We start from the raw sequence: 144,179 nt of genomic DNA, 5'->3' as shown, positions 1-144,179 counted from the left end.
TTCCCCTACGGCAAACATCTCTTCCTGGCTGGCCAAGGAAACGCGGTCATTCCCCCCGCCCACCAGCAACCGATCGAGCTCATCACCATCGGTCTCCTCGACGCCGTAACTTCCTGCCACCAGAACCAGCTCGTCTTCACGATCCCCAGCCACCACAGGTCTCCCCTCGGCGGTGCTTCCTCTGTCCGTGCCGTCCACCTCCTCCACGGGGATCCCTAGCCGCCCACCTAGCAACCGGTCGAGCTCTCCACCATGGGTCTCCTCGACGCCGTGACTTCCTGCCACCAGAGCCATCTCGGACTCGCGATCCCCAACCACCACAGGTCTCCCCTCAGCGGTGCTCCCCCTGTCCGTGCCTTCCACCTCCTCCACGGGAATCCCTAGCCGTCTACCCACACCACACAAATTCACTTCCTCCAACCCAATCAGATGAGGACCCGACCCGCCTCTGCTTTCCAAAGCGCCCGAGTTCTGCCCCTGCCCAAGCCCAAAAACTAGCCCACTCTCCACCCTCCATTCGCCCACTCCTCTAAGCCTGTTTCCAACACAAAACTCTGCTGGGCCACTACCCTCACAGCCCAGTTTAACCCCCACTATATTTCTTTTCCTCTCATGTGGATAGTTAGGGTAGCCCACATGATTAATGCCATGTTGTCCCATGTTGTTATATTTAGCATGTCCTTCCATAAACCCTCCTCCTCCAGTACCACATAGCTGCGTCACGGTTCTCTCAGACTCTACCTCACAAATCTCCTCCAATCCCTTAGAATCCTCATCTCCTGCTTTCTTGGTACTACTAACTGAATCTGCAACATCCAACCCTTTTTTGAAATTCAAATACTCAACGTTCATATCATTCAAAAGCACATCTTGAATTACTATTCTATCCTTGGCGGCCTCAGCCACCGAAGCCCCACCTTCAATAAGAGCCATTGCTGGATCCCATAGCACCGGCACCCTCTCCGGGACACTTTCCTGACTGCCCACAGTGCCATGCTCATCACAGACTAAGGGGCTCTCTTCCGCACTGTCCTCCTTAGACGCCTCCAAGTCCACCTCCTTCACAAAAACGCCGAAACCAGAACTCCCAACAGAGAGTTGAACCCACTCTCGAATGATCTCGAACACCCCCGTCTCCACACAGACCCGTCCAGTTCTGAAGGAAGCACCTTCCTTGGTTGGCATATCACACTGTAGTACATCCCCCCCACTGTCCACCGATAGCTTTGACTGTCTCCAGCGACCATGCATGTAGTGGGATGCCATAGCATTCGAGCCACACTTTTCGAGTGTCACACCTGTCAGACTCCCCCCAACGCCACACCCTATGGAACAGACACAACAACGTATCCAGTTTGATAGCATACGCTTCATCCGCATGTTGAGCCGAATCAAAAGTTAGCAGCACTTTCGACGCCCCTAACTCCCTAACGTCCACAATGTGCGGCATATTTACCCTCACTATTTTCTTCAGCGATGTTGGGTCCAAAGGTTTTACTGTTTTCCCCACCAAGCTTCTCCTCAACCATTCCATATTAGCTTCTACGATAGGTACCTCAATGCTTTTCGAATCATTCCGAGCCTGCTTGGTCGCTATTTGTTCATGCTCCAGGTATTTAACGACTCCTGGCTTCGTAGCCACCTCTTCCCGATGATTAGATTCCCGTGGACCTCCTTCCTGGTTGCCTCGTCGTTGGACATTCACCAGTCGATCCCTCACCTCCCCTTGCCTTCTAAACTTAGCTTCACCTACAGAAATCACCTTCCCTCGTAATCTCCATTAGTTCATCTCTGCAATAGCCTTCAAAGCACCTCCTTTGGTCGTATACCGGACAAAAGCAAACAGATAAATCATCCCATTCTTCCATTTTCTGCATAGATATATGTCGTTGATCCTTCCCGTCCAACAAAACAAGTGATACAACTCTCTTCTTGAGATATCCTCCGGAAGATTATCCACAAACACAGAGAAAGAGTCATGTTCTAATCGTTGATATGCTTCTCTATTCCAAATTCTTGGATCATCCCTTCTTCGATCAATGCTAGTGTTTCCCCCCCCCCTCACGTTCTCTCGTGCTCTCATTTTTTCAAAACCGTTATGGATGGCACTGATGTCGTTCATCAGCTTCTGAAAGCGTTCTTGCAGCTGTGCGGGGTCCTGCCGGGGAGACGAGCAGCCACTGCCTCCCGGTGGTTGTGTAGAGCATCCTGAAAACAACTGGTAATAACAGACTCAAAAGCCTTGTTCTCCTCCAAAGTCCAGACCAGAGGTTGAGGTTGAAGTGGTTGATGACCATCGACATTGGGAATCAGCTCTAACATGTTCCTCGTATCCCACTCAGTCTGAGGCTGAGGCTGAGGCTGAAGCTGAGGCTGAGGTGGGGGATAACCACATGTGTCAGTGAAAAACTTATTCGTCGCCATCCTTACTATATCCGTCTGAGACTGAGGCCGAGGCTCAAAAAGAAGCCGAGGCCGAGACCGAGACCGAGACCAAGGCTGAGAACGAGGCCCAGACTGAGGCTGAGGCCGAGGCCAAGACCAAGGCTGAGGCTGAGGCGGTAGCTGAGGTGGTTGAGACGGTAGCTGAGGTGGTAGATTACCATACATGCCAATGGCACACGGTTGAGGCTGAGACTGAAGTGGCCGAGACCAAGGCTGAGACTGAGACGGTAGTTGAGCTGGTTGATTACCACACACGTCAATGGGACATGACTGAGGCTGAGACTGATGTGGTTGATAACCAGATAATGGGCTTCCACAATAGTGCTCTGTCCTCTTCATAACTTCTGGGAAATACTCATCAATAATCGGCTGAGACGGTAACTGAGGTTGTTGATTACCACACACGTCAATGGCACATGGCTGAAGCTGAGACTGAAATGGTTGATAACCAGATAATGGGCTTTCACAATAGTGCTCTATCATCTTCATAGCTTCCGGGAAACACTCATCAATAACCGGCTGAGGTGGTTGATTACCACTGACGTCCATAGCACACGGCTGGGGCTGGGGATCACCTACATTGTTTTGGTCCCCATTCCAGACGGGCTCAGGCAGAGGCGGAGACTCAAACTGAAACTGCGGTGGTTCATCGATATAAAAGTCTATCATATCCCACGGGTCTTTGATATCCCACGGATTCATCATTGCGGAATCTGATTGCTCGTCACTCATTATTCTTCTTCTTCTTCTTCTTTATTGGTTTCCTATTTCTTCTTGTTTCTTGGTTTCCTATTTTTAGATATAGTATTTATTTATGTAAGCTTCACTTTTTAAGATAGAGAGTGTCAATTTAATTTTATAGAGAAGTCTAGGGCCAGCAGTTTATGGAAAAATTAAATGATTTCATTTAAAAATTCATTCTAGGATTCTTTTTTTATCTTTTTGTATTATGTAAATGTAGATAGTTTTAATTAAAGCAAAAGACTATGAGAAGGCATTATATAAGCTTCACTTTTTAAGATAGAGTGTGTCAATTTAATTTATATTATATTATGGATAAAAATTAAAATATTTCATTTCAAATTTCAGTTTTAAAATTTCATTCTAGAATTTTTTATCTTTTTGTATTAAGTAAATTTAGATAGTTTTTGATTAAAACAAAAGACTCTCAAGAACAAAAGGCATTAAATATTGATTTAAATTAAATATAAGTTTAAATGTAAAACTAAAATTCAAATACAATATTGTAGTGAGGCCGTACGCGTTAAAGTAGTAAAATGAAAAGACATAGTGAAAATAATGAAGCCTAAAATCAAGGAGTTATCTTAGAAGGAGGAGATCTTGTCCAAAATTTTTCATTGGGATCAAAATCCAAAAGAGAGGAAAACATATAGATTTAAACTCAATATTTTACCCACCTCATTCCATTTCCATTTAACTCTATTGAATATTTTCCAACACATCATACCAAACAGAGAGGAAAACAAACATACGCAATTCTTCACAGTAGAAAAAGCTTATCAAAGATTAAGGTTAATAGTAATTTTGAATGCTAAAAAAATGGGTAAATAATTTTTCCTTAGTCCAAGAAGAGTGTATAAGAAGAGTGTAACCTTCCTTGGAATCAGTGTATCTGTGAAGCTCCAAGTTCAACTCTTGAGCCATCAACAATGCACCACTAGTGTTTGATAAGTTGCTCGAAAGAAAAATTGTGAGAAGAAGAGTAAGAAGGAGCTCCCTCTTAGTAAAAAATGTTGAGAAATGCAGGATGTGGTTGTTGTGAGGTTCATTCGTCACAGCTCACAGGGACATGACAACGTTAAGCGCGTTAATTGTAAAAATTGAACTCATTTGTTACCGTTTTATTTTTATTAGTAGTTTCAAATGTTTGAGGTTTGAAAATCAAACGGATCATCTAACGAGTGAAATTAGATATTCAAAAATATAATCGAAATTTAATTAGGATTTAATTGGATATAATAAAATAATATATAAATATATATAAAATATTTCTAAAAATATAGATTTAATTTTTTTTGTAGTTTATTATTTTGAATCAATTAACTGTTAAAATATATACTAGTTTAAATAGTTAATAATTTTTTTTTATTTTTAATTAATTTTCTATCAAACAATATATATTAAATCGAACTAATTTGATGGCCAATTCTTAATTAATTGGATGGAACGGATTAATTTCAATCTGATTTTTAATAGGATGATCATGTTAGTTTAGGGGTGTCAAAAATTTCCAGAAAGCGGGGATTCTCGTGGGACCGCCCCGAATGGGGCCCCAATAGTGAAAAATTTTTTCTGTGGGGATGGGGATGAGGAGCGAAATTTTTTCGAGACAGGCACCCGAGCGGGGATCCCCGCCCTATCCCCGACAATTCCCCGAATTTTTGAACTTACTTAATAACTCTTACTTTATTTCTAATATAGGGTTTTTTTTTAGTAATTTCATTCATTGAAAAACTTTAACCCTATTATTCAAGATTTTATTTTATGGACTATGATTTGCTATGTTATATTTCTGGACTTATAATCTTGAATAAGATATGTTTGTATGTTTATAGTAATATTTTGGGGGAACACGGAAAACGGGGGGATGGGAACAATTATTCCCCCATGGCCGAACGGGACGGGGACGGGGATTAATTCTGGGAGCCCGCCCCGCCCCATTGACATCCCTGTGTTAGTTCATTTTAAAAAATAAAAACTCAAGATAAGAATTTTTTGATAAATTTTTTATAGAGATTTTTTTATATCTATAAGAGGTAATAGGAGAATTTGATGTCTAATTTTCGCTTTTCTATCTTGACCCTATTAATAAAAAGTAACTGATATAACTTTTTATTTTTAAAAAGGTCAAAAAAGTAAATTATCAATTAACTTTTTTTTTATTTCTATTACGGTTACTTTTCTATTTCGCGGATAACTTCCGATCACTTGATCTTCTTTCTTATTCCATTCTCTTCTTTTAAGTTTTTGTCTACTTTATTAATTTTTTTTTATCTCTTTGTATCTTTTTTCATTTATTAAATTAATTATGTGTTATTTTTTTTTGTCTTCAAAAAATTATAAAAAAAAATGACTCATAATTAACTATACCAAATGTCTTTCATTTTTATGATAATAAAAAAAAAAATAAAAGGAATAGAAGAGTTTAGTGTCCAATTTCTGCTTTTCCATCTTAACCCTATCAATAAAGAGTAACTGATATAACTTTTTATTTTGAAAAAAAAGGTCAAAAAAAGTAAATTACCAATTAACTTTTATTTTCATTCATATTGCGGTTACTTTTTTATTTTACGCATCATTTCCAATCACTTCGTCTTTTTTTTTAATTCCATTCTCTTCTTTCATGTCTTTGTTTAATTTTATTAATTTTTTTATCTCTCTGTATCATTTTTTATTTATTAAATTAATTATGTGTTACGGCCCAGCCCAGCTGGCGCTCTGCCTGGCCAACCCGGCGTGCAGTGCTACCCAACCCGAGTGGTCGGTCTGCTGGGCGTCGCACGTCCAGACCACAATCCGGACACCTCCCCTTCAAGCAGCCAGCTACCTGACAGCTGGGAAGGAAAACTTTTGGAAAAGAGACCTAGCCTGTGGGACCCACCCTACTGACAGGGTATAAATGGGGAGGGTCCTACCCCTCTCCCACGGTACATCACCATTCCACTACTCTCACGGCCATCCGTATCATTTCTGACGTCAGAGTGTCATTATAGGTGGCTCCTCCTCACACCGCAGCAGCTCGAGAGGTCGTGAAGTCTCCGCCCTCTTCCTCAAGACCCAGACCAAGGCTGGTTCCTACCATTCCATCTCCATAGCTCACTGACCCGTCCGGAACCCGAAGTACCGAACATTATGTATTACTCTTTTTTTTTTGTCTTCAAAAAATTGCAAGAAAAAAATGACTTATAATTAACCCTACCAAAAACTCCATTTTTATGATAACTATGAAAGGTGGTTATAACTTTTTAACAATTTGTGGTAATATAAAGATGTTTATTTATACTGGATTAATGTACAGTAAAAAAAGACTGAAAGTAGATAGAGTATATATTTTTTACTTTAAAAGGGATGAAGACAAGAAAAAAAAAACAGTCTTAATTTATATGGTTTAATACTAACTACGTACTCTGTGATATATTGTACTCTAACTTATAATTTTGTCTCAACTTTTAATAAACATAAATAGAAAATTCATTACATGCATACATGCATTTTTTAAAAAAAATGATATTATGAAATAATAAATTAAAATATTTATTTATAATATTATTTAATTGATATATATCATTAATCATTTGTTTTGTAACTTTTTTAGATAAATATATTAGTTTTACCGGATTTTCATATATCATATATTTAAAGATAAATTAAAAGTGTTCCATACAATATTAATTAGTTAATATTTTTTATTCATAACATCTTTTATTTTTTTAGGTCACATTCTATTTCATATGATTCTTAATTCTAGTATTTGACCACAAATTAGTCGTTCTTTAGTTTTGTTTTAAATCTTAGTTTAGAATCTTAATTATGTTTTAGGGCAATTTACCAAAATAAATAATTTGACTTCCAATTTTATCAGAATACACATTTTACAAAACGAATACCAAAATACTTTTTTTTTTTCATAAACTATATAAACCGGAGACCCACGGTTTACAAATGAACATAAACACGACCCTTTTGGCATCTATATCTCTCCATCTTCATGCTTTGCATCACTATGTCCCTCTGGCATTAGTCCCACTACATTGTTTGATTCTCCCATCATGCTCTCCAATTCTCAGGTTACTCCGCTTTCTCTTTTTTTTTTATATATTTTTTTTGTTAATTTTGTCAGCGACCCTTTTAATTATTTTGTTTCAATTTTATCAAAAGATCAATTTTTTGGACCCTAGGATGTTGTGTTTATTTATTTATTTTTGTTTTTATTTTTTTGTCAGGCTATGCCTTCTCTAACTATTGACTCATTTCATTGGCTAAATTTTCTATCATTTGATCAAGAGAATTTTAATGATGCTCCTGAATCTTCCTTCAAATTTAAGAACAATTTATTTTTATATAATATCAATTATCAAATATGAAATAAATTATAATCTTACAATAATTAATTGCATTTATATGTTGAAAACTATGCTAAGGTTGAAGGTCTAGGTTGGAAAAATGTTCAACTGGAAGCAAAAAAACACATATACACAGAAACCGTGAGACCTATACTGTGATTTCTAGCCATTTTGCATATCAACATAAACCGCTGTAGGGGTATAGTGGTTTATGCGCGTTTGCAATTCACACATAAACCGTGACACCCCTATCGCGGATTATGTGCAGTTTGGCTTCGAACGTAATCCGCAAGACCTCTGTAGCAGTTTATGTTTATTTTGTAAACCGTGGGTCTCCTGTCGCGGTTTACATAGTTTATGAAAAAAATGCATTTTGGTATCCGTTTTGCAAAATGTGTATTCTGGTAAAATTAGAAGTCAAATTATTTATTTTGGTAAATTGCCCTCTGTTTTAATTTGTATTTTTTGTTTAGTTTATTTTTAATCAAATTTGATTTATTTATGGGCAATTTACTGAAATAAATAAAATGGTCTCTAAATTTACCAGAATACACATTTTGCAAAATAGATACCGAAATAATTTTTTCCATAAACTATGTAAACCGTGACAGGGGTCCCGCGATTTATGAATGCACGTAATCTGCTACAGGGGTGTCACATATTACGTTCGAAGCAAATCATCACATAATCCGCGGTAGAGGTGTCGCGGTTTATGTGTGATGATGTAAACGTGCATAAACCGCTACAGGGGTCTAGCGGTTTATGCTTTGTCAAATTCGCCTATACATACCACTCAAGATAGGGAGTGGGACATTTGAGGAGAGTCATTTTCACACTTTTACAAATGGATAATGAGGAGAGCTTGTTAGTTCTAGTCCACTACTATGGTAAAATAAAAAAAAATTAATAGGCATGGTGTTAAGTTCACTGATAAAGAACCGCTGAGCATTTTTATCCATTCGAATGATACTTTGTCGGATCTGAAGAGGAACATATTGCAGAAGGCAGGGTTGTGTGGGGCCTAGTTAGTGAAGAAAGTGTTCTACAAGATTCTGATGGCGTTTGTGTCAAGTGGTGTGCAGTATGAAACATTTGTGATAGGGTCGGATGAAGACATGGAGGTCTTATTTTATTGTCGGCGGAGTTTTCCGGAGGTGAGAATACACGAGTTGTTTGCCAAGTTGGAAGACCGTGTCGACAGTTCCGGGACTTTAGTGCCAAATCCTCAGTCGACGACGGTGGGGGTGCTACGACTTCGATGCCTATCGTTGCACCTGGTAGTCTCTTAGCTGCACCTTCACTTGTTCTAGCATCGGCTGCTAGGGCATCTGGTATGATTACTAGTCTTGTTGGTGGTGGTGAGCCGGATCACGTTGAGGACGCGATGCGGGAAGATGATTCGGATGATGAGCCCGATCACATATCAGGAGATAGTGAGGAGGAGACTCCAGTGGCCCCACCTGCACCTCAGGGGCCATCCAGTTTTGAGTCCCACCAACAACTGCCGCATTTCTCGACACTGAACCTGGAAGCAGTGAGTCAACAACCGGATGAGGCACACACCTTCGAGGGTAATACTTCTGGAGAATTTCATATTGGCTAATCTTTCTAGACTAAGGAGGAAGTTGTGATGAGTGTTAAGGATTATAGATTTGGTCGTGGAGTTCAGTATCGGGTTATGGAATCAGATCATCTAAAGTTAGGGGTGGCAACGGGGAGGGTAGGGGCGGGTTTTTGCTCTACCCGACCCCGCCCCGCCCTACAAAAATCTGCATCAAACCCGCCCCGCCCCTACCCGCGGGTAGTAAAATGTTAAACCCTAACCCACCCCTGCGGGTACTTGCCCCACTCCTACCCGCCCCTATAATTATTAAATCCAACAAATAAAATTAAATTTTTAAAATTATATAACCACTATTTACATACATAACATAAATTAAAGTAAAAATTTAAATATGATATAATATTATTAATCATTTTATTAATTATTTTATATATGTTACATATATTATATATTAAAAATATATATTATATATATATATATATATATATATATATATATATATATATTATATATACCGAGGCGGGTAGGGGCGGGTTTAACCTAAACTCAACCCCGCCCCCGCCCCGCCCAAGTACCCGCCCCGGTGCGGGGGCGGGTAATTACTCGCTTCGAATGGGTAGGGGCGGGGTGGGTACCCGCGGGTTCGGGTAGTGTTGCCACCCCTATCTGAAGTATGTTGGGAGATGCAAGGAGTTTAGAAACGGTTGCACGTGGATAATCCGCGTGGCACTTCAGCAGCGCAAGGGTAACTGGGAGGTTAGAAGGTACAACGGAGCCCACACTTGTCTGGCCACTTCGATTTCGAGCGACCACCGAGAGCTTGATTACCACATAATCTGTGCTAGGATCTATCCGTTGGTCAAAGCCGATGAAACGATTACGATAAAGGTGTTGCAAGAAGCTACTGAGTCAACCTGCGGATTCAAGCCTAGTTATAGGAAGGTGTGAAAGGCAAAGCAGAAGGCAGTCGCATAGATTTACGGGGATTGGGAAGAGTCGAATGTCGAGTTATCCCGGTGGATCCTTGGTATGCAAGCAACGATGGACGGAACGATAGCTTTGTTGAAGACTTCTCCAGTGCATGTTGGTGATGAGGTTGATGAGTCTACAGAGTACTTTCATCGACTTTTCTGGACATTCTTTGAGGCTTTTGAACATTGCAAGCCACTAATCAGCATTGACGGTACGCATCTGTATGGGAAGTATGGCGGGACTTTGCTTCTGGCTATTGCACAAGATGGAAATTTGAATATATTGCCAGTTGCTTTTGCACTTGTTGAGGGGGAGAATGCTGAGTCGTGGGCTTTTTTCTTACCCCACTTGCGTCAACATGTGACCCACAAGAAGGGATTCTGGTGATCTCTGACAGACACAACGGTATTAAGGCTGCACTAGAAGAACCAGACAATGGTTGGCAACCGCCTCATGCATATCGGGCGTATTGCATTCAACACGTTGCAGCTAATTTTGCTCCCAGTTTCAAGGGTAAGGATGCAAGGCGGATGCTCATGAATGTGGCGTATGCCAAGACTGAGACCGAATTTGACTACTGGTTTGATATTATGAGGATTGAGAATCCGGCCATATGTGATTGGGCCAACCGACTGGAGTATGATAAGTGGACCCAACACAAGGATGGAGGCAGACGGTTCGACCACATGACTACGAACATATCCGAGTGTGTTAACTCTGTATTAAAGGGGACACGGAATCTGCTGGTTACTGCGCTTATGAAATCCACATACGGGAGGTTAGAAGAGCTTTTTGTCGTCCGAGGGCAGACAGCAGAGGCGCAGTTGGGATCAGGCCAACGGTTTTGCCAGGCGCTGGTCAAGGTGATAGAGCACAACTTGAAAGATTCGAGGTGCTTCACGGTTACTCTGTTTGACAGACATCAGTCTGAGTATACCGTGGCTGAGATGACCCCAACCGGTAATTTTTCGCTTAGGACGTATCCGGTTTCCCTCAGAGATCGCACTTGTGACTGTGGGTACTTTCAAGCTCTCCATTACCCGTGGTGCCATGCGATTGCATGTTGTACTCAGTCCCGATTAGACTGGACTACATACGTCCATGAGGTTTATACCATGAGTAAGGTGTTCAGTATATACCAGATAGGGTTTTTGCCCCTTATTCTAGAGGGTCTGTGGCCACCGTACACCGGTCCTACTATCGTTCCTAATCCTAACATGAGACGTGCCAGAGAAGGGTGAACGAGGTCAAAAAGAATCCGTAACACCATGGATGAGGCCAATACTAGTCGGCCGAAGCGATGTGGGCTATCCAGACAGACAGGACACACTCGCAGGACTTGCCCTCAGCGAGGATCCGCCCCTAGTGCCGAGGCATAGGTGTCATTAAGTTGTCATGATTAGCTTTTATTTTTCTTTTCTTATTTGTGTTCTTGTCCTGTTTTAGTTGTACTTACTGTTAAGTAAAATTGTACTTACTGTTCGTTTTACGGTGATGTGGTTATTGTTAGCGATTCTCTATGTAGTTGGATTCTCTTGAGTAAAGGTGTTCTAATTTTGTTGGTAATTCTATGAGTTCAAGAGACTAATTTCAATTAAATCAAAGCACCAACCTATGTTGTGCCATACATAAAAAATGCAAACCAAAGTTTCATCCAAAAACTCATCCTCCATGAAAATTGAACTAAATCCACACTAAGGCATAAACCGCTAGACCCTTGTAGCGGTTTATGCACATTTGCATCATCACACATAAACCGCGACACCCCTACCGCGGATTATGTGATGATTTGCTTCGAACGTAATCCGCGACACCCCTGTAGCGGATTATGTGCATTCATAAACCGCAGGACTCCTGTCGCGGTTTACATAGTTTATGAAAAAAATGCATTTCGGTATCCATTTAGCAAAATGTGTATTCTGGTAAATTTGGAGGCCAGTTTATTTATTTCAGTAAATTACCCTTTATTTATTTATTCTAAAGTATTGTTATTATATTTATAAAAATTCTTATATGTAGTTGATTTTTCTAGTAGTTAGGATTATGGCACTAATGTTTGAAAATAAAAATGTAGTGAGGAGAAGAAGAGAAGGAATTGTAAAAAAATCTAATATCAAGGATTAAGTTGTAATTTCAATCAAAGTTTTATTTTTTCTAATATGTCTTTTTTTTTTTGCATAAAAAACAGTTAAAAACGGTGAAAATGTAACTTAAACTTTTTAAATGAGTAACTAAGTCTAATATTTCAACTGAGAGTTTACTTCTCTTTACATTTTTTCTTTATAACGTACTTTTACATTATTTTTTTAAATACAACCAAATCACAACATTTATAAGGTGAAACTGTGAATATATATTTATATTTATTTAAAAAAAATTGTTGATTGATTTTATGTATGTTGTAAATTAAGACATTGTAACATTTTATTGTTTTGCTAGAATTATTTTGAGCTTTTTCTATCAATAGTTCAATACTTAATTTGTTATTTTTTAAAATCTAAAATAACAAATCATATTACTTCTTTATTTATGTGTAAAATTATTTTTATTTCAGGTTCTTTGCATATTCAAATAGTATTATGTCTATATTCAGCATATGTTTGAGGGTAATAATTTATTTCTTCTCGGGTACATAACATACTTATGAATAAATAACTTCAATTTTAAAAAGTGATTTTTGATTATTTACTTGCATTTCATCTCTTTAATTTTTATTTATTATTTTTAATATTATTTATTTATTTATTCGAGAATTCTCTTCAAAAACTATCAATTTAGTATTCAAATTATGTTCTAATTTTGTCTTTACATTTTTTTCAATTTTATCCTATTTAAGAGGAATAACTCAATAAATATCTAACTTTTTCTTCCTCGTTCTTTTTACTATTTCAACTCTTAGAATTTATAATTATTTTTTATTCTTTTTTATTTTTCCGTAATTACTTATCGACTATCCTAATATTTATACTTATCTTCACATGATATTTTATGTATATGTTCATTCACATAAGATTTTTAAATTTTTTTAATTATTTTTAAAGTGTTATTTACTTTTAAGTGAAACTAAAATTAATAATTTAATATAAATTAATAAATTATTTTACTTTATTAATTAAAATTATGATGTGATTGTTATTATTTCTCCATTCAACTAATTATAATATTACAAAAAAAATTTATTCTTTTGAAATTTTAGAAAATATGAATGCAATGATCTTTGAATTACATGGCTTAGGATTCAAAGATGATTTTTTAAATGCATATTGATTGAAACGAAAAAGAATATTGTAAAAATATGTATAACTAATAGAAAATATATTGATAATATACATGCTAATTTAAATAGCCAAAATAAAATAAAATAAGTAACAAAAAAATATAAAATTTTACCTTTTGTTTTGTGGTACAAAAATAATATATAATAATATAATAAACCGTAATGCTTTGATATAAAAATGAAACTTTTAAGATAAAATAAAAATATGTGATATTTTATACATTAGATAATTTAAAAAAATACTTATTATAGAGAAAGTTAAAACTTTTTTGACCTAAAAAAAACTATTTAATAAAATTAAGAGAGCGAAAGAGAGAGGATGTTAAAATTTTTTAACTAATAAAAAGAATCACCACCATCAACCTATTAAATTTGAGTAATATCAAGTGAAAATTAAGAAACAAACCCGAATGATAAATTCAAAAATTTTCTATCTTTCTTTATATAGTATTTTACTTTAAGTAATTATTTTTTATGAATAGTATTTAAATGACAAATAAATAAGTAAAAAATTCGCATTAGTTATAAAAACTAATGTCATCCTTAATACGATAGCATAATTTCAAAACATACAAAATGATATAATAAAGTATAGTTTAATTAATTTGCACAATAAAACAAACGTAAAACTTATATAATAGCAGTCAAATATAAAAAGTAATGACAACCATCTGTTTTAAGGTATTATATTAAATTATAACTTAAATTTATGTGATTATTAGTTAAAAACTTATAGTAATATACTATTTTTATTATATTAATTAAAAATGATATATTTTGGCATTAGTTTTTAGGATTACTATCATTAAATTTTGATAATTTGAACAAGATATTTCTTAAATTTTTTTATTAATAGAACAATAAAATTACTTAACACGCACGTCAATAAAAAATTATTATTTTTATACATCTAGATATTCAAAAGAGACAAAAATAAATTCTTTTAATAACACTTTAACAACTCATAAAAGTTAACATAATGGATGGTTATAGATCAAAGTGATAAATTCAAATTAAAAATTGTGATAATTATACTTAGTGATAATTAATTACAATCGGGTGAAGAAAAGGTAGGAGGAGAAAAAAAAAAGAAAGGAGAACAAGGCAATATAACAGTTGCGTTGAAACAATGATAGATATGTGTATAGAGAATAATAGTAAGAGAAATAATAGTGTGTGATACAATGAAGGAATATAATAAAAGTATAAATTAATAATTTGAAAAAAGTAATCAAATTAAAGATAATTTAATAAATTGAATATAAAATTTAGAATTATTCATGAAGATAAAGAATGTTTTAAATATAATGTTTTATCTTTGCTTCATAGCTCAAATGATATAGTCCCCCATCCTCATCTAAAAATTTTGGATTCGAGTCTTAATCCTAACTCTTAAAAAAATAAATAAATAAATTTATATAATATTTATAAATAATTACTTTATAAATGTTTATCATTATTTTATTACACATAATAATGATATAATAAATTTTTTAATATTTTATTTAATTTAAATTTATAAATTTTTAATGTTCTAAAATTTAAATAACTTAAAAATTTTTATATTTATTTTTAAATAGTATTTATTTTAAATTTTTAAATTATTTTATTAAATTTATAATTTTAAAAATAAAAATATAAAAATTAATCTTTTAAAAACAATAGAAAAACGGCTGAATCATCTCTGTTGAGCCGTTAGTATATATAGTTTTAAAAGTTGCAGCTTAGGTTAATATCTAAAAAAAAATTGAGAATAATACAAGTGATAGGATAAACTTATATAAAATATTATAATTTTTATTAATATATTTTTAAAAAAGAATGAATTTTAATTTTCTTAAAAAATTGTGAAAACTAAAAAAAAGAGAGAAAATATAAAATTATAGTTTTTGAGAAAGTTGAAACGAAATTTGAACCCACACTTCCATTAAAAAAAAAAACCTAATTTTGATAAGATATTCAAATTAACAATAAAAACTCTTATGCTATAATAATTAATAGAGAAAAGGATAAATAGGTCCCTGACCTTTTGCCTCACGGACATTTTCGTCCTTGACCATTGAAAAATACTTTTAAGTCCCTGACCTTCACAAAATTTGGACGGATCAGTCCCTGACGGAGGCATTTGGACGGAGGGACTGATTCGTCCAAGTTTTGTGAAGGTCAGGGACTTAAAAGTATTTTTCAATGGTCAGGACAAAAATGTCTGTGGGACAAAAGATCAGTGACCTATTTGTCCTTTTCTCTAATTAATAGAAAAAGTTTAAGGAGCCAGTAAGTTTGTTAAATTCTGGCCATTTGAGTATGGGGAGTCGAACCCGCAACCTCTTAATTGAGTATAGGGAGTCTATGCCATTTGAGCTATTACTCATTGGCCCATCAAAACTATCATTGATGGCTACTAGATGGCTAAAAATCATAAAAGTTACTGGCCCTAACATTCCTCTAATTAATATATACTAAAGATTAGGATGTCTTTTAACAAATTTAAAATAAAAAATTATATAAAAATTATACTAAATAGGAGGGTTGTACTATCAAGATAAAAAAATTCAAATATAAAGGAAAAAGAAATTAAATATTAACTCACTACATGTAATGAGAAGATGAATAAAAAAATATAATGTATTGTCACCAATTTAGAAAATCAATCCCTCAGTAGAAAAGTTTCTATGTTTAGCAAGAAAGAAACCAAGAGAGCGGAAGTAATGAGAAAGATGTGAGAGTGAATGATAAACATTTTGATTCAGAAGAATAAAAAGCATAAGAGTGAGTTCTTTCATGCGTTTGGAGTGTGAATATTTTTGTTATAGAAAATTTTGATAATTTAATTAAATTTGATTAACCAAAAAAATTAGTCATATAATAGTAATGTATAAATATTATAGGGCAAAAAACACATTTAAGCCAAGGGGAGAAATTTATTACACATTTCAGCCAAATAAAAATCTGATTCATCAATCAACCAAAGCACACTATAATGTAATTCGAAGTAACTTCATTCGAATTACACTCCCACATAATTCGAAACAACATAGTTCGAATTATTTCCAACGTAGGTGTATATGTAAATCGAAGCTACATGGTTCGAATTAAAAATAGCATAATTCGAAGAGGGTTCATTCAAACTACAAGTGAGCACGTGATTTTCAAAGAGTTCGAAACAAATAGATTCGAACTACTCACAATTTGAAAACATGGTGTAATTCAAAATTAGTATAAAATTATCAAATATAAATTAATTTTAACTCCTGTTAGTACATTAAATTAAAAATAACATATAAAAATGTACTTATATTTATTAAATTTTAATAACATATAAAAATTTAACGACTTCTTAAATACTCTTTTTATAATACGAGTACATTTTTATATACTTTAAATATTTTATAAAAACAACATTTAAATACTTTATAAAAAAATTATTTAATAAAGTGTTGTGTATGTTTATCATACAAAAATAAAGTGTTGTGCTAATATAATAACATTATAACATTTAAAATCATTTTTTTTTCTAGGATTAAAAGTAGCACATGAAAAAGTATTATTGGTATTCTAAAGCTAATTTAATTAAAAAAAAAGATAGAATTGTATTTTTTAGGATTTTATGTACATAATTAGCCTAATTTTTTTTAATATTGATCAAAGATGTGTGTTACACTAGGTTATTTGGTTTCAGGTAAGTTTTACTCTACTAAAATTTTTTTGATGAGTATTATAAAAATTTGTAATGTACTTTTTTACTAAAATTTTGTAACGAGTACAATTAAATTTTTAATGAAAACGTCAATGATGTTTTCTTTTAAATTGATTTATAAAATTTTTTAGATTTGTGTCTTCTGAAAAGTAAATAAAAAAAATTATAGTAGAGTAAAACTTACCTGAAACCAAATAACCTAGTGTAACACACATCTTTGATCAATATTAAAAAAATTAGGCTAATTATGTACATAAAATCCTAAAAAATACAGTTCTATCTTTTTTAATTAAATTAGCTTTAGAATACTGTTCATACCCTGGCCCAACGAATAAGGCCCAGGATCCAAATAAAAAGGCCCAACCCAAAGGGTTGGCCTCACCTTTCGCCAGATTAGCCGCCACGAAGTCGGAACTAGTCACGACTTGCTCTAAAGAAGTCGGGAACGAGGATTAACTGGCAGATAGGCACTCATTTGAATGAGTAACTGCCCCTAGAATCTCTCTAACCACTTCACGAAGCAATATCTTAACTTCCCTAAGATAAAGGGACGGTTAACACCCTAGAAAAGTGGCACTACTCCAACGGTAGTTATTGGCTCACCACTATAAATACACTGACACCCCTCAGGTATCTCTAAGTTCCAATACTCCCTAGACCTGCTAACCCCTTTGCTGACTTAGGCATCGGAGTGTCTTTGCAGGTACCACCCCCCATTCACTCATACAAACAAGTCGGACGGAGGCCCCAAGGCGCAGACCCTGACAAAGGCTTCCTCCCTCAGACGATTGGGCCGACCAGCGCCATCCAGCCCATTAATCTCCGGTTACCTACCGTAACATTGGCGTCGTTGCCGGGGACCCGAGAGATCAACCAGTGATGGCGGACAGATCTCCTGAGGAGGGTCATGTGGAAACAGATTCTGAACAAGAGAATCTGGACACCAGAAATAGTGACGCGGACCTAACCCTCCAACAGGAAACCAACGATCAACACAAAGAAGGAACCTCCGGAGTCAAAACCCCAAAGGTGAATTCCTCAGAAGGCCGTGAGTCAGAGAAGGACGGACAATCCCATTCAACTGAGCTCATGGGGTTAGTCCATATTCACCAAAATCGTTTGGAACAGCTAGAACAGGAACGGGAGCGACAAAAGGAGATAGAAAAGCGCCTAAGAGAGGAGATGGATAGACGAAAAGAGTTAGAGGAAAAACTCTTAAAGCTAGAATCCTCCCTCAAAAGTCGGAACTCCCGTGATAGTAGAGAAGAGTCCCCCTTAGGAGGGGAAGATCCTTTTATTGAGGACATAATGAGGGCAAAAGTTCCGAGAAACTTTAGAAGCCCCGATATGGACCTCTACGACGGAACCACTGATCCAAAGCACCATCTGAGCAACTTTAAAAGTCGGATGTATCTGGCTGACGCTTCCGATGCTACGCGATGCAAAGCTTTTCCGACAACCTTGTCAAAAGCAGCGATGAAGTGGTTCGACAGTCTCCCCCCGAGGTCGGTCACCAGTTTTGAAGACCTCTCAAGGAAATTCTTGATGAGGTTCTCTATCCAGAAAGACAAAGTTAAACATGCACCAAGTCTCCTGGGAATAAAGCAGGAGGTCGGAGAATCCCTACGAGCCTATATGGAAAGGTTCAACAAAGCATGTTTAGAGATTCAAGACCTGCCCACCGAGGCAGTCATAATGGGGCTAGTCAATGGGCTCAGAGAAAGTCCATTCTCACAGTCCATATCCAAAAGACATCCCATCTCTCTAAGTGATGTACAGGAAAAAGCTGAAAAGTACATCAATATGGAGGAAAATACTAAGTTAAGAGACCTGAGTTGGCGACATGGGCACCCTCCCTCAACAAAAGAAAGAGAGAGGGAAACCAAAAAGAAAGAAGAACTCGACCTCGATAGACCAAGAAAATATCACTCTTATACTCCTCTAAAGGTCTCTATAGTGGACGTATACAGAGAGATTTGTAATACTGAAAGGCTACCACCCCCCAGACCCATTAAAAATAAAAAGGGGGAGCCGCAGCGACTACTGTGAGTACCATAAAATATATGGTCACTCCACAAACGACTGCTACGACCTTAAAAATGTGATAGAAAAGCTGGCTAGGGAAGGTCGGCTCGACAGATATCTCATAGAAAGGTCGGACAGTCATGGGAAGAGAAAGCGAGACGATATGAATAGAAGAGACCCACCACCGCAGACTCCGGAGAGACATATTCATATGATCTCCGGAGGATTCGCAGGAGGGGGACTCACCAAATCCTCTCGCAAAAGACATCTCAAAAGAGTATACCAGGTCGGAGGAGAGTCATCCGACCTCCCCACCATTTCATTCACAAATGAAGATGGGCAAGGAATAATGCGGGGACACGATGATCCAGTGGTAATAACTATGATCCTAGCAAATGCTCATCTCCACAGAACCCTAGTAGACCAAGGAAGCTCAGCGGACATTCTTTTTAAGCCCGCTTTCGACAAACTAGGGTTGGATGAGAAAGAATTAAGAGCCTACCCCGACACCTTATATGGACTAGGCGACACGCCAATAAAGTCACTAGGGTTTTTGCCTCTCCACACCACCTTCGGGAAAGGGGAAAAATCAAAAACTCTGAGCGTAGACTTCATAGTCATCGATGTAGGGTCAGCTTATAATGCTTTAATTAGCAGGACTACCCTTAATCGACTCGGAGCAGTTGTATCCACCCCTCACCTTTGTATGAAATTTCCGACTTCAGCGGGCATAGCAACGGTAAGGGGAGATCAGAAGTTGGCAAGAAAATGCTACAATGAAAGCCTAAACTTGAGAGGAAAAAGCTGAGAAGTTCATACAGTAGAGCTCGGAGGCGCAAAGGTTAGAGAGGAGCTGCGTCCACAACCAGGAGGAAAAACTGAGGAGATACAGGTCGGCAAAGAGGAGGGAAGAAATACTCACATAGGGGCCAACCTAGGGGAAACCCTAAAACAAGGGTTGACTAAGCTCCTAAGAGATAACTCCGATCTCTTCGCCTGGAAGGCCTCCAACATGCCTGGGATAGATCCCGAGCTCATGTCCCATAAACTCTCGGTTTACCCGGGGTCACGACCTGTACAACAAAGAAGACGCAAGCTCGGCCCAGAGCGAGCCCTAATAGTAGAGGAGCAAGTACAAGCGCTCCTAGAAGCCGGTTTCATTAGAGAAGTCAAATACCCAACATGGCTAGCCAATGTAGTGCTAGTCAAAAAACAAAATGGTAAATGGAGAATGTGTGTCGACTACACCGACCTAAATAAGGCATGTCCCAAGGACCCTTATCCACTGCCAAGTATTGACACCCTAGTGGACTCCAGCTCGGGATATCAATACTTGTCGTTCATGGACGCCTACTCGGGATATAACCAAATCCCGATGTATGAGCCGGACCAGGAAAAAACATCATTCATCACGCCCAGAGCTAATTTTTGCTACGTGGTCATGCCATTTGGGCTGAAAAATGCAGGGGCCACATATCAGAGGCTGATGAATAAGGTGTTTGCCTCTCACCAAGGGAGCCTAATGGAAGTATACGTTGACGATATGCTGGTAAAGACCAAGAAAGAAGTCGACCTCTTGCCTGACCTTTCACAAGTCTTTGACACCATAAGGTCGCACGGGATGAGACTAAATCCCGCAAAGTGCGCCTTCGCGGTGGAGGCAGGAAAATTTCTAGGATTCATGCTAACACAAAGAGGGATAGAAGCCAATCCCGACAAGTGCAGAGCTATCCTGGAGATGAAAAGTCCGACTTGTTTGAGAGAGGTCCAACAGATGAACGGCCGGCTAGCAGCTCTCTCCAGATTTTTGGCAGGATCAGCACTAAGATCCCTTCCACTGTTCTCCCTACTGAGAAAGGGACACCAGTTTGAATGGACTCCTGAATGCGAGGAGGCGTTCTAGGAGTTCAAAAAGTTTTTGAGCCAACCTCCTATTTTGACACGACCTATAGCTGGAGAAGACCTTGTCCTATACTTATCAGTAGCAGACAAGGCCATCTCATCGGCCCTGATAAGAGAAGACGAGGCCGGACAGCACCCAGTATGCTTCATCAGTAAAGTTCTACAAGGCCCTGAGCTAAGGTACCACAAACTAGAGAAGTTTGCATACTCCTTAGTAGTAGCCTCACGAAGGCTACGGCCTTACTTTCAAGCTCACACAATAAGAGTCCGCACGAACCAACCCATGAGGCAAATCCTCCAAAAGACGGATGTTGCGGGAAGAATGGTTCAATGGGCAATAGAGCTCTCCGAGTTCGACTTGAAGTATGAAACTCGGACGGCGATTAAAGCCCAGTGCCTCGCTGACTTCATTGCAGAATACGCAGGAGATCAAGAGGATAAACCAACTACATGGGAACTCTATGTAGATGGATCCTCCAACAAAACAGGAAGTGGTGCAGGCATAATATTGGTAGATGAAAGGGGAACCCAGATAGAAGTTTTCCTCAAGTTCGAATTCCCAGCTTCAAATAATCAGGCAGAGTATGAAGCCTTGATTGCAGGATTGAAGCTGGCAGAAGAAGTCGGTGCTACGAAGGTGATGATATACAACGACTCTCAAGTGGTGACCTCCCAAATAAGTGGAGAGTATCAGGCAAAAGACTCAAACATGAAGAGGTACTTGGAAAAAACTCTGGAACACCTTGGGCGCTTTGCAGAAACCGAGGTCAAACACATAACTCAGGATCTAAATAGCAGGGCAGACGCCCTATCCAAGTTAGCAAGTACCAAGTCAGGAGGGAATAACAGAAGCTTGATCCAAGAAACTCTCCAGGAACCCTTAGTGGTAAAAACAGAAGACAAACAAGAAGTCTTCGAAGTGGTCGGATTACACCTCGGATGGATGAACCCCTTAGTCGAATTTCTGAAATTCGACATCCTCCCCAAGGAGGAGAAAGGGGCAAAGAAAATCCGAAGGGAAGCCCAACATTATACCTTGGTGAAAAATATTCTCTATAGAAGAGGGATATCAACACCATTGTTAAAATACGTACCGACCTCAAGAACCACTGAGGTATTAGAGGAAGTGCATAGCGGGATCTGTGGAAACCATCTCGGAGCCAGGTCATTAGCCAGGAAAGTGATCCGAGCTAGATTCTACTGGCCAACCTTACAGAAAGATGCCACAGAATTTGTGAAAAAGTGCCAACCATGTCAGATGCATGCAAATTTCCACGTGGCTCCCCCAGAAGAGCTCATTAGTATCACTTCTCCATGGCCCTTTGCAAAATGGGGGATGGATTTATTAGGTCCTTTTCCTCAGGCGCCAGGACAAGTCAGGTACTTAATCGTGGGAATAGATTATTTCACAAAGTGGATAGAAGCAGAGCCATTGGCCACAATCACCGCGCAAAGAAGTCGGAGGTTCCTCTACAAAAATATCATCACAAGATATGGGATACCTCATTCCATTACTACAGATAATGGAATCCAGTTCACCGACTCTACCTTTAGAAGCCTAGTAGCCAGTATGAAAATCAAACACCAGTTCACCTCGGTGGAGCACCCGCAAGCCAATGGGCAAGCCGAGGCGGCCAACAAAGTCATATTGGCAGGGCTAAAGAAGAGATTACAAGATGCAAAAGGAGCTTGGGCCGAAGAGCTCCCCCAAGTGTTATGAGCCTACAGGACGACACCCCAATCCGCCACTGGAGAAACTCCCTTCCGACTAGTTTATGGGGTAGAAGCCATGATCCCAATAGATGTCAGCGAGCAAAGCCCAAGAGTGATTCTCCATGACGAGATCGGGAATGTACAGGGGCACAAAGAGGAACTCGACTTGCTCCCCGAAGTCCGAGAAGAAGCCCAGATAAGAGAAGCAGCATTGAAGCAAAGGATGGCTACAAGATACAACAAAAAAGTCATCCGAAGAACATTCACCCTAAGCGACTTGGTCCTGATCAGAAATGACATTGGAGTCAACAAATCAGGAGAAGGAAAGCTCGCTGCAAATTGGAAGGGACCATACAAAATCAAGGAGATCTTAGGAAAAGGCTATTATAAAGTGACCGACTTGGACGGCACTGAGTTACCAAGATCGTGGCATGCTTGTAATATGAAAAGGTACTATAGCTAAAAGCGAACTCTACTCCCTGATGTACTCTTTTCCCAACTTCATGATTTTTTCCCCAGAACCAAAGGGTTTTTTCTGAAGAAGGGTTTTTAACGAGGCATCATAGTAGGGGCTAGGGGAAATAGACTGTCAAAAACCCTTAGTAGCAATGAAGTACCCCCCAATTAATAAAGATCTTTTCAAATATCTCTTATAAATTCCTTTTCTATTGTTTTCCATTCCTTTCTACGAAACACGCCGACTTAAGCTCGACAAAACGTGAAAATCCCATGAACCGACCTAGATGGTCGTCAGGATAAAACGACGAGGTACAAGTTAGTGTAAAGAGGTTATAGAAGTTGATCATGATAAACTCGGAAACATCCCGACTCTTAAGTCGGAATGAGAAACCGAGTAAAACAGAAATGAATCGCGAAAATAATCTAAGTCATAAAAACTCAATGAAACGAAATTGGGTACTAGGAATAACAAAAGAGAGATAGGAAAAAATCCAAGAAAAGACTAAAAGGCTGTCCTAAAGATCCTTGAAACAGAAAAGTTCAGAAAGGCAGACGAAAGCCAAAGAAAAAGTTTTTTAGAAAAGATCAAAGGGAAATTCGAAATAAGAAAAGCATGCACACACAAGGTAACTTAAACCCTTATCCAAAAAAGGGCATTTATTTTTTAACTTAAACCCTTATTAAAAAGGGTATTATAAAAACGTTTTATTTACGGCCTCAAAAGGCCAAAAAATTGTTCAAATACTACCAAAACAAATAAAGAGTTTAAAAAGAGGGGACCCACAAGCCGGGCCCCAAATAGCCAACAAATCACTTTTTTTCAAGAGGAGTAGACAGGCAACCACCACCAGAGGAAGGAGCGCCACCAGGACCGGGAAGAGAGGCATCCATAGGAGACGAAGAAGAAGTCAGAGGAACTGTGGAGGAACTCGGGACATCCTTAGGACGAGGAGGAGACTCTATAATCCTTTGCCCCCGAGTCTTCAAATCTGACTCGGAAATAATCTCGGGGACAGGAGGATCCACAATGGCACCATCAATGACAACCTTATCGGGATCTAAAGGAGAGAGGTCCAAGTCAGGAGCAATGACTCCGACCTGCTCCCTAAAGATCCTCCAAGCCTCCTCAGCGCCATCAGTAATAGAGTCCTCCAACTCGGCGTATGCCTTCCGAGAATTCAGCAGATCATTCTTCACAGACACAAGATCATCAAACAAACTTTGATAGCTATCATGTGCTGTCTTCCTCAAACCGACCTCCATGTTGCATTGGGCTTGCAACTTCCTCTCCCTCTCCCGGAGGTTATCTCTCTCCTCCCTCAGCCTGGCGACTTCCTCCTTCAACTTCCCCTCATGCTCCTGATATATGAGAAGCCTACCTTCCAGCTCTTCGACCCTCGAGGTCATCCCTAAAGAGCTGAGAGGAGCCTTCTCAAAAATATCTAAGAGTTTGCCACAAACCCCCGCCGCCTTAAGGCTCTCCTCAACCAGAGTGGTAAGGTGGTGCCGAACAGAAACATCATCCATACTTATACGAACATTAGGATAGATGTTCTTTCGGACGAATGCAAGAGCATCCGCCTTCACCTCACCAGAAGAGCCAGACTCTAAGGTCTTGCGCTTCTTGTTCTCTGGTTCAGAAGAAGGTTGAGCAGAGGGGGGTGGTTGAGAGAAAGTTGAAGAAGAAATTACGATGGGCTGAGAGGGAGTCCCAACGTTCCGAGGAGGAGGAGGAGGAGAGATAACCGCCCTAACACCACCAGTCCTGGCACGAGATCTTGCTTTAGCCTCCTGGACCCTTTGGTAGGATTCCTGAGCATTTGCCTTTGCCATCTCTGAAAAGACAATAACAGACAAATCAGACAAGTCGGATAAGTCACGTCGGTTTCGGAACATCACGTTAGTCCCCCAACAAGTCAGCTACAACCCCGAGTAGTATACTCGAACCCAAATCTTAAAGAGAAATTGGGCTCGAGTAGGGGCACTGTTCATACCCTGGCCCAACGAATAAGGCCCAGGATCCAAATAAAAAGGCCCAACCCAAAGGGTTGGCCTCACCTTTCGCCAGATTAGCCGCCACGAAGTCGGAACTAGTCACGACTTGCTCTAAAGAAGTCGGGAACGAGGATTAACTGGCAGATAGGCACTCATTTGAATGAGTAACTGCCCCTAGAATCTCTCTAACCACTTCACGAAGCAATATCTTAACTTCCCTAAGATAAAGGGACGGTTAACACCCTAGAAAAGTGGCACTACTCCAACGGTGGTTATTGGCTCACCACTATAAATACACTGACACCCCTCAGGTATCTCTAAGTTCCAATACTCCCTAGACCTGCTAACCCCTTTGCTGACTTAGGCATCGGAGTGTCTTTGCAGGTACCACCCCCCATTCACTCATACAAACAAGTCGGACGGAGGCCCCCAAGGCGCAGACCCTGACAAAGGCTTCCTCCCTCAGACGATTGGGCCGACCAGCGCCATCCAGCCCATTAATCTCCGGTTACCTACCGTAACAAATACCAATAATACTTTTCCATGTGCTGCTTTTAATCCTAGAAAAAAAATTGATTTTAAATGTTATAATGTTATTATATTGGCACAACACTTTATTTTTGTATGATAAACATACACAACACTTTATTAAATAATTTTTTATAAAGTATTTAAATGTTGTGTTTATAAAATATTTAAAGTATATAAAAATGTACTCGTATTATAAAAAGAGTAATTAAAATGTCGTTAAATTTTTATATGTTATTAAAATTTAATATATATAAGTACATTTTTATATGTTATTTTTAATTCAATGTACTAATAGGAGTTAAAATTAATTTATATTTGATAATTTTATACTAATTTCGAATTACACCATGTTTTCAAATTGTGAGTAGTTCGAATCTATTTGTTTCGAACTCCTTAGAAATCACGTGCTCACTTGTAGTTCGAATGAACCTCTTCGAATTATGCTATTTTTAATTCGAACTGTAGCTTCGATTTACATATATACCTACGTTAGGAATAATTCGAATTATGTTGTTTCGAATTATATGGGAGTGTAATTTGAATGAAGTTGCTTCGAATTACATTATAGTGTGCTTTGGTTGATTGATGAATCAGATTCTTATTTAGCTGAAATGTGTAATAAATTTCTCCCCTTGACTTAAATGTGTTTTTTGCCCTAAACCTATAGAATAAGATCCTGTAATATGATATAATTTATGTAACTAAAATTCCTCCTAAGGTAATTACTTGAATTTTTCATAAATTTAAAATCTATATTTGAATAGAGATTTTATTGAGTTTTTAGATAATTTGGTGCCATACATGATGAGCCACAAAGAATTTAGTGTTATTGAGCTTATTGAAAATTGAGATTAATAGGCTAGAGAATATCTTATAATACTGGCATAATTCTTATAACTTGCTGATCAAGATTTTGTAACCCTATTATAATTTCTATAACTAGATCCTTTTGTAAAGAAATTTCTTCAATTTTTTTAAAAATCAAAATTTATATTTGGATGGTAGTTTTATGGAGTTCTGTAACCATTTGATATTATGCGTGTTGAGTCACAACAAATTTAGTGTGGTTACATTATTAGAAATTATAAAATTGAAAAGGTTGGAGAATATTCTGTAATAATGGCACAATTCATAAAAAATTTAGAGTATAGTATCGTTTTTATCTTTAACGTGTTTGGGGTAAGTCTTAAAATTGTCCCTAACGTTTGAATAGTCTTATTTAAGTCTCTAACATTTCAAAATTAATTCAATGTCTGTTAACGGATTTGACGGTGGGACAAAATTGAGACGATTTTGAAACGTTAGGGACTTAAATAGGACGAAAATTTTAGGGACAAAAATGATAGATAGAAATAAATTTTAATTTTATCCTTCACTATATCAATATTTTACTGTACATAGTTATTCAATTATTTTTTAATCACATTTAAGTAAATTACACTTAATCACATTACTTTGATTCTAAATAAATTTATTTTTTTATAATTTTACTCCTAAAGATTTGTACTCATCATGAAATATTTGTAAAATGACTAGAATTACATTACTTTATTATATATGTATCATTTTTTTCTCCACAAGTTTATATACTAGTCATTCTACAAACATTTTATGATGAGTAAAAATTTTTAAAAATAAAATTATAAAAAAGTAAATTTATTTAGAATAAAATTAATGTGATTAAGTGTAATTTACTTAGATGTGATTAAAAAATAATTGAATAATAATGTACCGTAAAAAATTGAAGGATAGAATTAAAATTTATTTCTATGTATCGTTTTTCTTCCCAACATGTTCGTCCTATTTAAGTCCCTAACGTTTTAAAATTGTCTCAATTTTGTCCCGCCGTCAATTTTATTAACAGATTCCTAACTGCAGGACAACATTGAATCAATTTTAAAATGTTAGGAACTTAAATAGGACGATTCAAACGTTAGGGACAACTTTGAAACTTATCCCAAATATTAGGACAAAATCGATACTTTACTAAAAAATTTAAATAATTTTTTTACAAGAGAATCCAGTTATAAAAATTATACTGAAATTAAAGGATTCTAATAAGCAGGTTACATGAATTACGCTAGTATTACAAAACATTCTCCAACTTCTTCAATTTCACTAAATCTCTTGTGACTCATTTCAAATGACACAAAATGATCCCAAAACGCCATAAAATTACCATCCACACATAGATATAAGAATTATGCCAAAGTTACAAAATCTTAATTAACAAATTATGTGAATTGTGTCAGTACTATATGACATTCTATAGCTTCATAAATCTTCTAATTTTTAATAATTCAACAATACTAAACTTCTTATAATTAATATGTCAAAAGGTTCTGAAAACCGGTTTGAAGCGATCGGTCGAATCAGTTGAACCGTGAACCGTTGCTAAATACGGTTCGATTAGAAGTTAAAATCGTAAAATTTAAAAATTGATATTGGACCGCTGAACCGGCCGATTTTTGAAATGGGTCAAAAATCAAAATTTCCAAAAACGGTCCGTTGAAGCTTGGTTGTGATTTTTAAACCCTAATATGCCTAACACACAGTAACACCCCTCTTGGCCTCTCCTCTCCAGCACGCAGAAGCAGAACGCGAAGCAGCACCCAGTAACACCCTAGCCCTAGGTTCCTTGCCGCCGCCGTCCCCAGGTTCTCGGCGCCTCCACTTCTTACTCTTCCCCCTGTCCGGAACCCAGGTAGCTCAGCTCGTCGTCCCCATCTTCCCTGGCTTCTCTGTTTGTGGCTTGGAGCAGCTCGCCGTTGGGTCGCCGCTTGCCGTCGCCTCGCCTATCGCCGTCGTCTCGCCGGTTGCCATCCGTGTCTTCGTCGAAGGTTAGTGATGGCTCTATTTAAGTTTGCTTCTGGTTACTGATGGCTCTGTTAGTCTGTTTGATTTTGCTTCGCATCTGCTCTTTCTTTTTAATTTTGCCATGGTTAGTGGTTACTGATGAGTGATGAGTGATGGGTCTGTTTAATTTTGCTTCTGGTTACTGATGGTCTGTTTAATTTTGCTTCGCATCCGCTTCTTCCTTTTAATTTTGCTCTGTTTACTAATGAGTGATGGCTCTGTTTAATTTCTGAATGCTTGGTTCTTCTTGTTCTTTTTAATTTCTGGAATTTTTGTTCAAAATTTTTGTGTAATGTTTTGTAATGTTTTATAATGTTTGTTGCTGTTTTCTAATTGCTAGTTGCTGGGTGCAGGTTTAGTGTCATCACTGTTTTGAAATGTTTATGTACTAATGTTTGTTGCTATTTTGTCATTGCTGGTTGCTGGATGGAGGTTTAGTGTAATTATTGGTTAATGTTTGTTGCTGAATGCTGATTGTTGAGTTTAGATATGGTCTTGTTGCTTAATGCTATTTGTTCTGAATGGTAAATGTTTGTTGCTGAATGCTGCTGCTGTTTTTAATTTCGTGAATGATTTATTAATTTCATTGTTCTTAATTTCTGTTCTTATTACAAAATTTGCAATTGGTGATCTTTTGATTTATTATATGCTTCATGTTTTTAGTTTCACTCTGCTTCTAGGCTTTGAAATCAGTTTATGATAACTGTGATGTAATTATTTAGTTGGATAACTAATGTAATTATTGAGTTCAAGAGACTAGTTTTTCTGTTCTCGTTATTAGTAAGACATGGATAGTCTAGAATTTTCTATTTCTTTCCCTTACTTCTGAAGTTTATTATTTCAGAAGGTTCAGTGTTGGCTTCAACTTTCAAATGGGAATTGGGAGCTGGTGAAGATAATAACATGTTTTGGAACTAAGTCTGTTGTTTCACTGTTTGATGGAAAAGTAAGATATGATCTAGAATTACAACAGTACACAGTGATGTTTGTTACATCTATAGCTGGACTCAGTGAGACAACTGGAAAATGTTATTTTTATTTAACCTTGTTAACAGTATCTTGTACAATTCAGACAAAAGCAGGGCCTATTTTGGTTGCCATAAATCCCTTCAAGAAAGTTTCTCTGTAGAATTAAAAGGGCCTGTTTTGTTTTACTTTTTGACTACATTAAGACAATATTCTCTATCTTTAACTTGTGCACTATAATTCAATCCAGTTATTTTTAATGGAAATATAATTATGTTAATTGTGAACAAATTTGCTGTATGTTTTTGCGTATTTTGATGATTAATTACATTTAGTTGGTGATATTTTATGTATGGTTTTAAATTTGAAAGATATTTTATGATGTTTATTTATAGTTTATTTATTATTTTATTAAAGAACGATTTTTTCGGTTGAATCACGGTTAGATCGATTGAACCAGTAAATCAATTATTAGAACGGTTCGATGGTCGGTTCAGTTTTCAGAACTCAAATGGTCACAAAATTCTATAAAATCATCATTTAAATATGGATTTTAATTTCATAAAAAAATTAAGAAAATTTTTAATAAGAGAATTTAATTACAGATTATATCAGAATTATAAAATCTTAATCAGCAGGTTATAAAAATTTTACCAATATTAAAATATTTTTTATTATTTTAATCTCACATTTTTTAACAATCTAATAATCTCACATAAATTTTATATTAGCAACAGAAAATTGAAATTAAGCTTCTTTAAACACGAACGTCTATTATATTTTTAGTAAATTTTTTTCTTTTTCAACAAAACACTGAAATAGATATAATAATATAAATTTAAACAACTAATGTAAATTTTTTATTTTATACCTATTTAATATAATGCCAACTAGGAACGAATTTACATTGTTGGTAAAATTAAAGGCAATATATGTCAATTAATCACATGTGGTGTCTAAATCTAAGAATATTGAATGGTGATTGATAAAACATTTGGTATCATTTATAACGAGTAAGAAATGATTTAGTTGAATTATTAAAAATTGAAGTTAATTAAAAATTTTGAAATTGAAGTTATTTGAGAATGCCCTTGTAATATTAAAAAAATATATTTTATCACAAAAAATATTAAAACAATTAAAAATATTATTTATATACTAAAATAAATCAATTATTATATATTTTTATATAAAGACATACATAATTTAACATATTTTTAATGTATATTTTATATTCTAGTTAAGGTTTTGAAAATCGGTTCGAATCGGTCAGTTGAACCGACTGAACCGTGAACTGCTGAAGAAAACGATTCGAACTAATGTTAAAACTGTAAATTTCAAACCGTAATTGAATAAGTGAATCGGACGAGAATCGGTCGGTCAAACCGAACCGTGACCCGGTCGGTTTTTTTAGGGGGAGCAAATCGTGGCCGTTTCAGCTGCTGCACTTAGCTTAGCCCTAACTCAGAGGCCCAGATCCAGATTCTCCTCATTGCAGAACGCTCTGCCTCTCTCACACTCACACAGACTCAGTCCAGGGCAAGGCTCCTCTCAATTGAGCTCCTGGCCGTCCCTCACCTCCGTCCAGCCACCGCCTCGTGCCGCCGCCGTCGTTCTTTCGAGCAGCCACCGTTTGCTCGCTCACTTTCCCTCCATCGCGCAGCTGCCATCGATATCAACCTTCCCTTCCATCGCGCAGCCATCGCAACCTTCCTCCGTCGCGCAGCCATCGCAACCTTCCTCCGTCGCGCAACCTAGCTCTGTCCCGTTCGAAGCCCATCGCGCAGCTACGATTCCTTGTCTTGGTCATTCGGTGAAACTGTCTCTCTCTTGCATGCTCTGTTGAAGGCTTCTTCTAGCTTCTAGGTAAATTTTTTTATTAACTATATTGAACCATTGTTTGATTCTGTGAAGCTCTGTGAACTGTGAAGTACTGAAGTCACTGAAGTGTGAACTGATTTACTGAAGTGTGAAGCTCTGTGAATAATTTTTTTTATTAGCTATGATTGAATAATTGTTTGATTCTTCTAGCTTCTAGTTCTAAGTAATTTTTTTTATTAACTATGTGATTTACTGATTTTTTATTTTTTTGTGAACTGTGAAGTGTGAACCAAGGTTCTATGAACTCAAACTGTGAACTGATTCAACTGAAGTTACTGAACTGAATTGTGAACTTTGTTGAATAATTATTGTTAGTTAAGCTGTGAAGTGTGAACTACTGAATTTGTTTGTTTGTTGAATAAATGTTTGTTTGTTGATTAATTGTTGAAGCATTGCTAAACCTTGCTGTTGAATAATTTTGATTAATTGTTATATAATTGATTAATAATTGCCACACCTTTGCAACCCAGCATTCCAAGCCACTTCACTCCAATAACCTTGTCCATTGTTCATCATGTACTTCATGAGCTTCTCATCTTCTGGTGACCATAATCCCTTCCTTAGTAAGATGTATACTAACATTTTTCTTAAAAGTGTATGTTTGGATTACTTTAGATTGATTTATAGTTTAAAGTATATTAATAAGCACAGAATGAGTTAATCATGAAAAACACACTTTCATGAGTTAATTATCTTCAATATCAATATCACTCACATAGGGGTGTTCAAAACCGATTCGGACCGAACTAAACCGATAAATCGAACCGAAAAAACCGAAAATCGAATAAACTGAAAATCGAAAAAACCGAAAAAAATATATTTTTGCAGTTTTTTTGTGGTTCGGTTCGGTTTTCGGTTTTGACCATGAAAATGTCAACCGAACCGAACCGAACCGGTGAGGTTAAAAACCCTAAAATAACCAAACCCCCCCTCCCCCAAATTCCCCTTTCAGCTGCGTGACCTAACCCCACCCCTCCCACTCTCCCAGTCTCCCACTCCCAGCGTGACCCAATCCCATTCAGCGTGACCTTTCCCCCTTACCCCAATCGAAGTGAAACCTGGTGCTCTCCTCTCGGCTCTCACAGTCGCGCTCTCCCCTCGGGCCCTCACAGTCTGCACCGGTGCACCCAGCTGCGGAGCCACCCACGTGGTTGAGTCTCGAGGCCGGCAGCGAAGCCTTCCTCCTAACGCCGCCGAACCACGAAGACCCACGAAGACCCAGCCCCAGCACCACCCTCGCACCCAGCAGTAGCAGTCGCAGAGCACCCAGCCACCCACTGACCCGGCAGAAGATTGTTGGTACTGTTGTTTGTTTACTCATTGTTGCTGACTTGCTGCTGTTTGTTGATTCATTATTACTATTTATTGATGTATTACTGACTTGGTATTGTTGCTGGTTATTGATTCATTGTTCGGTTTATTGTTGCTGGTTATTATTTGGTTTACTAACTTGGTATTGTTGGTGGTTATTACTAACTTGGAATTGCTGAAACTGCTTCTGGGTTGTTCATACTGAATTTGCTGTTCATACTGAAATTACTGGGTTGTTCATACTGGAATTGCTGTTCATACTGAATTGCTGAAACTGCTTCTGGGTTGTTCATACTGAATTACTAAATTGCTGTTCTGTTTGCTGTTCATACTAAAATTGTTGTTCTGTCTGTTATTATCTGATAATATCCGAAAACTTGATTTGAAGCTGCTTCTGGTTTATTATTATTATTAGTTATTTTGGAAAAATAAAAAATTAATTTTGAACTGGTTTAGTATGATTTAGTATGATTTATTACTTTTGTTTCCAAATCTATATATATGGGAAATTGGTTTGTTAGCAGCACGACAAAGTAGCACAATTACAGGAACATATGCAGGATAATTCATAATTGAAGGGTTTTTGAAGCTAAATATAATGGTTAAGGTCATTGATCACTAGAAGTTGTGCTATTGTTCCAACAATGATAGCTGCTATAGTTTTTAATACATCAGAGAGTTCATTGGATACTATGAATGAATGGCTCAATATGGTTCAGTCAATTCAGATTCCTTTTGTACTCATTCCACTTCTTACATTGGTGTCTAAAGAAGAGGTCATGGGAACTTTTAGAATAGGCCCTATGGTAGAGGTAAGCTTTGTTTGCATTCTAACATTTGTAGAATTGATTTTGATGTATACTGATTATGTTTGGTAATTTGTCTAAAAGTGATTTCTTCCTTCGAAAAAATAAATGATTCTAAATATATCATGTTATGATTTTGTGAAGTAGTATAGTAATATTTTTTTTGAATTGATTGAAAAAACCGAATAAACCGAACCAAACCAAACCGATTTTAATTGGTTTGGTTTGGTTCGGATGGTTTCGATAAAAAAATCGAACCAAACCGAACCGCAGTTTAATTAGACGATCGGATCGGATGACTTTTCGCTCAAAAACCGAACCAAACCGCACCGCGAACACCCCTACACTCACATAGACCACTCATATAACATAGTTATACATTTTTCTCTCACTCTCAGACACGCGCTACAAAAACAGAGGAATAGAGTTTCTTTACTAAATAACTCAATTCATTTCATTCTTGGCATTCATAACAAGGCTTTTCATTTCATTGCAAGAGTGGTGATACATCTTGATGAAGCTATAATGATGTAAGCATGGATAAATCACAAGCTTGATATCTAACGCATTTTATTCCACAAACAGAAAATTCACATGACAGAAAAAATAGGGGGTTGGTTGATGAGTCTAGTACTAATAATAAATGGTTTCGAGAAGGACCTCAGAGATAATAGATACTTTCATCTCTTTTTTTTCTTTGCTCACAAGTTATATGTTGTTGCTGGTAGAGTAGGAGTAGTCGTATTTGCACAATAAAAATTAAATCTAATGGTATATTTATAGATGATATTGATGCTGATTTAGATCAAAGTGGTGGTGGTGGTAGTAGTAGTACATGTTATGTTGCACCACTTGATTTTTCTGGTCCAAGTAGTTGATGATATCAAGGAAGCAAATCTGCAGCAAGTTATGGCAGATTTTGATGATTGATGACAAACTTGGATGTTGACATTTTATGTTTGGTTGGTTGTTTTTGTTATTTGACTTTCGAGTTTGTATTTAAATGAAATTATAATATTTTGGTTTATGTAGTACTTTTAATTTGGATGATATTTTAAAGTTTATATTAGACTATAATTATATTTTAATGTATTTATTTATAATTTATTTATTATTTTATTATAAAACGGTTTTTTCAGTTCAACCACGGTCGAACCAGTTGAATTTATAAATCAGTGAACCAGTAGTTAGAGCGGTTCGATGACTGGTTCGATTTTCAGAACCTAATATTCTACATTAATAACTAATTTTAATGACTAATTTTAATATATACTTAGTGATTATAAAATATTAAAAATGAAAAAAAAAAACCAATTGTGAAACAAAACCCTAACAATACCATGCCTCTCGAGTTCAATTCTGCAACTCTTCTCAGTTCTCTCTTTTCCATGTTCTGCTTCCGCTTCCGCTTCCGCTTTCACCATTGCTGTGTTTGCCACTTTGCCTCTGCTTCTGCTGTTCTCGCTTTAAGGTGCTAATTTTGAGTTTTCTTCATTTTTTATTTTTTATTTATTTGTTTGTGCCTAGGGGTGAGCAAAAAAATCCAAAATTTGGATTTTAAACCAAATCCAAACCAAACCATTAAAAAAAAACTAATTTTAAATAAAAAAAAATCCAAACCAAACCAAATTTATTTTATAATTTGGTTTTAAATCCAATCCATTTAAATGGTTTTAAATCTGGATCCAGATCCAGATTAAAATCCAAATCTCAAAAACACCCTAATTCTTCATTTCTGATTTGGTGAACCAGTTTTAACTCGCACGAATCCTTTTCTCCTTCGCCCGCAGCCGGCACCGCCGCACCGGAGCAGGCAACTGGCACTGCAGTTTCGTAGCTGCCACCACCACCACAAGCGCGTCGTGCCACTGCTCTGTTCCGCCATCCGCGGTTCCGCCGTCCGCCTTTTCTCGCCGTGACCCAGCTCTGTTCTTCTCCGTTCTCTGGGTACCCTCAAGGTTAGATAGGTTTACCATTAAGTAATTAATTTGGTAGATTGAAATGTTGTGAAGCAACAGAGAAGAACCACAGTGTGAATCTATCATCTGAGAAAAGGAATTGAGTGGTAGATAGGGATTTACTACATTTGTGATTATATAGTTGAAATTGCCAAAGGTGCTTCCATGTTCTTTTCTGTTCTGTTTCATTCCATCAATTTGAAAAACTGAACAAGGTTTGATTGCTTATGCTGTTATGCATATCAAGTGTTTGTGTTAATGCCACTTTTCTATGGTTTTCTTTATTATTTTTTTATTTTCCTATTTTTATAGGATTATGATGATTTATCTTTTTATATTTCTAATAGCCCCATTTTAGTGCTTGGGGAAAACATATGAAGCTTTACTATGAAATAGTAGACATTCGGTTGTATGCATGCTTTCTGTAAAAATTAGCTTTTCTAGTGCACAAATGATTTAGTGATCTGTAACTAATTATTCATATTGCATTTGCAGCTAACATTGTACTAGGATCTGGATCACTTATCGGGCGTATTCTATCTTTACCTTCTACTGCTCTAAATGTGCCAAACAATAGGATGCATCCTCTTTCTCTTAGCTCTCTGCAGGTATGTGTAGTGTTATTGTATTTTGAATTATCATGTACTTATCGTTTTGTAAATCAAGTGATCAAGACCTTGATCCTTTGGCAAATAGATTCAAATGCTTTTGCTTTTGAATATTCTCTCTAAACCCCACATATTTTGGAATCCTAGGTGAAAATTCAATTGATAAGCTATGAATTTAACAGACTTTTTTTTATCATGCCTTTTGAACCAATGCCCACCAACTCCAACTTAGCCAACTGTTGTCATTTGAGAACTAAAGGGTGCACATCAATTAGGAGGTTCAGTAAGTGAAGAAGCTTCAGGATAATTAAGATAGCACAATTTTGTCATTGTATATGTAGCCGACTCAATCTAATATGAAAAGATTGTCATTGTATATGCTTGTATGGTCTCATCACTGGAGTTAGTTTGATATTGCGACTCAGTGTCTTGAATGTCTGAGGTATTGTTTGTAAAGACGTAGGCAGGCAGTGGATGTTTATTTAGAACTGATTATGTGTATTTTGTTGAAATATTAATGTAAATTTATCACATGATAAAAGCAAGCCTTAATAAATATATTCAAACTTATAATTCATCAGTATTTTGATTCCTTCACTGTCTTATTTTTGGAGTGTGCCTATCTTTTATATTAGTATATGTTGAAGAATGACATCTTATTGCATTTTGTAGAATTTTATCTATTGTTTGTAGTTTATATATTATTTGTTATGTAACCTGTTGCTTATTGTTCTTTGTTATTTATTCCTTTTGTAGGAAGAAAGACTAAGAAATTTGAGGCACCGGCTTGAAGTGCCCTTTGATGGTTCCAAAACAGAGCACCAAGTATGTGGTTAATGCAAGTTTTGTAATTTTCAAATCAATATTCTGAAATTCGCTACTATACCCTGCATTCTATCATATCCAATTTTTTCTCTTGTTCTGATCCAATCTTCACTTTTATGCTACTGCTCAAGTTTGCTTTGCATGGCTTACTTAATAAACAGTCTTAATGTTGTTGATCTGCAATGTGGTGACAATAACTACTTGACGTGCAAATTCATGTTAATAAGGAAATGTTTAGGGAGAAATAGAAATATTTTAAATTGAGTTGCCTTATTGGATTAACCAATAGGTTGCAAAGAAAATTACTATCCGTTTCTTTGTTGCATGTCTATATTAGTACATTGATACCTAGTGCACATTATTTTTAAAAGTGGATTTTTTTTTAAAATATCTGGTTTGAAAATTGGATTTTTAAAAACTAGTTTTAAAATTGGATTTTTGTTTAAAGAAACTGATTTTAAGACTGGATTTTCAAAAATTGGTTTTAAAACTGAATTTTTGGTTAAAAAATCTGGTTTTAAAACTGGATTTTATAAAAAAAAACCGGATTTTAGATTTGGATTTAAAAAAAAAACTGGATTTAAAAAAATCGGATTTAAAACCGGTTTTATATGTAAAACTGGATTTAAAACCGGTTTTATACGTAAAATTGGATTTAAAACCGGTTTAAAACCGGTTTTTATTTTTTTAAACCGGTTTAGAACCGGTTTCTCTCTTCAATCCAGTTCTGGTTTGGTTTTATGAACCATAAAACTGGTTCTGAAATGGATCCAGTTTGGATTTATAAAAATCCAAATCATGCCCACCCCTAGTTTGTGGCAACTACTTAGCTTTTAATTTCTATTGAGATCAATGAATTGTTGTTGTATTGTATTAAATATCCAAATTCGTCTTCTTCATTCTTAAGGTAGCTAAACGGTTTCAGGCAATACTGATAATCATAGAGTGGAGAATTGTGTTTCGTGAAGTATCATCAGTTTTTATGTTAAGAGAACATAATGTATGCAACGAGGTATGCAATCCCTAAACTCCATCGCTTTCTTCTGCCATCATCGAACTTACTTGCTTTTATGCCATATGCCCACCGTACAAGGCTATCTCTTCTTCATTCACAGCCGCTTCCATCACGAGACGCTTACAAATTTGATAATGTTGAAGATGCTGTAGCTTTATTTAATTGCATGGTTGATATGCATCCGCAGCCATCGATTGTGGAATTAACCAAAATCTTGGGAATGGTTGTAAAGATGAAGTATTATGCCACGGCTATTTATCTTTATACCCAGATGGAGTCAAAGGGCATCCTACCATTTAGTGTTACTTTGAACATCTTGATCAATTGTTATGGCCATGCAGGTCAGATGGGTTTTGCACTCTCGGTAATGAGCAAGTTTGTTAAGTGGGGATTTAAGCCAAGTGCTGTAACTTTTACTACAATAATGAAGGGGTTGTGTCTTAATGGTAAGATTTCGGATGCATTCTACATTTATAATAAAATAGTTGCAAAAGGATTTTGGTTTGATGAAGTTATGTACGGAACCTTAATCAATGGGCTGTGTAAGTCTGGAGAAACAAGACGTGCTCTCCAAATGCTTTGGAAAATGGAGGGTCAGTATGTTAGGCCGAATCTTGTAATGTACAATATTGTTGTTGATGGTTTGTGCAAAGATGGACTTTTGAATGATGCACTGGGTTTGTATTTTAATATGCTTGATCGAGGAATTTCCCCTGATATTGTCACTTACACTTCATTAATATATGGTTTCTGTCATGTGGGCCATTGGAAAGAAGCTAGATTATTGCTGAATGAGATTGTTGTTAAAGACATCAGCCTAGATGTGTATACCTTTAACATAATAATTGATGCATTATGCAAAGAAGAGATGCTATTACAAGCCCACGTTATGTGCGATGTGATGATTCTAAGGGGTCAGCAACCAAACATTATTACTTACACAATTTTGATGAATGGATATTGTTTGAACAATGAAGTTGATGAGGCAAGAAACTTATTTGATATGGTAATTGAAAGGGGTGTTGTGCCTGATGTTTGGAGTTATAACATCTTGATTAAAGGTTATTGCAAGATTAACAGAGTGGATGAGGCCAGGAATTTGATGAAAGATATGTTTCGTAAGAACATAGTTCCAGACATTGTAACTTACAATTCTCTAGTTGATGGCTTGTGCAAAGCTGGTAGAATCACGTCTGCATGGAAGATTGTTAATGAAATGCATCAACCATTCCCTGATGTAAACACTTATAATATCCTTTTAGATTTCGTGTGCAAAAACCAGCATCTTGATGAGGCAATTGCATTATTTAAAAGACTCATCTTTGAAAGAAGTTTTGTTCCAAATGTTTGGAGTTACAATATCTTGATTAGTGGTTATTGCAAGAATAAAAGATTAGATGAAGCCATGAATCTTTTCCAAGGTATGTGTAAGAATTTGGATCCAAATATTGAAACTTACAATATATTGTTACACGCGTTATGCGACAGGCAGCAACTGGGCAAGGCAATTATACTATTAAACAAAATTGTTGACGATGATATTTGTCCTGATTTGTACACATACAAAATACTTATACATGGTTTATAGAACTCTGGAAGAGTAAAAGAATGCATAGAAGATTTTTCAATCATTTTTTCATCAGAGGAAATCATGCAAATGTCAAAAACATAATCGATCATCTTTGTAAAGGTGGATTATCAGAATAGGGAAGCCTTTGATTTTACAATGGGAAGACAATTAAAACCTCTCTAATGCTGTCACTTCTAGAGAAAAGAAAAAGGATGAGGCACAAAGTTTTCTGGAAATGATCATTAGATGCATGGCAAGCAATAAGGTCAGTTGTTTTAATTTCCAAGTTGATTTCTGAAGTGACCTACATGGTTTGAAAATGCTTTTTCTTTCGGCCTTAGGCATTGGACTAGTTGTTTCAATTGCGTAGTTAGTTCTAAGTTGGAAAATGTTTTAATTTCCAATTTGGTTTCTGAAGTAACCTACATAGGCATTTTAATTAGATTATTTTCAACATACAAAAAAGCATTCTTACTATTAAAAGATAAACTTGCAGATACCTAAGGATTGGAAAAGTGGCATATAGTTCTTTCGACCACAGCATTTTTGTTGAGGAGGCAGTGATGGAGACTTTACCTGGTAAGTCCACAATTGAGTAGTTAGTTCTTTTTTCTTCACTAAACTTGTTCCATTTCTCATTGTTTGGTGATAATGCCAGTGGTTTGGTCACTTCAATTTTGTCTGATATACCAGGCACGACAAAGTACTCTGATTCATCCTTTATGCTTTCCCTCGCATCATTGGTGCACAAACTGAGTACACAAGAGACAGAAACAACTTACTCCGGCAAAAGAAATCCCAGGAATGCTGAATTTGTTGGCAATGTGGATTGTATATAGCAAACACGTATCAGAAACTATGCAGCTCGGCAGCGGCACCAACTCTTCGAAAACCTTCTCCACCGGTTCCCACAAAAATGCTTGTTGCATTCAACAAATTATCAGCATTGCCAAGTGAAGGTAACATATCAAAATTCTCACACCCTTCTGGCAAACCAGCCTCTTGATGTGGAAATTGATGCTGAATTAATCGAATCTGATAACCAGAATCATTGTAACGAGCAAAGGTTTGGGGTTTATGTGATTCTTGTTGCATTTTGTGGGGTTGTGACTACCATGACAACAACACTCTGCTGAGGCAGTATTTTTTGCAATGTCCATCACTGGGATCATGTGACCTTGTGCCACTAAAAGGAACACAACGAAATGGAGCTGTGGTGTTATGGAATCCATTTTTGTTTTGGTTGATATTGTAACTGGATTTAGTCCACTGAATTTGGGTGGGTTTAATTCGTTTACCTGTGTGACATCTATAACTAACATTCTTTTCTTGGTATGTGTGTCTGCTTTGTTGTTCACCACACTTTATTTATATTATATATATAAACAAATTTGCCAGAGATAAACACAATCTCTTATTTTTCAATTGCTTGTCGAAATAAGTGGCAGCAGCGAGTTTATTATTTGTATTCCAATGAGCTGATTGAGGAAATTGGACCTATCAACCTTTTGATTTGATGAGGATTAAGGCATATCAGCTGCAAAAAAAAAAAAAAAAAGCTGAGATAACACACTTGCAGAACATTAGTATACTGCATAAGCTTATTCAGCTTTTGCCATCCCTTCTTCAACTTTCCAATTGATGAACAACTCTTACTATCATCCCTTCCTTCCCAAAGTTAGGCTTGTATGTATTATGTAATGTGAGCTTTCATTTTCATCCTTTGTAATGTGTCCAACCATTTGGATTAAGACAACCACATTGGAAAAGAAGACAAGGGCGGATTGAGTTGTCTTCACGTCCTAAAGTAAGGTCTGCCCCCACCGCCTCTCGCTTCATCACCACTCAATTATAGTTGAGTGCTCTATGATGGTTTTATTACCTGATTTTGATAATCTTCAGATCAAAGATCAAATCAAATACTATTTAGGATTTGAACTTAATATAATTAGTTGAGATTAAAGGATTTAACGTTTTAACCACATACATAAATTCTTTTACACATTAATTATTTTTAAATTACATATAAAAATGGATTAATAAGCAAGACCATTCTTTGATTCCAAGTGCAAACCGCATATTATACATTGAAGAGCCCTATAGTCAAATATTTTGATATTCCAAACACAGCAAAAATTAAGCATATTAAAAACTCTCACACATTTGCAATTGCATTGTTGGCCATTAGTTTGGAAAATCATATTATCATATACCTCCCATGCTTTTATGCAAAATATCTTGGATAAACACAGTCAAGTTACTATGAGAAGATCCACCTTCTTCTACAGATCTTTTAGCCATTTCCGCTAACTTTCTTATCCTTTCTCTTCTTTCTTCACATTCACCATTATTCTCATCCATTAACTCCTCTATTGCTATTTTAATATATTCTTTCTTAACCAGTTCACCAACCTCCTCTTCCTTCCCCCAAGCAGTAGGACTTTTCACACCAACCATCACTCCAACTTTTAGTACTTTGACAACTAGTTTTTCATTCAGAAACTGGTCTGCGAATAACGGCCATGTCAGCATCGGCATGCCAGCGCATATAGCTTCCAAAGTAGAGTTCCAGCCACAGTGTGTCAAGAACCCTCCAATTGAAGGATGTGACAGTATTAGTAGCTGAGGAGCCCAACCTCGAATTATAAGACTCTTACCTTTGATTCTTTCTTCAAAACCATCTTCCTTAATCCACTTTTCTAGCGCCCCTAATTGATTCCCTTCTCTAATTACCCAAATGAAGGGTCTTCTAGATTCTTCTAAGGCTAAACCAATCTCAATCAACTGAATTGCAGTTACATTACTTAAGCTTCCAAGGCATACATAAATCACACTCTTTGGCTTTTGAGAATCAAGCCAATTTTGATGCTTCCACTCTTCAACTGAAACACTGTTTCCTCTTTGAACCTTCTCCAACTGATCCTTGTTGCTTAGTGACACCGGACCAACACACCACACTTTATCCTTTCTAACCTTCTTGTACATTCTTTCATACTCAGGCTCCAATTCTTGGAACGAATTCATGATTACTCCATAAGAATCACTTTCAGCTGCATAAATCTCTTCACCAAACCTGCTCCAATTCTCGTCTACCTGTGCCGGTACCTGCGATTTAGTGACTTCAATTTCGTCCGGTAAACCCGGTATAACGAAGTACTCTGTTTCATCCTTAACACTATTCCTCACATTACTTGTATGCAAAGCATCATAACACATTAAACAGAAGCAACTAACTCCAGCGAAAGAAACCCTTGGAATCCTGAATTTCTTAGCGACGTGGATCGTGTACGGCAGACTCATATCGGAGACTATGCAGCATGCCGGCGGCGACAACTCTTCGAAGATCTTCTCCACCGGCTCCCTTAGAAGACTTGCTGCGTTGAAAAAACTGAAAGCATTGCCAAGTGAATGAAGCATGTCAAGATTCTCACATCCTTCTGGCAAGCCGGCTTCTTGATATGGAAACTGAAGCTGGATTTGTCGAATCTGGTAACCGGAATCAATGTAGCGAGCGAAGGTTGATGTGAATCTTGCTGCGTTTTTCGGGGTTGTGACAACTGTGACAATAATATTGTTATTGCGCTGAAGTAATAACTTTGCTAAGTCCATCATCGGAATCAAGTGGCCTTGTGCCATTAATGGAAACAGAACGAAATGGAGCTGTGGTGTTTGGGGAGCCATTTTTGTTTCTTTGGAGATGGATAATTTAGGTTTCGTGTACTGAATAATTTTACTTGGACTCTAGCTTTATAAACTACATTTCTTTCTTGGTGACGTAAGTGTCTACATAGGCAATCTAAAAAATGTTATATATTTTTTATTTTTAATAAAATTATTTGATAAAATATAAAATAAAAAATATCCTTTATATTATTAAAAAATAATATAATCATTCATTTATGTATAAAAATATTATCTGCACACTAAAATTAATTATTATTATATATTTATATATAAATAGAGTAATGTTTTATAACGAATAAATACTATCATTTTTTGTTAGTATTTAGTTAATAATAATTTACACTTATATTTACATGATTTTGCACACAAAAAATATATAATTTGTATCTATATTTACTAAAATTTTATACATATTAATCAATACAGTTTGTATCTATATTTTTTTTAGAATTTATATATATAAATTAATAAACTTTATTTGTTAAATATAATTTAACATTTGTACTGATTAAATAATGACAAAAATATTAAAAATTACTAATTTAAATTTTTTTATATAAATATATAATTTAATTTATTTTTAATATATATTTTAGTGATTTATTTTAATATATGTTCATAATTGATTCATATAGTATTGTGTGAAAAATTTTTTAAATGTATCGATACATTAATATTTTAATAATTTTTAATTATTAATTTTAATTATAAAAAATATATATAATTAAAAGTAACAGTTAAAATTACTGGAACCAATGTTGATATACTTGAAAGCTTTTATGTTGTGTCTCTGGAAATCTCTTTACAATCAACATCACGTGTCTTTGGATTCGATGAAATTATTTATGTATGTATATCTTTTTTTTTAGTATTTAAATGAGGCTAAAGTCCAAAATTACAAGACACTAATCAACTGAGGTAAGGAAGTCCCTCTACAATCATCAAACAAAATTTATTTTAAAGGTGCTGGTAGCACATCAACAAAATTAAAATCTGGGTTACACTTTAATCCTTCTCTAACTAAAAAATCAGCAGCTCTGTTTCCTTCTCTATAAGTATGACTTACTCTAACTTGCCAGTTCTTTTTAAGCCATGTAGAGATAATTCTGATCAAATTACTGGGGTGGCTTTCTGCATTTTCTTTAATAATGACATCCATAAGCGCTTTTGAATTCAGATCCATAATGAGCCTCCTGATTCCCAGCTCCCAGGCTGTTTTTAGCCCATGTAACAAGCCCCATATCTCTGCTTGGAAAGCTGAACATACTCCCAAGTTCGAGCAGTATCCAGCAACCCAATGCCCCATCTCATCCCTTAAGAGTCCTCCACATGATGCTGTTCCTGGGTTTCCGCACGAAGCACTATCAGAATTCAATTTGATCCAGTTGGTAGGTGAACATGACCATGAAATCTGTCTTTCCACTTTTTCTCTATACTCTCCAGTATACAGCTTGTAAGGAGCATTCCTGATCGAAATTGCTTGATTGCAAATGAAGGAGCACAGATCGTAAGGCCTGGTGAAACCCGGCATAAAAATCTCCTTATTTTTCCAGTGCCATAACCACCAGCAGGTAACTACAAATTGTGTTATCCAATCTATTTGGTTTGAACGGCCCAGCTCAATGCAAAGGTTCCATCTGAGCCACGCTTCGAAGGGAGCTCTAAAGAAATCTTGAAGGAAGGCTGGGTGAATGAATTGGGTCCAAATTCTAGATGCTGCTGGGCAGTCTCTTAATAGGTGCTCTTGGGTCTCTTGGACTCCTTGGCATCTATGGCAGAAGGGGGGGTGCTCCAAAAAAATTTGATATTCTTTTTGCAGTCATGAATTTTTGGTGTGTAGTCACCCACAAGAAACACCGCATTCTTTGGGGTCCTCTCCACTTCCATATCACATTCCACACTTAATCTTTTGGTTTTTCATGCCTTGCTAAAAGTTTATAAGCACTTACAACAGAAAAATTTTCATTTTGAGTTGCATTCCACCAAATTTGATCTCTGCCTGCTTCTTGAAGGGGAGGGTGGATAGCTCTTATTTTGTTAATAATGATATCCGGGAGAAAATTCTTTAGAAGGGGGTAGTTCCAATCATTGTTTTGTTCCACAGCTTCAATAACTGTCATGTTCCTTATCTCCGTAGGGATCTGATTACTGGTTAGGTGCTCATGAAGAGGTTCATTTTCTACCCAAGGATCATCCCAAAGGCGAGTCAATTTACCATTACCAATTGAAAATCTTGTATTCTTGTCAAAGATCATCTTCATCTTTTTAAGATTTTTCCAGAATTGAGAATCTGAGCCTTTGACTTTCATCTCACCAGAAAATTGTCTCCCTTTATCATATTTATTCAGTAGTACTCTTGCCCAGAGAGTGTCATTATCCACCACTAATCTCCAAAAAGCTTTGAGCATGAAGGCTTCATTCATCAAGGAAAGTGATTTGAATCCCAAGCCTCCAAGGATTTTGGGTTTGCATAAAATATGCCATCCCACGTTGTGAAATTTTCTTTCTCCTGCATTCTCTGCCCAGATGAATCTTCTTTGCAATCTTTCAATTTCTTGACAGACTCATTTAGGGATAATGAAATGCATCATATCATAGTTTAGAGAGGGAGTTAACACAAATTGAGCCAGAGTAACTCTACCAGCGAAAGACAAGCATCCTACTTTCCACCCACTGAGTTTATTCTTGACCCGTTCTACTGCATTGGCATCAATTCTAGCACCCCTTTTTTTCTCGCACACCTTCGCAATTTCATTATAGTCGTCAACTAGCATCCAAGGCATATCCATATTACAAGCAATCTGTTTAATCTTTTCAAAAAACACCTTTCTAAGGCTTTCTTGGGGACTCACATAAACAGCAGTTAAAGCCCAAGGAACTCTACATTAATCATCTATAGACATAGGAATAAACTGAGTATGCATTTCAATACAGGTTACCTGTAGGGAGTCATAATTTCACAGAGCCCATATGCCACCACTGTAGTCCTGTGCTTCATGCATACAATAGTATTTGAAACACAGGCTTTTGATGATCTCCTTAGCCCTCACGCCACTACATCTAGTTTCAAAAAGGAGCACCAAATCAGGATGCTTCTGTCTAACCAGTTCTTTAAGGGTGCTAACCGAAGCATGGTTGGCAATCCCTCTTATATTCCAAGCAAGGATCTTTATAGATAAAAATCTAAACATAAACTACAAGTGTGAAACTCTGTATCTACTTGAACAACTTATTCCAAAAACAACCAGTACTCATTACGAGCACACCATTTCATCCTCCAGAGAAGGATGCTCTTCCATAGCCACTACTGCAATTACCATCTCTCTATTTTCAACGTCCTTCATTACCATAGAGAGCTCCCTGGAGTCAACAGAAACAAAGCCTGGGGGTACTGGATCAGGGGGTTCTTTAGAAGGAGTTGGGTTACACGCTGAATCTACAACAATAAGGAAGGGTGTTGGGCTGTAGGGTGATGGGTTGGCCCAATTCTCTTGGTGGTGTTGGGCGTCAAGGGGGTGATTAGTCGAAAATATTCTGGGTGGGGCTGAAGAGGAAGCAGGTTTAGGGACATATGGGTTCTCTTTAGAGATAGAATGGGCTTGTTGTAAGGTCAAAGAGATGCCTTTGAAATGGGCTGGCTGGGTCTTGGGCAGTGAGCTGGTTCGGGTTTTGGGCTGGGTAGGGTTAGCTTCGGATGACTGAGCCTTCTCTTGGTGGATAGCATCTGAATTAATCACACTATGACGTTGTGGGGATGCCTCTTTGTGTACCTCATAGATTCTTCTATTTGCAGCACATCAAAACGAGATTGTTTTCCATTTCCACCCATATTCTGTCTTTTTTCTTGCACATTTCCACCTTTGCTGGTACCTTCTCCATGATTTGTGGATTTTTTGCCACGTGTATGTCTCTGCACTAACATCCAAGGGCCAAAATCCCTATCATATTTTTTTGAACTTTTTTGCCCTTGTCAATCTTGTCCTTTACATTTTTGTTCCTTTTTTCTGCCTCTGGATTTCTTGCTGTGTTTTCGCCATTACCATTTTGAGACTCTGAAGCATTCTTTTTCTTCTCAGGGCAGTTCTCCCTGTCATGGCCCACTCTTCCGCACGAAAAGCAAACTAGATGGAGCCCTTCATATTCAACTGCATGAGGTATACCATTGATTAGGTATTGGGACACCAGAGGTTTGTCCAGTTCCACTTTCACACAAATTCTGGCAAACTTTTTTCTGGAGACCTCCGTAGTATTGCTATCCACTTTCAGTGTTCTCCCCACTATATTCCCAATTTTTTTTTAGAATAGTCCTGTTGTAATATTCTATTGCTAGTCCTGGGAGCCTCACCTAGGCAACAATCTTGTCAATGGACGTCGTAGTTGGATCAAAATCCGGTTTCTAAAACTGAACAGTCAAGTAGTGATCTAGAATATTCTACAGTCCTTCTATAAGAGCGTAATCCAAATCCTTTGAATTGAAAAACCTTACCGAAAAGAAATCATCACCCAGATCTATTACCTCAATGCTTCTCATTTTGGCCCACATAGTTTCCAATCTCCTTTTCAGAGCCAAAAGAGAGATTTTTCTGCCAAGCAATTTCACTATTAGGGAGTTCCACCATTCTTCCCTAATTTCCTTTTGTATACTCTTCCCTATAATCAGATTCAGCAAGCCATTAGGTATCTTTTTTATAGTAATCTCCTCATCATCTATATCTTCGTTCTCATCATCTCCGTCCTCCTCTTCATTTACCTTTTCTGCTTCATCTTCCCTATTGACTTCCGCACTGGAATCTCCTTGTCGAGGGGCACTTTTTCCTGTCTTGACTATGTTGGCAAAAGAAGTCGACCATCCCTGTGTTCCCTTTTTCGATTCTTTCTCTGGAGGCGTTTCACCAACATGCATCACGGAATGTTCCCGATCTTCTACCTCTTTATGACCTTCCATCCAAGCATCCACCCTCGGATGAATGCAAACAGATCTAGAAAATTCTTTACCTTCCCTATTCTTCTTTACTTTTTTTTCCAAGTCCCTGATGGAGATCTTATTCAACGTTAGGTTCTCTTCTTGGCTCATGGGACCGAGAGGCTCCACCTCTCACAAAGCCCCCTCTCATGGGCGGCCAAACACGTTATAGTGAGGCAAAGATGGAAAGTGTACGGAGAGAAAATAAACTCTTCTCAATAGAAAAAGACAATAATTTAAGCCACTCTGGTTACTTCTTTGTTACTCATTTATGTATGTATATCTGAATGCACAAAGTGCAAGAAATTCCCATTGAATTTGACTGTCCAATTACTTATTTGAACGTTTCACTCTGTCTCCATGAGTCCATGACTCCATGTATATCCATTCCATCCTTCCTATCCTGAGAAATTCATTATCGTTGTTGAATTTAACTAGTTAGTGGAATACGGCCACACATATATAAGTTGTTTGTTAAAATTTTTATTTTTTATAAATAAATATAAAAATAGATGGATAGACAAGTTAATTCTTGGGTCTTGGATTCCAAACATACAAAGAAAAAAATTAAGCATACTAAAATAAAAGGTAAAAACTCCATTACATTAGCCACGCATAGAGATTAAACTCACATCTCAATTTTTTTTTAAAGAAAAGAAAAAAATATGATACTATATTCAAACAATCAAACTGTTGAGTTTAAAAAATAATTAATTTTTAATTATGATGATAAATATTTAGTTGAGTTAAAAAAATCTATGTTGTATTTAATGTGTATGCTAAGTCAGCAGGTTAAAAACAAGTCAATAAGAACTACAAATATGTATATCAATTTTCGTATTGTGAACAAGCATTGCAGACCAATTTTATTATGAACAAACAAAATAAATCGGATTTAGATTCTTTAAAGTTTGAATTTCACTTTAGAGAATAAAATGTGATCTCTCACCATTTATTTTATAGATGGGACCAAGAATAAATATGAAAGAAAAACTATTCAAAGGTAGAAAATCACACTTTACCCTTTAAAGTACAAATTTAAAATTTAGGAAATTTAAATTCAAACAAATCAGCTTCTATACACATAGACTACTAGACTAGCATTACATTTGGATATAGCACACATTTAAAAGAGTTTTTATCACATTAGATCAAAAGCAAAAGAAGTATCAGACCGTTCGAGTGAAAAATATCAAATCTTGGAGCGAAAGAATATTAGAGAGTGCTAATTTTACATAGTACAATTAAAGGACTATTAGTTAACATTTGAAATAAAGATTTAGATGAAGAAATAAAGATCGAGAGATAGAAACTAAAAGATAAAAATTAAATTAAATTATGTCTTAGAATCTTGAATAATACAAATTATTAAAATATCCTTAATAAAATCAAAACTCTATCCTTTTTTCTTTCTTTTTTCGTATCCGCCACTTTCTTTTTTGTTTCTCCTTTCTCTTTGGCATAGCAGCGATATTTCTGTTTTTCCACGGCAATAATAGCAGCGACGACAATACCTACAACCATCATATTTAGGGGTGTGTATGGCTCGACCCGACTCGAAGACTTGGTCCGGTCCCGAATACTTTATGGGCTAATTTGATGTGATTTCATCGGGTATGGGTCTTAAAAGTAGACCCGGTCATTATTTCGGGTCGGGTCCGGGCCATAGCTCGGGTCACCCGAAATCGGCCCGGTGGCTCGATCATCATACACAATTAATATTTTGTGTTATTAGTGATGGATGATGGCTATTATTATGTGAAATTTAAGTATTGTAAACCATAATATTTTGTGTTATTAGTCATTATATATAAGACTATAAGTTAATGTTTTATGTTTAAAATGCATAAGACTTTAGACTAATGCATAATTTTGTATTATTTGTATTGATTTAAATATTTGGTGTTATTAGGCAATATTAGTATTGATTATGGTTATACTTTAATTTTAGAGAAGAGTTACTTCTTATTATATTTTTCTAAGTGAATTTTACCATGTCAAATAATGGTTGGAGTCTTGGAAATTTGGATATTTTTACATGCTAACTTACAAGAAGGTATCAAGGTAATATAATGTTAACGGTCCGGTTTTCACCCGATTTTTATCCGGTATAATCGTGGTTCGAAAGTGTATAGGTTTCATCGGATCTAGGGTCGGGTTCGGGTCTAACAAATAGGCCCGATATATATTTCGGGTCGGGTCTAGGTCACATCAAACCCGGTTTCACCCGGCCCATGCACACCCCTAATCGTATCTATCATTATGTTTGTTACATTCTGTTCTATTGCATCATGTTTGTTGTCTTCATTGCATCGTGTTCTGTCGTTACAATTCTGTTCTATGCCGTGTCAATTCTGCGCCGTGCCGCCTCTATTCGGATCGTGCCCCCGTGTTCAGTCTGTCGTACCACTTCAGTTCCAGTTTCACATTGCCTCTATTATTCTTTTTTCTATTTATTTTGAAATTTTCTTGTGTTATGAGATTGTTGAATATGATTTTGATTGTTGTTGTTTTTAGTATTATTATTGTTGTTGGTGGTAGAATTTGGTATGATGTTATAAGATTGTTAATATTGTTGAATCTGATTTATGAGATACTGTTGTTATTGGTGGCAGAGGTATGGTGGTGGGATGAGAGGTGGAGTGAAGTTAGTGGTGAAGGATAGACTTAAAATATGAAATTTTGAATGAGAATATTTTAGAAATAAAATGTTATTACAGTTTTAGCCCCTATTCTAAAAAATTTTAATTTTCTATATTCTCACTTTTTAAAAATATTAAAGTGACTGAAATTTTGAGGACAGAAATTTTTAATATTTGACTACTAAATACAATATTAAGTATCAATTTTTCAGTCTCATTTCTAGTATCTCTTACCAAATGATACCTTATGGCTACCCATTTTTTAATTTTAAATTTTAAATTTTTTATTTACAAATTTGATCCATCCATTTGTCTTATCAAAAAACAAAAAAATTAGCCACCCACAAATCAGATCTCAAATTTGGATTTATCATTCCAGGAATCTCACCCTCAATTTTTAATTGAAATTTTGCCTAACCCCAAATATAAACCTCAGATTTAGTTTTTGCAATAAAAAAAAAAAAGTCACTTCGGTATTGAATTAAATCACTCCGCTTTTCCATGACTACAGACTACGGACAACACAACAATTTTCATTAAAAAATGAGCCTAGAACAAAATAATCATACACATGCAAACAGATATCGTGCCATTAGCTTTTGACAATTTGATTATGCAAAATATCTTGGATAAACATAGTCAAGTTACTATGAGAAGATCCACCTTCTTCTACAGATCTTTTAGCCATTTCAGCTAACTGTCTTACCCTTTCTCTTCTCTCTTCACAATTAGCATCATTCTCATCCATTAACTTCTCTATTCCTATTTTAATATCTTCTTTCTTAACCAATACACCAATCTCCTCTTCCTTCCCCCACACCATTGAACTCTCTGCACCAACTTTCACTCCAACTTTGAGTACTTTGACAACCAATTTTTCATTCAGAAACTGGTCTGCAAACAACGGCCACGTCAGCATTGGCACACCGGCGCAGATAGCTTCTAAGTTAGAGTTCCAGCCACAGTGTGTCAAGAACCCTCCAACAGAAGGATGTGATAGTATTAGTAGCTGAGGAGCCCAACCTCGAATTATAAGACTCTGATCTTTGATTCTTTCTTCAAACCCATCTTCCTTAATCCTTTTTTCTAGCGCTTCTAATTGACTCCCTTTCCTTATGACCCAAATGAAAGGTCTCTTTGATTCTTCTAAGGCTAAACCAATCTCAATCAACTGAGTTGCAGTTAGATTACATAAACTTCCAAGGCATACATAAATTACACTCTTAGGCTTTTGAGAATCAAGCCATTTTTGGTGCATCCACTCTTCAGTTGAAACCTTGTTGCCTCTTTGAGCCTTGTCCAAGTGATCCTTGTTGCTTAGTGACACCGGACCGACGCACCACACTTTATCCTTTCTAACCTTCTTGTACATTCTTTCATACTCAGGCTCCAATTCTTGGAAGGAATTCATGATTATTCCATAAGTGTCTGCTTCGGCCGCATGAATCTCTTGATAAAACTTGTTCCAGTTCTCGTCTGCTGGTCCTGGTACCTGCGCTTTGGTGACTTCAATTTCATCAGGTAAACCCGGTATAACAAAGTACTCTGTTTCATCCTTTATGCTCTCCTTCACATCACTGGTGCGCAAAGCTTCGTAACACATGAGACAGTAGCAACTCACTCCAACAAAAGAAATCCTTGGAATGTTGAACTTCTTAGCGATGTGGATTGTGTACGGTAGACTCATATCAGAGACTATGCAGCTTGGTGGGGGCGACAACTCTTCAAAGATTTTTTCTACAGGTTCCCTTAGAAGGCTTAGTGCATTGAATAAATTCAAGGCATTGCCTAGTGAATGAAGCATGTCAAGATTCTCACACCCTTCTGGCAAACCTGCCTCTTTATATGGAAACTGAAGCTGAATTAGTCGAATCTGGTAACCGGAATCGATGAAACGAGCAAAGGTTGATGTGAATCTTGCTGCGTTTTGTGTGGTTGTGATTACTGTGACAATAACATTGTTGCGCTGGAGCAATAACTTTGCTATGTCCATCATTGGAATCATGTGGCCTTGTGCCATGAATGGGAAGACAACGAAATGGAGCTGTGGTGTTTGGGAAGCCATTCTTGTTTTTTGGAAATGGTAATTTGGATTTAGTGCACTGAATAATTTCACTTGGACTTTAATATAAACTACATTCCTCTCTTGGTGATGTCAGTGCATACATCGGCCAGCTATATATCATTGTCTAATTTTTATTTTATTTATTTATTTGTTTTTGTGGGTGTCTCACATTTCTTGGGTAAAAACTCACGTGCAGTTAACTTTATGTGAAGTTTATAACTAATAATTATTAGATGAAAATTTAATAAAATCAGTTAAATTATTTAACCACTCTCAACTATCAACTTTACCTAGAATTGACTACACTTGAAATTTCACATTTTAAGTATATCTATCTACTTAATATACGAGTTTTCCCCCGACTAATAAAAGTGAGGTGTTGATCTCTCGTGACTCCGTTTTCCCTCCAAAATGAACTTTTCTATTCTCTATTCTAAATTATTTTATACAAAATATCTTTATTATAATTATATTATAATAAATATTTAATGAATAATACATAATTATACTAATTTAAAAACATATCTTTATTATAATTATGTCAAATCAATATTTAATGCATTATTAAACTACTTATCAATTATCAATTAAAAATACTTTTAATCATTTTAATAATAATAATAGTAATAATAATAATAATATATGATAATGATAATTACACGTGATATCATTTATTAAAAAAATATAACATAAAAAATTATTTATTTAAAATATCATTTACTGTATATAATTCATAAAAAATATATTTTACTTTTATTATTGATTAGAAGATAACGTATTTATATTTTGATTAATTTCATTTATTATTATTATTATATTTAATTTACAGAAAGATAAATTAATAACCATATTATTATTTATCAATATATTAATATTGATAATGATTACATACAAATTATTTAATATTTAATATTTTTATATTATTTATTTTTATATATTTTGATATATTTATAAATATTTTTTATTATTTTTATATGCTATATGTTTACTCCCACTATTTAAAATTTCTGGATCCGTCACTACTTTTGAGTGTGTTTCTTAATTTATTTTTTATAATTCATTTAATACAATTTATTACAGTAAATTAATTATATCAACTAATTGATTTGATTAGATATTTAAATATCACACGATTTATTATAATTCATATCAATCAAAGGATTGTAATTTATTATATCAATTATTTTAATTCATTAATTTATAAGGTACATAATAGCATAGATAATTTGTTACTTATAATGATTAAATTTAGGAACTTTTTATTTTAGCATAAATAGAGAACGATTATTTTTTAATCAAGCATAAATAGAGAACTTTTAATTTTCATTTTCCCTCCAAAATGAACTTTTCTATTCTCTATTCTAAATTATTTTATAAAAAATATATTTATTATAATTATATTATAATTAATATTTAATGAATAATACATAATTATACTAATTTATGAACATATCTTTATTTTTAGAAAGTACTATTTTTATGTAATTAAAGCACTCTTCTCTCTTCTAAAATTATTTTTAGAAAAATATCTTTATTATAATTATATTACAATTAGCATTTAATGAATAATGCATGATTATACTAAGGTTTAATTACTCTGCAGGTCCCTATAGTTTTACCGAATTTTCAATTAGATCTCTATACTTTTTTTCTTTTCAATTAAGTCCCTAGGGGTATACAAGTAATTTCACAATTCACTAACATTTTTTTAACGTTTAACGTTAACAAGGACTAAATTGAAAAAAAAAAATTAATGTATAGGGACCCAATTGAAAAGAAAAAAAGTATAAGGACCTAATTGAAAATTCGGTGAAACTATAGGGACCTGCAGAGTAATTAAACCTTATACTAATTTAGAAAAATATCTTTATTTTTAGAAAGTACTATTCTCATGTAATAAAAGCACTATTCTCTCTTCTAAAATTATTTTTAGAAAAATATCTTTATTATAATTATATTACAATTAGCATTTAATGAATAATGCATGATTATACTAATTTAAAAAAATATCTTTATTATAATTATATAAAATAATCTATTTAATATACTAAAATTAGATTTTTCCCTAGCTAATGAAAGTAAGGTGTCAATTTCTCATGAATTTATTTTCTTTTCAAAATAAAGGCACTATTCTCTCTTCTAAATTTATTTTAAAAATATCTTTATTAGAATTATATTACAATTAGCATTTAATGAATAATGCATAATTATACTGATTTAATAAATATCTTAATTATAATTATATAAAAAGTTAAACATAAATTTATAATTCTAATTGCTGTAAATATGATACTAACGTTCATAGTGGTAAATTGATATTGTAATAATTAATTTCTATAATTATTTTTGTACTACTAAAGGCTATATATATAGTGTTTCTTTGTGGTTAGTGAGTCTAAATCTAAGAATCAAAGCATTTTTTTCTAATCTGTTATTCTTTTTTGATTGGGCAATTATTTCTAAGGAGCTTTGTAGGTCAAGTTCAAGTCACATCCCCTCTAAGTTTTCTACGTTTGTCCAAAAATATTCGAAGTGGAGCAAATAATGAGATTGAATTTCCTCAATTTAGGTTCAATTTTGAAAAATTCGTGCCAACCTTAAAGATGCAATTCAAAGATTGGTACTATATTTAAAAATTTTTTTTCTCTTAAGCTTTTTGTATTAAAAATAATTTTATAATATATTGTATTTTTTTCAGAAACTACCGGTCTTTTGGTGCATTAATGCAATGCCATTGAAGAAAATAAAAGTCAATTTAATTTGACAATTTTAACAAGAAGATAGTCTAAATTTGTACCGATTCTAAGTATTCGATCTTATGATGTTATTTTGGTTGGTTGTTACGAGAATGACTCTAATCTATGCGTATCTAAGGATTAGAATAGATTAAATATTATTTAAATAATTTAGTTCTAACATTGGTAGTTGATTAAATTAGTTTTAGAGAAATTTAAATTATTGTCTCAATTTATATATTATGACTATTCTTTATGGATATGTTATTTTTAAACTTTTTAATATGATTTTTTTAAGTTTGTTTTCTTTTTTGATATATGTATCACTTTTTTTTGTATTTCAGATTGGTAATGTAATTATTAAGAGAAATGTAATTCATCAATAAATTAGAATGATTAAAAGTTTTATTAAGATTAACTAACATCTGTTTTGGACACAAGATTGATTAATTAAAATTAAGGCGTGAAAAAGAAAAAAGAGTCACAATACGTAGTTTTGCTTTCTTGCTAATATATAAAAATATGTGAAAGAAAAAAAATTAAAATATCACTATTTAAAAAAATTGTTAATCATACATATAAAAAGGGATTAGAGAATATACATGGATATAAAAAATAAAAAATTATTAATCGATTGTAGAATAAAAAATAATCATATATATATATATATTTAGAATTATTTAACAAAATTAATATATATGTATAGATAAATAAAAAAATTATTATAATTTATAAAAATTACACATACGATGATATTAATAATAAAGAATAAAAAAATTATTGAATGATTGTAGACTCAAAAAAATTAATTATGATAAAAAATTAGTTAATATATACGATTTAAACTACATAAAGAAGTATTTAGAATTATTTAAAACAATAAAGATATTCTAAAAATAAAAAAAATTATTAACTAAACAATTGATATATATACATATAAATAAATACGAAAATTAGTATAATTTATGAATATTATTACGCATATGATGGTATTAATGGAATAACAAAATCAGTATAATTATTGTAGGCTAAAAAAATATTTATGATCAAGAAATCAAAAAATAATTAATATATGTGACTTAGTATATGTGTACTTAAATAAGAAAAGATTTAAAATTATTTAAACAAAATAAATAAATATATCCTATGAATAAAAAATCATTGACTAATCGATTAATATATACTGGTAGTATAAATAAAAAAACCATTAAATAAAAAAGAAATAGTATGTTTTTAATTTTGGGAATAAAACGTAAATAATTATAATATAATAATTTGTTTAATTATTAATATTTATAATTATTATTTTAAATCATAAATTTAGAGAAAAAAATGTAGATTAACAAAAACGATTAATAACTATATTAGAGTTGATACACATAACACTAGATTAAGAAAAAATAAACCTAATTACTACGATTTAAATTAATTTTAATAAAATAATTTAAAATTATAATTTCAAACTTATCACGTACATAGTACGAATTATTGAACAATGTATTATCATGTATTGAACAATGTATTATCATGTACATGGCACATATTATTAAAGAATTTCTCATGTGTTTTTTCTTTTCCAAAATAAAATACTATTTTTACTTATAATTATTATTCTTTATCAACTCTTTCATTTAAACACTAATATTATTTATTAATTTTTTTTATTTTTATTCCTCACATTTATTAAAAATTCCTTTTCAATAATTTAGATATTAATTGTTGTTATTTAATTAACTTATTTTAGGAATTTAATTATTAAAATTTTAGGTATTAATTATACCTCAATTACGGTATTAAGACTTTGAACATAATTTCAATTTAATTTTGGACAATATCAAAACCAAATATATATATATATATATATATATATATATATATATATATATGATATTTTAGGTATTAATTATTATTATCTATTAATTTATTTTAGGTTTTTAATTATTAAAATATTAGATATTAATTATATTTTGTTTACCATGTTAAGTCTTTAGACATAATTTCAATTTAATTTTAGACAATGTAAGAAGCAAATATATATAATATTAAATTAGAATAGTAGATTTTAATTTTACATAAAATAATATAATAGATATAAAGTATAAATAAATTTACTTGACAAATATAATTATTCATAGTGTGATATTTTATTACGATAACATATCTTTGTGCATTGACTCCCTATATAGCAGTAATATATATATATATAGTTTGTTATTTTTTCATTACATGACATATTTATTATTATATTTTAAATTTAGAATTTTTTTGATCTAACATTGCAGTGAAAGAATAGCAAGCAAAAAAAAATGAAAAAAAATATGGAAACATTCTAAATATGATTACCGGTAATCTTTTTTTCTTTAGTTTTTAAATATATTATTTATTTTATTTATTTAGAGTAATAACTAAATTTATTATAACTATAGCAAAATTATTTTTAAACTATTAGTATTATTAGTAAATTTTTTTTCATGTTTATTATTTAAAAAATTTATAATTTTCACATAGCCTTTCTTCTATTTTTTTCTATACCTAATGACTATTGACTACGATTCTATTAATAGTATCACATATAGTAGATTATACGAAGAGAAAGTATGAAAAATAAAGACAAGAATTATAAGGCTATAAAAAGTTCCATTCAAGTTTGACAAGAGTAAGACGGTTTACATAGAAATAGTTCTAATAAATGATAAGATTAATTGATTCATTTACTAAATTTTTTCAAGTAATGCTAAGTTCAATTTATAAATAGAGTTTAATTTTGATACAATGACAGTGTAAAGCGTTTACATAGTCGTGCAATCACATCCGTTCTTTTGGATAACCATTCACGCGGTCAATGTGAAATGTACACGTGTAAAACTACTTTACACTGTCAGTACATCAAAATTAAATTCTTATAAATATTTGTAGTTCATATTTTAAGTTAATTTTATAAGTACACCATTTCACAAGTCAAAGACAATTCTTTTTAATAGCTTTGTAAATACTAATAGCTTTTATATTTAATTCATTTTGCGATATGATAAAATTTATTGTTCAATCAAGTCAAAGACAATTCTTTTTAATAGCTTTGTAAATGCTAATAGCTTTTATATTTAATTTGTTTTGCAATATAATAAAATTCATTGTTCAATAAAGAATTATTTGACAAAAATATTTGAGAATGAATTGGTAGAAAGAAAAGTCTATGTCTTCTCAAATTTTGAGATCGAGAAATCAAGCGGAATATATCTTCTGACTGTACACACGTGCAAAATATCTTTTAAGATGGAGTCAGGTATAGTACATTTGGTCGATGATCGTAAAATTCTGGATAATCATTTTAATTTGCTTGCTCATACTGATATATTGAAACAAACAAATGAACGATTCTACTTATTTGGTACGTAATTAATTTATATTAACCCACACAAAATTATTTTCCTTTTGATTTTAAGTTTGACCAAAAAATTGTATAATAGCATCATTTTATCAATAACAAAAATTTTAATAGTTTATTTATGAAAATATTTGAAATTGTATTGTGACTTTTTTTAAAGGTATATCCTTTTATTAATATATTATTGTTAGTTTTATCGTTTAATATAAAATAAATCAGTAAATTCTTTTTATTTTATACACGTTCGAAGTTATAATTTCTTATATTATTCACTCATTTGTCCTTAATTTGGTACTTTTAATTCATTTTTTTTAATTAGATGTTAATAGATTCTTGACTAGAAAAGAAAAACTCATATCATGGTCAAAAATAGAGAGAAGTGACCAGTACATTGTGATTGATCTTCATGAGTTGCAGTATGTAAAATTTTAATATGAATATTTTTTTAGGTTATAATTATGTGTTGTGGTGCAAATTTTTTTTTCTTTATATATTACTACTTACTCCCTTAATTCTCGCTTTCATTCAAAAATGAGAAAAAAATAAGATGTATACTATGAGATCAATTTACAATCCAATTACTTGATCATCTATGTGATCACCAAGCAACCAAATACATAATTTATTCTCTAATTTATAAAATTTAACAAAGGCATTGGTAAACATATTGGTTTCGCATTTATTTATGTTATATTTATAATTATATTATATCTATTTTTATCAATATATATTTTTTTTAAAATATCGTTAGTGTTAGCACATTGTGTATTAAATAAATTAAATGATAGAAGAAATACGTAACTATTTTCTTTTTCAGTCAAGATTAAGTAAAATACTGTAATTTAGACTTGCAATATCAACGTATTAATAGTAAAATGAAGAAAAAAATGTAATATTATATCAAAAATTTTTTTTAAATCATAATTGTAATTTATGATTGAAATCATAATTTAAATATTTTAAACGGGATAATTTTATTTAGAGAATTCATAATTCAAACATAATTTTTATACACTTAATAGCTACATTCGAGTTAATATATTTAATACTATATTTAAAAAAAACACGAACAATACACATCATATTATTTATTTATTAATTAAATTATTACAATTCAAATTAATTTTAATAAAATAATTTAAAATTATAATTTCAGTTTTTATGATGTGCATGGCACGGGTTATTACACTTGTAGGAAGTTAAAAATCAGTTATCACTGTATTGTAGTAATTGTTCATTTCTGTGCGCCTGTTAGCGCACAACCTATATACATCATGTGTCTTCCTCACAAATTATTTGTACGTTTCAATTTGTTTCTCTGTCCGTGACCTTAACCACTTGGTGAAATGCCGCCAAGCATAAAGTCATACAGATGTTATCTTCATCCTAGAATATATTAACTTAGCGAAATGTTTTTTTATTATACTCTATGTTCATTTGAATTGTTTGAATTATTTTTATATATGTTAGAAACAAGAGAGAAATATGAGAAAAGTGTTTCTGTGTATTATTCAAATTGATCAAAAGTACAATGTATAAGGGGTATATATAAGTGCCAGAAGAATCAAAGTAATAAAGGTATAAAATTCTACAATTAATATACAGATATGTCATATAAATATAAACGATACTAATTGATCTAAAATGATTCTAATGATTCTCTAACATCCCCCCTCAAACTCAAGTGGGAGCTAAGGATATCATCTTGAGTTTGGATAACAAAGTCCGGAAACGAGTCGGGTGATGAGCTTTCGTGAAGATATCAGCAGTCTGATCTAGTGTACCAACAGCAATCAGACGAACAGCATCAATAAGGATATGTTGCCGAACAAAATGACAATCAATATCAATGTGTTTGGTGCATTCATGAAAGACATCATTATGGACAATCTGAATAGCACTGCGGTTGTCACAAAAAACATCAGTAGGGGATGACTGAGGAGCATCCAAATCTTCGAGAAGCCAACGAATGGAGATAACCTCAACAGTGGTGTCAGCGAGGGCACGGTACTCAGCTTCTGTACTTGATCGAGCAGTGAACGTTTGCTTCTTAGCACGCCAAGAAATGAGAGCGCCAAGAAACAAACAGTAACCAGTAGTAGAACGACGATCAGTGGGATCACCAGCCCAATCAGCATCGGAGTACGCCTGAAGGCACAAAGAGGAATGGGCAGAAAAATAAAGGCCATGAAATAGAGTACCTTTGATGTAGCGAAGAATGCGAAGAACTGCCGCATAGTGAGTAGTCCGAGGAGATGACAAGAACTGGCTAAGTACATGAACTGGATAGGCGATGTCTGGTCGAGTGACAGTTAAGTAGACGAGTCCTCCAACTAGCTGTCGATAGAGAGTAGGATTTTCCAAAACAGTGCCATCCATAGGAGTAAATCGAACATTAGGCTCCAGAGGAGTAGACTCAGTGCGACTATTCGTAATTCCGGCTCGAGCAAGGAGATCTGAAGCATATTTAGCCTGAGAGAGATAGATGCCATCATCGGTGGATATGACTTCTAGACCAAGAAAATAGTTGAGAGAACCAAGATCTTTCATCTCAAAAGTACGCTGAAGGGATGCCTTGAGATCAGAAATACCATCAACATCATCTCCAGTAATGATCATGTCATCAACATACAGAAGCAGAAGAACGACTCCACGTTCACTTTTACGAATAAAGAGAGCATGCTCATGAAGACTGCAAGTGAAACCAGGTAGTGCTGAACTTGTCAAACCATTCACGAGGAGCTTGCTTAAGCCCATAGAGTGCCTTGCGAAGGAGACAAACTTTGCCAGAGAGACAAGGATAACCCGAAGGGGGTTTCATATAGACCTGCTGTTTCAAATCTCCATTAAGAAATGCATTCTTCACATCCATCTGACTGAGAGACCATTTTTTGACCGCAGCAATGGCAAGAAGAGCTCGAACAGATGTGAGATGAGCAATAGGAGCAAAAGTCTCTTCATAATCAATACCATACTCTTGCGTACAACCCTGAACAACCAATCATGCCTTATAACGGTCAATAGAACCATCAGAGCGAGTCTTGATCTTGTATACCCATCTGCTGCCTACAACTTCATGAGCAGAAGGAGGATCAACCAAATCCCAAGTGTGTGCCTTTTCAAGTGCCTGTATTTCTTCCTGCATTGCTTGTTGCCAATGTGGATTTGTGGAGGCTTCTCTGAATGACTTAGGTTCATGTTGATGAAGGATAGTAGAAAAACAATGATAATCAAGAAGATGAGGAGGTGGATTCCTTACCCTAGAAGAACGAGCAGAAGGAGAAGGCATGACAGCAGAAGCAGGATCATCGTCCGGTCTGGAATCATTGGGAGATGGAGAAGGCGGAAGAACAGGAGGCTGTGGAGGGTCACTCGAGATAGAATCTGTAAAATCATCACTAGGAAAAAGATCAACATTGGGGTTAGTAAACAAAGGTGACTGAGTAGTAGGAATTGACTCAAAGGATGAGAACCGAGAAAACATGTGATGCTCCCAGAAGACAACATGACGAGATATACGGACATGTTTAGAGAGAGGATCCCAACAACGATAACCCTTGTGTTCAGTGCCATAACCAAGGAAACAACACATACGAGCCCGAGGTTCAAGTTTACTATGTTCATGAGGCTGAAGAAGAACAAAACATACACAACCGAAAACTCGAAGAGAACTATAATCTGGAGAGGTATGATAAAGATGCTCAAAGAGAGTAACATTACCAAGAACAGAAGAAGGGAGTCTATTGATAACATGGACAGCAGTAAGAACAGCTTCACCCCAAGTACGCTCAGGACACGAAGAAGAAAGGAGCATTGCACGGACGGAGTCAAGAATGTGACGGTGTTTGCGTTCAGCTCTACCATTTTGTTGAGACGTACCAGGACAAGAAAACTCAGACAAAGTACCCTGTTCTGCAAGAAAGGTTAAGAGTTTGGAATCACGGTATTCCATAGCATTATCACGTCTGAAAACCTTAATAACCTTGGAAAACTGAGTTTTAATCATAGTAGCAAAGTTGATATAGATCTGAGGTAACTCATGGCGATTAGTCATCAAATAAACCCAAGTAAAACGGGAATAATCATCAATGAAAATGTCAAAGTATCGAGCTCCGCCCATAGAGGCAGTGGGAGCGGGGCCCCAAACATCAGAGTGAATGAGATCAAAAGAAGAGCAAGCAAGAGATGAATTATTGTGAAAAGATAAAGCAGGTTGTTTGGCAGTTTGGCAAGAAATGCAATTAAAAGATTCATTTGGAACCTGACCTAAAACACCCTGAGACACAAGAGGACGCAGTTTTCTTAAGGAGATGTGGGCAAGACGTTGATGCCATAAGTGAAGGGTAGAAGGAGAAGAAGCAGCACAGATATTTGGTACAGGAGGAATATGAAGATTCTCGAGTTCAAACAACCTTCCGACCTTATTATTAACAACAACAACAACAACAACAACAACAATAATAATAATAATAATAATAATAATAATAATAATAATAATAATAATAATAATAATAATAACTTAAATTAGAGGGAATATTTCGTGGGCTAATTTGTTGTGGACTAAAAGTACCCTATGGTGATTTTTGTGACGTGATTTTGATGATTCCATTGTTAATATTTTTTACTAAGAAAAAAAAAAGTATTAGTTTGGCCTTTTTAATCTTTTATTCATTTTTTCTTCTAAGATTTGAAGTAAATATCTTTGATTATGTGATTAAAAGAAGATACTATCTTAACTAATTCTGCATTAATTATTATTACACATTTTATTTTTAAATTGTAACATAAATATAAAAAAATGTTAAACAAGTTAATTTTTATATTCCAAACACATACACACAAAAAAATAACTCTCTTACATTAGCCATGTATAAAGATTAAAGTAGTGTGATTACGAGTATAAGTACGGGTACGGCGAGTTCGAACGAAAAATCTTTGAAAAATCTTGTTCTTTGAAGTGTTAAAAAAAGCAAAATCTAATGGTGACAAAATTCTACTGAATGCTGAAAAGGAAACTTACATAGAAGAAAAGAATGCAAAGATGGATTTGAAAGATCAGTCTAATCCTGTGATGGTAGAACCACAAAATTCTAATGCCGTCAAAGAGGTGATAACAAAAAATTGTTCCTACAAGGACAGTTTGATATTAGGAAGTGCGGATGTGAATCTATCTTCGGAGGAGATCGTTCACTTAGTGACAAAAGACTATATTCTAGACGAGGTGAGAGAAAGTGAAAACAAGAAAGTGGTTCCCTTCAATCCTGTTACGGATTCGGCCCACCATCCCGGATCCAAGACCGAACCCAACACCGGTTCCCCGGGTCCGACCCGTTCCCCACTTCTAGAAGGCCCGAAAACGGCACTCTCAGGTTCCTAACCGACTTTCGAATTCAAACGTCTCCCTTATCTTAGCCAAATAAGATAAGATAAGATATTCTCCATCACCTATAAATAGAGGACCTAGGTCCCTCCAGGTATTCATTCATTCCACACACTTTCTACCTCTCAGATCCATTCTGACTTGAGCGTCGGAGTGTCTTTGCAGGTACCTCCCCCCATCGCCCCAGTCAAGTGATCCGGCATCCGCCTCGACCCGCAGGTTCCCGATCCATCTCTCAACCCGTACCAGAGACATCTTGTACATTGGCGCCGTCTGTGGGGACCCTGCGCCAACCGGGCCCGATGGGGGACGTCCTAGAGGAAACCCCCTCAAGCCAGGATGACTCTCAACCAATTAACCCAACCCCCGAGCACCGTGAAGTCACAAACCAAGCGAGAATAGCGAGTACGGTCCAAAACGCGAACAATTACGACGTCACGGACGGACGACATCCTGAGAAAGCCAGCGACAAAGCAGCGCAGATCATCCAGGATCTCTGCCTCCGGGTTCAGGAACTCGAAGGCAGGATAACCAATAAAGGAAAACACAACAACGAGCACGGAAGCCATGCAACCTCCAGATCAAGATCTCGCCGCGGTAGATCGCCAACCCGACGACACGACAGAAGAGACGGTCGCAGTTCATCACGCGATCACAGACACGAGAAATCGCCAGAACGACGATACAACAAGAAACATAACCGCAGCGCCTCTCGAGATCTGAGTTATCAACACTACTCAGACGAAGATCGGAGGGACCGAAACACCAAACGCACGAGAAACGACCATATAATAATGGGCGCTACACCCTTTACAGAAAGAATCCTAAGAGCAAAACTCCCCAAAGGCTTCGACAAACCTACCGATATGAAGTACGATGGAACTAAGGATCCCCAAGAACACCTAACGGCTTTCGAAGCCAGAATGAACCTAGAGGGAGCGGCCGACGCGGTCCGATGCAGAGCCTTCCCGGTGACCCTCGCAGGGCCAGCGATCAAATGGTTCAACGCCCTCCCAAACGGATCCATAACCAGTTTCCACGATATCACACGAAAATTCATGGCCCAGTTCACTACGAGGATCACTAAAGCCAAACACCCCATCAGCTTGCTCGGGGTCACACAAAAACAAGACGAATCCACAAGAAAATACCTCGACCGCTTCAACGACGAATGCCTAACGGTCGACGGACTCACAGATTCCGTCGCAAGCCTTTGCCTGACCAACGGACTAATGAACGAAGATTTTCGCAAACACCTCACCACCAGACCGGTATGGACCATGCACGAGATCCAGAACGTCGCCAAAGACTACATCAACGACGAAGAAGTCAGCCAAGTCGTCGCGGCCAACAAACGGCAGCACGGCAACAACCAACGCGGCAATTCAGCTCCTCACCATAACGCAACACCCAAAGAGAATCAACGGGACCACCCGAGGCCGACCAACCGGACACCGAGAATAGGCAAATTCTCCAATTACACACCCCTAACTGCACCAATTACCGAGATATACCACCAAATAGCGGATCGAGGCATCATTCCGAAAGCACGACAACTCAAGGAAAGGACAGGAGGCAACAAAACCCTCTACTGCGAATACCACCGAGGCTACGGTCACAAAACACAGGATTGTTTCGACCTTAAAGACGCCCTTGAACAAGCCATACGAGACGGAAAACTCCCAGAATTTACCAAAATCATCAGAGAACCGAGACGCGCGGAGAGAGACAGGTCACCGGAGAGAGAAGGACGTAACCCGAGAACCCAAAAGCGACCCCCAAGAGAAAGTCCAGAAGAAGACCCGACCATCATAGTAAACGTCATCACGGGCAAAGATGCACCATGCAAGTCAAAATCCAAGATAAAAAAAGACCTCCAGGTAATGGCCGTCAGAAACCAAGCCCCAACTCCCGTGTCCAACAAAGCAATAACCTTCCTACCCGAGGACTGCCAGCACGGCACCGCAGCCGAAGACGCACCCTTCGTGATCTCGGTGAAAATCGGAACCGGACTAGTCCGAAGAATACTAGTAGACACCGGCGCAGACTCCAACATCCTCTTTCGAGGGGCCTTCGACAAGCTTGGACTCCGCGACGAAAATCTCCAAACGCACCGCAACGGTGTCACGGGACTCGGGGACAACTTCCTCAAACCGGAAGGCTCCATCACACTCCCCCTCACCATAGGAACCGGTGACAAGAGGAGGACGCTCATAGCCGAATTCGTGGTCCTAAAAGACTCCACTGCCTACAACGTCATCCTCGGAAGAAAGACGATCAATGACTTTTCGGCCATCATCTTTACCAAGTACCTCCTTATGAAGTTCGTAGCGGAGGACGACTCCATCGGGACCATCCACGGAGATCGGGAAATCACGGCAGAATGCGACAACACCAGCCTGGCTTTACGGAAAAAATCCCGCGACGCAGCCGGGATATTCCTAGCCGACCTAGACGCCCGACAAGACGGCCAACCTAGACCCGAACCGGAAGGCGACATGGAGAAACTGCAAATAGGACAAACCAAGGACGAGTACACCTTCATCAACAGGAACCTCCCCTATGACCTAAAAGAAGACCTTTCCCAATTTTTAAAACAAAACAGAGACCTGTTCGCTTTCACGCCAGCCGACATGCCGGGGATAGATCCCGACTTCATGTCCCACCGGCTAGCCGTGAATCCCAAAGCCAAACCCGTAGCACAAAGAAGAAGAAAAATGTCAGCAGACCGAGCGGCCGAAGTCAAGAGACAAGTACAAGCCCTACTCGAAGCAAACTTCATCCGAGAACTTCCCTACACGACCTGGTTGGCAAACGTTGTACTTGTAAAGAAATCCAACGGGAAATGGCGAATGTGCGTCGACTATACGGACCTCAACAAAGCCTGCCCAAAAGATGCCTTTCCCCTGCCAAACATCGACGGACTAGTGGACTCCGCATCCGGACATCGATACCTCAGCTTTATGGACGCATACTCCGGCTACAATCAGATACCCATGCACCGACCCGACGAGGAAAAAACGGCGTTCATCACCTCCGACGGCACGTACTGCTACACAGTCATGCCCTTCGGTTTGAAAAACGCCGGAGCAACGTACCAACGGCTCGTCAACAAAATATTCCAGAACCTATCCGGAACAAAACTAGAAGTCTACATAGACGACATGCTCGCCAAAACTGACTCCGACGAACAACTCATCAGCGACCTCAAGGTCGTAATGGACACCCTAAGAAGACACCAAATGCGACTCAACCCAACAAAGTGCGCCTTCGGAATGGAGGCAGGGAAGTTCCTCGGCTTCATGATTACACAACGCGGAGTTGAAGCCAACCCGGAGAAATGTCGCGCCGTTCTCGAGATGACGAGCCCAAAAAACCTACGCGACGTTCAGAAGCTCACCGGTCGACTGACAGCCTTATCTCGCTTTCTCGGAGCGTTAGCCCAAAAAGCAATCCCCTTCTTCAAACTAATGAAGAAAGGAGCCCCCTTCATGTGGAAAGAAGAGTGCGAAGCGGCATTCCAACACTTCAAGAAAACCCTGGCGGAACCACCAACTCTCGCCAAACCCCAAACAGGGGAAACCCTGTACTTATACCTCTCCATAACGGAAGAAACACTCGCGGCGGCACTCATCCAAGAAAACAAGAAAAAGGAGAAAAAACCTATATACTTCACAAGCAAAGTCCTACAAGACGCAGAAACCCGCTACTCGCGCCTAGAAAAACTAGCCTTTGCCCTCCTCACGGCGTCCCGACGCCTGCGACAATATTTCCAAGCCCACCCCGTAACGGTTCGAACCGACCAAGCAGTCAAACAGGTACTACAGAAGCCCGACCTAGCGGGTAGAATGCTAGCATGGTCCGTCGAACTATCCCAATTCGACATCAAGTTCGAACCCCGATACGCAATCAAAGCACAGGCCATGGCCGACTTCATCGCCGAGATGACCCCAGGAAACACCCCTCCCGAGTCATGGAAACTACATGTCGACGGCTCCTCGAACGTCACTTCCGGAGGCGCTGGAGTCATTCTGGAAAGCCAAAACGGCGTCGTGATCGAACAATCGGTCCGATACGATTTCCCGGTCTCAAACAACCAAGCAGAATACGAGGCCCTCCTGGCAGGCCTAACCCTAGCCTGCGAAGTCGGGGCAAAAGTCCTGGAAATCAACACGGATTCGCAAGTAGTCAGTTCCCAAATCAACGGAGACTACCAAACGCGAGATCCCCTACTACAACAATACCTCGCCAAGGTCAACAAACTAAAAGAAGAATTCGACCAGGTAACCATACAGCACGTCCCCAGGGAAAGAAACGCCAGAGCCGACCTCCTCTCTAAACTTGCTAGCACCAAACCAGGACACGGCAATAAATCGCTAATTCAGGAGGTCGTCAAAACGCCGTCTGTATCCCTAACAGCCGACACCCACCTGACACACTCCCACCACAAGTCCTGGACCTACCCCATCCTACAGTACCTCCTCGACAGAACACTTCCCGAAGACCCTAAAGAGGGAAAACGAATAAAAAGGGAGGCCGCCGGTTATACGGTCGTCGCAGGACAACTATACAAACGTGGATTCTCGCAACCCCTGCTCAAATGCGTCGAACCCGGGAGCACGGAATACATACTACGCGAAATCCATGAAGGCTGCTGCGGCCACCATGTCGGAGGTAAAACCCTTGCCCAAAAAGTCATCCGCGCCGGCTACTTCTGGCCCACGATCATCCGGGACTCCATGCAACTAGTGAAAAACTGCGATAAATGTCAAAGGCACGCCAACATCCACCAAGCCGCCCCACATCAGCTCAGCATCATATCGGCAGAACGGCCATTCGGCACCTGGGGGATCGACCTTGTCGGACCTTTTCCCACGGCACCAGGCCAACTCCGATATCTCATCGTCGCCATAGACTATTTCACCAAATGGATCGAGGCCGAGCCGCTAGCCTCTATCACGGCGACCCAATGTCGAAAATTCCTTTGGCGACAAATCATCACCCGATTCGGGATCCCCGAGATCGTCATCTCGGACAACGGAACCCAGTTCGCCGACACAAAATTCAAGGAATTCCTAAGCGGACTACGCATATCCCACCGCTTTAGCTCGGTAGAACACCCCCAAACAAACAGGCAAGTGGAATCAGCAAACAAAATAATAGTCAAAGGCCTTAAGAAACGACTCGACGAAGCCAAAGGGCTATGGGCAGACGAACTCGGATCGGTCTTATGGTCGTACCGCACGACCCCCCAGACAGCTACCGGGGAAACCCCCTTTCGATTAACCTACGGCACGGAAGCTATCATCCCAGTTGAAATCGGCGACCCAAGCCCGCGAAGAACAATCGGAGGCAACGACGAAGAAGCAGAACGAGACCTCACTGACAAAATAAGAAGCGTAGCCCATCTCAGAGAGCTAGCCCTAAAACAAAGAATCAGCCTAAGATACAACCACGGAGTCATTCAGCGAGAGTTCGCAACAGACGACCTCGTCCTACGACGAAACGACATCGGTCCCCCAACCCCGGGAGAAGGGAAACTCACCCCTAACTGGGAGGGACCATACAGAATCAAAGCCGCAATCGGGAAAGGAGCGTACAAGCTCGAACGGCTTAACGGTAACGAAGTCCCAAGAACGTGGAACGCCGCCAACTTACGGCGATACTACTCCTAAAACCAACCCAGGTCTCCATCCCCCCCTCCCCCGTTTTCTTCTACGCTTTCGCTTTACTTATTTGCAAATTTACATTTACATTTCAAAACTACGCCTATGTATCAAACTCGGGTACTCTTTCCCGCCAACAACGGAGGGTTTTAACGAGGCCCACCCATCAATAAAATCACATTACAAAGCTATCCCTAAATTCCTTATTTTTTCACACAATGTCCCAAATACGGAACAAAAAACACGGCCACAACTGGAGGACCGATCACCCTCCGGGCCCAACCCACGGATATCCATATAAACCCGACCACACGACGGTCCACTCATCCCAAATATGGGAAGAAGATTAATTAAACGGAATAGCTTTAAAACGGAACATACGAAAAGAGCCCGAACGGCTCAAAAAGTTGTTAAAACAAAATCCAAAAGCTACGGAGTCACGGTTAGACGGCCCACGGCCAAACCAAAAGTATCCAAAAAACAAGTAAGTCTAGAAGAGCGGGAGAACAAAAATTACAAAGATAAAGCTACTCGAGGTCGACTATCCGGCCATCACGAACGGTCTTGAATGCTCCCATCACGGACACATCCACTCCCGGAGCAAGCACCAGGGCCTGCGCCTTCATCGTCTCCTCGGTAGCAGCAATTGCATCCTTAGCATCGGCCAGCAACTCCGCCTTCTCCCTCTTCAATGCAGCAACCTCGGCATTCAAAGCCTCCGTCTCACCAAGAAGTACGGCAGCCCGGGAACCCGCATCGGAAGCCTTGCGCCGCTCCTCGCCCAGCTGAGAAAGGAGTGAAGTCTCAACCTCGGAAAGCTGGAGAATCTCCGCCCCGGCTTCCTCAGAAGACTTCACCGCCTTCCCCCTCGCAATCTCGGCAGCCTCGAGCTCCTCCTTCAACTTTGCCACCTTAGCCTGAGATTGGCGAAGTTTCTTGTCCAATAAACCGACCTGAGCCATCACGGGCTCAGCCTTCCGAACAACAACAGCAGAGCGAAGGAGAGCACGGTACACTAACTTGGCCTGGAACGAGACATCACAGCCATCAAAATAAGGCTCCGTACCAGGCATCAAATGCTGATCAATAAAACCCGGGGCATCAAAACAACGATCCATCACACTTGGCACCAAACCCTCCTCAAAGGTCTCGCTGCTCGGGTCCTCGGGCCTCTTTCTCTTCCGAGAAGCCTCAGCAGCCGACACTACCACAACCTCAGGAGAGTTCACAGGGCCAGGGGAAACTTGAACCTCAGCCCGTGAAGCCGAGGAAATCACCTCCTGGGAAGCCGGTTGAGATTCCACGGCAGGATTGGAGACAGGGGTAGAAGGAGACGAGGATCCCTCCTCCCGACCCATCGCCGCCTTCAACCTAGCCAGAGAAGTCAGCCCACCAGCCATCTCAACTGAAAGAAATAAAAAATAACAAGTTACAAAAAGGCAAGAATAGAACATATGAAATCGGGAAAAGAAAAGGCACACACCGATATACGCCCGACAAGCCTCGGGATCCCCCATAACGTCCCGAGGGTTCAACGGACGCTCACCAAACAAATGCCACAAAACGTTGGCAACGTCCTTATCCTCCTGGGACAAGCCATCGTAGGTGAATTTAGTTAGAACCGACGGGCCAGCCTGGAAATTCCAGTATGTCGGAAACCGACGAACGCCCTCCGGCGACAGCCAGAATGGATGGTGTCCCTGGACAGGACGCACCTTAAAATACTCCCATTTAAAACCATGAAAAGAATCTTCAAATAAGCCAAAAATACGGCGATGAGGCTGAGCCCGGAAAGACATATACCCCTTCTTATGCTTCCCCTCCTTAGTCGGGAGAGTGCATAAGAAAAGAAAAAGAAAAACAGGAACGGAAGCCGGAAGGTCGAGATACCGGCACACCAACTCAAACGACCGCACAGCAGCCCAGCTGTTCGGGTGAAGTTGAGACGGCGCCACGGAACACCGACTCAACAGATCCTGAACAAACGGCGAGAAGGGGAGTCGCACGCCAAGCCGAGTGAACATCGACTCGTAAACCCACATCCAATCCAGAACGGTGGGAGAATGCAGATTCAAGTAACAAACACGCTCGTCAGCATCCGGGAGGACGAGCTCATACCGCCCCTCCTCATCACCACCGCCACAGATGGCCCCCTGATCACGGAGCCGTTGAAGGTCGCCCTCCGTCATCCGCGACGGAACGCCCCATACATCACTAGTCACCCAACCATAACGATTGGGAACGCCCCGGGAAGGGGCTACCGGAGCTCCCACACCCTCATTCCTCCGCCGTTGCATACCTAAAACAGGGAGGAGCACCACCGTCAGCCTACTAACCCTAGACAGAAGCAAGACAGAAACCTACACACCGCTACCAAACCAACACGGCGGTACGCCGCCATCACCGAATGAACACGGCGGTGCTCAACCCCTCCAAAAGCGGGGAAAAACTACCCCCCCCAAAAAGAAACTAATTCAACGCAAAACTAAAAACAGGCAGAACAATGCATGGCAAAAGATAGAGCAGCATTCACAAAATAACAGGAAAGAATAAGCGAAACGTGCTGACCTGGAAATGCAGAAAGAACACTTGAGAAAGCTCGAAAAGCAGAAGCAGCAAGCAAAAACCAAAAAACGAAAAACCACAGAGAAAGGAGGAGACTTTCTGTTCAGATAGAAATTCTTCAGAAGAGAATGGAAAAAGGAAAAAGAAAGGGAAACGAGCGAGGGAACTGAAATAAAAATCCAAAACGGTTTCAAAGAGAAGGATGAAAAGACACAACTGCCCCTAGGCGCAGGTAAAGCTAGTAGGGGCAGAAGAGGGAAAACACCCCTTCACATTTAATGACCCTCCCTCGAAAAAAGAAGCTAATAAAGCCTCGAAGAACGCAACAGACACGGCAGAATCGGAGGAGTCACGTCAAACCAAAAAACGGTCAGACGAGCCTCCAAGAGAAACAGGAGCCGAGGCACCGATCTCCCTCCAAAAACATCGCGCCTTTTCAGCGACGGACTGACCTTGTTCGCTCCCCCGCTGCAGGGGCAACTGTTACGGATCCGGCCCACCATCCCGGATCCAAGACCGAACCCAACACCGGTTCCCCGGGTCCGACCCGTTCCCCACTTCTAGAAGGCCCGAAAACGGCACTCTTAGGTTCCTAACCGACTTTCGAATTCAAACGTTTCCCTTATCTTAGCCAAATAAGATAAGATAAGATATTCTCCATCACCTATAAATAGAGGACCCAGGTCCCTCCAGGTATTCATTCATTCCACACACTTTCTACCTCTCAGATCCATTCTGACTTGAGCGTCGGAGTGTCTTTGCAGGTACCTCCCCCCATCGTCCCAGTCAAGTGATCCGACATCCGCCTCGACCCGCAGGTTCCCGATCCATCTCTCAACCCGTACCAGAGACATCTTGTACAAATCCAAAATCAATTGTGGAGGAATCGTTAAAAGAATATGACTCTTGATGTAGGCTATGAGAATTCTCGCTAATTATCAAGTTGCTTAGTAAAAGCTTAAATTTTCGTGCTATGGATTTTTGGGTGCAAAGGATATGGTTAAAAAAGGTGAAGTGAAGGTCTTTGATTTAATAGAGGATTTCTTGTTGGCCTGCTTTTTTGATGAGGAAGACTATCGACATGCTCTATTTGACGGGCTTTTGACCACTATTTGATGGTACAAAGATGGCACTCACTTTTCAATCCAAGTGAGTATGATTTTCAACAAATTGCTGTATGGGTAAGGATTCAGAGCTTCTAGTAAAACTTTATATCTAGCTTTTTTTATGGAGAGCTAGAAAGAAGATTAGGACCATGCTCAAGATCGATCAGACTACTTTGATCCATTTTAAAGAAAAGTTTGCGTCTATGTGTAGAGATGGACCTAAGACAAAAGCTTGTTCCAGCCATCGAAGTGTTGGGAAGAGAATTCAGAATTGAATATGAAGGCCTACATTTGATTTGTTTTGGTTGCGGCCGCTATGGCCACAGATTGGAAGCATGTCCGGAAGGTGAAAGGTTAACCGAATGTGCTCAACAGTCATCAGCAGCAATGATGGAGTTGCAGGGATCAGATTCAAATTTAGAACGTGTTGTTGGTGCTGTGGGATTGACTCTGAAAAATCTAAATGTAGGTTTCGAAAATGTTCTCATGATTGTTAATCAAGCAAAGTCTCTGGAGGCTGACGGAGAGGTGATGAGTAAGTAGTCAAATTCGTTGGGGTCTTGGATGTTAGTCAATAAGGCCCAAAGGAAAGGAAGAGGTAAGCTAGCAATTAGAAATAAAAATGGCAACGGTCCCCATGGGGGCAGGGACATGCCCCCCACCCCTGCCCCTGCCACCCATAATCCGTCCCCGTCCCCGCAATGGGTAACGAGGGCCCATATCCGCTGGGGATCAGGATCTCCGCGGATATCCGTGGATATTTAAAAAAAAAACTAAAAAAATCAGAAAAAGTAAAAAAATATATAAAAATTGAAAAAAAAAACTCAATTATCATTACAATCATGATCTTCATCACCAACAATATTTAGTCATAATTTCGTAATTCATACCCAAACAAAATCAATCAAACACAAAAAAATACTCAAAGCATAAAAATTTTCATATCCATTCTTTCAATTTGAACATAAGCACATACCAAATTAATCAACCAGCCACATCAAACACCAATTTACATATGGCCATCACTAATCCAAAAACAAAATTTAAACAAAATCCACAAATCAGCCATCAACCATCGAAGATCTTTTGCAAATCCATCTCAACCTTCATAAAAAACAGAAGCAGATTTAAACATAACCAAATCCTTCAAACATTCAAAAGTTAATATTTCAAATGTTCAACTATCCACTACCACATCCTCAAAACATAACCATTAACTTCAAAAATTCAATTCCAATTTCTTTTAGCCATTGTGCATTATTAAAAAAAAAACAGAAGCACATATATATATGAAGCAAAATTACAAGATAATTGTTTGGAATTCAAATAAAATAAAATAAAATAATAGAAATCACAAGACAATTAATGAAAGAAACAACAAATGCTTCAAGTAAATGAAAATCATAAAAATCACTGAGGTTGACTTACCGGAAAGAAGAATGGCCAATGATCTTGTTGGAGGCGGCAATGGAGACCGGACTGCCTCTACCAAAGATGAAGATGGCGACGGCGAAGAATGCTTCTGTCTCTACTGAAGACGAAGACGGCGACACTTCAACCTTCTTGCAACAAATCTTCCTCTGGCGATGACGGTCCTCCTAAGGCTGGGTGTCAGGCATGCGAGTGAGTGTGGACGAGGGCGCCAGACGATGGAGAGAGTGTTTGTGTGGAGGAGGGTGGCGGAGAGAGAGCCTGAGTGGAGGAGGGTGATAGAGAGAATCTAAGAGAAGGAAAGGGACCTAGTGAGGCAACGACGATGGTTCTACCTTCTGCGATGAGATGGTGACCTTGAGTGTGAGAGGTGGAGCCGTGGATGCAATGAGAGTGGACGAGGGCGACGAGCAGCGGTAAGAGTGAAGGAGGGAGGGAGAGGGAGAAGGAGAAGGAGAGAATCTGAGTTCTGAGAGAAGGATAGTGACAGTGGTAGAGAGAAGAGGGTTAGAGTTAGGGTTGCAGAACTAATATATATATATATATATATATCACTAGGGATATTTTGGTCATTTTCTATATGCGGGTATTATACGGGTCTCCAACCCGCCCCCCATTTCGTTTATTTTGCAGATCCTTGTCCCCGCCCTCTATGGGTGAAACTATGCCCCCATTCGCGCCCTCGACGGGTAAATCTCCACAGATACCCGCCCCGCCAAGAAAAATTGCCATCTCTAATTGGAAGAGGAGCTGAGCTAAAAAGTTCTTCATCTCCTCATGAGGGTTGTCGTTTTAATGTGCTAGCCACTGAAGAACCCAAAAAAGAGCCTAAATTTACCCGAGGGGGAGATCTTTCATCTCAGCCCAAAGCTTCATCTCATGAAGGTAAAGGGGTCTTAAAGGAAAATACAAGGACAAACACTCATGAAGGGAGAAACAAGAGAATTCTAGAGCTGAAGGTTTCCTCTAGTACCAAATCGAATGCTGCTTCAAGTTAAGACAAAGTAATGTAGAATACCAAAGTGGAGAAGAAAGACGATGGGAATAGAAAGATGGAAGTGACCATGAATAAGGGTAAGGAAGTCGCTACCTGTACTCCTGTTATTAATTTTATCAAACAAGCAAGATTCGTGACCGAGGGCGATAGCTTTGATATGAAAGGGATCCTTTTTGTTCAGACACACCTCCCGTCAAAAGAGGATTATTTAGCTGCGAACCATCTTCACCTTCATGCTAGAAATCCAAAATCAGCCTCAAATCCCCCAAACCCAAGAGTGGAAAGGTCAATTCAAGGCCTTGATAATGGAGCAAAAACTTCAAGTACTCCTGAATTGGAGATAGCTTCCAATTGTATGGTGGTGGAAAATTCTACCTCAGTGCAACAATTTGTGCAGTAATTCTTTACTGTGCCTTTATATGCCCTATTTTCCTTTATTTGTTATATCATGAATATAATAACTTAGAATTGTAGAGCTGTAGGTTTGAAAGGTTTTTCCATATTGATTAGGGACTTATGTGGGAGATTTCACTCAAATTTGTTCTGTTTGTTGGAAACTCATGTATCTGGAGTAAAAGTAAATAAAATAGCAAATAAGCTTGGTTTTTCTTCTTGGCATTTGGTGGAGGGTGTAGGCTTCTCAGGTGAAATTTGGGTTCTGTGGAACGATAATTATTGGTTAATTGAGCATCTCGAATATCATAGACAATTTTCTCATCTCAAAGTCTTTTTCCAAAATAAAATGTCATGGTTCTTGACTGTTGTGTATGGTTTACCTCATATTGGACCTAAATTTGAGTCGTGGACTGATATTCGAAGATTAGTTAATCAAGTGCAGGGAGAATGGTGTGTTGGGGGTGATTTTAATTGTGTCTTATCTAGTGCGGACACTGGAGGAAGGTCTAACATCTCTGGAGATCAATCTCACTTTGCTGCCTGTTTGCTTGATCCGTGTTTGCAAGATGTTGGCTTCCATGGTCAATCTTTTGCCTGACAACGAGGTACAATTCATAGAAGATTGGATAGATATGTGGTTACTAATTTGTGGTCACTTAGATTTTTCTAAGCCTCGACTAAGCATTTACCTAAATTGAAATCTGATCATGTTCCCATCTTCCAAGATATGGGAGAATCAGGTGGCTCTTTGTCCCAGCCGTTCAGATTCTCAGCTACATGGCTTTCTCATAATGATTTTCAGAATTTGTTTACAAATAATTGAAGCAAAGATAATCTTCTAGAGGATAATATATCTTCTTTCATGTCTGCTGCCAAGATCTGGAGTAGGAAAGTTTTTGGAAATCTAGCTAAAAGAAAATCAAGGCTTTTAGCTAGACTCCAATGCATCTCTTCGAAGCTGTCTTTTGAGTTAAATCCTTTTCTAGAAGATTTTTAATCATCATTATGAAAAGATTTGGAAGCTTTATTGATCCAAGAGGTGGTTTACTGGAAGCAATGTTCCTAGTGTAAGTGGATAAATTAGGGAGATAGGAACACTTTTTATTTCCATAGTTTAGCCACTACCCCAGGAAAAGGAGAAAAAAAAGTTAGTATGTTGAAAAACCAACAAGGGATCTGGATTGAGGATGACCAGCAATTGAAAGAGATTAGTATTGATTGTTTTCTAAATCTCTATACTGAGGATAGTGGGTATGAGAAGCTATAAGTTCTGGGTTTATTCCCTATGCTTACAGATGAATAAAAGGAGCGTTTAGATAGGGTTGTCTCACCTGAAGAAATCAAAACGTTTCTCTTCTCTATGGGCGCTTGGAAAGCACCAGGTCCGGATGGTTTTCCGCCTATGTTCTTTCAAAATAATTGGGATTCGGTGAAAGACTCACTTATTAATTGGGTAGAAAGGATTTTTCAGAATTATCAGGAGATAAAGGTAGCTAATAATACTTTTCTTTCTCTTATTCTGAAGGTGGATAACCCTGAAAAAATACAGTTCTAGCCTATTAGTTTATGCAACGTCTTATACAAGCTTATTACCAAGATACTCTCGCAAATGTTAAAGGAAGTTATGCCCAAGCTTATTAGCTCCTTCGAGTGTAGTTTTATCCCTGGGAGACAAAGTGCGGATAACATTTTAGTGGCGCAAGAGATTCTTCATACTATGAGATCAAAGAAGGAGAATAGTGGCTTTATGGCCATTAAAATTGACCTTGAGAAAGCCGACGATCATCTTAACTGGCAATTTATCAGAGATATTCTTTCTGAGGCAAATATTCTGGAGAACTTGGTTGACTTAATCTTTCATTGCTATTCTTCTGCAGAAATGAAAGTTCTTTGGAATGGTATTCTATTAGCTTCCTTTAAGCCCACTAGAGGTGTGCGCCAGGGTGACCAAATTTCTCCTTATCTATTTATCCTATATATTGAGCGTCTTTCTCAGATAATTTCTTTTGTGGTTGACCACAATTTTTGGGAATCGATCACATTTAATAGAGGAGGTCTAAGTCTATCTCATCTTTGCTTTGCTGATGATATTATGCTGTTTGTTAAGGCAACTATGGATCAGGTACAAGTGGTGAGGGGTATTTTAGATATTTTTTGTCATTGTTCGGGACAAAAGGTAAATTTTACAAAGTCTTCTGTCTTCTTTTCGGAGAAAATGAACTTGGAGAGGAAACGTGCTCTTAGTAATGCCCTTAGGATGATACTTACGATGGATTTGGGTAAGTATTTGAGAGTACCTCTACCACATGGCAGATCAAAGGAGAATTTTCAATTCATTCTTGACAGAATGTCAAAAAGTCTTGACTCTTGGAAAGTCCGCAATCTTTCTTTGGCAGGTAAAGTCACTTTTGCTCAATCGACTCTGTCAACTATCCTATCTTATAGTAATGCAAACCATGAAGCTGCCTTTGAGTATTTGTAATTGAATTGACAACATATGTCGCAATTTTGTCTAGGGGGAGTTGATTTAGTTAGAAAGCCTCATCTTCTTAAGTGGAAAACTCTTTGTTCACCTAAGGCATAAGGAAGTCTTGGTTTTAGACCTTCGTGGGTTCTTAATAATGCAAATTTGGTGAAATTAGTTTGAAAACATGTCTATAATAGATGAGATCTTTGGGTTGAAGTTCTTCGAAATAAATATGGATGCGGTGAGGCTACTATTCTTGTTGTTAAAAGGATCAAAACAGCTTCAAATGCTGGCAAGGCCTCCAAAAAGTTTGGAAGAATTTTTAGAATAATCTCATATAGAGGATCAGTAGGGCACTGAGATTAATTTTTAGACCGACCAATAGATTCCAAGTATTCATAAACTTGTGAACTTTGCTCAACCAGAAGTTACCGAAGAGATGCTAGAAGAGAGTTTGCGAGTTTGTTATTAATAGTCATTGGGACTATGACCGGATTGGTATTATGCTGGGAAAAGATTGGTATTCTATTTTTGCTTCTATTAAACCTCTTGAGCCTGAGTTAGAAGTCAATAGCTTGGCTTGGCTTCCGGTATCGAGTGGTGTCTTCTCGATAAAGTCAACTTGTGCTATCTTTTTGGGGCATGTAGATGACTCAAATGCTTTTTTATTCTAAAAAATATGGAAGATGGAGGCTCTGCAATGGCTGCGGTCTTTCTAGTGGCTCGTAGTGCACTAGGCCCTTTTGACCAATGCAAAACGTGCTAGAAGACATATGGCGGAAGAAGACATATGGCGGAAGAAGACAGTTGTGCCATTTGTGGTGTATCCCCTAAATCTTTGCTCCATGTGCTCCATGACTGCAGGGTGGCGAAAGGTACGTGGATGAGCATTGATAATAGTTTGGTTGCGGGTAACTTCTTTAACTCTCCTCTTTTGGCTTGGTTGCTAGAGAATTTATCTACCAAATCTCCCTACCAAGGACAATCTTGGCCCCTTCTTTTTTGTTACTACGATGAATTCCTTATGGTATCAACAGAATAAATTTGTTTTTGATGTTGATAATATCATTGAGGAAGAGTGCAGTGGCGAAACTTGAAGCAAAATTTTGGGGGGGGGGGCAGATAGAAAATAATTGTCAAAATATTTTTGATATGGACTCCATTTAAGATAAGCTCGTCTAATCTCATCTCTCTGGTTTGGGTGATATTGCCAAATTTAAAGCCGTTTTTCAAGATCTCGTTCCAAAAAGTTAAGGTTAAAGTCATCAGATGTAACTTTTTGAACTTTTGAAGGTTATATCTCACTTTTTTCGTTATTCATTAAAGTAGAAGAACTATCTACAGGTGTTGATATTGTAAAAGTTATATGTTCTCCTTCTTAAATATTAGCCTTCCTCTTAAAAAATGTATCAATTCTTTGATTTTTCATTATTATTTTATATAAAAATTTAAATATATATCTTGTAAAATATGTAAAGAAGTTAGAAGGACAAATATTAAAATTTATAATTATTGAATTTTTTTTTATCAATTTATACAAATACAATAATATTAATACTTATTGAATATTCTATTATTTTTTATCATATAAAAAATTAAATTATATAAATAGTAAAATATAAAATAATATTAAATTAAATAAATAAAAATATCTAATTTTTTATATTTGAACTTAAAGATAGAGAGAGTGTTGTTTATTGAACTTATTAGATATTTTAGGTCATAGTAAAGTATTTAAGTCAATTAAACTATTTTTTATCTTTTGAAAAAGTACTACTAAGTTTTTTATAAAAAGTTTGGGGGGCCATGGCCCCCTTGTCTGAACTAAGCTCCACCATTGGAAGAGTGTAAAAACCCGATTTTCGGTAAACAGACTTTTCTGGCTATTTAAAAATTTATTTCACAAAATCCCAAACCACGGCTCAATAAGAAATAGTGAGGCTGACCCAATGGTTAAAGAAAAAAAGTAAAATAAAAAAAAAGGCAAAAAAATGAAAAAATTAAATAGAAAAAGGCCATTAATAAGGTCAAAATTGACTTTATGAGGGTAATTAAGCCCCCTAAGTCAAGTTTGACTAGTAAACAATAAATATTAGCTTACTATTGGTTTATTTTCCTCAATAGAGACTTTTTGAGTCGGAAATTCACTTTTAATGACGGTTTTGCGTGCGCCGAGAAAAACTCTTGTAACCGAAAACTTCGGAATCAATGGTCAAAATAATTCCTACCCAACTAAATGTGTCTCAAGATTTATATTAGCCATCCATTCATGATTTACTCCTTTAAGAATAAATCTTAGCCATTAATTATTTTACCACACGATAAAATTTACTCCAAACCGAATTTTTGACTAGTATTCCGCAAACGACTCCTAGAGACTCCAAATCTTCTTACTTGTCACCCAAGAAACTTGTCTCTCCTTCTCAACCTCTGGACTGAGACTATCTCAATCTTTCACTCCTCTCTGCTGTGTTTTTAACCTCGAGTAACTAACTGCAGTTAACTGTGGATAATCTCGACATGCAAGCGCTGACCAAGCTTCCTCGTTTTCATGCCCCTTATTCATTGAAGCTCAGTCCTTGACCACGAAATTTCAGCCACTTTTACCATCATAAATTCATCAAGACTTTGATTTTTTTTTATTTAAGGAAGCATTGGCCACAAAATTCATAAAATACTTTACACATTTTTACACTCTTTTGACCGAATTCTTGAGAGAGAAAGAGATAAAATTCTTGCAACTATTCTCTGTGTTCTAGACCATATTTCATCTCTTCTTCCATTGTTCTTGATGTGTTATTCAAGGACTCAAACCATACAAGCATAAACTCTTGCCCGTTTTCGCTAATTCTTGCGTTAGGTAAACTTTTGTTCTTTCTCCTTTCCTTTTTTTTTTTTAAAATAGTAGCCATGATGAATTCTTACTCTCCTCCATATATAGAGAACTCCTCTTGAAACACCCATGGAGCATGCCTAAGGAGTTAGAGAGATTCGAGCTCAAAGTGGTTGAATTTCGACTTTGCGACACTTTCGGCCAAAAACGAAACTGCACCATCACCAGCTGTGCTTCTGCCCTTGTGTGCACGTTTTCTAGTGTGTGAAAGGTTTAATAACTGAATTACATAAGAGGTAAGGATTAGGATTAGTTAGAGTATGGTTGTGCTTGTTTTCGGTGCTTATATGAGCCACTTTGTGGTGAATTTGTGCTTATTTTGAATTTCTAAAAAGTTTATGATGTTACCACTATTTTGGATTGCTAAATATGTGTAATATACTGTTATATTGCCTCTGAATTTTGTGTGAAAGCAGCCAGAAATATGAAAACACTTGGGGTTTAAGTTTCAAGCTTTAAACGTCACAAAAGTGAAGAAAAATATAAAAACTGCACCTCTGGAATTTATAGTCACTAAGAGCACAAAAATTATGATAGAAAAGAGTTAAAAAGTAGTTAGAAAAATAGTTTTAATCCTATAGAATAAAGGTAGAAAGGTAAAAAGGGTGTTATAGTCATTTTTGGGTAAAAAGAGGGTTAAAGATGTAATTTAAATGAAAAATAAGTAAAATTATGAATTTAGTGTCATTAGGGGTAAAATAGTAATTTTATAAATTAATTGGGTCATAATTATAATTACAATAAAGTTTCGGACCGAAATAAAAGCTTTAGTAAAAATTAGAAGTGAAGCGGTAAAAAGCAGTAATTAGAATAAGTAAATAAATTAATAAAGGATAAAATGATCTTTTAGGTCCTTAAGAGTAGAATTGGCATTACCAAAATTATAATGGATAATTAGTCATAAAAAAATATTAGGATTAACGCAGTAACATTTTGACGATAAATCAGGTTAAACGGTAAAATTAGAGTACTTAGGGGCATATTAATAATTTCAGGCATAAAGTCAAATTAAAAATAAATAATTAACTTAATCAAATAGAAAAGGTATATTAGGAAAAATATGAAGATACAATGGTAAAATAATATCAGGGGTGAAAGCGTCACTAAAAGTCTAAAAAAAGATAAAAAGAAAAGTTAAATAAAATGGGCAAAATGATAAATTGTGACAAGGCTGAGATATTTTAAGAAAGAGTCGGGCACAAGTTTTTACAAAAGAAGGGAGGAGAAGTCCCTTAGAAACAAATTCTGTTGAGATATGCTGCAGAAGAAGAAACTGTAAACCCCAAGGTGCTAGGAAGTACCTGGCAGAGCGGACTTCCATCCCGCCTGACCAGAGACTATATGAAAGTGAGGACGCCCGCCATATAGACTGTTAGTCACTGGGAGCGCCTTGTATTTTTGAGTAATTCTTTATTAGTGCTGCGATTGTATTTGGGGCACCAGTGCGCGACCGACCCAGTGGAGTAGCCATATCTGGACTTGGGACGGGTAACGTCGGGCTGCAGGTAGCCAACCGATGCATGAGCTCATGGCCTGCATAGGAGCAGGCATGCATCATACTTGATTGCTGCATTCTCTATGTTTGTGATTGCTTACTTGTACCTGTGATTGTGTTTTATCCCTACTTCTTGTATTTTGTGCTTGTTTATTATTCTTCTATATACTTGTGCTTGTACTTGTTTATGTGACTTACTGATCAAATTGCATGAAGTCTTAGACTTAGGCTGCGAAACCCCCTAGGATTCCTGTGTAGTACCCTACTGGGAACCTTAGGTTCTCACCCCTTACTTTCTCGTTCCGCAGATCCAAACCAGCGAGGTCTTCTTTGAGGTTCCAGCCTTAGGACTAGTGAGCAGTAGTAGCATTATTGGAGGGTCAAAGCGACTTCTTTTACTTCCACACAACACTTCCGTATTTCTTTAGCCCAAAGATCGGTGATCAGCAGTAGTTATAATAGTCGTAGTAGTAGTCTTTGCCCTCGCTCTGTATAGACTTTTAGAGGGTTAGGTGCTTTTGTAAATATCTATAAAAACAAGTTAGAACGGGTCCCAGACTAGGGTGACTCTTATATGTCGAGGCCTGTTAGTATAAATATGGAGTCTGTAAATATTTTCATGAATAAGCAACGACGTAACCCGGTGTGAATTATGATGTACTAAATGAGCTTTCGGGCATATATGTATGATATTACTACGTTTTCTGCATTTTCTATGCATCATGTATATATTATCTATTTAACTATTATCTATTTCGTTATATCTATATATTTGACACGCGATCTCGACTAGCGCTACATGCTCATATGTATATATTTAATATAAGGTCTAGAGTCTCTAGGAAAAGCTGTGTAGTAGCGCCTGACGACTAGCATTGGTCATGACGTGCTAGAAGTTGGGTCGTTACAAAGAGAATGTTGCTCCCCTTGCTGTCTATCTAGCAAAGGACTTTTAGCATGCTCAGGCTGAAGTAAGTCGAGTTAAGAAGATAGTTGACAATTATGTTGAGAGACAGATTTAATGGCACCCCCAGAATCTCCTTTTGTTAAACTAAATAGAGACGGTTTAGTTCTACATAATGAAAAAACAGCTTGCAGAAAGATTATTAGAGACATGGATGGAAGGTTTTTAGTTGGTTTTAGTGCAAACTTAGCTTTTACCTCGGTTACTTCGACAAAATTCTGGAGAATTTTAATGGATGTGGACCATACTGTAAACTTGGGATATAATCATGTGGTTGTGGAGGTGGACTCAGTTGCTGCAGTAAGGCTTGTTCTTCATGATAATATTGATTTGCATTTTTTTCGAGCTCTTATTTTGACACTTAGGAAGAATTGCAGCAGACTAATCAACTGGAGAATACAACATCAGTTCCGAGAAGTAAACTCTTGTGCAAATAGAATGACTAATTATGATCATAGTTATCTTTTAGTTGTCATGTGTTCTTTAATTTATTTTTTTGTATTTTTTTCGTCTTTATACTAATTTTATTAACATCTCATTTTTAAGAATTATTGTCTTTTAGTTTTTTTTTTTGTTTTAAATCCCGTTGTTAATAAAAAAATACCCTTTATTTTTTTTAATTTAAAAAGAGAAACAAACAACTTTTATGTTCATCTAGTTTTAATTATTGATCATCTACATATATTCAATCAATCATCTATATAGACATGACTAATCAACCATTTGCATAGGAATAAAGAATGACATTATAGATATATTTATAATCAAAGTTTTTATTATAAATAATATATTTAAAAATTAAATTCACATCTATTATATATATATATATAAAGTACAATATATTGAATTTTTTTGGACTCTCTTTTTATCTTGAGAAAAATCTAAAATATTAATATTTAAATCATAATTACTCTTTTTTGAGAGTCAAATGGCTGAAATTGAGTTTGGGGGTTATAACTTATAAGAGAGGTCTCAATTGAAAGAAAATAACAAACACTAGAGGAGGAGAGAAAAAGAAAGCATATTTCCACTCACACAAATGAAAGCATGCAAGCAATGAAGCAATTTATCTTCTCCCTTAACCATGCTCGACCTCAAGTCAATGGAAGGCACTGTTTCAGATGCAATTGGGCAACTGAATTTGTCATTCTAGCCGCCCAAACACCAACTTCAAACAATCTGCGGCGGAGGCCTCCAAACGGTAAATCCCTCTTTTCTTTGATTTTGATCTTGATCTCGAATTGCTTGGGTTGTTTTATTCCTTCTCTTTAAAGTATGTTTGCTTTGATGATTTTGTTCTGTGGATTAGAAACTGTTTTAAACAGATTCATTTCTAGATTTCCAAATTTCCCAAATAACATTTGCTGCCAGCGAAATCTGCCCAAGTCCCTCATCCGTTGAATTAAGTTTTAATAACCAATTGTTTAGAGATCAAACATTCTGCTCACTAGGAGATATGTACATTGACATCTTAATAGACAATGTTTAATAGTTTCAGGCTCATAATTACAAATTGGGCATACAGGATTATTTATTAATTTTTTTCTTACAAAGATTTCCTAATACGGTACTAATTTATGGCATGCTTTCCAAATAAACATAAGTTCCTTGTTGGGAGCCTCCATATTGATATTTATTCCATATTAATAGCACTATGGAACAGAATAATCATACATATGCAAACAGATATTGTGCCATTAGTTTTTGTCAACTAGATTATCATATACGGCCCCCAAGCTTTTATGCAAAATATCTTGGATAAACATAGTCAAGTTACTATGAGAAGATCCACCTTCTGCTACAGATATTTTAGCCATTTCCGCTAACTTTCTTACCCTTTCTCTTCTCTCTTCACATTCACCATTATTCCCATCCATTAACTTTTCTATTCCTATTTTAATATCTTCTTTCCTAACCAGTTCACCAACCTCCTCTTCTTTCCCCCACTCCATAGGACTTTTCGCACCAATCATCACTCCAACTTTTAGTACTTTGACAACTAGTTTTTCATTCAGAAACTGGTCGCCAAATAAGGGCCATGTCAGCATTGGCACACCAGCACATATAGCTTCTAAGTTAGAGTTCCAGCCACAATGTGTCAAGAACCCTCCGATTGAAGGATGTGATAGTATTAGCAGTTGAGGAGCCCAACCTCGAATTATAAGGCTCTGATCTTTGATTCTTTCTTCAAACCCATCTTCCTTAATCCACTTTTCTAGCACTTCTGATTGACTTCCTTTTCTTATGACCCAAATAAAAGGTCTTTTTGATTCTTCTAAGGCTAAACCAATCTGAATCAACTGAGTTGCAGTTAGATTACATAAACTTCCAAGACATACATAAATTACACTCTTAGGCTTTTGAGAATCAAGCCATTTTTGGTGCATCCACTCTTCAGTTGAAACCATGTTGCCTCTTTGAGCCTTGTCCAATTGATCTTTGTTGCTTAATGACACCGGACCAACGCACCACACTTTATCCTTTCTATGCTTCTTGTATATGCTTGCATACTCAGGCTCCAACTCTTGGAAGGAATTCATGATTATTCCATAAGTGTCTGCTTCGGCCGCGTATATCTCTTGATAAAACTTGTTCCAGTTCTCATCCGCTAGACTTAGTGCCTGCGCTTTGGTGACTTCAATCTCGTCTGGTAGACTCGGTATAATGAAGTACTCTGATTCATCCTTTATGCTCTCCGTCACATTACTGATGCGCAAAGCATCGTTACAGACGAGATAGTAGCAACTCACTCCGGAAAAAGAAATCCTTGGAACATTGAATTTCTTAGCAATGTGGATTGTGTATGGGAGACATATATCGGAGACTATGCAACTTGGTGGGGGCGACAACTCTTCAAAGAGTTTTTCCACAGGCTCCCTTAGAACACTTAGTGCAGTGAATAAACTCAAGGCATTGCCTAGTGAATGAAGCATGTCAAGATTCTCACACCCTTCTGGCAAACCTGCCTCTTTATATGGAAACTGAAGCTGAATTAGTCGAATTTGGTAACCGGAATTGATTAAACGAGCAAAGGTTGATGTGAATCTTGCTGCATTTTGCGGGGTTGTGACTACCGTGACAATAACATTATTGCGCTGAAGCAATAACTTTGCTAAGTCCATTATGGGAATCATGTGGCCTTGTGCCATGAATGGGAAGATAACGAAGTGGAGCTGAGGTGTTTGGGAAGCCATTATTGTTTCTCTGGATATGATTTAGTCCACTGAATAATTTCACTTGGAAGATATTTATAAACTGCATTCCTTTCTTGGTGATATCAGTGTCTACATCAGCCAGTTATATATCATTGTATAAATTTTTATTCTATTTTATTTTATTTATTTTTTTGTGTCTCACATCACTAATCTACCACTGATTTTTAAGTATTTTGGCGCTTCTTTCGTCTGTTAGCACACAACCTATATACATCATGTGTCTTCCTCAGAAATTATTTGTACGTTTCAATGTTTCTATGTATATCTCATTTCTCTGTCCGTCTCTTAACCACTTGGTGAAATGTCGCTAAGCATAAAGTCATACAGATTTTCTTCATCTTAGAATATATTAACTTGGTGAAATGTTTTTTGTTACTGAATGTCCATTTGAATTGCATTTTGATAAAGAAGAAATGTGAATAATTAAGGACTCCTAGTTAGATAATCTTAACATCATGTAATTTTGGGTTTTTTAATCAAAATTTTGTACTTATTCTGGGATCATATTAATGGTTTTGATACTACCATTGTTAAGTTAAATTAGAGTAAATGCTTCGTGGTCTTATTTGCTGGGATTTTTGTGACCTGATTTTGATTATTCCATTGTTTCTACTAAGAAAAGAAAAATATTAGTTTGGCCCCTTTAAATTTTAATCTTTTATTCATTTTTTCTCCTAAGATTTGAACTAAATATCTTTGATTATGAGACTAAAAAGTTTACTATCTTAACTAATCCTGCATTAATTATCATTACACATATATTATTTTTAAGTTATAACATAAACATGAAAACATATTTATAAACAACTGAATTCTTAGATTCCAATCATATACATACACAAAAAAAAACCCCTAAAAACTCTCTTACATTAGCCACGGATAAAGATTAAACTCAACCCTTATTTTTTTTTCTAAAAAAAAAAAGAATAAAGAACTCTATGTTCATCTAGTTTTAGCCATTACTCATCTACTTATATTCAACAAACATTTGATATACATATCAACCATCAAATCAACCACATATATAAAATATATATTGATATACAAAATATACATTAAAAATAAATTTAACAGTATATATATTATACAAAAATATATAATGACTGTTTTTTGTGTGCAAATAAAATTTTATATATTCAAACAATCATCTTATGAACATGAGTACATGACTAATCAACCATTTGCATAGAAAAATGAATGACATCATAGTTACATTTATAATCAAATTTTATAAATAATATATTTAAAAATCAAATTCACATCTATTATCAAAATATAATAAAAATACAAAAATACAGCAATAACTCATGTTTTTTAGTTGTTAATAAAAAGTTTGATTATTCTATTGTTAGAAAATTTGATTATTTGGTAAAGAAAATTTTGATTATTTTGATGATTGATTATTCCATTAATAAACAATCATGCTATCACTAATCAACATATAGAAATATCTATTTGGCATTTTATCAAAAATATTCTGTAAATATGTTTGATTATTGGTTTAGGATTTAGCTAATATGTGTCCTAAACATACATATTAATATTACCAAGTAAGAAAATTTGTGTAGTAAAAATATGAAGTTTACATTTTCAATGCATTTTTTGTTTATTTATTAATTCTATTAATAATAATCTTAACATGTGCATATTAGTTAAACCCATTGGTCTATTAAAAATTTCTTTATTCTATTATGATAAGTTTGATTATTTTAGTAGCTGATTATTTAGTTGAAAAAAACTATGTGAATCAATATATAAATATATATAAATACATAATAATTAATTTATTAGTTAATTTTTAATATGCATGTAGTATTTTTTATTAATAAAACATGTACATAGGATTATTTGTACAAGTATTAACATAATTATTAAATTTTATTAAAAATATAAGCCATAAAAAAATAAAAATATTCTTACTACTATTTTCTCTCTTAGTTAATTCAATAATCTTCTAACTTTCTTCTTTTATTTAATAATAAAAGGCATAATAGGTAAAAATTTAATTAATGACTTTTTGAAAATAGAAAATGACACATAATTTACAGCAAAAAAAAAAATGAAAAAAAAAACACTTAATATAATGGAGGGAAATTTTTTTCTTACATAAATTTGCTAATACCAATACTAATTGATGACATGCTTTACAAAAAACATAAAATTCTTATTGGAGCCTCCATATTGATTTTTACTCCATATAATAGTACTATGGAACAAAATAATCATGATTTTGTGCCATTAGTTTTTGACAATTAGATTATCATATACCTCCCATGCTTTTATGCAAAATATCTTGGATAAACATAGTCAAGTTACTATGAGAAGATCCACCTTCTGCTACAGATATTTTAGCCATTTTCGCTAACTTTCTTACCCTTTCCCTTCTCTCTTCACATTCACCATTATTCTCATCCATTAACTGTTCTAGTCCTATTTTAATATCTTCTTTCTTAACTAATACACCAATCTCCTCTTCCTTCCCCCACACCATAGGACTTCTCACACCAACCATCACTCCAATTTTTAGTACTTTGACAACTAGTTTTTCATTCAGAAACTGGTCTGCAAATAACGGCCACGTCAGCATTGGCACACCGGCGCATATAGCTTCTAAGTTAGAGTTCCAGCCACAGTGTGTCAAGAACCCTCCAATTGAAGGATGTGATAGTATTAGTAGCTGAGGAGCCCAACCTCGAATTATAAGGCTCTGATCTTTGATTCTTTCTTCAAACCCATCTTCCTTAATCCACTTTTCTAGCCTTTTTAATTGACTCCCTTCCCTTATGACCCAAATGAAAGGTCTCTTTGATTCTTCTAAGGCTAAACCAATCTCAATCAACTGAGTTGCAGTTAGATTACATAAACTTCCAAGGCATACATAAATTACACTCTTAGGCTTTTGAGAATCAAGCCATTTTTGGTGCATCCACCCTTCAGTTGAAACCTTGTTGCCTCTTTGAGCCTTGTCCAACTGATCCTTGTTGCTTAGTGACACCGGACCGATGCACCACACTTTATCCTTTCTAACCTTCTTGTACATTCTTTGATACTCAGGCTCCAATTCTTGGAAGGAATTCATGAGTATTCCATAAGTGTCTGCTTCGGCCGCATATACCTCTTGGTAAAACTTGTTCCAGTTCTCGTCCGCTGGTCCTGGTACCTGTGCTTTGGTGACTTCAATTTCATCAGGTAAACCCGGTATAACAAAGTACTCTGTTTCATCCTTTATGCTCTCCTTCACATTACTGGTGCGCAAAGCATCGTTACACATGAGAAAGAAGCAACTCATTCCAACAAAAGAAATCCTTGGAACGTTGAATTTGTTAGCAATGTGGATTGTGTACGGTAGACTCATATCAGAGACTATGCAGCTTGATGGCGGCAACAACTCTTCAAAGATTCTTTCCACGGGTTCCCTTAGAAGGCTTATTGCATTGAAAAAACTCGTGGCATTGCCAAGTGAATGAAGCATGTCAAGATTCTCACACCCTTCTGGCAAACCCGCCTCTTGATATGGAAACTGAAGCTGAATTAGTCGAATTTGGTAACCCAAATCGATGAAACGAGCAAAGGTTGATGTGAATCTTGCTGCGTTTTGGGGGGTCGTGATTACCGTGACAATAATATTAGTGCGCTGAAGCAATAACTTTGCTATGTCCATCATTGGAATCATGTGGCCTTGAGCCATGAATGGGAACATAACGAAATGGAGCTGTGGTGTTTGGGAAGCCATTCTTGTTTCTTAGGATATGGTAATTTGGATTTAGTGCACTGAATAATTTTACTTGGACAGTTGGACTTGATATTTATAAACTGCATTCCTTTCTTGGTGATGCAAGTGCCTGCACTGGCCAGCTATATATGATTGTATAACTTATCTTTTTGAGTGAATACCCCATCCGGCCCTGCCCAGACAATTATCTCGAAAAGACAACGAGGCTCCCAAAAAAATAAAAACACCCAATACGGTCCCTGATATTTTTTTTTGGACTGATTAGCCCCTGTGCCAAAACAAACAACATTGATTTTTTTTTTGACACAGGGGCCTCGTTGTCCTTTCGAGATAATTGTCAGGTGCGAATTAAAAATTTTTTTTTGTCAAGGACCTCGTTGTCTTTCGAGGTAATTGTGAGGGGTTATTTTGGGTTTTTCTCTTTCTTTTTCTAATTTTTTTTCCCTTGCATCACTAATCTTCCTCTAACTTTTAAGTAAAGAATTTTAGGTAGCCAATATTTTTTTCTCTCTTTTTTTGTCTTATCTTTGAATTAATACTAGCCAATTCTTCCTTTTTTCACCCTAAATGTTAGGAAGCTAACATTTTTTAGAAAGTATTTTGACGAGTGATTGATCTTAATATGTGCTTTAAAAAATGAATACATTTTTATATAAACTCTAAATAAATAAAAAAAGATATTTCTCAGAAAATTTCTTAGTTTTATATTGAAAGAAGATAAAGTATTTGACACTTTTTTTTTTTTTTTATCAAAATGGGGAGACTCGAACCCGCAACTTCGTAGGTGAGTATGGAGAGACTATGTCATTTAAGCTATAACTCATAGCCAGATAAAGTATTTGACACTTAAAAAAATATTTCCTTCTAAAAGTATATGGTTTATATAATAGTACAAGTGTATTGTAGTAATCGTTCATTTCTATACGTCTCTTAGCAACAACATACATCATTTGTCTTCCTCAGAAATTATTTGTACGTTTCAATTTGTCTCTATGTATAGATTCATTTCTCTTACCGTCTCTTAAACACTTGGTGAAATGCCGCAAATCTTCATCTTAGAATACATAAACTTGGTGAAGTGCTTTTTATTTCTGAGACTTCATTTGAATTGCTTGAAACATTTTTAAATAAAATGACTATATAGTACAAATGTTGCCTTTTGATAAAGAAGAAATTTAAATAATGAGGGGTGCTAGGAGGACAGCAACTTTTGTGATTTATAACCATCAAATAGCCATCAATGATGATTTTAATGGTGTGAGATTGATGTGAGATTTCATCGAATGGCTCACTTTTCTTTGCTGGTTACATGCTGGCCAAAATTTAATAAAGTTGCTGGCCCTTAGACTTTTCCTTAAATAATTAAGGACTCTGAGTTAGATAATCTTAAAATCATGTAATTTAGGTTTTTTTAAATTAAAATTTTGTACTTAATCTTCACACACACCATATTCAGCATTTGGAGGCCTCCAAACGGTATATGCCTCTCTTCTTTAATTTTGATCTTGATATTGAATTGTTTGGATTGTTTATTCCTTATCTTTAAAGCATGTTTTTTATTTATTTATTTTTGTCAAATAGATTAGAAAGCTCCTAATTCTAGACATTATATTTCAAATTCATTCACATTATACACTCACACACTTAATACTTTAGGATTCCTATCTATTACTTGGTCTTCGCTAAGTTTTGAACCCGAGTGCAGCATATTAAGAGGCATATGATTTGCTCTTTGAACTAAAACCTCAGCTACCTTTTTAAAGTATGTTTGATTTGATGATTGTGTTTTGTGGATAAAAAATTGTGCGCTTGTATAAACAAATTCATTTGTAGATTTCCAAATTTTCCAAATAATATTTGCTACCATCGAAATCAAAACCTCCTCTCACATTTTGTCCAAGTCCATCATTCCTTGAATTGAGTTTTAATAATAAATTCTTTAAGAGATCAAACCTAACAGCTTCTTTTTTTTTTTTTTTTGGTCAGGACCTAACAGCTTCTTTGAATAAGGTTATTTGGATTTAGTGCAGTGAGTAATTTTACTATTTACCTGAAGAACTTGAAGGACTTGAATATAAAGCAACATCCGACACAAAGAAGTATGATTAATGTGACATGTGGTTCGAAAAAAACATATTCAATTTTTTGACAATTTTATCTTAATAAAATGTATTCGATATAAAATTTTTGGTATTAAATACTTAAGAATGTAAAAACATTCTTTCAATAACATGTTTCCATAAGGTACATCTAATATAACGTAATTTTTGGTGACTTTTTTCAGGGATTTTTTAAAATTAATAAGTAATTATGCACAATAATATAATTAATTTTAATATATAAGTGTCACCAAAAAAAATTTTAATATATAAGTAAAAATAAATTGCTAAGTGTATTGATTATTTTTGGACATTGTTAATTATCAAATCCAGTTATGCCACACATCCAAACCTTTTAGGTAATAAAATTTAATTAAGTTGGTTTAGTCCCAACAAAAACTAGTTTTACTAATGAGAGTGTGTAACACGCGCCAACTCTTAGGTAGCGTTTGGTGGAAAGACAGAGACGTAAAGACTGAGATTGAGAGACGGAGACTAAGAGACAGAGATTGAAATAAATCTCAGTATTCTGTTTGGTGCAAAATGGGAGACAGAAATTGAAACAAGAATGAAACTCTAATTTAATTTGCACAAAGGGTAAAATTAGAATTAATTAATTAATGAGGGTATTTTAGATATAAAATGTTATTAAAGTTTCAGTCTCTATCTCTAAAATTTTTAGTCCCCTGTGTCCCTATGTTTTGGAGGTACTGAAATACTGAAATTTTGGAGACAGAGACAGAAATTTTAGTACCAATCTCTGAACCAACAAACATGATACCGAATCTCAGTCTCTCAGTCTCTGTCTCAGTACCTCAAAACAAACGCTAACTTAAGTAACGCAAAGATCAAACGTTTCGCATGCCGCACTCTTTTATATGAAAAACGGTTTTTAAACTCATCATGACTTCAAGATGGAAACTTTAAACCACTCCTCTATCAAATCTCTCAAAACCTCTGCGAAAACTCAGAGAAACTCTTGACGCTAGGTTCAAATAAAAAATACTGTAACACTATTGAAGCATTATGGAAGGTAATCAAAACCTAAGTGGCCCATTTTTGTTCTATTTTTTCTCTCTCTTGAAATACTAAATACTCATATTTTTGTGCATTTAATAGATTCAATTTGTGTTTTCACGATAAAGTAGAAATTACGAACAATGGTTCTCTTTATAGTGTTGATTTTGTGATAATTGTGCTAGGTTAGTGCTATATCCGCAGAAGAGTTCAAGAATTGGATTCAGGACATGCACTTAGTGGACCTGCCACTTATAGATCGCAAGTTCACTTGGTTTCGAAGTCGTTCATGCAGTCGACTTGATCGAGTGTTGGTGAGTGTGGAATGGTTAGAAGAGTTCCCTGAGACTCGGCTACGAGGAGGACCGAAAGGCTTGTCGGACCACTGCCCTATTATTGTGGAGGATCGAAGGATGAAGGGAGGTCCTAGGCCCTTTTGGAGTCTTGACGCGTGGTTCACACATGACGACTTCCTTCGAATGGTTAAGGAGGAATGGAGGGGTTTAGGGGAGTTGCAATTTACTGATAAATTGAAGGCGCTAACGGGTCCGTTGAGAAGTTGGCACAAGAACAACTTTGGCGACATGAACAATAAGATCTTGAAGCTTGAGGAAAAGATAAAAAAGGTTGATGATATGGCAAGTGCTGGAGTGTACGATGCTACTATGGAGGCTAGAAGGAAGGCACTAGTTACTTGCTGTGAGCGATGGTATGTGAGAAAAGAAATCCACTGGAAGCAAATGTCTCGATCTCAGCAAGCCATGGAGATGGACAGAAACACAAGGTACTTCCACAATATAGCATCTTCAAGAAGGAGGAATAATCGGATTGATAATCTGGTAGCCAATGGCAGACTGATAAGGAACCAAGCTAGAATTAAAGTAGCTATTAGAGAGTTTTATAAAGATATGTATCATCAGGAGAGCTCTCCTTTACTGGGGTTCAAAGATGGGCTGGTTAGAAGGATAGATGAGGAGGAATCAGGGTCCTTGCAGGTGATGCCATCAGTTGAGGAAATCAGACAGGCAGTGTGGGAGTGTGAGTCCTCGAAGGTGCCAGGGTGTGATGGATTCAACATGAACTTTATTAAGAGATACTAGGATGAGATTGGAGCGGAATTCATGGGAGCTGTTATGGAGTTTTTTCAGACAGCCAGACTACCCGCAGATTCCAATATTACGTGGGTAGCGCTGGCCCCAAAGTTCACTGGTGCGAAGGAGATGAAAGACCTCAGGCCTATTAGTATGGTTGGTGTGTGTATAAGGTCATTTCAAAGGTACTTGTTAGGAGGATGAGAGCAGTGATGCCTGGGCTAGTAGGGGAGACTCAGAGTGCATTTGTACAAGGTAGAAAAATTCATAATGGGGCTCTCATAGCATGTAAAATGGTGCACTGGGTTAAAAGGAGAAAGGTGAAGGCAGCCATAACCAAGCTAGATTTCCAAAAGGCTTATGACAGAGTCAAGTGGAGCTTTGTGGATATTGTACTAGAGAAGATGGGGTTTTGGTCGCAGGTGGAGGGCTTGTGTTATGGAGTGTGTGACCACAGCTTCGATGTCAGTTTTGATTAATGGATCACCAACTAAACCGTTTAAAATGGAAAGGAGCTTGAGACAAGGGGATCCGCTTTCTCCTTTCTTATTTGTGTTGGTTGTTGATGTACTGCATAGAATGATTGGTGAGGCAGTTAGGAATGGCCGCATCTCCCTTTTGGTGGTGGGTCGAGACAGTGTGGAACTCTCACACCTTCAGTTTGCTGACGACACTATCCTGTTTTGCCCACCAGATGATGAGACTATGCAGAATTACAAGCGGCTGCTGCGCTGGTTTGAGTTAATGTCAGGGCTCAGTATCAACTTCGACAAGTCCAGCTTGATTCCACTCAATTGTGAAGAGCAGTGGGTATAGCGTATGTGTAGTTTATGGGGTTGCAAAGAAGACACCCTCCCTGTTAAATACCTTGGAGTCCCCTTAGGAGCTAATTCAAGGTTGGTTAAGACCTGGAAGCCTGTCATTGATAAGGTGGAGGAGAAACTAAGCCTCTGGAAAGCTAGGGTGCTAAACAAAGCGGGGAAGCTGGTGCTTATAAAATCTGTCTTGAATAGCTTACCAGTGTATTATCTGAGCCTATACAAGATGCCGAAGGCGGTTGCAGAGAAGCTGATCTCCCTACAAAGAAGATTTCTGTGGAGTAAGGAGGACGGGAGACAGGGCATGGCGCTGGTGAAATGGGAGTTGGTGCAGGCCCCTAAAAAATTTAGTGGCCTGGGAATTAGAGACGCTATGATTCAGAACACTGCACTGTTGTTCAAGTGGTGGTGGCGATTTGCGAAGGAAGAGTGCCCTTTGTGGAAGAAGGTGGTCTATTCATGTAATAACTTGAGGCCGGATGTATTACTATCCACGCAAGTGCTTCCTACTAGAGGAGGCCATTGGAAGGATATTTTCCATATAGAATTCAAGGAGCAGAATCTGAGGGACAAGATGATTACAGGTCTGACCATGGAGGTTGGTGACGAAAGAAGGACTCGGTTTTGGGAGGATGTTTGGTTGCATTGTGGTTCCTTGAAAGATCGATTTTCAAGACTCTTCGTTGTTTCAAACCAATGTGGGTCGGTTATTTGGGACTGTGGGGTTTGGGATGAGCTAGAGTGGGTTTGGAACTTTCAGTGGAGGCGTGAGCTTTTTCAGTGGGAGTTAGAACTCCTGAGTCAGCTACATGAGGTGTTGAGACCTGTGAGGCTAGTAAATAATAGGGAGGATAGAGTCGTGTGGAAATATGATAGACTTAGTATTTTTTTGACTATCTCCTTTGTGCAGGTGCTACAAGAAGGAATGCTATCAGAGGATGTTACCAGTTACAGTTTCACGAAGGACATCTGAAAAGGGTTGACTCCACCAAGAGTGGAGCTATTTGTGTGGTTTGTCCTGGTTGGTAGGGTGAATACAAAGGAACGGTTAAGCCGCCTCGGGATTATTAGCCAGGATGATAAGCGGTGTGTCTTGTGTAATAAGGATGATGAGCATATCCATCACCTGTTTCTTGGCTGTGATTTTGCTTGGCAGGTGTGGAGTGCATGGATATATGCAATTGGCCGACCCTGGGTCTTCCCGGAGCTAGTGAAGGACCATTTTCTGAGTTGGACAGAGGAGCCAAGAAGAAAGGAAGACCGGAAGCAGCATCTAAGATGCTTCTGCGCGATTATCTGGCATATTTGGATGGAGCGAAATAGGAGGATTTTTCAGAATGAAGGAAAAGGCGTTGACGAGATCATCTCAATGACAGTCCTGAGTTATGATGAGTGGAGAGGTATGCATCCCTAGGGTTGTTGATGGTTATGCCGGAGATGACGTGGGGATGTTGGTTCTTTAGGGTAGGATTCTTCGGGAGTGGTCTGTTTTCTTTTTGGTTTGATCCTGTATGCTCCGCCTCAGTGTGTTGAGCTCTTTTCCTTTCAAAAAAAGGTTAGTGCTATGTAACTCATATTGATGACTTTTTTTATTTAAAATTTACATGCATGTATTTTTGTCGATGATTGAATCTTGTTTGTGTGCTTGTTTTAAACTGAGTTTGTGTGTCGTCATTATTAAGTAATTTTGGTGAAATTATTAGTGAAGTGAGGTACACTTGGTTTCATTGACTTGGATTTGGTATAACTAGTTCATGCAAGATAGTTGTAGTGCTTCTGGTGTCATTTAAGCCATATTGATGACTTTTCTAGATTTAAAATTTACATGCATTCATTTTTTGTGAATGATTGAATCTTGTTTGTGTGCTTATTTTGAACTGAATTTGTGTGTCATCATTATTAAGTAATTTTGGTGCAATTCTGAATTAAGTGAGGTGCACTTGGTTTCATTGACTTGAATTTGGTGTAACTAGTTCATACAATATAATTGTAGTGCTTTTGGTGTCATTTAAATCAACTGATGAATTTTTTGGATTTAAAATTTACATGCATGTATTTTTGTCGATGATTGAATCTTGTTTGTGTGTTTGTTTTGAACTAAGTTTGTGTGTCGTCATTATTAAGTAATTTTACTGCAATTCTTAGTGAAGTGAGGTACACTTGGTTTCATTGACTTGGATTTGGTATAACTAGTTCATGCAAGATAATTGTAGTGCTTCTGATGTCATTTAAGTCATATTGATGACTTTTCTAGATTTAAAATTTACATGCATTTGTTTTTTGTGAATGACTGAATCTTGTTTGTGTGCTTATTATGAACTGAGTTTATGTGTCATCATTATTAAGTAATTTTGGTACAATTCTGAGTTAAGTAAGATGCACTTGATCTCATTGACTTGAATTTGGTGTAACTAGTTCATGCAAGATAGTTGTAGTGCTTTTGGTGTCATTTAAATCAACTAATGATTTTTCTGGATTTAAAATTTACATGCATGTGCTTTTGTCGATGATTGAAATTCGTTTGTGTGCTTGTTTTGCACTGAGTTTGTGTGTCGTCATTATTAAGAATTTTGGTGCAATTCTGAGTTAAGTGAGGTATATTTGGTCTCATTGACTTGGATTTAGTATAAGTAGTTCATGCAAGATAGTTGTAATACTTCTGGTGTCATGTAAGCCATATTGATGAATTTTATGGATTTAAAATTTATATGCATATGTTTTTATGGATGATTGAATCTTGTTTGTGTGTTTGTTTTGGATTGAGTTTGCGCATCATTATTATTAAGTAATTTCGGTGCAATTCTAAGTTAAGTGAGATGCCCTTGGTCTTAGTGACTTGGATTTGGTGAAATTAGTTCATGCAAGATAGTTGTAGTACTTCTGGTGTTATTTAAGCCATATTGATGACTTTTCCAAGATTTAAAATTTACATGCATATATTTTTGTGGAAGATTGAATCTTGTTTATGTGCTTGTTTTGAACTGAGTTTGTGTGTCGTTGTTATTAAGTAATTTCAGTGCAATTCTGAGTTAAATGATGTGCACTTTGTCTCATTGACTTGGATTTGGTGTAATTTGTTCATGCAAGATAGTTATAGTGCTTCTCGTGTTATTTAAGCCATATTGATGTCTTTTCTTGATTTAAAATTTACAAGCATGTGTTTTTGTGGATGATTGAATATTGTTTGTGTGCTTGTTTTGAATTGAGTTTATGTGTCGTTATTATTAAGTAATTTCAGTGAGTTAAATGATGTGCACTTTGTTTCAGTGAGTTAAATGATGTGTTATCATGCAATCCTTCACAAGTTCAACATCTGAAAACTAGATTTTTAATGATTGCTAACGCTGCATTAGATATTGACTTTTTTGCACTATTATTTGACATTGAGTCATTGACATAAATCGATCAAACATTGAAAAAATTGCCAAAAACTGGAATCCAAGAGAGCCTAACCTTATTTGAAGAGATAAAAAATTTGGTTAAAGTGATGAATGCTGAGGTTGCAGCAACATTGGACTATGTTAAAGAGATAAATCCACAACAAACGCTATATGTACATCTATGTTTGAGCTTTCTTATTAAGTTTCAACATTCCGGTAAAGAAAAAGAAAATAACAGAAGAGCTCAAGAAAAAGTGCTATCATTAGGTCATACATACAAGATAACAAAGATGGGAGGAGTTATGAGTGCAAAATCATATTTGTGGAATTCCTTTGAGTTTTATGGTTTCACACAAATGATTTTTCACTCATTGTTCATCCCATCCTTGTCATTATTGGTATGTGTGGTCTAATGATAATATTTTTCCTTGAATTCCTCTATTATTTTTTTTATTGGAGTGTTGAACTTAGAAAAAAAACTTAGACTTGGCTGTACATCTTTTAGTTTTTGTTGTGGATTTATCTCCTTAGCATAATCTAATGTTGTTGCAATCTCAGTATCCATCACCTTAACCAAAAGTTTCATCTCTTCAACTACTGAAAGACTCTCTTGGGTTTCAGTTTTTGGTGATTTTTTCATGTTGGGTGGTGGCTCATCCTCTTGAGGAATGGTTTGAGTAATGGTAGGTTCAGTGCTTGATTTATGCTAAGGTTAAATGATGATGCCAAAAAGTCAATATCCAATGCAGCGTTAACAACCATCAATAATCTAGCTTTCAGATGTTGAACTTGTGGAGGATTGCATGATAACACATGAATGTCTTTAATATAGTCTCAAAATTCATTATGGCATAGCACTGGAACTGTTAAAAAATTTAAGTAAAACTTATGCATTAAGAGGTTCTTTTTGCTGACATTTCTTTGGGACAAATTCGTTAGAAGCTTGTTGCTGAGGTTGTGGAGGACTGGAGGTAGAGATTTCTACTTGTATTCGCTCTTGTTGATGACAATTTGAAGGAACAATTACTTGAAGTGACACTCTAATGAACACAAACAATAAAAAACTTAATATTTAGTAAACATTTTGGTGCAATTCTAAACACATTTCAGTGTCAATTATTAACTCAATAACATTAAATTAAATATGTACATTTATTATAATAGGAAAGTAAATTAGAAAAATCATGGATTCACTCTGACTTTGTTTTCGAACCACAAACATATGTTTTTCGGGTACATCTTCAATTCTTGCTTTTGGTTGGAATTCTTTCTCAGTAGTAGGGGCATTTTCTTCTTCCATTCTTGCTTCTTTAACTGAGACATCTTTTTCAATAGGGTTATCTTCTAGTCTCTTTTCTTGCACCTTTAACTTAAAAAGCACCAAAATTATGTCAACACACCACTGCAAGTATTGAATAAGAACACTAATTTTGTTATATAAAACTTACAAGGCTGTAAAGTGTAAACTCTTTTTTTCATGCTTTTTTTTTTAATCATATAGGAATTTGTTGTATTTTTTTAAAAAAAATATAAAATTATAAACATTAACTAAGATATCTTTATATAAATAAAAGTAGAATAGCAAAATAGTAATACACGTCCAGATATCTCAACACTTGTCCAATTTTGTACTGTTTTTGGCTTTTCTCCAATCGACACCTGTCCTTTTTGCTTTGGAAATTACAATTCTATCCTATATATACATTGATAATTACAAACTTTTCCCTTTTGCTAGAATTTCAATCATTTTTAAAAATCTCAGATCTGGTGTTAGGTTTTTGGGGAAGACGTTTGTCCAGTGGGTTGAAGGGAGTGAATGTAGCAGCAATGTCAAAACCACCATCTAGCGGAAGAAAATAGAAATGCTAGCTTCTGATTGGATGATTAGGGTAAACAAGGGATTGGAAACTTATTGTGTCTGATGGAGAAGAGGAAACGAAGCGACAATCTTTCTTCCAAATTCTAAGATACCCTTTTATCCATTGTGTTTAGCGTTGGTAGAGCATCAACAATCCCAAAACGATGGAAGGGTAATGGAGCATACTGCAATAACTTGAGCAGAATCGATGGCAAATTTTGGCGCAGTTCTTAAAAAATTTTCAAATTTCAATCCTTTTTCCTATCTATTTCTGGGTTTCTCTTTCCTTTACCCAGAATCACTCTCTTCTCTTTGACCCTCTTTCTCTTTTTCTCTCTTCTCTGATCGTCCTCCTCATTTTTATCTTCGTTTCACCATCTAGAAATTATGTTTTAAGTCACCAGGGACGGTTGGGCATTCGCTCATCAAAATAGAGCTAGAAGTTGCAAATGTCATCGTCTATGGGGTGCATATGAAGACTTTCTTTGCCCCCACTAATCAGCTATGGACAGAGCAGAAGCTTGCCAAAAAACCCACAAGGTTTGTCGTCAGCGCTGGCACTCAAGGAGATAAAAGATCCCCATTAAATGAGCTAATCAACAATGTCCAATCCTCCTCTTCCTCTTTCTCTCACCAACTATAACCTTATTTTTCCTTGATAGCTTTCATTTTTGACCTCAAGGAGCAGTTAATTGAAAACAGAGTCCTATATCTTGCTAAAATTATGGTAATTTTTTTATTTTTTAAGACTTTACATTTTTTAACAGTGTTTATTATGTACATGTATTCTTATTAAACTGTGTATTTATGTTCTTATTAAGCTTCATGTTTTGCTATTCATAGAAACAAACAAAGCACATAGCAGAGTTTGAGGAAATATGAGTTTTGGGATCATTGAAAGCTTGGAATCGAGAAGGGTGCGAAACCTCAGGTATACAATGAAGAGCATGAGAACAAGGACTTCAACAACGTGTCGCCGCAGTAAGAAATAGAGATTAGAGAACTGGCTGTTGGAAAAATAGAACGGCAATGGAATCTGCTGCACGTCACACGCCTAAAAGCAGGAAAAGATTCTTTCTTTCTTTCTTCTTCTTCTTCGTCCAAAATAGTAGCAACCGTTAGCATTTTATTTCTGAGTTCTAGAATTTATTTTTTATTGTAATTCATTAGACATATTAGTAGGATGGGTTTAGTTGCAAGTCATACTATCTTCACATCACTTGGGATAGTTTTTGTCAATTTCAAAGATTTTAGAAAATGTTACAATAGATCTAGTGTCAAACTTGATAGGAGGGATTAATTCAATAGTTCACGTAGAATCTTGATTGATCTTTTTTTTTTTCATGTTTAGACCAAGAAAAAGTTTGATTTATGTAATATGATTGTTTACAAATTGTAACTATGAACTATAGGTTATTTACAGGATTAAATTTATTAATAAAAAGTTATTGTTGAACTAAATCCTTTTAAAGTTAGGAACTTAAGTGATGGTTACGAATTCTTTGATATGAATTATGTACATGAAACAAATCTTTGATATACTCTAAACAATGAAATTAATATTTTATTGCTTTTTTTTTTATTTTTGAAGTCTATAATACTGTTACTTTAATTGACATCCACATCATGAAAGGACATACCACTAAAACTAGTTCAATTCAATCTAACTAGGGTTGGTTTTTCTAATTGTGATTATTTTATATAAGAGAGGTTGGTGAAGGAGAATGCTTTGCTTTTCGAAACTGTTAGGAAGTTAAGCAAAGATGTTTATAAGGTGCAGATATCAGTATATAATTTTGTCTTTGAATGAATAATTCTTAGTTCCTTGGCTTCATTTAGTGATTTTCTTAAAGGGTTTAGGACAAATATCCAATTCTAATTATTTCTCGCTAAATTTTTAAGTTTTTACTATTTTTGTTTTAACAGTGTTTATTATAGATGTATTCTTAATTTCTTATTAAGCTGTGGGTTTGTATTTTTATTAAACTCCATACTTTGGTGTTTATGACAACAAATGGAACATAGAGCATAGTTGCGAGAAATTGTGTTCTTAAACTTTTAAATTTGTCAATATTTTTGAGAAAACTAAATAGTTTTTTTGTTTTTGATTTATCACATTGCAGGCATGGGTTTGATGTGCTCATTTTAGGTTATTGTCAAATCATTTCATTTTTTTTATGTACGGATGAAAATTGTGAACAACTTAGAAGGGAAAAACTTTAAAAGTATGACCCCTTTCAAGCATGGAAAATATCTCAGCGACTTAGCTGAAAGAAGTGTAACACATGAACATATCTTTTTTAAGGTGAATGAAAAGTGAAAGAAAACTATTACTCTAAATTGGCTTTTCCTACACTTTTCTCTTTTCTCAAGTTAATATTTGTTTAGTGCAATTTACTAACGTAAAATATTTTTTGTATGCTTTGAGCTAAATCTTAAATGCTATTACTTGATTCATGTAGTGAGTTTTGTATATTAAAAAATAGTTGTGCTCTTATGAATAAGATTGTGCTTAAATTGCCTACTTGTTTCTATTTAATGGCTTATTTCAAAATAATTTATAGATTTAGTTTCAAGAGTCATAATTGCCATTTTTTCTATTGATTTGTTACTTATTTTGACTAATATTGGATATAGAAGTTATCATAAAATTATGTGTATTGATTTTGTTGTATGTTCAACATTATATAGTGAAATTGTGAAAGTTATTGGCCATCATATAGTAAAAAAGGATATTGTAACACCCTTATTTTTGAACACCTCATGATCGTACTAAAAGTGCAGGCATTACTTATCTCTAATCCTTTAATTTGATACTATATTTATTTAATATTGAACCTTCGCGAATATGAACCGACTCTTTAATTATGAAAGCAAAAAATCTTCACTTTAAAATCACATAATCACATTTCATATCCACATAATAATAAATATATAGACTTATTCAAAACTTCTTAACATATAAGTTCTGCCCCTCTAAAATCTCAAAAAGACAAATGACGAGGGGTAAAATAAAATCTAAGACTAATTAAATACAAAAAGTGAAAACATATATATACATAAAGCTTTGTAGTTCGATCACGGCTTCGTGCCAAAACTTCCTGAACTTGTCACTGAGAACGAAATTCTGTAGGGGGTGAGAATATCGTCCCCGAAAGAGTTCTCAGTAAAGAGTTTAAGAATTGTTATAAGAAGATATATATGAAGAGAATAATTGATTTCAAGGCAGTAATTATTGTTCGTTCTATGAATCTTTTAAAAACCAACGGCTAATCATCCAAAACCTTTTCAAAGAAACAATATTTAATTTTTCATAAATCCAAAACCTTTCTTTTCTTATAAGAAAATCTTAATCAGTTTCCTAAACTATATGAATGACCAATATATTTCAAGTATAGGTTCATTAAGTCTATGCTAAACCAGCTTGATTTTTCATACTTTACTAATACCTCAATCAGAGACCAATCACAGCCCCCAGCTCAAGCAACTCAACCAAATCAGCAATCAAATCATCACATCAGGAAAACAACCCTCAACTTCACCACCACTAGTATGAGGGATCTTTTAGTTACACACACACACACACACACAATATAAACAAGAAAAAACACAGATAGGATACAAATACAGCAAGTAGAGCAAATAGCAGATAAGCATAGTTAAACAAATAGATAAACCAAAAGAATGCACACTCAAACAAAATATACAAATGCATATGATATATGCCTATCCTATGGATAATGAGCTCATCTGTCGGTTATACAGCTAACCCGACATGTCCTGGTAGCTAACCATTGGACAGTCCCTCTGTGCGCGCATCCCCAAGCTCAAAAATAATATCCATGGAGTCAAACTCCAAGCTCAAACATAATATTCCATAGAAAAAAACCCCAAGCTCAATATATATATATGCATGCCCATGGCAGAACTTGGGGAGTTAAAGTAGCCGGTCACATCATGCGACAGAAGGTCAACAATTAGTCTCAATGTCTTCATCATTCATCAAAAATTCATACGCAGAACTTAATTCATTCTTTTCTAAATAAATTAAACTCAAAACGAAGTCTTTTTCTTAATAACTCAAAATAAAATCATAAAATCCTTAAAAATCCAAATCTTTCTAAATAACCACTTCAAATGAAACCTCCAATTTTTATAAAATTTCGGCAACGTCTCCTCTAAAACTCGGACTCTATCACCCTTTTCGAGTCCTATCAAAATATTCCTCAAAGCCTTCTCATTCATTTCCAAATAGCAAACCATTTTCAATAATCAAACTGTTTCCAGACATCAAATCCTTTTCAAATTTGTTTTAAACCAAATTCTGATATCAAATCAGGTTCAATATCAAACCAAATTTTAATATAAATCTTTTCTAAAATCAATTCATTTTCAATAACGAAACATTTCCAAATCTTAAGAAAATCAATTCGGCAACTTCTAATTTAACGAAATCAATATGTTAAATATTCAACCTTCTCAAACAGTCAATAATCCCACCAGACAAACAATCACAAGCATCCAAAGCAACTCAATTCAATCCATAAGACACTCATAATCACCAAAATATATTTTTACATCAATATCGATTTATAACAATTTTCGGAAATAAAATGAGTTTAAGGAAAGCGCCCTACCTCGAATAGTCGAAAATAAAAAACTCTAAAACGCGTCACAAACTTGTTTTTCTCCTGGCTCGCAACAGCGGCAGCCATAACCACAGCTCCATACCACTTTCGTAGCAACCACGGTAACTCTAATCGCAACATTGAATAACCGAAACTCAATCATATAAGAAATAACGCCGCAAAACCTCAGCTAAGATAACATAGCAGTGACTAAAGGGGTTTCAGGAATGAAAATGCTTACTGCAACTAAGAAGAAACACTGAACCGAAAAGCAGCGGCTCAAACGGTGGTCCCGGTGGCCAGTTCCCGACATCCAGAGATGCGGCGACGTGATTCAAACAGAACCAGGAGGAGTGGCAGCAACCCCAAGCAGTTCCGGTGAGCTCCAGTAGCAGCGACTTTCGCGGTGACAACCCAGATGGCGGCGACACCGGCGGTGTAGTTCGATGGCGACAGGAGCAACTCTCTCTCTCTCCCCTACCGCATGCCTTTCCCTCCTCTGAAGCCCACCGCAAAGACAGCGACGGAGCCGCTCCTCCTCCACTCCTCCTCGTGTCAACGGTGGTGGCTCCCTTCGCAGCAGCTTGACAAACAGAACGGCGGCGGCAACCTGCAGCGCTGATGGCGACGAGACTGGTCGCGACCTTCTCATCCTCGCGCGTCTCCCTCTTTTCGCTATTCTGTTTCGACGGTGACCCTAAGCTTTGGCGGCGACAATGGCTTCACAGACGGCGACTGGTCCACAAGTGTCGGCGGTGCACGACGGTGGCAGTGTGATGGTGGAAAGGGATGCGACGGCAAACTGGGCGACAGCTCCCTCACTCTCCTCTTCTTCCTCCGATCTCTCTCTTCTCTTCTGCTCTCTCTCAAATCTCATAATATATATAAATAATCAAAGGCAATTACTAAGCCAGTGAAGTTCATCAAAACCCTTCCACAATAGAAGCTTTCATCGTCATCATCGCAAGCACCAACAAGTCATCAACACCAAATTTAGTGCGTGTGTGCGTGACTGGATGGAGTACTCATATAATAATAATAATAATAATAATAATAATAATAATAATAATAATTAAGTTAATGGTGCAAGAAGGCTATTAATGAAGTCCGTTTCGAAAGCTACACATGATGTCTATATAGCTAAGAGATCTATAGGATTAAGATTAGGGTGAGTAGTGGTGAGGCTGTGGGATGAAAGGGTTATGATTAAAATAGTTAAAAAATTTTAATAAGATTACAGGTATAGAGTATTAATTAAAAATTTAATTTATTTTTTTAAAATTATTTTAAAAATATTATTTAATTAACAATTTGTTAATTGACTTCCAATCAAGTATTTTAATTTAAAATTAAAGATAACTTAATTAATTTTCTTTGTCTATAAAAATTAAAGTATTAAATTTTGAAATCTCAATTATTTAAATTAAATCATATAAAATTCTTATTATTTTATAATTACTAAACTTTATAATTTAAATATAAAAAATAATTCGATAATTATAAAATCAAATAAAATTTTAAATTATTTTAAACTTAATTAATCAGCAAAATTCGCTTTAGTTATTTTTAATAAAATAATTTCTGAGATTAAAATACTCAATGAATAAATAAATCAAAATTAACTCATAATAAATTTTTTTAAAAATCTTGAACCTTACGGATATGGTAAAATAAAAAGATATATATATATATATATATATATATATATATTAGCAAATATAGGAAAGACAAAAATATTTCTATAAAAGAGCATTGTAATTCTTCCACATCTTAGTAAAGGAGTTTTTTAAAAGCCATAATCTCAGAGAAAGTCCAAGGAGAAGTGTTCCTTCAATGTTGAAGTATTTAGTTGCCACAGTAGATGTCACAACCCAAAATGAGTCATGATTGGCGCTCAGAAAAATATTTCTCCAGCAAGCCTGACAGATTCAAATATAAGATAAATAAAAATGTTATAAATATTTTTGATAAATTTACAGTTTCTAGAATGAATAATTACATATTTTTAATAAAAATAAAATAAATAAATATAGAGGGATCCTGCCTGTGATATATGGAGCAGATGACGTCTAAGAACTCAACAAAGAATAAACACCCATTGCAGATCATTACCCTTGAATAGAAATGCTCACGTAATTAAATATTTATTCCTGAAAAATATTTTTAGAAAACAGAGTGAGTTTTGCAACTCAGTGACTAGACAATACATCTATAATTCACATGAGACCATATAAACATTATTATGAAAATAATTTTAGTTAGAAAATAATAATTTATATGAATAAGTGAATAAATAAGGGAGTTCTCATACATAAATCAAATCAAATAGTCCACACTTGGGTGGCTCCACCTCTAAGGGTAGCCCTTTCCTCTCGTGTGTCCGTACGGAATAACAGATCCAATGTATGGCCTACACGTTAGGCTAGCAACGTCCCTGCTAGTTGAGGTCTGAGCCAGATGCATGTAGGTTAACGTCATAACCGCCGTTAACTACGATTTTCTAATACGAGCCTCCCAAACCAATTCAAAACATATAATTTCGAATATGACAAATTCTTCAGTCTTTCAAACATGAGGTATCAAATCAAATAATACTTTCTCATCCAATTCGTATTCAATCACATTTTTTCAATCTTAAGGCATTTCAAACATATTTTACAATTTCAAAATAAGTGAGTACTAACAAAACTTCAATGCTTCAAAAATACATATTCGAGTAAAATCAAATACTTTAAAATAATATAAAACTTGTTCAAATATACATATAGTCTCATAAAAACGTATAGTCTCATATGCATATTAAAATATGTTTAACAAAGATAAATATTTAGTTATGATAAATCGATTATTAAAATCAACTTTAAAATCCTTTGATAATAATCTTTGTAAGTATAACTAAGTTCAAGGCACCGTATATCAAAATAATTATAGACGTAAAGTCAAACAATTATAAATGTAAAGCCTACTCACAACTTGATCCCAAGGGACCGAAGAGACCAAACCCGGAGTACCAAACTAAAGGGTACGAAAGAGCGCAAAATTTGTACGGAGGCAGCGACAGCTCCAATAGACAAGCAAAACAGCGAACAGAGGCACAACAGAACAGAAGCAATGACGGGTAAAGGCAGAGCAACGACGACAACATCAACAACTATGGTAAAACAGTAGCGGAAACGGAAACAAAACAGAACAACCACTAACCAGGCTAGAACGGTGATGAAACAGAACTGACAGAGGTGTGAAACGCTTCCTACGACGTTTTCAAAGGGCAAGGATAATGGCAGAACTAGTGGAGGAAGAATAGAGGATAGAGCACGGACGGACAGGACAGCAGCTTTCCGACGAGCTCTCCTCCGGCGGCGACACAGCAGCGCAGCGACGAGCTCCTTCTGTGACGACGGCAACCACCGCGACAGCCTCAACAGCGACGCTAGCGTCACTGCTCTCTCTCTCTCTCTCTCTGGCCATCACATCACATCCTCTCTCTCCCACTCCTCTGGCCCCTCTCAAACATGGTGGCGGCGGTGGCAGTGACTCCCACCGGCGCCGCCTCTCTTTTTCTCTCTTCTCTTCTATCTTCCTCCATCACTCACCCTCTCCTTATTCTTTCTCTCTTTTTGTTGTCTTCTGTCCGTGGGGGTGGGGGTGTATGTGATAGAGTGAGTGTTAGTGGGTTTAATTTGGGAATTAGGGTTAGGGTTTGGTAAAATAAATAAGGGTAGTGTAGGAATTTTGATAAAATAAGAGGGTTGGATAGTAATAAAAGAAATCAAATATAAAAGGTTTAAAAAAAAAGTTTTAAGACATTACAGCAGATGATACCAAATGATAATATACAAAGAATATTGGTAAAAAATACGTCTCTTATACAAAAAAATATATAAATAGATAGATATCTTTTTTATTAGCAGCTATGATTTTTTTATATTTAAATTTGTTTTTTTTATGATGTATTTATTTGTGGTCATAGAAGCACTTGATTTACTCATGACCAAAATCCTATTTCAAAAATAACAATAATTATCAATTTGATAATGAAGCAACTAAAGTTTTTCCTTTTCTTTTCAATCTAATAAGATTGTTTTTGGTTTTATATATCCTCTTTATTATAGTCCTATTTAATTATTTAAATTTCATGCAAGTTAGTAATTACTCAATACTCCATTATACAAATATAAAAGAAAAAGTATTGTATGCTTTCTATTTTAAAACAAAAAATTTTTCATAACAACATAACATATTACTCCTAAATAGGGGTGGTAACGGGGCGGGTAGGGGCGGGTTTTTGCTCTACCCGACCCCGCCCCGCTCTACAGAAAACCCGCATCAAACCCGCCCCACCCTACCCGCGGGTTGTAAAATGTTAAACCCTAACCCGCCCCTGCGGGTACCCGCCCCGCCCCTACCCGCCCTTATAATTATTAAATCCAATAAATAAAATTAAATTTTAAAAATTATATAACCACCATTTACAATTTTACATACATAATATAAATTAAAATAAAAATTTATATATAATATAATATTATTAATCATTTTACTAATTATTTTATATACGTTACATATATTATATATTAATGTTAGAAACAAGAGACTAAACTGGAGAAAAGATTTGTATGTTATTGAGTGTATTCAAGTTGTCTATTCAAGTTGTCTAGAATGATACAATATAGAAAAGTATTTATAGGGACTAAAAGAATCGTAATAATAAAGACGTAATATTCTATAATAAATATTCAGATATACTAAATAATTCTAATTGATCCTAATTGATCCTAATTATATTCTAACATCCCCCCTCAAACTCAAGTGACAACTTGAGTTTGAAACTTATTTAAAACAACGAAATAAAGAGGAAAAAAAACTGCATAAACTAATAAAACGGGTGCAGACGGAATTGCCAGAACGAAGCGCAGATGGAACTGCCGCTAGTCTGAAGGAAGCGCAGACGGAACCACTTGTCTGAAGGAAGCGCAGACGGAACTGCCGCTTGTCGGAAGGAAGCGCAGACGGAATTGCTACTTGTCTGAAGGAAGCGCAGACGGAATTGTCACTTGTCTGAAGGAAGCAACTGCCACAAAGAAACGCAGACGCAACTGCCACAAAGAAACATAGACGAAACGCAGATGGAACTGCTACGAGAGAACGCAGACGGAACTGCCACCAGAGAACGCAGACGGAACTGCCACAAGAGAAACACAGACGGAACTGCCGAAAGAGAGCAAAAACTATATGATATCTTCATGAGAATAGGAAAATAGCAGACGACATTGGTGTTTGATCATTATTTGACTCGAAAAGGCACAAAACGGAGAGAATAAGCTAGTCGGTGCGGTGAAAAAGCATCAAAGTAGTGACAAAAGGTAAATAAAGATGGCATAGAAAAAAAAAGTGCAAAAACTACAGTAATTTCACCACAAGGAAAACAACTTATCATCTTCAAGGAGGATACCATGGCTCTGATAGAAAGGATTTGTGTGTCTATTCAAGTTATGTAGAATGATACAATATAGAAGGGTATTTATAGGGCTAAGAGAATCGTAATAATAAAGACGTAATATTCTATAATAAGTATTCAGATATACTAAATAATTCTAATTGATCCTAATTATATTCTAACATCCCCCCTCAAACTCAAGTGACAACTTGAGTTTGAAACATATTTAAAACAATGAAATAAATAGAAAAAAAACTGCATAAATTGATAAAACGGGTGCAGACGGAACTGTCAGAAGGAAGCGCAGATGGAACTGCCGCTAGTCTGAAGGAAGCGCAGACGGAACTGCCGCTCGTCTGAAGGAAGCGCAGACGCAACTGCCGCTTGGAATTGCCAGAAAGAAACGCGTACGAAACTGCCACAAGGAAACGCGACTGCCACGGGAAAACGCAGATGGAACTGCCACGGGAGAACGCAGACGGAACTGCTACGGGAAAACGCAGACGGAACTACCACGGAAAAACGCAGACGGAACTGCCACGGGAGAACGCAGACGGAACTGCCACGGGAGAACGGAGACGGAACTGCCACGGGAGAACGAAAACTATATGATTTCTTCATGAGAATAGGTAAGCAGCAGATGACAATGGTGTTTGATCATTCAACTCGAAAAAAAATAGAAGACAGAGAAAATAGGCTAGTCGGTGAGGTGAAAAAGTTTCAAAAGAGTGACAAAATAGAAAGATGAATGACATAGAAAAAATGCAAAAACTACGGTGATTTCACCTCAATGAAAACAACCTATCCTCTTCAAGGAGGATACCATGTTAGAAACAAGAGACTAAACTGGAGAAAAGATTTGTATGTTATTGAGTGTATTCAAGTTGTCTATTCAAGTTGTCTAGAATGATACAATATAGAAAAGTATTTATAGGAACTAAAAGAATCGTAATAATAAAGACGTAATATTCTATAATAAATATTCAGATATACTAAATAATTCTAATTGATCCTAATTGATCCTAATTATATTCTAACAATTAAAAATATATATATTTACATATATATTATATATACCGGGGCGGGTAGGGGCGGGTTCAACCTAAACCCGACCCCGCCCCGCCCCGCCTAAGAACCTGCCCCGTTAAAACTCGCCCCGGTGCGGGGGCGGGTAATTACCCGCCCCGAGCGGGTAGGGGCGGGGTGGGTACCCGCGGGTTCGGGTAGTGTTGCCACCCCTACTCCTAAATTGGTCACTTTTATTACATTTATTATTACTGATATTTTTTTTGAACATGCTACTCTTTTTCTATCTACACTAACAATTTATCCGCATCTGCTCCACTAAAACAAATAGATACTATTGTGAGGTGAATATAAACTATATTTAAATTGTTAATTGGTGTAAAAAATAAAAGAACACTGAAAAAATAATATAATATAATTTAATATAGAATAAAGTACTATTTTAATTTCTAATATTTAGATCAAATAATAAAAAATTTAGAACATCATTTATATTTTGACAATATTACTTATAAATAACATAACATAATATTTCATAACATTTTTTTTAATAGCAATCTTTTTTAATTATTTAAAAAATGTTATATATTTTTTCAAACAATATCAATACTCTTTTATTTTTTACACCAAATAATATCCTAAATATATTTTTTCATTCAGGTCGTTATAGTCTTCGTTTGGCTTGTCCGCACATCACGGGTATCTTGCGAGTCTTAGCTAAAGAAGAATAAAGATGCAACTGAATGCTTTTTTATTTTCTCGTTTCTGATAAGATAGCGGTTAAGTTACCGTTTTGTGTGTTATATAGTTCTCCTTTTCATTTGGTTGTTAAGGATTTTTAGGAATAATGTTAACTTTTTCAGGTGATGATTAAAGTGGTCACATAGATTGATCCACTAAAGTTTCTATATTCAGTCTCCTTAACTAAAATATAACAATAATATATATTCCGTTATACGTTGGTTTGGGTACTTTAGTAGTAGATGCATTTGAATATTTTACAAGACTATTATTTTATTTTTTATTCAAAAGACTATTTTTTATTTAATTACATGAGAGTATGTATTATGTAGTAAAGAAAATGTTTAGGGTCAACAACTTTATTAAATTCTAGCTAGTATGTAATAAGTAAAAAGAGAAGTGAGTAATTCTACATCATTGGATGAAATCTCACACCATTAAAAACATTATTAATGACTACTTAATGGCTACAAATAAAAAAAATTACTACTCCTTAGCACTCCTTTTATGTAAATCCCATTAATTTGTTAGCTCCTATTATTAGTACTTCGATTGATTATATTGGTACTTATTATTTGTTAACCAACAACCAACACATGTTTTCTTTATTCATTATGAATAAGCACAAATAACTAATTTTTTTATTAGTTAATGTCAGCTTAATTTTTTATAAAAAGATATTTTTTCGATCTTTATTCTTTAGAGAATTTATAATTTATTATAAAAGTCATTTTAAAAAGTTAGTTAATATTAATCGAAAAAAGGTTAATTTTCTAATTGAATTTAAATGACACATTTTAATGAATTTATGAACAATGAGATTATAAGAATATACTTGTTTAATTATCACCCACCCTTGTTCCTAAAGAGATCATTATCACCCACCCTCGCACAGGAATAATATAGCTTGCATTTGACAAATTTGCATTTTCCAACTTGAATGGGATCAAAGTTCAAACGGGTGGAATTAGGAAATATCTAGAATAACAATTTGATCTTCGAAAATTTGATTTTAGACTAATTAATTCTTGAAAAAAATATCAATTAGATAATCTATAATAGTAAATGGTGAACTTTTATTAATAGATAATGTGAAACAAAACGAAATTATTCGTATATTTTATTATCTACAGTAGTGCATGTCTCATTGCTACCAGATGAGTATGAAAATAATGTAGTTTTGGATACTAAAATATTTATGAATTTTTGAATTTTTATATAACTTTTATCAACTATTCTTTAGATATCACGAATCGTATCAAAACAAGTGAAATTTTGTTCCAAAAATTATTGTTTACATGACAACCTTTTATAAATAGACACATCTAGTAGTTAACGATATATATCATCGTTAAATTTTATGTGATAAATAATAAAACGAAAAGAGTACATAAAGAATATGCAAGGATAATAAAATTGTGAAAGAATAAGGAAAGAAAAGAAAAGATGAAGAAATTTTATTGATTGTTGATTGATTAAAATTATAAACTATAAAGGTAAAACTAAATATATAGAGAGCATTGACCTATGAAAGATAAAAGCAAATAAAGATAAGATAAGGATAAATAAAGATAAGATAATAATAAAGACTAAAATTAAAACTGAATTTGTGTATTCTGTTGGGCTGAATTTGTGGGCCGTGAGACTTTTTTATTGTTGTCATGTGCTAAGGTGGAAGAGTGGTTTAATACACCCTAGCAAGTTAGAGGATGAAAGATGTCAAGAACACCAACCTTATTCAAATTAAGATGGAAGGGTTGAGAAGACAAAGGCTTGGTGAAGATGTTTGCTAGCTGCCCAGAAAAGGGAATGAGGAGAAGTTTCATCACTCCAGCTTGAGCTTTTTGTCGAACCAAGTGAGAATCAACCTCTAAATGTTTGGTCCGTTCATGAAAAACCGGGTTAGCAGCAATATGAAGAGTACTCTGATTATCACAATATAAAACTGGTAGACGGATAGGAGAGATGCGTAAAAATTGTAACGCATTTAGTATCAATTGAAGTTCACAAGTTGTGTTAGCAAGTGCACGATATTCTGCTTCAGTGGATGAGCGGGCAATGGTGGTTTGTTTCTTGGTCTTCCAAGAGACTAAAGAACTGCCTAAGAAGAAATAATAACCTGATAAAGATCGCCGAGTGTCAGGACATCCGGCCCAATCAGAGTCACTGAAGCCGAGAAGCTGAATTTCCGATTCTCTTGGAAAAAAAAGTCCTTTGTCGGGACTAGTTTTCAGATATCGTAACACATGCTTGGCAGCTTGAAGATGAGATTCAGTAGGAGATGCCATAAATTGACTTAATTGTTGAGTGGCATACATGATGTCCGGTCGAGTAGTGGTGAGATAGATAAGACACCCAACCAAATGACGATATACAAAAGGGTCAGATAGCAGGGAACTTTTGTCTTGATATAGTCTTGTGGTACTATCCATTGGAACAGAGGCAGGCTTAGCACCTAATAAACCAGAATCCTCCAAAAGATCAAGACAATATTTTCTCTGATATAAGCAAATTTCCTTTGCTGATTGAGCAACCTCAATACCCAAAAAATATTTTAATGGGCCCAAGTCTTTAATTCGGAAGTGTTGGTGCAAAATAGACTTAATGGCAGCAAGTTCAGAAATGGAATTACCAGTGAGAATAATATCGTCAACATAGACTAGAAGGATAGAAATTTGAGCACCAGTGAATTTAACAAATAAACTATAATCAGATAAGGTCTGCTGATATCCATGAGATAACAAAAGATGAGAAAGTTTGTCATACCACATACGACTAGATTGTCGTAAACCATACAGTGACTTTAGTAGCTTGTAGCATTGATTCGGTCGAAGAGATGTAAATCTGGGTGGCAGAGTCATATAAACATCCTCAGAAAGATCCACATGTAAGAAAGCATTATTGACATCCAACTGATGTATGGGCCAATGCTTCATAGAGGCCAATGTCAAAACTAATCTGATGGTGGCAGGCTTGACAACAGGGGAGAAAGTTTCCAAGAAATCAATACCTTCAGTCTGAGTGAATCCTTTAGCCACAAGGCGTGCTTTATATCGATCAACTGAACCATCAGGCTTGCATTTTATGCGATAGACCCATTTACAGCCAACCGGCTTAACGCTTGCAAGGCAATAAACAAGACGCCAAGTTTTATTCATCTCAAGAGCATCCAGCTCATCTTTCATAGCACTACGCCAATTAGAGTGTTGATTGGCGTCCTTAAAAGACTTTGACTCAACGTCAGAATATAGAGATAAAAGAAACTTTTTATGTGAAGATGAAAGAGAAGAAAAATACATGACTGAAGATAAAAGATACTTGCACTTTAAGGGAGATTGCTTTGTAGAGATGAGAGAGGAATTGCATAAGTAATCAGAGAGATATGCTGGAGGTCGGTGAGGCCGGTTGGAATGACGATGATGGGTTGCTCAGGTGGTGTAGAGGGTGACGGGGGATGAGGAGGTGATGGTGGATTGGTGTCTAGTGCGGAAGGAGAGATGGGTGTCTGTGTTGAAAGAGATTCGGTGGTCATGGGTTCAACTTGGTTAGGAAATGATAGTGAGGAAAAAGGAGAGGTTGTTGGAGAAAATAAAGAATTAGATGGAGTTGGGTCAATGGGTATAGGTGAGGGTTCAAGGTGAGGGTTCAACTGGAAGACTAACTGAATCTTGTTTTTGAGAATGTGTGTTTGACAATGTTGGGTTGAATGTATGGAATTGGACATTTTTTGTGACTAAGGGCAAGATCATTTCATAAAAAATCACATTTCTAGAAATCTCAATTATTTTATCTTCTAAAACATAAATAATATATCCTTTAAAACCATGTTGAAAGCCAATAAACACAACCTTTTTGGCTTTTGGATCAAATTTTGATCTGTTTGCCATTAGGGTAGAAACAAAATATAAGCATTCAAAAACTTTAATGTCATGATAATTTGGTGGAAGATTGAATAAAATCTCAAATGGTATTTTAAAATTAATTGCGGATGATGGAACTCTGTTAAGTAAATAAACAGCATGTTTAACAGCATAAGACCAAAAAGATGATGGTAAATTAGATTGAAACATAAGAGCACGAGCTATATTCAAAATATGTTGATGCTTGTGTTCTACCATTCCATTTTGTTGAGCAGTTTCAACACAACTATGTTGATGAATAATGCCCTTTGAAGCATAAAAATCATGTAAAATAAATTTTATCCATTATCAGAACGAATAGTTTTGACTTTAGAGTTGAATTGTGTTTCAACTAAAGTAATAAAATTTTTTACATGATTTTGCACTTCTCCTTTTGATTTTAATAAAATAACCCATGTAAAGCAGCTAAAATCATCAACAATAGTAAAAAAATATTTATGATTATAAATAGAATTTTGTCGAAACGGACTCCAAATATCAAAATGTAATAAATCAAAACTTGCATTGGTTTTGTTAAAACTTTGAGAAAATGAAAGTTTCTTTTGTTTAGAAAGATGACAAATGTCACAAGTCTCGTCATGATGCATAAAGATAAAAGGAAAATGTTTATGTAAATGATTAAGTCTTTGTCCAGAAAGGTGTCCTAAACGAAAATGCCATATATTTGAAGGTGTAATAGGTGGAGATTGGATGGATAGAATTTATGGAGTGTGTAGTGGATGGATTTTTACCGAAATTGGGTTCAAAAACATATAATCCCTTTATCATTCTGCCCAAATCAATCGTCCCCAAATTGTTGCTCTGTAGAGTGCAAGAAGAAGATGAAAAAGTGAGTTCACATATGAGTACTAAAGTAATTTTTGAGACGGAGATAATTTTAAAGTTGAAATGAGGTAAATAAAGAACATCATGAAGAACCAAGGATGGTGAAAATTGAACAATGCCTTTATAAAAAATAGTAGTTTGAGAACCATTTGGTAAATGAATAATAATAGGAAAAAATTGTGTGTAAGAAATAAACCAAGACAAATTTGATGCAATGTGATCTGTGGCACCATAATCAATGATCCAAGTGTTCAAGAATGAATCTCGATTTGAAAAATTGTTAATAATAGAAAAGTATTGAAAGAACAAAGATAATGAGTAGTTGGACTTGACAAAGGGTCAAGTGGATTTAAAAGATGAGTTGGGCTGACGAAATATCCAAAAGAGGCTCCTCATGAAGTTGCTCGTGTGCCCTTTTTCCTTGACCTAGAATAGAGTAGGGAGGTTGATTATTCATAGTGGGAAGGGAGGTTGAAGGGGTTTTAGGACCTGAATTGGTTGGTTTATCCATCGATGTCAGTAGAGTTCAAGAGAAGCTCTGATACCATAATAAAACGGAAAGAGTACATAAAGAATATGCAAGGATAATAAAATTGTAAAAGAATAAGGAAAGAAAAGAAAAGATGAAGAAATTTTATTGATTGTTGATTGATTGAAATTGTAAACTATAAAGATAAAACTAAATATATATAGAACATTAACCTATGAAAGATAAAAACAAATAAATATAAGATAAGGATAAATAAAGATAAGATAATAATAAAGACTAAAATTATAACTGAATTTGTAGGCCGTGAGACTTCTTTATTATTGTCATGGACTAAGGTAGAAGAGTGGTTTAATAATAAATTAATAAAAAAACATTACGTATTTATTGTCTAGAGGATTAAATTAAAACTCTTTTTTTTTTCAAAAATTACTTAATCCAAAGTCAAAATAGTAAGAGAGTTAATTGTTCCTTTCTCCTTCCTCTATCTTGCAAAGTCCTAACAAATTAAGCTGTAATTCCTGACACATATATCGTGTCAAAGACATTAAATTAATTATATCTTGAATTGTTGAACTGTATGAACACTGCACTGTGAAATTAAGACATATAAATACGCGAATTGTATATCTATTCTAATGTCAAAAGAGTTGGATTGGATTTCTGTTGTGACTATTGCACTTACTATTTGAATAGTATTTGAATTTGAAGTTTTCATTATGAACAAGATTCAATGATCAATTATGAATTATAAATACATTATTATTATTGTTGGTGGTTGGCCAGTTGGGTATACATACACTAAAAATAGATTTTAGGGCAAAAAAACAAAAATAAGCCAAGGAAAGTCATAATTTACGAGAATCAGCCAAGTTGAAAATTGCTTCATCAATCAACCAAATAATATCTCTATGTAATTCAAACCAACCTAGTTCGAATTACAGTTCTATATAATTCGAACCTACTCAACTCAAATTGTACAAGAACGAAATGCACACTAATTCGAATCTACATTATTCGAACTATAAGCATACATAATTCGAACTAGGTGAGTTCGAATTACATTGTGCAAGTTTCCTCAGGTAATTCGAACCAAGCTGATTCGAATTACCTCCATGCACGCCATGCAATGTAATTCAAACTGAGTTAATTCGAATTACACAAATTGTATTTCGAACTAGGCTAGTTCGAATTAGTGAGGACCAGACCTGTATATATATGGTGTAAATGTGAGTTGCTCTCATTAGAGGGGGTAAGATGGCTAGTGAGAAGAGTTTTGTAGTGTTGATTCACCACAGAGGATCGATTAAGAGGAAAACTCGTTCCAGTGTGAAGTTCACTGATAAGGATCCTCTTTGTATTATTGTGAGGCCTACGACGAGCTATGATGACCTTGTTAGCTCTGTACTGCTGAAACTTGGTCTGGAAGGTGTGAAACGGGTTAAGAAGTTTTTCTATCGCATTCCAATCACGGTGCTCCAGAAAACCGTGAAGTATGATTGTTTCACGATTGGGAGTGATGAGGACTTGCAGGTCATGTTTCATTGTCGCCGGTAGTTTCCAGAAGTGAGGACACCAGAATTGTTGGCAAAGTTGGTTGATGTGGTATCCAGCTCGGGGATTCGAACCGAAATACCACCACTTTAGCCATGGTAGCCGGTTCTAGCTCTAGACCTGCCGTTGCTTCTTCCTCCGTCCCTGCGTACCAACCACCTGTCCAGCCTGTCGCCTCCCCTTCGTTCGCTGTTGATCTCAACGGCAGTGTAGGCGACGAGGTCGGAACAGGAAAATTTCTGCCGACCTCTTTACAGTGTGCTGCACCGCCTGGGGTTGGAGATGGATTGTTGGATGATCCAGAGGACGTGATGTCGAGCCGGATATGATTGCTGATGACAGTGGCGATGATATTGGAGCGAGCGAGCCTGCTGGGGCGGGAGGTGGTTCTAGCTCTGGCACACAGCAGTATCCTCCACATTTTTTCTCTTTGGACTTGGATGCCATGAGGCAGGAGGGGATTCCTGGGCAGCCTGCTGGATTTGGCGCTAGAAATGCGGAAGGGTCTGCAGGTCTGACAGAGTTCCAGGTTGGTCAGCAATTTCAGGATAAAGATGAGGCCCTGTTAAGTGTGAAGACTTACAGCATCCGCCGAAGGGTACAGTACAAGGTAGTAGAGTCTGACTATCGTCGGTATGTGGGCAAGTATTCTGAGTTCGGGAATGGGTGCACATGGTTGATTCGGCTGAGTCTCCGACAGTGCAAGGGCCTTTGGGAGGTCAAACGGTACAATGGACCGCATACGTGTCTCGCCACCTCCATCTCCAGCGACCACAGGAGTTTGGATTATCATGTGATATCGGCATTCATTATGCCAATGGTTAGGGCTGATGCATCTGTCAGCATCAAGGTGCTCCTAAATGCCACGGCCGCACACTTTGGGTTTAGGCCGACGTACAGGAGGGTCTGGTTGGCGAAGCAGAAGGCTGTTGCCCTCATCTACGGTGACTGGGATGAGTCGTACAACGAGCTCCCTAGGTGGGTGTTAGGAGTCCAGTTGACGATGCCTGGTACTGTTGCAGTCCTTAGGACGAGCCCTGTTCGAGTTGGTGGACAGCTGGACGAGTCTCAAGCTTATTTTCACAGACTATCCTGGACGTTTCCACCGTGTATCGAGGCATTCCGTCATTGCAAGCCGCTGGTTAGTATTGACGGCACCCATCTGTATGGCAAGTATGGGGGAACGTTGCTTGTCGCGATTGCACAAGACGGGAACTCCAACATACTCCCTGTTGCATTCACATTAGTCGAGGGTGAGAATGTTGAGTCCTGGTCTTTCTTTCTCTCCCAACTGCGTCAGCATGTGACACCGCAGCCGGGTCTGCTGGTTATATCGGACAGGCATAACGGCATCAATGCCGCGCTTGAGGCTCCCGACGGAGGCTGGTTACCTCCATCTGCATACCGGGCATTCTGCATTCGACATGTAGCGGCAAATTTTGCCCTAACCTTCAAGGGCAAAGACTCAAGGAGTCTACTTGTCAACGCGGCGTACGCTAAGACCGAGGTAGAGTTCGATTACTGGTTTGATATTCTGCGGTCTGAAGACCCGACGATGTGTGACTGGGCGAACCGGATTGAGTATTCCTTGTGGACACAACATTGTGATGAGGGGCGGAGATTCGGGCACATGACGACGAATATCTCTGAGTGTGTGAACTCAATCCTCAAGGGTGTCAGAAACCTCCCTGTGTGCTCGCTAGTGAAGGCAACATACGGAAGGTTGGCCGAACTATTTATTCGAAAAGGGAGAGAGGCTGAGGCCCAGCTGGGAACCGGACAACAATTCAGTCAGCACTTGATGAAGTGTATCGAGGCCAACTTGAAGACGGCGAGGTGCTTCACGGTGACTTTGTACGACAGGGATAACTCGGAGTTCACCGTCGCAGAGACGACTCCGACTGGTTCGTTCTCACTGGGTAGCTATAGAGTCTCGCTTGCATCTCAGACATGTGACTGTGGATACTTCCAGGCACTTCATTTCCCGTGTCCGCACGCACTGGCATGCTGTGCCTACTCACGGCTTACATGGCAGCCTTACGTCCACCAGGTGTATCGTCTTAGTTCGGTGTTCAGTGTGTATCGGATGGGATTCACACCTCCCATTCCGGAGGGTTTCTGGCCACCATATGACGGGCCGACTGTGATCCTGGATCCTAACAAGAGGCTTGCGAGAGAGGGTCGTCCGAGGTCCACTCGGATACGGACCAATATGGACGAGGCAGATCCGAACCGGCCAAAGAGATGTGGCCTCTATCGGCAACCCGGACATCTAAAGGTGCCTGTGTGCCGGAGCTCTGACCACGCCTACGATTCGTATCATCCTCCTGCATGATGGCAGTAATCTCTAGAAAGTGTGACCCACCGAAGTCCGCATAAAGCCCATCACCTGCCATGAAGTCTAAAAACATCGTCCCCGGGCTAACCCATGGCGTACTCTCCTGAAGTGTCTGGTCATTGGCTGGGACACCAACGAAGTAATCTCCAAGCGGCCCCGAACCAAGTCCACTGTCACCATGGTCAGCCCCGTCACCCATATCTGACCCGTACCACTCGCCTCCATGCCCGCCAACATGGGGACTAACACCACCAACTACAACATGCCCTGCAGCAACCCCCCCCCCCCACGGGCCCGTGCTGATCGTCGTCATCGTTGTTACCATGATCACCGTGCTCGTCCGCCGTATCACATCCTCTCCGTCTCCCTCCGTGCCCTCGTCATCTTCCTCCACGTCGACCGTCCCCGTCAGCTTCGTCCATAGCCTGGTCCAGCCACCTCCACTCACGCTGGCTTCGTCGTGTCCCCACACGAGCTCTCCTCTCAACCCGACACCTATCCGGCACGTCGTCAACACGATCCATGTCAGGAACTCACCCAGCACCCTTCTGTGATGCCTCCACAGGAATAGGAACGGCTCTCGGATCCCCCAAATACATCTCTGGTGACAAGAACCTCTTTCCGTGCTGACTCCACCACTTCAGGAAGTCATGTGAGGGTCCCGGGTCTGCAACAACATCGAACCAGAGAACGTGGTCCGCACGGCTCTCCTAATGAAGATGCCAGAACTGCAAAGCGGACGGGAACCAACGATCACCGCCTCTCTCGTCCTTCGACATCAGAAAGTCGATGTTTAGGGCGGGCTGCGGACGGGCCTGGACTCCGCCGACCTGCGGTAGAATCCTATCTATCTGATGCCACTCTATAACGGCAAAGTATATCAGTGACGTCACAGAACGCCACATCGCCGTATGCCGAGGCTCCAACGCCTCCGGATGCACAACCTGCAGTACCTCGGGGGAACTATACAGCATCCAGATAAACTGTACAAAGATTCCAACATTGTCAGGCCAATTCATGCTCCAAATTCATAAAGTTTAGTTAATTAAATAAACTTAGCTGGTAGTATACTCACATCCCTGGCCTGTAACATGTCTATCCTCAGTCTCCACGTCTGCACTTTAGGTCCTTTCTCGCTACCGGAAGGGTTGTAATCTGACCACCTGCATCTCACATGGGTGTTATGGCTAATTAAAAGTGTGACAGAATTGTAATACATTACAAGCGTACATGAACATTAACTATTTTAACTTGAAATAGAAAAGTCTGAGTAGGGTACCTCGAGGCCAATGGCCAGCTGCATGTATCATACCCAGCAGGCCTAAACCTAGGAAAGCGCCAAAAGATCCAGGACTGAAGTAGCTGAAGTGGGCCCGCTAACTTCACCACATGTCTGTTCGCCACTCGGCACATGCACCGGTACAACCATGTCAGTACTGCAGACCCCCAACTGTAGGTACCCATCTCCTCAAGCCTAGCTACGTAGGGAAGCCATCTGATGTGAATGCGGTTGCCGGACTTGTCGGCAAACAGCTGAGTGCCCAACAACATCATGATATCGGCACGAGTAAAGCGCTGCACAGTCTCCTCATCGGCTCCCTCGGGGCACTCTCCAAAAGTCTCCTCGAACCAGGTGCGGTTTACTGTGAACTTCTGAACCTAGCTCAGAGGAGGAATCACTCCAAGCAACTCCTGGAACCACACCCAAGCTGGACGGCCACCCTGGATGTATATCTGAAAATCTGTAAGGCAACCGCTGACATAACACCCGTCCACTGGCAACCCCAACTAGTACGCCACGTCTTGAAGTGTGATCGTGCACTCTCCGAACGACATATGGAAGGTATGCGTCTCCGAACGCCACCGCTCAACGAAGGCACTGACAAGAGGCTCATCTAACCGGAACCATCTATCGTTCAGCCTCGCAAGATGGTATAATCCGGCCATCTGCAAGTACGGAACATACCGCTCATCGAGTCGCATGCCCTGCTGCCGCCGCATGCTCCTGATGCATCGCTGTGGCTGCGCATTACATGGACAGCATTATTAGAACCACTTAGAAAACCAGTGAAAAAAATAACTAACACCAGAAACCACTTATGGAAACCACTAACAGAATCTACATGCAAAACCAATATAACAAACCAGTAGCAAAATCACATGCTTAAATCGCTAACATAAACCACATACAAATCCACTTATGAAAAACACATGCAAAACCACTATCATAAACCGCTTACAAAATCACATAGTAAACCACTTCTAATACCACCAAAATAAACCGCCAAAATAAATCATCAACAAAACTGCATACAAAAGTACTAACAAAAACTACTACTAAAAACTCCTAACTCAAACCGCCAACAAACCACATGCTTAAATCGCTAACATAAACCGCATACAAATCCACTTACAAAAACCACATACAAAACCACTATCATAAACCGCACACAAAATCACATAATAAACCACTTCCAATACCACCAAAATAAACCGCCAACATAAACCATCAACAAAATTGTATACAAAACCACTAACAAAAACCACTAATAAAAACTACTAACATAAACCACCAACTAAACCGCATGCAAAACCTCTAAAATAAACCACTTGCAATACCACTAGGATAAACCGCTAACATAAACCGCCACTAAAATCGCATGCAAAACCACTAACTCAGATAAACCGCTAGCACAAAGTTTTCTATCTACTAACCTCGTCGTTGATGACCTCGACTATATGAGCAACTCCGTCCAACCGATATAGCCTTTCTGGATCGTCCCCCATCGGCTGAGTATTCTGTTCGAGTCTTTGTCGGATCGAATCTTGGTCGTTTTCTCTGGGATTCGGTGGGATATGAGAATGGAAAAGTGATTCGAATGAGGCTGATTCGAACTCCTTATATAGCCGAAACCTATATAATTCGAACTAGTCCCATTCGAATTACTATTTGAGGCAAATTATGCTCATTGGTAGTTCGAACCATGTAGATTCGAATTAGGTTAATGACGTGTTCCTTTATAATTTGAGTTATGTTGATTCGAATTATATGTTAATGTAGTTCAAATCCAGCTAGTTCGAATTACATAGTAATGTGCTTTGGCTAATTCGTGAAGCTATTTTCAGTTTGGCTGATTCATGTAATTTGTTTCCTCCCTTAGCTTAATTGTGGTTTTTGCCCTAGATTTTATAACTCGATTGCCCATTTTTCATGATAATTTACCAACCCATGTACTGCATTCTAGAATGTGGGGAAAGATTTTTTATCCAAAATAAATTTAGAAATCCATAACCATAAGAAATGTTGGATTGATAAGTTCTTTCAATCCTTAAAAGTGACATTGTTTGAAATTTTTTCCTGCACTGCACTACCAAAGAGAACCATGAGTTCAACATTTTCTATAGTTAAGAACATGTAGCTTAATTTATTTTAGAAAGAGACCTCTTAGTCCAGATATAATGAAATATTTATCCTTTATTAAAAAACAAAAAACTTTGTTAATAAAATATTATAAGTAAAAAATTTGAATAGAAAATGTAAATTAATTGAAAATGTTTTAAGTATCTTATACATTAAATATGCTAGAAGAATTTTTATTTTATTTTTTAACTATTAGTTTTCTTATAACATTCATTAAATAAACCTTTTGTTTTTTAAACCCGAGACCTCTAGGCAAGGATGAGGAGACTATGCTATTTGAGTTATAGCTCGTTAGTACATTATAAAAAATTTTAATTGCTACAAAAAAATTAATTTAACATTATATATATTTCATTATTAATGATAAAATATTACAACTAAATTGGAATTATTTACATTAATAACATAAATATTTTACATTTATAATTTAAATCAACAAAAGAATTATTTTTAATCTGCATATATATAATTTCTATTTAAGGATAGTTTTGTAAGATGCAAAAAGTGCACCTTATTTTTATTTTGCAAGAGAGAAATGTGTATGTTTTGTAAATTGTGGAAAAGTGATGTTTTTTAGACATTTCATAAAAAAGGAAGTGTCATTTTCTCTTAAAAATACAAAGTACATATACTTTTAATTTGTTGAAATAAATATCTTTTTGTATTTTCAATAATCAGAATTATGTACCAAAAGATAATAATAATAATAATAATAATAATAATAATAATAATAATAATAATACAGATTAGTTTATTGATTTTTTTTGTTAAGGTTGACGTTGACTTTGACTTTGAGTTTTGAGTTACTTCTGATCAAACAAGAAGCAGCTGGATCTGCATATGAAGGAAATGAAATATCTTAGTTGAGAAAAGCTCTGCTGCTAATTGCTTCTAATCATTTGGTTTCTGACTAAATTCTACTTCTAAGGTAAGAATTCAGCTCTATCTCTCTTTCTCTCTTCTTTAATTAGTGAGGTCCAAAATCAGAAGGAGCTGTAATAATATCTGAGAATCAATAAACCACATTTTGGTCCTCATGGCTCTCTATTTTATCCTATTCATTTGTTCTAACTTGTTACTAATTACTTAAGAATAATCATCATTAATGGATTAAAGTATAGTTGTAAATCCATCAAATACTAAGAAACTTGTTTGTGAGAAATTTGTGTGTGCTTCTTTCTGAGACCATTTTGACTATTAATTCTTACTTACATACTACTTCTCTTGTAAACTAATATTGTTATTTACTGGTAACTGTAGGCTCTTATTTAAACCAAAGAAAATATGGCTGCTGCTATTGTGGGAGGGTCATTACTCTCTGCTTCTGTTCAGGTGGTGTTGGATAAGATCATTTCCAATGAGTTCTTGGACTTCTTTAGGAGAAGGAAGCTTAATGTTTCACTTGTTGGAAAGATGAAGATGACATTGCTGAGTGTTCAAGCTGTTCTAAATGATGCTGAGGAGAAGCAGATCACAAATCCTGCTGTCAAGGAATGGCTGAATGAGCTCACACAAGCTGTCTTTGATGCTGAAGATTTGTTGGATGAAATCAACACTGAGGCTCTTGGATGCAAAGTGAAAGCCAGGTATCAAAGTCCATCGTGCAGTGCCAAGGTGCGAAATGTCTTTTCCTCTCGTTTCGGACGATCATATGGTGTGATCAATTCTAAAATGCAGACATTATTTGAAAGACTAGAGCACTTTGCACAGCAAATACACATCCTTCAACTGAAAGAAGGTGTTTCCAACAGTGTTTGGCAAGGGATGCCCACAAGTTCTGTGGTCGACGAATCTGTCATTTATGGAAGAGATGATGAGAGAAAGAAACTTAGAGAGTATTTGCTGTCAGAAGATGTTGGTGCTAGTGGCAATAAAATAGGAGTGATTTCAATTGTCGGCATGGGAGGGATTGGAAAAACAACCATTGCTAAACTCCTATACAATGATGATGAAGTTAAAGACAAGTTTGATTTAAAAGCATGGGCATGTGTTTCAAAGGATTTTGATGTTTTCAGGGTCACTAAGACTGTGCTTGAATCGGTTACCTCAAAAACAACAAATACTGATAACTTGAATACTCTGCAAGTGGAATTGCAGCAAAGGTTGTGGCGGAAAAGATTTTTGCTAGTGTTGGATGACATTCGCGGCACAAGCTATGTTGATTGGGCCAATCTAAAGGATATTTTTAATGCTGGAGAAATGGGAAGTACAATCATTGTCACAACACGAGATGAAAACGTTGCAAAAGCTATGCAAACCTTTCCTATCTTCCATTTGACATCTCTTGATAGTGAAGATTGCTGGTCTTTACTTGCTGAACACGCATTTGGAGCAAATAATTCCAGTGAACGGTCCAACCTAGAAGGAATTGGAAGAGAAATTGTGAAAAAATGTGATGGTTTGCCTTTAGCTGCAGTTGCATTGGGGGGTCTTCTTCGCACCAAATTGTCGAAAAATGATTGGAATAAGGTACTTAGAAGTAACATTTGGGATCTGCCAAATTTGAATGTGCAACCTGCTCTGCTACTAAGCTATCATTTCCTTCCGGCTACTTTGAAACGTTGCTTTGCTTACTGTTCAATTTTTCCAAAGAACTCAGCCTTAGAAAAAGAGATGGTAGTTCGGCTATGGATCGCAGAAGGCTTAGTACATGTGTCAAAAAGTAAGAAAATCCTGGAAGAAGTTGGTGACGAATACTTTGATGAACTAGTATCAAGGTCACTAATTCGTCGACGGTCCATGGATGGGAAAAGCTTCGAAATGCATGACCTCATCAATGATTTAGCTGCAATGGTTTCATCTGCTTATTGTATCAGGTATGAGGATCAAAAGGCACTTGAAAATCCGAAAAAAGTTCGACATTTGTCATACAACAGAAGTTGGTATGACTATTTCAATAAATTTAATTCCTTTTATGGTTTAGAAGGCCTGCGCACCTTCCTTCCCTTACCATTGAATGGATGGTCATTTGACTATTACCTATCAAACAAGGTAATATATGACTTGTTGCCCAAGTTAAAACAGTTGCGGGTATTATCTTTGTCACACTACAAGAATATCTCTGAGTTACCAGACTCCATTGGAGGTTTAAAACATTTGCGGCATCTAGATCTCTCTGGCACTAACATTAAAAGGTTGCCTTCTGTGATTTGCAAGCTCTACAATCTACAGACCTTGCTGTTGTCTGATTGTAAGTTTCTCACTGAATTACCTGAGGAGATAGGAATGTTGGTGAATCTTCGCCACCTCGACATTAGTGGAACTCAATTGCAGGAGATACCGGCACAAATAGCAAGACTAGAAAATCTCCAAACTTTATCTGGGTTTGTTGTTAGCAGACAGCAAAATGGATTGAAGGTGGGAGAATTGCAAAAATTTCCCAATTTGCAGGGGAAGCTCTGCATTTCAAAGCTACAAAACATTGTCGACCCTTGTGATGCTTCACAAGCCAATATGAAGAAGAAAGAACAAATTGAAGATCTATCATTAGAATGGGATAGCTGCACTGCTCAAGAGTCCCAACATCTTGTATTGGAGCACCTGCAGCCTTCAACAAACTTGAAGAAACTAACCATCAAATTCTATGGTGGAACCTGGTTTCCCAACTGGTTAGGTAATTCCTCATTTGCAAACATGGTGTATTTGTGCATCCGAAGTTGTCACTATTGTTCATTACTACCACCTGTTGGACAGCTTCATAATCTTAAAGAACTCATCATATTTGATATTATCTCAGTGAAGACTATTGGTCCTGAATTTTATGGATGCTGTTCTCCTTCATTTCAACCATTTCCCTCCTTGGAGACACTGAGTTTTGGAGAGATGCCGGCGTGGGAGGAATGGAACTTCATGGGTGGTATAGCTACACACTTCCCTCGTCTTTCTCATCTGTCTCTAAGCGATTGTCCGAAACTCAAAGGAAATTTACCCAGCAACCTTCCTTCCTTGACTAAACTTCATTTGTCCAGTTGTTCTCTACTTGAGTCACAATTTTCTGTTGAACTGGATAACAGAAACATTATCAATGCATCAAATCTATTCAGTGAATTAATGCTTGGTCTTAATTCTCTTGAACAATTACATATCGAAGGCATTCCTTCTCGGACCGCCTTCCCTAGAGATGGTCTGCCGGAAACGTTAAGAGTTCTGTTCCTCAAAAATTGTGAGAACTTTGAATTTCCAAATCATGAATCCCTGCGTAGTTACACGGCACTTGAATCTTTGACAATATGGAATAGTTGTTGCTCACTGACATCATTTCCCTTAGGCTCTCTCCCTGTGCTCAAGTGGCTCTACTTTATAGAATGTAAGAATCTGAAATCATTTTCAATTTCAGAAGAAGAAGATGCACTCCAGTGTCTCACATTTCTTCAAGGTTTCTACATTCTAGAATGTCCTGAACTTGAATCATTTCCTCATCTTGGATTGCCGACTCCTAAGCTCAGACGTTTTTGGGTGTCATATTGCAACAAGCTTAATTCACTACCAGAACCGGTTAATGCTCTTGTTGGCCTTCAAGAATTGACAGTTCTTAACCTCCCAAGTATGCAATTTTTTGCAAATGAAGGTCTTCCTATCAGTTTGCGAACACTTCGAATCGGCAATCTTGGAGGGATTTTCTCAAATGCAGATATCATTAAATGGGGCCTTGACCATCTTACTTGCCTTTCAGAGTTAGAAATTGAAGGTGGTTATCTGGTTAACATGATAATGAAGATGGAAGTGCCACTATTACCCTCTACTCTTATCTCCCTACACATCTATCATCTTGATGGTATAAGACATTTGGATGGGAAATGGCTTCAGAATCTGACTTCTCTTGAATGTCTTAAGATCTCATCTTGTGATAGCTTGGAGTCATTGCCACAAGAAGGATTGCCTTCATCTCTTTCGGTATTGACTATAGGGAGTTGTCCATTGTTAGAAGCGAGTTGTCGGAGTAATGGGGGGAAAGAGTGGCCTAAAGTTGCTCACATTCCTTGCATTATTATGGATAAGAAGGTCATCATTTGAGTGTCTAGGTGAGCCATTGAAATATTATGAATGTGTAGAGTCGTATCCTTATAACACCATTGACTCTTGAATTTTACTTGTTTCATAGGTTGTAGCAAACTATTTGTGAACCATGCTTGTGGAGTTGGGGGAAACTTGCTGTAACTTGATGCAGAGGATAATATTCTCCATCGGATTTTGGTGTGTGCATACCATTTTTGTTTTGGAAATATGCAAACATTTTTTCACTTGATGTGGTAGTATGTTATAAATTTATGACAAAATACATGACTTGTAAGAGTTGTTTTAATTAAGTTAATTAATCGACTGATCTTTATTATTAGCATCAAAGCAAATAACAATAGAATCTTTGTATGTATTTGATGGAATAATTTTCTTTCATTTTTCGTTTTTTAATTCACTTTCCTTCATTGCGTAGGTTTTAGCAGAAAATGCTTGATTGCCACTACTTGAGGGGAAAAAAATTAATAACTTGTTAACTTAATTGGCAGTGTTACTTGATAAAGAGAAGCTCACAGCATATGGTGCAACCTCATGCAGCCAAATTCAGCTCATGCATGCATGGTTGGCGTGACTAAATTAAGTAGATGATAGTTGTAGAGTTAGTTATTGTTACTTGCCACGTAGGATCAGTTAGTTAGAGGCTAAGTTAGTTCACTTAGTTGTAGTTTGCTGCTATATAAGCCACGTGTATCAGCTAGTTCTTATTAAAACCACAGTAACTTTATGTTTAAAACATAAAGAAATAAGAGAAATTGTATTGGATTACTTGGTGTATTTACAAACTTTTAAACGCTTGACTGTACTTGAAACACAAGATCATTTTTATTCGACAAATTGATAGGTGGTATTTAAGAACAAAATAAATACTATTCAATAAAATTAGAGAAATTATACTAGCTTTTAGGAGATTTTAGCAAAGAAAGAAAAAGAAAATGTAATATATTGAATCTTATGTTTTTGAAAAATCATAACGAACTTTTATTGAGTCTTGGCCATTTTTTTATTTTTTAGGCTGAACAACTTTTTTTTTTTTTTCTATATTGTTATCTTTCTTTATGGAATATCTTTCTTTTGGAAGACTTGCATCCTAAAAAGTACAAAACATCAAGCAAATTAAAATAATAAACATGAACAAATGACACCAAGAAATAATACTTATTCTTATGTAGGTTTATCAGTTTTTTTTTCTTTATTCTTCTTTCTAGTTTTTTTTTATTTCTTCTAGATTTTTTCTCTTCCGACTATACATAAAAAAAATTAACTAAAAATAGAATATATTTTTAAATAAATAAATAATTTTTGAAACTTATTTATTGTCAGAATCAGTCTCTAATTCTAAAGATGAATCCAGTATAGCATATTTTTTATTTTTGGTTTTTATCCTGAAAAGGCACAAAAACATCAGGCATAAATACAATAAATTTTTTAGAAAAGGACAAATTAGCCCATGACTTTTTACTCCGCAGACATTTTAGTCTTTCACCATTGAAAAATACTTTTAAGTCCCTGACGTCTTTAAAAATTGGACGGATCAGTCCCTCCGTCCATAAGGCACCGTCAGACCCAACAGAAAAAGCTGACGTGTCTCCCCCTCTTCTTACCTGGCATCACAGCTTCCCACGTGGCACGTTAATTGGATGGAGCTTTTGAAAAATGGACACATAAGTCCCTGTCGATCAAAACGACGTCGAATTCTAATTACATTATGGGGCTATGCCGTTAAACAGGTGTGGTTTGTGCTAGTTATGAAGTACCAAATGTTGATATTTTTTTTTGAATGAATCAGGTTAACCAGTATTTCAACTCTCACCTTAGAGAAATTATCTTATGCAATAGTGTATTGGAGAACATGAACATTTTGACTTTGAACGTGTTTGAAACATGCAACTAATTTAATTTTAACTAATTAAGATGTTAACTTTCTAAGTAGGAAGATAGGTAGTTAGATCCTACTAGGTTGTGTAAGTGAAGAAGTAAAGAAGCAAGCTTCAAGTTGATAATCTTGAAGTAGGCTTTTGCAACAATGCAGTGAGAAAAATCTCAACATTCTTCATGCCACTAGCATCCGTCTTATTCCCAGTGGACCACTTCACCTTCTTATAACCTAATTTCCCAATCAATGGCGCATACAGCTTTTCAAGATCCACCCCTTTGCTGAATAATCTGTCAATCCACAAGTACCCTCCACTTCTCAAAACCCTATCCACATCAAATAGCAAGAACTCCATCATCGTTACCGGAATCCACCAGTTCACGACACACCGTGTAGCGACCCTCAGTTTTAAAAATATAAATATAAATAAGTTATAATTTATTTTATAAAATTAAAGTTCCTTATTTTTAGAAAATTATTTTTATTATCAATAATTGAACGAATTTTATAATAATTTAAATTTAATCAAATCCATATTATTATTATTATTATTATTATTATTATTATTATTATTATTATTATTATTATTATTATTATTATAAACATTGTATATAATTGCCGTAAGTATTAAATTGCATTATAAGTTTATATATATATATATATATATATATATATTTTGCATTACTATTATTATTACTATTATTACGTTTATTATTATTATTACATGATCATCAATTACTATCTCTAGTATTATTATTACTATTATTAATTAAGAAGCATGGAAATCAAAGGCGGTTTTGATTTTAAATTAAGTTACATATATATTAGTAATATCATTATGCATTAGGTTATATATATATATATATATATATATATATATATATATGATTAGCATATGCGAGAGAAAAGGAAAAAGAAAACGGGAGAGAGAAGAACGTTACCGCGAAAGACCGTAAACCCATCAAACTTCCGACTTCAATTTCTTGCAATCCGTAACTCCAATAAAAAATCTAATCCGGTAAAAGTATTCGTATCCTCATCTTTTATACGTTGGTACCATTTTTGACCAGTAGAAGTTGACGATAACGTAGCTCATCTACCCCTTGAGTTTGACCAACTGGAGTTTTAGGAGGCATAGACGATTCTAGACATTTTCTTCTTCGATAGCTCAGTCAAAAAGTTTCTCCGGTGCTTCGAATATTTTGATTCTGTACGAAGGTATGGTTTTAGTTTCTCGTAGTTAATGTTTAATGTCACGTGAAAACTTAGGCTAGAAGACCTTAAGATAGGAATGAATTGAATGTATAATTGATGGATTGTGCATATGGGATAAAATGTGTGGTTTAGCTGTTGTTAATAATTTGCTGTTGAAGTTGGTCGGTTTGGAAAAGATTTAATATTGGTATTTGTTTGATTTTGAAATAATTTGTTACTGGAAATGATTTGAAGGACTGAGAGGTGTTTGATTTGATAGTTGGGACCCTTGAAGGGTGGCAGAAATTCGAGCTTTAGAGGAGATACTGCCAAAACTTCTATAAGAATTGGAGTTTTGATTTGAGGTGTTATTTTAAAAAGGAAAGAGATTATTATGTGACTTGTGTATTTGAGACTATTTGTTGACCCTCTGTCGCAAGATGTGACCGGGCACTTTAACTCCCCGGATTTCTCCATGGGCATGTATATATATATATATATATATATGAATATTGAATATTATATTTGAGTTTGGAGTTCGACTCCATGGAATACTATATTATTGAGCTTGGAGTGTGACTCCATGGAATATTATATTTGAGCTTGGAGTTTGACTCCATGGAATACTATTGAGCTTGGGGATGCGCACATAGAGGGACTGTCCAGTGGTTAACTACCAGGACATGTCGGGTTGGCTGTATTACCGACAGATGAGACTCATCAGCCATAGGACAGACATACATCATATGCATTTGTTTGTTTGCTTGAATGTGCATTGTTTTGGTTTGCTTAAGTTTAATTCTGCTTATCCGCTACTTGTTCTACTTGCTGTAAATGCTTTTCTATCTGTGTTTTCCTTGCTTGAACTGTATGTGTATGTTTTCTGAGAAATTCCTCTTGACGAAGGTGTGAGGGGAGAGGGTTGTTCCACCAGTGATTCGGAGGTTTGGAGGCGACAGAAAGTGAAGTATTAAGTTAGATTTAGAACTAGAATACCTTAGATAACTTACCTAACTTTTAGTTTAGTTTATTTTATTTAAGAATGATTTTGAGTGTCAGAGTTCTAGGAATGCCTCTGGCTTTCCCGAGACCTTTTATATTAACTATGCGGACACCTTTACCATACTGAGAACCTCCGGTTCTCATTCCATACTATGTTGTTGTTTTTCAGATGCAGGTCAAAAGGTACCTCATTAGGCGTCTGGACACCTGAAGCGAAGTGGTTACTGTGTTATTTTGTTGTGCAGTGATGTATATACACGTACTTAGCTTTCTCTCCACATAACTTATTCTTTTTTATCCTCTTAGAGGTTTATGGAGAGGTAGAATTTTGTTTATGTACATCTTGGGTTTTGGATATGTATATATATATATATATGTAAATATTCTCCGGCCAGCCTTGACTTCGCAGACTGAGTTAGGAGCTTGTTATTTTGTACCTATGGCTTTCGATTCCTACTTTTATTGTCTTACATTTTATAGTTATAGTTTGCCTCACACGCAAGTTGTTTCGTTTCCGGAGCGTGGCGCTTTTCATTTTGCGATTTTGTTTTACCCATTTTTCAAGGCTCCTAGTCTATTATATTCTTTCTACTATTATAAGTATGTATTTTAATTTTTAGAAGTCGTAATACCTCGCCACCTCTATTTTACGACTTAAGTGTAAAGTTTTGGGTGGTAGGGTGTTACATTATGGTATCAGAACAGTTCATTCCTGTAGAACCTGAGGGATGGACTGATTATGCTTCTGGGCATACTCTGGGTGTGTGTATGTGCTATTAGGATATCTGATTGATATATGTGGCATAAATGTTCATAAGCATGCATCTGAAACTTGAAGCATTAAACTTGCGATATTAAGACTCATCAACTTAATATCATTTGTTTGGTGTGAACAGGGACCAAATGTCGTCTCGTGAATCCGAACGAGGTATTCAGAGAGGAAATCCCGTGGTTGAACCAATGCAAGGACGTCGAGGTGGAAACCCTATTGCTACTACAAGTAACATAAGTCGATACTATAGGTCTATGACCCTTATTGACTTCCTCAAGAGTGGTCCACCTCGGTTTAACGGGAACGCCAATGCCCTGGAGGCTGATCAGTGGTTCCGAGAAGTGGAGAGATTTTTGTACACTCAGCACGTTCTTGAAGTACAGTCAGTGGAGATAGTGACTCATATGTTGGAGGGAGATACTCAGAATTGGTGGCAAGAGTTGTGTCATACCTTGCAGGTGGAGTTAACGGATGTCCCTTGGAATAGATTCAAGACAGAGTTTTACGATAAATATTTCTTGCATGCGTTTCGCACTGCAAAGGAATTGGATTTAATGCAGATGAAGTAAAAGGATATGTCCGTTGTTGATTATACCCGTAAATTCGATAATCTATGCCGTTTCTCAAAAACTTGTCAAGAAAATCCAGCCGATTATGAGGAATGAAAGTGTGCTCAATATGAGAAAGGACTAAGGAGGGATATCTTTAATTACGTGTATCCACAAAAGCTAACAAATTTCACTGAGTTGATTAAGAAGAGCCAGCTCGCAGAGGATTGCTCCATGAAGTGGATACTGCTACAGGAAGGCTTTGGTGAGACTACTCCAGAGGAGCCGCACAGATACGGACTAGGAATTTAGGCCGATAGAAATATCTCTTTGATAACCAGCTAGGTGTCAAGAGAAAAATTAAGTTGTGATAGATTTAGTGTCAGAGGCTGAACCAGTTTCGATTGTATTACGAAAGGTGACACCATTATAATCGGCAGAACTTAGGAGCTAGATGAAGCGAGTATTAGGGACAGTAAACCCGTCGTTCTAATACCAGCCTGCCTTATAACCTTTCTGCATCGAGTCTATCTTGTATCTTCCGCTTTGCGTAGACTTTTAAGCCATATCCTGGATTTGCAAACTAAGCGTGTCAAATCTTTCTGTTTTTCTTTGATATGTTTAAGAAGGGAAATTACGTTAGTATGAATCTTTTCTATTTTATATCAATTTTCGAGGGCGAAAATTTTTATAAGGTGGGTAGAATATAGCGATCCTCAGCTTTAAAAATATAAATATAAATAAGTTATAATTTATTTTATAAAATTAGAATTCCTTATTTTTAAAAAATTATTTTTATTATCAGTAATTGAACTAATTTTATAATAATTTAAATTTAATCAAATCCATAATAATAATAATAATAATAATAATAATAATAATAATAATAATAATAATATATTATTATTATTATTATTATTATTATTATTATTATTATTATTATTATTATAAACATTGTATATAATTGCCGTTAGTATTAAATTGCATTATAAGTTTATATATATTATATTCATTGCATTACTATTATTATTACTATTATTACGTTTATTATTATTATTACATGATCATCAATTACTATCTCTAGTATTATTATTACTATTACTAATTAAGAAGCATGGAAATCAAAGGCAATTTTGATTTTACATTAAGTTACATATATATTAGTAATATCATTATGCATTAGGTTATATATATATAAAGTGTATTTATATAATAAAGGAAGCCAAAGCAGTTGGCTAATTATATATATATATATATATATATATATATATATATGATAATGAGTTCGAACCTGAGATCATGGGTTTTTCAGTCCCATCCCAAGTCAAATCAAAAGGCACGGACGGAGCGAGACCTATTCAGATGAGGTCTCGCAGGATCTCATCGCTCAAGTCCTCCCACAGCCCTGTGTAAGCTGCGAGCAGAGCAAGCGGTTCATACTATTACTTACTTGGAAGCCCGGTGTAACAAAGACAAATCAAGAGGATAATCATTAAATGACTCTCCGACTAGAGAATCAATGCAAAGAGGATCGAAGCCGATTTCCCCAGTTGACTTAGATGACATCAAGTCCGCCTATATATATATATATGATTAGCATATGCGAGAGAAAAGGAAAAAGAAAATGGGAGAGAGAAGAACGTAATCGCGAAAGACTGTAAACCCATCAAACTTTCGACTTCGATTTCTTGCAATCCGTAACTCCAATCAAAAATCTAATCCAGTAAAAGTATTCGTATCCTCCTCTTTTATACATTGGCACCACTTTTGACCGGTAGAAGTTGACGGTGACGTAGCTCCTCTACCCCTTGAGTTTGACCAACTGGAGTTTTAGGAGGCATAGACGATTCTAGACATTTTCTTCTTCGATAGCTCAGTCAAAAAGTTTTTCCGGAGCTTCGAATATTTTGATTCCGTACGAAGGTATGATTTTGGTTTCTCGTAGTTAATGTTTAATGTCACGTGAAAACTTAGGTTAGAAGACCTTAAGATAGGAATGAATTGAATGTATAATTGATGGATTGTGCATATGGGATAAAATGTATGGTTTAGCTGTTGTTAATAATTTGCTGTTGAAGTTGGTTGGTTTGGAAAAGATTTAATATTGGTATTTGTTTGATTTTGAAATAATTTGTTACTGGAAATGATTTGAAGGACTGAGAGGTGTTTGATTTGATAGTTGGGACCCTTGAAGGGTGGCAGAAATTCGAGCTTTAGAGGAGATACTGCCAAAACTTCTATAAGAATTGGAGTTTTGATTTGAGGTGTTATTTTAAAAAGGAAAGAGATTATTATGTGACTTGTGTATTTGAGACTATTTGTTGACCCTCTGTCGCAAGATGTGACCAGGCACTTTAACTCCCCGGATTTTTCCATGGGCATGCATATATATATGAATATTGAATATTATATTTGAGCTTGGAGTTCGACTCCATGGAATACTATATTATTGAGCTTGGAGTTTAACTCTATGGAATACTATATTATTGAGCTTGGAGTGTGACTCCATGGAATATTATATTTGAGCTTGGAGTTTGACTCCATAGAATATTATTGAGCTTGGGGATGCGCGCACATAGAGGGACTGTCCAATGGTTAACTACCAGGACATGTCGGGTTGGCTGTATAACCGACAGATGAGACTCATCAGCCATAGGATAGGCATACATCATATACATTTGTTTGTTTGCTTGAGTGTGCATTGTAGCAACCCTCAATTTTAAAAATATAAATATAAATAAGTTATAATTTATTTTATAAAATTAGAGTTCCTTATTTTTAAAAAATTATTTTTATTATCAGTAATTGAACTCATTTTATAATAATTTAAATTTAATCAAATCCATATTATTATTATTATTATTATTATTATTATTATTATTATTATAAATATTGTATATAATTACCGTAAGTATTAAATTGCATTATAAATTTATATATATTATATTAATTGTATTACTATTATTATTACGTTTATTATTATTATTACGTGACCATCGTTACTATTCCTAATATTATTATTACTATTATTAACTATAAAGCATAGAAAATAAGAGGTGACTTATACTTTGCATTAGGTTACATATATACTATTATTATCATTATGCATTAGGTTATATATATATATATATATATATATATATATATATATATATATATATATATATATATATATATATATATATATTATCATTATCGTTATGTATACATCTATATATAATATTAAGTTTTGTAATATAATATTATGCTATTATAATTCATTCTTAGCTTTCTTCTAGTATAAGTATAATCTATTACTATAATTTCCTTTCATAAAGTGTATATATAATATAAAGAAAGCTAAGGCGGCATATTAATCATATATATATATATATATATATGCGAGAGGAAAAGAAAAGAAAGAAAATGGAGAGAGAAGACCGAGAGAGAATGTAAATCCTTCTGAACCTCCGGTTTCGATTTCTTGAAATCCGTAACTCTAATAAAAAATCTAATTCGGTAAGAGTATTCGTAACATCCTCCTTTACACGTTGGTACTATTTTTGAATAGTAGAAGTTGACAATGACATGCCTCCTCTTTCCTTTGGGTTTAGCCAACGGGAATTTTAGGAGGCACAGACGATTCTGGACATTTTCTTTTTCGATAGCTCACTCAAAAAGCTTCTCCTGAGCTTTGAATATTTTGATTTCGTACAAAGGTATGGTTTTGGTTTCTCGTAGTTAATGTTTAATGTCACGTGAAAAATTTAGGCTAGAAGACCTTAAAATATGAATGAATTGAATGTATAATTGATGGATTGTGCATATTGGATAAAATGTGTGGTTTAGCTGTTGATAATAATTTACTGTTGAAGTTGGTCGGTTTGGAAAAGATTTAATATTGGTATTTGTTTGATCTTGAAATAATTTGTTATCGGAAATGATTTGAAGGACTGAGAGGTGTTTGATTTGATAGTTGGGACCCTTGAAGGGTGGCAGAAATTCGAGTTTTAGAGGAGTTACTGCCAAAACTTCTATGAGAATTGGAGTTTTGATTTGAGATGGTATTTTAAAAAAGAAAGAGATTATTATGTGGCTTGTGTATTTGAGACTATTTGTTGATCCTCTGTCGCAAGATGTGACCGGGCACTTTAACTCCCCGGATTCTCCCATGGGCATGCATATATATGAATATTAAATATTATATTTGAGCTTGGAGTTCGACTCCATGGAATACTATATTGTTGAGCTTGGAGTTTAACTCCATGGAATACTATATTATTGAGCTTGGAGTTTGACTCCATGGAATATTATTGAGCTTGGGGATACGTGCATAGAGGGACTGTCCAATGGTTAACTACCAGGACATGTCGGGTTGGCTGTATAACCGACAGATGAGACTCATCAGCCATAGGACAGGCATACATCATATGCATTTGTTTGTTTGCTTGAGTGTGCATTGTTTTGGTTTGCTTAACTGTTTAATTCTGCTTATCCGCTACTTGTTCTACTTGCTGTAAATGCTTCTCTATCTGTGTTTTTCTTGCTTGAACTGTATGTGTATGTTTTCTGAGAAATCCCTCTTGAGGAAGGTGTGAGGGGAGAGGGTTGTTCCACCAGTGATTCGGAGGATTGGAGGCGACAGAAAGTGAAGTATTAAGTTAAAGTTAGCTTCGGAACTAGGATACCTTAGATAACTTACCTAACTTTTGGTTTAGTTTATTTTCTTTCAGAATGATTTTGAGTGTCGGAGTTCTAGGAATGCCTCTGGCTTTCCCGAGACCTTTTACATTAACTATGCAGGCACCTTTACCATATTGAGAACCTCCGGTTCTCATCCCATACTATGTTGTTGTTTTTCAGATGCAGGTCGAGAGACACCTCATTGAGCGTCTGGGTATCCTCCTTACAAGCGAAGAACTACCTTTTTTGACTGTCATATTTTGATTTTGGGCTATGTATACATGTTTATAGAATCTCCACATGTACATTTTGTGTTTTGTCCCTCCTAGAGGTCGACTTGGAGATACAGGGGTTTACTTTGTGGTTTGACTTTTATTTTGGGTTGTATATATATAATCATATACTCTGGCCGGCCTTAGCTTCGCAAGTCGAGTCTAGAGCTTGCTATCTAAGTTTTGGAACTCTGATATATATATATGTTTTCAGCTTCCTTTTGATTTTTCTTGTACGTTTTACAAATATCCATGCGAGTGTGATACGATTTCCTGTTTATCGTTTTTGATTAGCTTATCCTTCAAGGCTCCTAGATATGATTTCATCCAACTATATCTATGTACATATCCTTTTCTTTTAGAGGTCGTAATACCTTGCCACCTCTGCTTTACGACTTAAGCATAAGGCTCTGTTTGGTAGGGTGTTACATACATTGTTTTAGTTTGCTTAACTGTTTAATTCTGCTTATCCGCTACTTGTTCTACTTGCTGTAAATACTTTTCTATCTGTGTTTCCTTTGCTTGAACTGTATGTGTATGTTTTCTGAGAAATCCCTCTTGACGAAGGTGTGAGGGGAGAAGGTTGTTCCACCAGTGATTCGGAGGATTGGAGGCGACAGAAAGTGAAGTATTAAGTTAAAGTTAGATTCAGAACTAGAATACCTTAGATAACTTACCTAACTTTTGGTTTAGTTTATTTTATTTAAGAATGATTTTGAGTGTCGGAGTTCTAGGAATGCCTCTGACTTTCCCGAGACCTTTTATATTAACTATGTGGGCACCTTTACCATACTGAGAACCTCCGGTTCTCATTCCATACTATGTTGTTGTTTTTCAGATGCAGGTCGAAAGGTATCTTATTAGGCGTCTGGACACCTGAAGCGAAGTGGTTACTGTGTTATTTGTTGTGCAGTGATGTATATACACGTACTTAGCTTTCTCTCCACATAACTTATTCTTTTTGATCCTCTTAGAGGTTTATGAAGAGGCAGAATTTTGTTTATGTACATCTTGGGTTTTGGATATGTATATGTGTGTGTGTGTGTGTGTGTGTGTGTGTGTGTGTGTGTGTGTATTCTCCGGCCAGCCTTGACTTCGCAGACTGAGTTAGGAGCTTGTTATTTTGTACCTATGGCTTTCGATTCCTACTTTTATTGTCTTACGTTTTATAGTTATAGTTTGCCTCACACGCAAGTTGTTCCGTTTCTGGAGCGTGGCACTTTTCATTTTGCGATTTTGTTTTACCCATTTTTCAAGGCTCCTAGTCTATTATATTCTTTCTACTATTATAAGTATGTATTTTAATTGTTAGAAGTCGTAATACCTCGCCACCTCTATTTTACGACTTAAGCATAAAGTTTTGGGTGGTAGGGTGTTACACACCCACACCGCACAAGGTCCACCACTCCATCGAACACCGACAGCTGCTGCTGCAGTGGCATGTGAAGTGGCATAAGCCCCCTCAGCGCCTCCGCCTCGCTGTATGGCGCACCCACGCTCATAGTCGTTGTCACAACTGTCATGTTGCGGAGCTTCATCGTGGCGGTGAATGACCCGGTGCCGCCACCGACGTCGAGGCCCAGTCGGATGACTGACTTTGTGGACTTGGCAATCTGGAAGAGCTGCGAGATCAGGAGATGGAGGTCGGTCTTGTAGGTTGTGAACTTGGACGAATCGGAGGAAGAGTTGAAGCCTAGTTTAGGGTTTTGGAGGTGGAAGCAATTGAAGGATTTGCAAGGGTAATGGTCCCAAATTACAGAGGAATCGGGGAGTGAAGAAGGGAAAGGGTCTTGAGGGAGAGGGGATGAGGGTTTGATGATGCCTCAAAATGACGTCGTTTTGAGCGATAGGGACTTATGTCCATTTTTCAAAAGCTCCATCCCACTGACGTGTCACGTGGGAAGCCGTGATGCCAGGTAAGCAGAGGGGAAGCCACGTCAGCCTTTTCCGTTGGGTCTGACGGTGACTTATGGACGGAGGGACTGATCCGTCCAACTTTTAAAGACGTCAGGGACTTAAAAGTATTTTCCAATGGTCAGGGACTAAAATGTCCGTGTGATAAAAAGTCAGGGACTAATTTATCCTTTTCTCTAAATTTTTAATGACACCAAAAAATAACACTTACTCTTCTACAGACTTATTATGTTTTTTCTTCATTCTTCTTTTTTATTGTTTTCTTTTCTTTAGTTTCTCCTGTATTTCTTCTCTTCTAACAATACACAAAAAAAAAATTTGTTAAAAAAATATATTTTTAAATAGAGAGTTTTTCAATCTTACTCATAGTTAAAAATAATCTCTCTTTCTGAAGATGAATTCAATATAACAGTTTTTTCTTTTTTTTTTCTTGTTTTTTTTTGTCCTAGCTCTAATCTTTTTATCATGTCCTAAAACAGAAAGTTATTTAATTAGCATATTCAATTCGTTTAAAGAAATGACACTAAAACTTTAAAGAAATTATTTCTTTTACAAATATTTTATCATTTCATTCTTTGTCTCGCGTTCAATCCTCTTAATTAGTCTCTTCCTTGTTCGATGCACCATCCATGGTGGTCTAAGTGTTATATCCGTTGATGTATCAATAAATTTGGATTTATAAAACTATATAATCATTAGTGTAAAAAGACACCCATCAATTACATATCTGTTCTAATTCTTTTAACTTTTGATTCTTTTGACGAGAAAGTTGAGTGCATGAGTAATCCAATTCCATTCTCGCATGGTGTCAACATGAAGAATTGTTGCTGGCATATAAACCAGCAAAACTTTGCTTATTGTTGTTGGCAAAAAAAAAAAGCAATTCTAGATTAATAGAATGAATATTCTCGTGAATTTTAATTAATTTTCACCTCCATCCACACTCATTTTCAGCAAAGACTTTGTCAAAAATGACAAAATAAAAACTTTTGAAGTTTTCAACAATTTGCTTTTGCTCCTCGTTGATGTCTTTATTAATTTTTT

At 36.4% G+C, this 144,179-nt stretch overlaps 7 protein-coding genes, 1 long non-coding RNA gene and 7 pseudogenes across 19 annotated transcripts; 7 read left to right on the top strand and 8 right to left on the bottom strand.

Annotated features, from left to right (window-relative positions):
- Nucleotides 1-10,134: 10,134 nt before the first annotated feature.
- LOC107621426 (uncharacterized) lies at nucleotides 10,135-11,306 on the top strand. The gene is made up of 2 exons (XM_016323449.1): nucleotides 10,135-10,391; nucleotides 10,463-11,306. Exons 1-2 carry the CDS (start codon nucleotides 10,135-10,137, stop codon nucleotides 11,304-11,306), a joined length of 1,101 nt encoding a protein of 366 aa, XP_016178935.1.
- A 12,642-nt stretch (nucleotides 11,307-23,948) lies between these two features.
- On the bottom strand, nucleotides 23,949-24,665 carry LOC148581915 (uncharacterized). Its single transcript, XM_088494475.1, has one exon. It carries the CDS (start codon nucleotides 24,663-24,665, stop codon nucleotides 23,949-23,951), a length of 717 nt encoding a protein of 238 aa, XP_088350601.1.
- A 3,549-nt stretch (nucleotides 24,666-28,214) lies between these two features.
- LOC107621715 (uncharacterized) lies at nucleotides 28,215-29,674 on the top strand. The gene is made up of 2 exons (XR_001615902.3): nucleotides 28,215-28,504; nucleotides 29,365-29,674. It is a non-coding gene; the product is annotated as an uncharacterized LOC107621715 (long non-coding RNA).
- A 2,623-nt stretch (nucleotides 29,675-32,297) lies between these two features.
- Nucleotides 32,298-40,865, top strand: LOC107623350 (uncharacterized). Of its 4 annotated transcripts, none has more exons than XM_088484278.1 (7): nucleotides 32,317-32,666; nucleotides 35,938-36,050; nucleotides 36,807-36,875; nucleotides 37,801-37,887; nucleotides 37,969-39,725; nucleotides 39,957-40,039; nucleotides 40,154-40,865. In XM_088484278.1, the coding sequence occupies exons 4-5, from the start codon at nucleotides 37,874-37,876 to the stop codon at nucleotides 39,476-39,478; spliced, it is 1,524 nt and encodes a 507-aa protein (XP_088340404.1). In that variant the 5' UTR covers nucleotides 32,317-32,666; nucleotides 35,938-36,050; nucleotides 36,807-36,875; nucleotides 37,801-37,873; the 3' UTR covers nucleotides 39,479-39,725; nucleotides 39,957-40,039; nucleotides 40,154-40,865. The 4 variants fall into 4 exon arrangements, with proteins under 4 accessions (XP_088340401.1, XP_088340404.1, XP_088340406.1 ...); XM_088484280.1 differs by having other exon boundaries at nucleotides 40,119-40,865; XM_088484272.1 differs by having other exon boundaries at nucleotides 37,783-37,887; nucleotides 37,991-39,725.
- LOC107621427 (UDP-glycosyltransferase 73C1 pseudogene) lies at nucleotides 39,854-40,692 on the bottom strand (annotated as a pseudogene).
- Nucleotides 40,866-41,496: 631 nt separating the features above from the next.
- LOC107614476 (UDP-glycosyltransferase 73C6 pseudogene) lies at nucleotides 41,497-43,177 on the bottom strand (annotated as a pseudogene). The gene has a single exon (XR_015880966.1). The product of XR_015880966.1 is annotated as a UDP-glycosyltransferase 73C6 pseudogene (transcript).
- Nucleotides 43,178-51,266: 8,089 nt separating this feature from the next.
- LOC107624185 (UDP-glycosyltransferase 73C6) lies at nucleotides 51,267-52,984 on the bottom strand. Its single transcript, XM_016326664.3, has one exon. The coding sequence runs from the start codon at nucleotides 52,812-52,814 to the stop codon at nucleotides 51,342-51,344; it is 1,473 nt and encodes a 490-aa protein (XP_016182150.1). The 5' UTR covers nucleotides 52,815-52,984; the 3' UTR covers nucleotides 51,267-51,341.
- An 11,632-nt stretch (nucleotides 52,985-64,616) lies between these two features.
- On the top strand, nucleotides 64,617-69,989 carry LOC148581914 (uncharacterized). The gene is made up of 3 exons (XM_088494465.1): nucleotides 64,617-65,314; nucleotides 65,648-67,133; nucleotides 67,440-69,989. Exons 1-3 carry the CDS (start codon nucleotides 64,617-64,619, stop codon nucleotides 69,987-69,989), a joined length of 4,734 nt encoding a protein of 1,577 aa, XP_088350591.1.
- A 518-nt stretch (nucleotides 69,990-70,507) lies between these two features.
- Nucleotides 70,508-71,380, bottom strand: LOC148581913 (uncharacterized). Its single transcript, XM_088501309.1, has one exon. It carries the CDS (start codon nucleotides 71,378-71,380, stop codon nucleotides 70,508-70,510), a length of 873 nt encoding a protein of 290 aa, XP_088357435.1.
- Nucleotides 71,381-85,676: 14,296 nt separating this feature from the next.
- LOC107623496 (UDP-glycosyltransferase 73C6 pseudogene) lies at nucleotides 85,677-87,861 on the bottom strand (annotated as a pseudogene). The gene has a single exon (XR_015880949.1). The product of XR_015880949.1 is annotated as a UDP-glycosyltransferase 73C6 pseudogene (transcript).
- Nucleotides 87,862-89,580: 1,719 nt separating this feature from the next.
- On the bottom strand, nucleotides 89,581-91,427 carry LOC107623497 (UDP-glycosyltransferase 73C6 pseudogene; annotated as a pseudogene). Its single transcript, XR_015880951.1, has one exon. The product of XR_015880951.1 is annotated as a UDP-glycosyltransferase 73C6 pseudogene (transcript).
- Nucleotides 91,428-120,448: 29,021 nt separating this feature from the next.
- On the top strand, nucleotides 120,449-122,458 carry LOC107621430 (uncharacterized). The gene is made up of 2 exons (XM_016323452.2): nucleotides 120,449-120,652; nucleotides 121,298-122,458. The coding sequence occupies exons 1-2, from the start codon at nucleotides 120,449-120,451 to the stop codon at nucleotides 122,456-122,458; spliced, it is 1,365 nt and encodes a 454-aa protein (XP_016178938.2).
- A 4,231-nt stretch (nucleotides 122,459-126,689) lies between these two features.
- LOC107624321 (putative disease resistance RPP13-like protein 1 pseudogene) lies at nucleotides 126,690-131,709 on the top strand (annotated as a pseudogene). Of its 5 annotated transcripts, none has more exons than XR_002355825.2 (4): nucleotides 126,690-126,810; nucleotides 127,143-130,903; nucleotides 130,984-131,075; nucleotides 131,314-131,709. The product of XR_002355825.2 is annotated as a putative disease resistance RPP13-like protein 1 pseudogene, transcript variant X3 (transcript). The 5 variants fall into 5 exon arrangements; XR_015880947.1 differs by having other exon boundaries at nucleotides 131,387-131,685; XR_002355824.2 differs by having other exon boundaries at nucleotides 127,143-131,075; nucleotides 131,314-131,686.
- A 1,177-nt stretch (nucleotides 131,710-132,886) lies between these two features.
- Nucleotides 132,887-143,931, bottom strand: LOC107621431 (putative methyltransferase At1g29790 pseudogene; annotated as a pseudogene).
- On the top strand, nucleotides 135,871-136,599 carry LOC148581912 (uncharacterized; annotated as a pseudogene).
- Nucleotides 143,932-144,179: the final 248 nt, after the last annotated feature.

The sequence above is a fragment of the Arachis ipaensis genome, chromosome B10 (genome assembly GCF_059453495.1).
Source record: "Arachis ipaensis isolate K30076 ecotype BB chromosome B10, ASM5945349v1, whole genome shotgun sequence".
Taxonomy (NCBI): domain Eukaryota; kingdom Viridiplantae; phylum Streptophyta; class Magnoliopsida; order Fabales; family Fabaceae; genus Arachis; species Arachis ipaensis.
This window is presented reverse-complemented; position numbering and strand designations above follow the sequence as displayed.

Bases quoted from the DNA above. Each gene is read 5' to 3' on its own strand.
- LOC107621426 (XM_016323449.1), top strand. From the start codon at position 10,135: ATGGACGGAACGATAGCTTTGTTGAAGACTTCTCCAGTGCATGTTGGT. The intron at 10,392-10,462 runs GTGGGCTTTTTT...GATCTCTGACAG, and splicing joins GAGGGGGAGAATGCTGAGTC to ACACAACGGTATTAAGGCTG.
- LOC148581915 (XM_088494475.1), bottom strand. From the start codon at position 24,665: ATGGATGATGTTTCTGTTCGGCACCACCTTACCACTCTGGTTGAGGAG.
- LOC107623350 (XM_088484272.1), top strand. From the start codon at position 36,021: ATGCATCCTCTTTCTCTTAGCTCTCTGCAG. The intron at 36,876-37,782 runs GTATGTGGTTAA...TTCATTCTTAAG, and splicing joins GTTCCAAAACAGAGCACCAA to GTAGCTAAACGGTTTCAGGC. The intron at 37,888-37,990 runs GTATGCAATCCC...CTTCATTCACAG, and splicing joins AACATAATGTATGCAACGAG to CCGCTTCCATCACGAGACGC.
- LOC107624185 (XM_016326664.3), bottom strand. From the start codon at position 52,814: ATGGCTTCCCAAACACCACAGCTCCATTTCGTTGTCTTCCCATTCATG.
- LOC148581914 (XM_088494465.1), top strand. From the start codon at position 64,617: ATGGGGGACGTCCTAGAGGAAACCCCCTCAAGCCAGGATGACTCTCAA. The intron at 65,315-65,647 runs GTTCAACGCCCT...CGAAGAAGTCAG, and splicing joins GCAGGGCCAGCGATCAAATG to CCAAGTCGTCGCGGCCAACA. The intron at 67,134-67,439 runs GTACTTGTAAAG...AAAATATTCCAG, and splicing joins CGACCTGGTTGGCAAACGTT to AACCTATCCGGAACAAAACT.
- LOC148581913 (XM_088501309.1), bottom strand. From the start codon at position 71,380: ATGGCTGGTGGGCTGACTTCTCTGGCTAGGTTGAAGGCGGCGATGGGT.
- LOC107621430 (XM_016323452.2), top strand. From the start codon at position 120,449: ATGATTGCTGATGACAGTGGCGATGATATTGGAGCGAGCGAGCCTGCT. The intron at 120,653-121,297 runs GTTGGTCAGCAA...CTGTATGGCAAG, and splicing joins CAGGTCTGACAGAGTTCCAG to TATGGGGGAACGTTGCTTGT.